At 33.1% G+C, this 144,179-nt stretch overlaps 19 protein-coding genes across 19 annotated transcripts; 11 read left to right on the forward strand and 8 right to left on the reverse strand.

Annotated features, from left to right (window-relative positions):
* Window positions 1-9,767: 9,767 nt before the first annotated feature.
* LOTGIDRAFT_162334 (hypothetical protein) lies at window positions 9,768-13,014 on the forward strand (the record flags this gene model as incomplete). The annotated part of the gene is made up of 10 exons (XM_009058294.1): window positions 9,768-9,829; window positions 9,973-9,983; window positions 10,487-10,713; window positions 10,771-10,870; window positions 11,075-11,123; window positions 11,349-11,388; window positions 11,595-11,646; window positions 12,014-12,177; window positions 12,520-12,651; window positions 12,919-13,014. The coding sequence occupies 10 exons, from the start codon at window positions 9,768-9,770 to the stop codon at window positions 13,012-13,014; spliced, it is 933 nt and encodes a 310-aa protein (XP_009056542.1).
* Window positions 13,015-13,947: 933 nt separating this feature from the next.
* On the reverse strand, window positions 13,948-16,276 carry LOTGIDRAFT_120210 (hypothetical protein; the record flags this gene model as incomplete). The annotated part of the gene is made up of 8 exons (XM_009058295.1): window positions 13,948-14,028; window positions 14,330-14,431; window positions 14,613-14,678; window positions 14,877-15,030; window positions 15,173-15,237; window positions 15,505-15,728; window positions 15,886-15,974; window positions 16,215-16,276. 8 exons carry the CDS (start codon window positions 16,274-16,276, stop codon window positions 13,948-13,950), a joined length of 843 nt encoding a protein of 280 aa, XP_009056543.1.
* A 710-nt stretch (window positions 16,277-16,986) lies between these two features.
* On the forward strand, window positions 16,987-25,903 carry LOTGIDRAFT_190371 (hypothetical protein). Its single transcript, XM_009058296.1, has 18 exons — window positions 16,987-17,166; window positions 17,909-18,073; window positions 18,282-18,304; window positions 18,544-18,677; window positions 19,040-19,199; window positions 19,451-19,604; window positions 19,769-19,840; window positions 19,976-20,049; window positions 20,291-20,413; window positions 20,581-20,725; window positions 20,971-21,072; window positions 21,379-21,551; window positions 21,701-21,840; window positions 22,069-22,289; window positions 22,532-22,713; window positions 22,912-23,013; window positions 23,288-23,359; window positions 23,599-25,903. The coding sequence occupies exons 1-18, from the start codon at window positions 17,043-17,045 to the stop codon at window positions 23,698-23,700; spliced, it is 2,268 nt and encodes a 755-aa protein (XP_009056544.1). The 5' UTR covers window positions 16,987-17,042; the 3' UTR covers window positions 23,701-25,903.
* Window positions 25,904-27,843: 1,940 nt separating this feature from the next.
* Window positions 27,844-30,739, reverse strand: LOTGIDRAFT_232950 (hypothetical protein; the record flags this gene model as incomplete). Its single annotated transcript, XM_009058297.1, has 7 exons — window positions 27,844-28,069; window positions 28,214-28,406; window positions 28,594-28,787; window positions 29,006-29,193; window positions 29,574-29,640; window positions 29,882-30,103; window positions 30,559-30,739. 7 exons carry the CDS (start codon window positions 30,737-30,739, stop codon window positions 27,957-27,959), a joined length of 1,158 nt encoding a protein of 385 aa, XP_009056545.1. The 3' UTR covers window positions 27,844-27,956.
* Window positions 30,740-34,102: 3,363 nt separating this feature from the next.
* On the forward strand, window positions 34,103-36,453 carry LOTGIDRAFT_232951 (hypothetical protein). Its single transcript, XM_009058298.1, has 7 exons — window positions 34,103-34,116; window positions 34,404-34,626; window positions 34,818-34,851; window positions 35,147-35,334; window positions 35,596-35,789; window positions 35,938-36,130; window positions 36,302-36,453. Exons 2-7 carry the CDS (start codon window positions 34,416-34,418, stop codon window positions 36,412-36,414), a joined length of 933 nt encoding a protein of 310 aa, XP_009056546.1. The 5' UTR covers window positions 34,103-34,116; window positions 34,404-34,415; the 3' UTR covers window positions 36,415-36,453.
* Window positions 36,454-36,911: 458 nt separating this feature from the next.
* Window positions 36,912-40,191, reverse strand: LOTGIDRAFT_162339 (hypothetical protein; the record flags this gene model as incomplete). Its single annotated transcript, XM_009058299.1, has 5 exons — window positions 36,912-36,970; window positions 37,605-37,761; window positions 38,098-38,433; window positions 38,632-39,146; window positions 40,068-40,191. 5 exons carry the CDS (start codon window positions 40,189-40,191, stop codon window positions 36,912-36,914), a joined length of 1,191 nt encoding a protein of 396 aa, XP_009056547.1.
* A 675-nt stretch (window positions 40,192-40,866) lies between these two features.
* On the reverse strand, window positions 40,867-42,757 carry LOTGIDRAFT_162340 (hypothetical protein; the record flags this gene model as incomplete). Its single annotated transcript, XM_009058300.1, has 6 exons — window positions 40,867-40,979; window positions 41,127-41,319; window positions 41,473-41,666; window positions 41,878-42,053; window positions 42,285-42,324; window positions 42,547-42,757. 6 exons carry the CDS (start codon window positions 42,755-42,757, stop codon window positions 40,867-40,869), a joined length of 927 nt encoding a protein of 308 aa, XP_009056548.1.
* A 2,295-nt stretch (window positions 42,758-45,052) lies between these two features.
* Window positions 45,053-52,530, forward strand: LOTGIDRAFT_162341 (hypothetical protein; the record flags this gene model as incomplete). The annotated part of the gene is made up of 10 exons (XM_009058301.1): window positions 45,053-45,385; window positions 48,288-48,375; window positions 48,662-48,832; window positions 49,440-49,610; window positions 49,843-50,013; window positions 50,208-50,378; window positions 50,455-50,622; window positions 51,314-51,499; window positions 51,905-52,081; window positions 52,412-52,530. 10 exons carry the CDS (start codon window positions 45,053-45,055, stop codon window positions 52,528-52,530), a joined length of 1,755 nt encoding a protein of 584 aa, XP_009056549.1.
* A 689-nt stretch (window positions 52,531-53,219) lies between these two features.
* LOTGIDRAFT_162342 (hypothetical protein) lies at window positions 53,220-54,017 on the reverse strand (the record flags this gene model as incomplete). The annotated part of the gene is made up of 3 exons (XM_009058302.1): window positions 53,220-53,290; window positions 53,527-53,706; window positions 53,801-54,017. 3 exons carry the CDS (start codon window positions 54,015-54,017, stop codon window positions 53,220-53,222), a joined length of 468 nt encoding a protein of 155 aa, XP_009056550.1.
* A 1,611-nt stretch (window positions 54,018-55,628) lies between these two features.
* Window positions 55,629-64,418, forward strand: LOTGIDRAFT_162343 (hypothetical protein; the record flags this gene model as incomplete). The annotated part of the gene is made up of 17 exons (XM_009058303.1): window positions 55,629-55,665; window positions 55,698-55,874; window positions 56,056-56,226; window positions 56,648-56,821; window positions 57,760-57,939; window positions 58,160-58,381; window positions 58,672-58,842; window positions 59,571-59,744; window positions 60,044-60,223; window positions 60,421-60,597; window positions 60,777-60,947; window positions 61,290-61,463; window positions 61,808-61,981; window positions 62,159-62,329; window positions 63,579-63,752; window positions 63,874-64,044; window positions 64,249-64,418. The coding sequence occupies 17 exons, from the start codon at window positions 55,629-55,631 to the stop codon at window positions 64,416-64,418; spliced, it is 2,868 nt and encodes a 955-aa protein (XP_009056551.1).
* A 2,146-nt stretch (window positions 64,419-66,564) lies between these two features.
* LOTGIDRAFT_119991 (hypothetical protein) lies at window positions 66,565-69,769 on the reverse strand (the record flags this gene model as incomplete). Its single annotated transcript, XM_009058304.1, has 5 exons — window positions 66,565-66,704; window positions 67,217-68,185; window positions 68,495-68,638; window positions 69,155-69,298; window positions 69,709-69,769. The coding sequence occupies 5 exons, from the start codon at window positions 69,767-69,769 to the stop codon at window positions 66,565-66,567; spliced, it is 1,458 nt and encodes a 485-aa protein (XP_009056552.1).
* Window positions 69,770-77,093: 7,324 nt separating this feature from the next.
* Window positions 77,094-79,571, forward strand: LOTGIDRAFT_162345 (hypothetical protein; the record flags this gene model as incomplete). Its single annotated transcript, XM_009058305.1, has 6 exons — window positions 77,094-77,170; window positions 77,551-77,597; window positions 77,954-78,059; window positions 78,299-78,425; window positions 79,176-79,285; window positions 79,496-79,571. The coding sequence occupies 6 exons, from the start codon at window positions 77,094-77,096 to the stop codon at window positions 79,569-79,571; spliced, it is 543 nt and encodes a 180-aa protein (XP_009056553.1).
* A 4,649-nt stretch (window positions 79,572-84,220) lies between these two features.
* LOTGIDRAFT_232952 (hypothetical protein) lies at window positions 84,221-86,536 on the forward strand. Its single transcript, XM_009058306.1, has 3 exons — window positions 84,221-84,880; window positions 85,317-85,586; window positions 85,841-86,536. Exons 1-3 carry the CDS (start codon window positions 84,266-84,268, stop codon window positions 85,943-85,945), a joined length of 990 nt encoding a protein of 329 aa, XP_009056554.1. The 5' UTR covers window positions 84,221-84,265; the 3' UTR covers window positions 85,946-86,536.
* Window positions 86,537-88,413: 1,877 nt separating this feature from the next.
* On the reverse strand, window positions 88,414-89,526 carry LOTGIDRAFT_162347 (hypothetical protein; the record flags this gene model as incomplete). The annotated part of the gene is made up of 1 exon (XM_009058307.1): window positions 88,414-89,526. The coding sequence occupies one exon, from the start codon at window positions 89,524-89,526 to the stop codon at window positions 88,414-88,416; it is 1,113 nt and encodes a 370-aa protein (XP_009056555.1).
* Window positions 89,527-112,880: 23,354 nt separating this feature from the next.
* Window positions 112,881-120,809, forward strand: LOTGIDRAFT_232953 (hypothetical protein; the record flags this gene model as incomplete). Its single annotated transcript, XM_009058308.1, has 15 exons — window positions 112,881-112,931; window positions 113,412-113,540; window positions 113,731-113,784; window positions 113,999-114,070; window positions 114,301-114,414; window positions 114,738-114,833; window positions 115,012-115,140; window positions 116,585-116,731; window positions 116,881-116,943; window positions 117,130-117,221; window positions 117,360-117,465; window positions 117,761-117,938; window positions 118,381-118,448; window positions 118,626-118,747; window positions 118,973-120,809. The coding sequence occupies 15 exons, from the start codon at window positions 112,881-112,883 to the stop codon at window positions 119,940-119,942; spliced, it is 2,391 nt and encodes a 796-aa protein (XP_009056556.1). The 3' UTR covers window positions 119,943-120,809.
* Window positions 120,810-121,752: 943 nt separating this feature from the next.
* LOTGIDRAFT_162349 (hypothetical protein) lies at window positions 121,753-135,497 on the forward strand (the record flags this gene model as incomplete). Its single annotated transcript, XM_009058309.1, has 21 exons — window positions 121,753-121,813; window positions 122,152-122,602; window positions 123,159-123,411; window positions 123,628-123,772; window positions 124,087-124,141; window positions 124,497-124,498; window positions 124,596-124,709; window positions 125,760-126,032; window positions 126,292-126,445; window positions 126,732-126,866; window positions 127,265-127,382; window positions 127,949-128,111; window positions 128,344-128,466; window positions 128,705-128,938; window positions 129,461-129,632; window positions 129,863-129,993; window positions 130,270-130,429; window positions 130,862-130,971; window positions 131,973-132,281; window positions 133,060-133,156; window positions 135,329-135,497. 21 exons carry the CDS (start codon window positions 121,753-121,755, stop codon window positions 135,495-135,497), a joined length of 3,429 nt encoding a protein of 1,142 aa, XP_009056557.1.
* A 2,242-nt stretch (window positions 135,498-137,739) lies between these two features.
* Window positions 137,740-138,962, forward strand: LOTGIDRAFT_162350 (hypothetical protein; the record flags this gene model as incomplete). Its single annotated transcript, XM_009058310.1, has 2 exons — window positions 137,740-138,033; window positions 138,831-138,962. The coding sequence occupies 2 exons, from the start codon at window positions 137,740-137,742 to the stop codon at window positions 138,960-138,962; spliced, it is 426 nt and encodes a 141-aa protein (XP_009056558.1).
* A 1,628-nt stretch (window positions 138,963-140,590) lies between these two features.
* On the reverse strand, window positions 140,591-140,998 carry LOTGIDRAFT_120276 (hypothetical protein; the record flags this gene model as incomplete). The annotated part of the gene is made up of 1 exon (XM_009058311.1): window positions 140,591-140,998. One exon carries the CDS (start codon window positions 140,996-140,998, stop codon window positions 140,591-140,593), a length of 408 nt encoding a protein of 135 aa, XP_009056559.1.
* Window positions 140,999-142,163: 1,165 nt separating this feature from the next.
* On the forward strand, window positions 142,164-143,865 carry LOTGIDRAFT_84981 (hypothetical protein; the record flags this gene model as incomplete). Its single annotated transcript, XM_009058154.1, has 4 exons — window positions 142,164-142,262; window positions 142,871-142,935; window positions 143,397-143,496; window positions 143,677-143,865. Coding segments are annotated over 4 exons (453 nt in total), but the record flags the coding sequence as incomplete, so codon positions are not given.
* Window positions 143,866-144,179: the final 314 nt, after the last annotated feature.

The raw sequence follows: 144,179 nt of genomic DNA on the forward strand, positions 1-144,179 counted from the left end.
TCTGGATTTTCATTAAGTCTTTTAAAAAAACTGAGCTTATCTACTCCAAAATTTCAGATTGAGAACATTATCATCTGCTTTCAATCCTTCAAATATCACATTTGTATTCTTCGTTTTCATTAATGTTACGTATCAGGTTCCAAATAAGTATTGCATAGAGAAAAACAAATCTGGTTTCTGGAAATTTGGCATGAAATAGAAATTGGAGGACTTTGCATCACAATAATGATATATATGTGTTCGGGCAGCCGTCTTTAAAGTACACGTAAAATACACGTAATCAAACCTATACATAAGTCCTAGCCATCAACCAAAGGCAATGATAAATGTAACTTGCAATGATTGGAAAACATTTAAGTTGATGAAAGGGCACATCAAAGTTTGGTTTGTGGTTCTTTGTTTGGCATGTAAGTGGCTTTTGCGCAACGTTGTCTCGGTATCAATGAGGAGCAAAATATGGCGTGTTATTTAAAAAAGTAACAACATGAAAAAGAACAGAAAGAAACAACCATGTTTTACACGGATAACAACATAGGTTCATTCATAAGCCTTTCTACCAGATGGCACAGATCTTTCCCGGATTATCTGCTGGGAAGAGTGAAGAGAATCATCAAAGGTCTCCAGACTTATACGATCCGACCAAGATTAGAAACAAATGAGAAGGCCCAACGCTCTATGACTGTAGGCCCAAAATAACTTTCTACCATCCGTTTGACTTTCCACGTTCCTGGAAGTCTCTCTACGCACTAAATACTTTTATAGTTGCTTTGCCTTCGACTTCGTCTAGCCGAGATCAAGTAATAGTGCAAGTTTCGGACTAATTGTAATTCAGTCTGCGTTTCACCTGACGAAATAAAAAAAAAACTAATTAGTCTTTTGTAGTAACAAATAAATTTCTCTTTTTCTAACAGGTGTTTCAAATACCTGAGTAAAAAGTAGCTAATTCAGCAAATTCTACATGTTACATTTTATACAACATCAACAAAAAATATCTTGTTAATTTTCTTATAATTTTCGACTGGTATGCGATGAACACCTTTTCTCTGAACTATCAGCCATTTTCAATACAGGTTTGCTTTATCTCCTCGCCTGAAAGATACCTATGTCTTTTTTCATTTTCATCTCTCTTGGCTGAACGAGATATTTGTTCACCATCAGCGCAAAGTTCTTCTCGTAGGGCAAGCACAGATCGCCTCATCCCAGCCCACGCCCCTGTGGAAGTAGTAACTGTGCTATCACACACAGACCCACATAAAAGTGATAGATCTGAAGACCACAGAGTTGGACCCACATCATAGTAAATGTGTTATCAAATCCAGTGGCCCTCAAAGATGATGAAAACCATGAGGCTAATTGGTTAAGAAGTCTTCAGTTATATGTTTTAACAATTTAAGCTTATTATACTCTTAATGTCGTGCAATAAATTCTATATATAGATTTGTTGAAAATTTAATGTCTATTTCATACATTAATATGCTAAAAACAAAATATTTTCTTACATATTATTCTACTTGGATGTCACGTTTGTGCTGTGAACCCTGCAAATGAGTTTGCCAGTCCAGTCTCAGATGGGCAACGTTTGAACCAAATGATTATAATCTAAGGATTTTTCGCCCATAATCTCTTCTTTGTCTACTGTATGTTAGAATACAATTAAAACGTATTTAGTGCATAAGGGTCAATGTGCAACACAATATAACAAAATCAAATCTGTTATTATAATCAAATATTGTTATAAAATGAAACATAAATTATTATTTTATGGACTTCGTTCCAGATGAATGCAGCATTTTCTCCAAAAACGTAAACATGGTAAACAGATTCATTTATTTTTTTACAGATGTTTTCTTTCTAAACATTGAGAAAATTATTGTTTTTTGGTCAAGAAGAAACAGAAACTATTACATTATATATGTGTGACGTATGACAACGCAAACCCGTAACTTACTCATAATTATTAAGTTTTGATAACTATTACATGACATTTCCAACAATTCCAAACAAGTCTATTGCTGAAACAGCAACGAATCGTGGAATCTTTTCCTTATCAGCACCCCCAGCCATGTGCTGCATCACTTACAAGAGGAACTTTCTTCAATCGGGATCGAACTCAAAGGTGAGCGAATCATCACCAAGGTTACAGTTCATATGCAACAAATAACGTAGATGCCTTGCTGGTCTCAATTCTTTTATGATACATGTATATTCAATCTTCAATCAATTGATTGCTCTGTTAATATTATATGCCCAGTTTACAACAGAATGACCACAGTGGTTGTCAAAATGTCCACAAGCTCATAAGAGGTAACACGCGACTCTCAATGGTTAACCGGATAAAATGTACTACCGATCGTCCAATACGGACCGCTGAACTTCTATACCTCTTCAACCAATCCTCATTAATTTAGAAAATGTCAATTCATTTGGCGACTCTTTCGTCTGGTGAAATCTTCTATTGAAATTAAGTTGATAGGTCACTTCAATTCATCGCCTTTTAGTGGAAAATTTGTCAAGAGATGTAAAAGTGGTTTATTCTCTCAGTAGGAGAATACGCTCGCCAATTAAAGCGATCTCGTCATGATTCTTAGGCGATGGTCGTTTCGTTATATTTGTGGTTTTTATCGCTAACTGGTGCTAGTCTTTAGAAATCTGACGTGTGGTTTTGCCAATTAAAAATCAAGAATTTCTACTCAACATCTAGTTAAACTGTCGAGCTAGAAAGTTAATTGTGGTGGATTAGAAGAACGTCCATTGTTTGTTGACATGTCTTTTTACAGCTCACAGAAATACTTTGTTATTTTCTTAACAAATGAAGACTGTACGAAATATTACTCTCGAAGTTTCTTAAGGTCACATAGAAATGTGGCAACAACTAAAAGATTGTGTGAAGTTTATCCGATATTTAAAATTTGTCATTCGAGACCGTCAAGAGAATTAACCAGTCAGTAACAACTGCCCTATGGCAACCCTCAATAAATACAATTAACCGTTATAAATTTTTATCGTTTCCAGCAAAGGTGGGTTACAGGTTACTTCAATTGTCTTTCCACGCAAGTGCTGCGTTAATTTTCTGTTGTTATTTGCAAGATGCACATTATCTTCATTTTTTAATATTAAATCCAAATCCACAGGGGCAGGGATTAGGACAACCGGGCCTAGTCAACGGGTTCGGGCTCCCTACGAATATTAAATTTCTTGAAATTTAATAGCATCCAGTGAGAAAATTGAGTTTATTAAGCTGGGAGACCGTTCACACATTCAGTTGGGCATTTGGGTTGGGGCCCTAGAAAACCCATGGATCCGAAATCTCCTCAATCTGCACCTGGTTTAATACCTTATTTCTTTGAGATAAAAGTGGGTCGGCCTAATAGATAGGTGAATATCACAAAAAATAGGATATTATTCTTTAGAAATTGTTCTTAAAAAATAGCAAAGAGAGAATGTGAAAGTATTGAATGAAGAGACATGAGAAACAAAACTTGAAGGTAAAGAATGTTTCTCTGGCAAAGATTGGATTAAAAGTTAGTGAAAATATGACTTTTTTCTCTGATTAAAAGTGAATAACAAATTCTTTCAAAAAACTGCATTCCAAGATATAATAAACTATCTTAGTAAAGGTTCAGGAAGTTTCTTTGGCGATGAAACTTAAGTAACACTGTGTGAATTGAAGATCGAGTTTAAGAATAGGAGGGTGTTACGGTTATAATGACACAGTGTCACGATGATATGAAACGTTGGTGTGGGTGAGATAATAATAAATATGATTATCTTTTATACACCGGGACTGTCTTCATTAAGAATGAAAAATCTTCAGGTATATACGAAATGTCAAACGTATAGGCGACATGCAAAACCTGGCCAAGGTCAAGTAAGAACACATTAAGATAAACATACCGGTATTTCATAGCTATGACTGTATACAGGTGGAAGGGAAAGACACTGTGTCTATTTAAAAAAAAACTGGTATTGGCAACAGAATATCTTTTTACCTCGATGGGAATCGAACAGCTTAACAAATTTATATTGCTGAAGTACGAATCCAATTGGCTACTGAGAGTATTGATATTTAGATTGAGAAACAAATGTACCTTCAGTTGACCTTCAATCTGATCTACATTAGGCTTTTATCAAGAAAAAGTTTCTCTCTTATTGCAGCTTTCTCTAAAATCAAATTGGCTTTAGTTCACAGAACGGATTTTCTTTATCCGAAAAATTGACCACTTTTATTTGAAACAAAACAGAGCCATATCAAAATAATCCACAACGCCTCTCAGTGGGCTTAGCACTTTTCTAGCACACACACAAATTTCTTATTTTACAAAGGGGAACAATTATCTTGAAAATCATTTGGACCCTACTAGGACTCTTATATAAATTCCAAGAAATGTCTCTGGTTGCACTGCTTATCAACATAGGACTTATTTTTTTTATTTTCACATTAATTAAAGTAGTCGAACCTTTTAAGAAATAAACAGTTCCTTTTTTTCTGACAACAAAAAAGACGCCCAGTGGGTGTAAAATGCCGAATTCCCGAACTGTCTTAACTGACCTAAGTACGGCAGAAAAGACTCAAAATTGAAATTAAATTCGGGATCAAAACATTTTACATCCAGAAATGAATATTGTAAAAGCTGTTTTCTTTTGTTAAATCACAATATCTATTTTTTTTTACACATACAGTATTTATAGTGAGCTTATTTATAATAATGCTGTCTATCATTTATTCTATCATTAATAACCATATAATCGCTATTATACAATGAACACTCTTTGTGCCTGCTGTGGCTTGTGTGTCAAAAAATCAGTCTTGGTGATTACCAGGCAAGTTTACCAGGTATATGAGCAGAAGAGAATGACATGAACTCCCTCGGTTAAGTTTCGATGAAAATATGGTCAACAATTGGTATAATTCACTAGACGTTCTAGTGACGGATGATTGATCCGAGTTCGGACGTGGTCAAATGACCGGCAGTGTAATAACATACGTCCATACGGACGGTTTCTATGACGGAGAATCACTCTGTGTGGTTTAATATTCTTGTAATGCATATGTATAATTTCACAAAACATCCAGCACAGATAGAACCTTCTACATGTAAAAAAAGATATCCCGCAGTTACTATTCTTACTACCTTGTATCCCTTTAAGTTATAGAGTGGTTTTACCTGCTGTATGGGATGTTGCACGGAGAAAAAAGAATAACTCACATAACTTTTACACCCCCGCCTATGTTTTCTGGTTGCTCTTACCGGACCATGAAACGATCTATCATCAATAACAAATGAAAATAAGTGATCTAGAGACAATATTTTACATAAAATGACTTTTGAGTTTCGATTGACTCTGATTTTAAAGGAACAATTGGGGTAATAAAATACAAAATACTGTTCAAAAGTAAAAGAAAGTACATGTAGATGTAATTAATTAAAATGTTGAAACACATGTTGTATTTCAAATCGTTCAATTTTTTAACTGATAACATTCAATATCTGAAATAGAAAAATATTAAATTAGGGATATTTCCTTACCAAGCAATAATAAAACTGCATTCCTTAAAGTATGTATATACTAAGACATATACTTACGATAAGTCTTACTTTTCTGTAGCTGGTTAACGATACGGCATACAGTGAACAATGTGGGCAATTTTTTAGGACGTGGGCATTAGCTTGCTCACAGTCAATTTCTATCTTTTGGGGGCGTCTACAATAAGCACAACCTGTGGCGCATGGGACCTCCCTTAAGATGGCATGAAAAAAGTAAGGTTCAATGACCCAATCTTGGAGGGCATGAGTTTGTTCGCTAAAAAAACCACCAACCATTTAACAATTTGCAGCAACACAATTTGATATCTACAGACCAAAATTCTATGAGAACATTTTCTTATCTGTAATAAATCATTCAATCAGATTAAAATGCAAAACCATGGATGTCTCGTATCCTTTTTTTTTTGCAAGTGACCCACTTGCCATCCATGATCTGACAAATTTCTTATTCATGTCCTTTTCTGGGACATTGAGTATTCAATCAGTACTAAGTATAGGTTAATGGCCGAAAGCAGTCCAATAAGTTCAATAATGATCGTAACACAAGCATCGAAGGTCCGCGTGTTACGTCATTATTTAACGCATTGGACTGCTTGAGGACCATTGACCTACTTAAAATACAGATTACACAAACAATAACATCTACTCATGCATGTGCAATATTACAGGTCACGAGATCAACTCACGAGCCATATTGAAACTATTGTTGCCATTTTGACTGTTTGAAAGTCAGCAAGGAAAGGGAATTTAAAATACATGCATATTGATGCTAATATATTGACGGATTGTCCACACACACTCAATAAATTGTTTCAATAAATTGACGGACTATCAATAATATATTGATGAGTCTTCAATAAAAATCAAACTGAATTTGATCCATCAATATACTGACTCAATAATATTTATTGACAATATTTTCGTCAATATTGTCCACAGACGATCAATAATATTGAGTCAATATATTGAACGTGTATGGGCCGCTTTAGACTATTTGTACTGTTTTGAAGTGAATATTTCAATTTATACAACAATATTAGGCGAAATGCAATACTGTAAACATTACGATCGGACGTTAGGATTTACTAGAATTTACATAATTTTTGTGGCCAAAACATCACAGTCAAGCATGAGTAAAATTCAGAAATAAGTCAACTCCATTTATTGTAAAATCACTCGAAGTAAGTATTTATCAATCATGTTATGACGTCACAGCAGTTCAAAATTTGAAGCCATTTTTAACAAATCGTGTACTCTTGGCACAATGACCATACCAATAAGTTGGATATTGGTCCGCAAATATCAAAGAATGACGTCGCATCTGTATTTTAATATACAGTAAGTAATTTATATATCAAATATTATGTACAATATAAGATTTCCTTGCTGCATGTGAGGAATTCTAGGGTATCTCTTGTTTTAAATGGACACGTAGTTGTAGTGTCCATTTTTAAAAGATTCTTTGATTCTTTTTAATTAGTTAACATAATTTATGACAACTGTGGATGGTCATTGGTTCTAAACAAATCACCAAATATAGATGAAGTTCGTTAAATCACGGTTAGTGGATTTACCTGCAAAAAGAAAAAAGAAACTAAACATAAACATGTGCATTTTAATAATATCAAAAAAATTTCAAATAATTTGCATCAAAAGTTTATAAAATCACTTGCATCAGACTCTGAAATATATCAATTAAAGGACTACATACACCCCTTCAGTAAAAAAAAAAGCCCCTTCCCCACAAAAATTCACAAGATTACCCCTTACCTAAGGCTAGGTCTAACAGTTGAATAATGCAAGTCGTTTTCAGACAAATTAATCTAAGAAAGTTAATTATAAACAAAACTCACCATAAATAAAAGGTATATTTGCCAAAAGCGATTTAACCCCGAATATCGATAATTTTTTCTAAACTGCTGTGACTGTAAAAAGAGTAACATTTTTAGAATAAAAACATTTTGTTGCGAACTGTCTCAAAAGTAATAAACGTTACTTACCGGTATCTATATTTGTCGTACTTTCATCATAAATCACAAGTCAAATTTATGAATTCTCACAATAAGAAGCCTGCAGAGATGTAATAACCACCCTCATTCCTACATTAATATCATGTTCTTAACTAATACAGTGGTTAAGCTATATTCGTGCATAAGGATTCCACACCGAATTTCAGATATTCTATAAAATAATTAAAATTGGTTTGTTTCTACTAAAGGAACATTACTCGACTGTTTAATCTATAAATAAGTCGAGTAAAACATGTTATATGTACGGAGCCCCTAAGGCGCAATTGTAAACATATTTATTTATTATTTCATTTAAACGAAATAATTATTTCGTTAAAACGAAATGTTATTTCGTTTAAACGAAAGAAATTATTATTTCGTTAAAACGAAATAATTATTTCATTTAAACGAAATAATTAATTCGTTTAAACGAAATAATTATTTCGTTTTAACGAAATACACTTTGTTTATTTCGTTTAAACGAATTAATTTTTTCATCTATTTCGTTTAAACGAAATAATTAACCCATCTTTTTATTTCGTTTAAACGAAATAATTATTTTGTTTAAACGAATTAATTATTTCGTTTAAACGAAATAAACATAGGGTATTTCGTTAAAACGAAATAATTATTTCGTTTAAACGAAATAATAATTTAATTCGTTTAAACGAAATAACATTTCGTTTTAACGAAATGATTAATTCGTTTAAACGAAATAATAAATAAATATGTTTACAATTGCGCCTTAGGGGCTCCGTATATATGGATATTCAGTGGTATAATTTATTTCTCTTGGTATTTATCTTTAATAATATTTCATTATAACTAATGACAATTCCTTGTAAAGTAAGATAAGTAAAACGCAAGAGTAATGTATTGCTAAAAGTCATTGAAACAATTAACATAAAAATACGCCCCACATTGTGTTCCATAGAATTTTTCTACATGGAATCCGCTAGTTTGTGACATGACTTTGTTCGACGACATTTCGAATTCCGCTTACAGCTTGGGATTATGGAATTTGGCCGATAAAAAATGATAATAACTGAAAAACGGTTTTTGGTCATAACTACCAATATGACCTAATAGTTCTATGACAACGGTTTATCAAAATACGGAAATGCGGAGGTCACGCGAGGTCGCACATTTAAATTATTCATCATTTCCAAAGATGTACGAAATTAGGTTACTAGAGTGGCTGGTTGAAAGAACTTTGAATAAAGATGCCATGCAGGCATTATATTGCCTTTGTAAAGTCTAAAGTCTGTTCAAAAATAACATGATTGATAAATTCGCGCCACATATTAAAATTAATTAAAGTTAATGTGAAGGCCTTTTGCCACTTACGCCGAAACGAAAACGTACCCTACCGAAAAAAAAAATTGCTTATATTTATCTTTCCTACATATAACAAAACTGTAACGTGAGATCAAAGCGAAGACAGGCACGAATTCAATTTTTAATTTTAAGATTAGTGAATCAAACATGCACGCCCATATTCAGTATGCGGTTGGTCATTGGGAAATGCTGTCGACTTGTTGCTTGGAACAACCGAAACAGTTATAACCGACAATCACATGGCCGGTATTTGAGTCCTAGACTTCAGCTGATACAGGGTTTAGTACCCTCCTTGCAAATTCTGGGTTACCTCCACTGATGAAAGACCCTAAATAAACTAATAAATAATTAAATCATATCATTAGACTGCCAAAATTATTCCTACTAGATGACAAAAATAATTGTTTGTGGGGGCGAATATATTTCCATGGTGGAGGCGTCTGTGCCCCGAATTTCCCAATTTTTGCACAGCCTTTGGCGGAATTTTATTCTCGATTTTCAGACCATTCTGACCCAAATCTGGAAATTACACCCACCCTTTTTCGCCCTATTGATTTTGGAATACAAGAGCAGTTAACTCTCAAACATTTGGTATGATTTTAATATTTTAAGTTACTTTGTTTTCCCTCACAGCCACAGGTAGCATTTTTAAAAAAGAACAGCAAGTCTAGTCAAATAGAACCTACATGGAGTTAATCATTATCCAGTTACTCCGGCTTATACTATCTCATTTTTGAGTATGCTACCGCTTTGTCCAGTTATCCGGACCACAAATAACTTCTTTTGTTTATATCTAGATAAAGTGTCGAGTAATGACTATTTGATTCAACTTCAGGATTTAAAAAAGCTTAGATATAAATGATAAATTCAAAACATGGGAAAATATTCAAGTGATGAAGATAGAAAGTCTAAAAAGAAAAAGAAAAGAAGATCAAGGTTTGTTGTGTTTGGCTACTCTGCTTTCATACTCTCAGAACCAGTCTTAAGACTTTTAATCTTATTCTTATCATTTCTGAAAATAAAGAAAGTAAGATAAACTTAATAAAGTGAAAATCTAAATTGTTGATGATGCATAATAGGTTATCAGTTGGTAAGTCATAGATATGAAAATATATGTGGTAATTTTAGTACGTATATTACTAGGTCTGAAAAGGGTATTCCGACGACTGAGCATCTGAAAGGGTTCTCTAATGAAAATTTTTGAAAAAATAGTATTTTTATATTCTAATACATATTTTGGGCCAAAAACATATAAACTCATATTTCTAAATTTATTAGAAATGGAGTTCAAACCATTTTTCATTCAAATAAGTCTAATCTGAAAAGCTTACTGAATCACCCCTATTTTTGAGATTCGTTGTTGTATATACTTCATCTCTTATTCCTAACATTAAGGTAATGAAATTTGGCTCTAGGAAGATATGTTGTAGCAACTGTTGCCTGTCCGACCTATCTGTATAAATACAATACATGTATATAAAACTTATTAACAGCAATACCATACAATAAATCTGAGTAAAATTTGATTGTAATCAAAATGAAAGTTTATATGTGAAATTTGAAACTTCAAATACAGTAAAGTAATCATTACAGGTCAAGAAGTAGCAGCGTTAGCAGTTTTTACTCTTCAAAATCCAAGAAAAAGTCCAAGAAAAGAAAATCAAAAAAATATTCCAGAAGTTCTTCAACTCAGAGACGGAGATCTGGATCTCCCAGTAGAAGTAAAACATACCGCAGATCAAGGTCCAGAAGTAGAGGTCGCAGGTCACATTCTAGGTCCAGACGGTCTTATAGTAGAGGTCGAAGGTCATACAGTAAAGGTAGAAGATCGTACAGTAGAGACCATTCTAGAAGTAGAGGTCGTGATATAAGATCAGGATCAAGGACATATGAAAGACGAACTCTCTCTAGAAGCAGAAGTAGAGAAAGATATAGAGGTCGTAGGTCAAGAAGTAGGGATCGATACAGAAGGTCAAGGTAATTATGTAGTTTTTACAACCTTCTGTTTAATCAAAATTACATAATTCATTGAAATTTCAAATACATGCTTTGCTTTCTTCTGCACTAATTTCGCAGATCTCAGTTTAAACCATCCATGTAGGCCTACTAATAGATTAACATGTTGACATCTTCAACTTAACATATGTCTAATTGTTGTTCTTTTTCTCGGCTCCAGTTCAGAAGATAGATATCAAGATACTAAAAGACGTTCAGACAAAACTGAAGACAAGTTAGTATTGTTTATTTACAATCAAATGAATAGTAATGTGGTTTTTTTAGCTACAAATTTCACAGTCAAAAAATGTTCTTGTATAATGAAATTTCTAGATTTGCTTTTATCCAATACCCATATCATTTTGTGTCATTATGTAATATTAAAATGGTTTCTTTTAGTTTCCATGGTAATGGCAAAATTTTACTCCCTCATGTAATCATTTTGTAATCTGTTATGCAGGTCAGATCCTGTATCTAATATTCCTGGATTTGAAGACATGGTAAGTTTTGAACTCTATTAATTCTAATATCCTGGTTCACTTTACTCTCAATGGCTTTTGCTATTGTTATTCGCCTAAACTGGAAAATAGAAGTAGGATGTAAAGTTCCATTTTATTATTTCGCGGGCTTGTAATTTTACCCACACATTATCTTTCAATTCGTATCTGAGGTTTGTCTTAAGTTATGATTTAATGTGTTATTTCAGGCACCACATGAACAGGCTAAGATTAGAATGCAATTTGCTTTAAAAGCAGCAGGTAAGATTGTCATAACTTCCATCATTACCGGTAAATATCATATCATACAAATCTTAATGGCTTATTGAGACTTATTCATGCTCAAGTTCAAGGTTTTACTTTGGTTAAGGTCCAAATCATGTTTTTACATTTTTACCCCTGTTTCTCTTGTCTCTGATGCTGTTTTACATTGGCACCAATCAAAGCCATTTATTTTCACAGTATTAGATAAAAAAAAAATTCGAAAAATGCCGAAAACTTGCCAATAATGCACCCTACTTAGCAGTCTATTACTAATAAGAGGTAAAAATTCAATTCATTTCACACATATATTAATGCACAAAAAGAATGCAATGTGTTAAATGGGAAATGTTTTTATTTTTACTAGCTGCAGCTGATGAGAAAATACGACAAGAGGAAGCTTCTTCTAGTACAACAGAGACTGATCAAAAACCAAAAGATATACTTTCATTTTCTAATGCTGTAGCAGAAATAGAAGATTTTGGTTTTACACCATCTTCATTTAAATCTAGTAGATCTACCAAGAAAAAGGTAAATTAGCCAAATAAAATTGAAATAATATCAATATGTATTACTGGTAATAATAATTTTTTCGTACACAAAAATGGTACAAAGTATTACTAGTCAAGTTTTGAATAATGTGACTAAGGGTCAAGAACCTGATTGCTATTCTTTTTGAAGACATCTTGATCTGCATGTTATGTTACTCAGATTTTGCAAGTAAATGAGCGTAAATTAATTATGTCTGTGTAACTCGAAATAAGAATAAACAAAAATTCCACCAAATTAATTTCTTTTCAAACCCCTAATATCTATATTATTTATACATGTTTGATCAGGCATAAATCAGTCATATTTATATTTGTTTTGTAGGAAGACACATCAGAGAAAATATTAGATAGCCATGATCAAGCAATGTTTGGTATTAGTGGATTAGCTTTGAAAACAGAACCAGGATTTAACAAACCTATAACTATAGACCCAAATACACTGGCACATTCTAATGTAAGTACTCTATAATGTATATATCAGTTCTATTTTAGGTTTGTATCAAAATTTTATTTATCAAATAAGACCATTCACGATAAGTGACTTCATCAAATGGTGCAAATGGATGCTTTCAGTGTCCCTGATACACATAACAAATTTAGAAAACCTCTTTACAATCCCTTAGAATATAGCCATAGTTTATGCCTATGGAAGCAATTGAGAAAAATAACTTAATTTCCACTCAAATATGTTTTGACAGGAATTTAACTGTTTTACTTCCAGCTATATGTAGATTCTGATGAAAAGATGGAGAGATGGATAGCAAAGTTGACATCAATGAGACGTAAAAAAATGGAAGGACTCATGTTAGGACATTGATATCAAATGAATCTTTTAAAGAAGCCGAGGTGGAAGTAGTTCAAGATATTTGCAAATTATGCAAACAATGCTAAACAGGAGTAAAAAATAACCTTTGTGTGTTATCAACTAAAAAGGAATTTTAATCCTAACAATTGAAAAAGCTTTTAGATAAAATTATTATTTGACATGTGTCAGTGATATTTTCTACTTGCTTGCATATGAGCTATTTCTATCTTCAAAGATTTATCGAAACAAAATATATGTGAAATCATCTGCAAACTGTTGAGGAGCATGAGTTATTCTAATACACTAGATAGTAGATAAATCATTTATTATTGACATGTAAAGCTGTATTCAAAATACATATTAACAAAACATTATTGAATCATTTTACAATACTGCTTATAGCAGATTCATTATCATAATCTTTATCAAGACATTAATAAATTTAGTACAAATTAAACTAGATATTGCTTATGGGAAATAATCAAATGCCCTTAATGCAAAAGTAAGTATTTCTTAGTCATGTTTAAATGCCCTTCATAAATTGTCTGAATTATGCAGTTTTCAGTTTTATTTTCAATATGTGGTCCACAAGAAAAAGTCACCGTTCTTTATCAACTATACATTGATGTATGTAACTTTCATTGACAGATTGAATCCCAAATATAACCCAAAGGTAAATATAGTACCACATTATAGACAAATGTGATAATATATCAGTAAGTATACAATTCTTAATAGTATTTCAATTAAAACTGGTTGAGTAGGAATCAACATGTTACATTTTAACTATCCATAACTGATCAGGTGTTCATTTAAAGTAATCATTAATTAAAACCCATAAGTCTGAGCGCTGATCAATTACTAATTAACACTTCAAATCAACTGAATATCATTATCAGTTATTATAAAGCACCATCATAATACATATGATAAAATCACATACATTCAAGCTTTTAGATATTTAGCATGGTGTTTAATATGGTCTTCAATAAATGTAGCTATGAAGAAATAACTGTGGTCGTAGTCCTAAAATAAAATATATTAAACATTATTCATTAGTAACTTGATCATCACTTAGCTCTTCACATACCAAACTTTTGTCTGCATCAAAAGCCTCATAATTACGGATATATACAGATAATCTGACATGCAGGTAGTTTTGTCATGGTCTCCATATTTCTTCAGCAAGTATGGATAATGATAGTAGAAAATAAGGCCATCCAATGGCAGACAGTCTGAATGTTTTCAAAAAATAAATTTCAGCATGATAGCTTTAATTAACTCAGGGTATTGATAAGCTTATACAAAGAGTTAGTCTGCTACCTACCTCTTGCATTCTTAATGATATTGGTATAGCTTTATCACTACAAACTTGTACTAGACTTTCTGGTAACAATTGATTCTGTGTCAAAAAATTATCTGCTTTACCCTAGAAATTACAACATAATAATGTTAATAATAGTTTGAGTGTAACTTGTGGTAACCTATGAAATTGCTTAAATGTCAAAACAAACATTTTCCCTCCCTCTTCAATAAATAGTGGGTTATGCAACACTTACATACAATATTGAGAAAACAACAAGAGTTAAATAATAGTGATTTGACATTACCTGATCTATGAGTATATTTAACTGGGGTCCACTGTATGTTTTACTTAATTCACAAGCATCATATTCCTGTTAAAAACAACAAAATTACTGAAAATTCACATAGTATTATAGAGCATCTCTAAAAAATAAGATATGGAACTTAAATTCCAAGTTATTGTTGCGTACCTTACAAAACAAAACAAAAAACTGAGTATAAGAACAAAATGTTGGTTTTTGAAGATTTGGTCAATTCAAAAAGCATAATATAATAATTTTCTTACATACCTTCCAAGCGGTTTTATCAGAACCAAGATAGCCAGTGAAAGCTTTCTCTCCCCATGGACAGTTCATAGGGTTACAAATAGGTGAGAAGGCACTAACTGATCTGTATTTACCAGGATTCTTTAAAGTACAAATTAAAGCTCCATGGCCACCCATACTACAATTAACAAAATACTTAATTTTAAGATGCATGTCTAAAATTTACAACAGAAGAAATGAGTTAAGCATAAATGATTCATTTTGTGGAAAATGTATTGGATATCCCAAATATGAAAGATACCTTTTGATTGTGTACCTACCTATGACCAGTTATGGACTGTCTGTCTGAAATTGTTGGAAATTTTTCGTTAATTAAAGCTGGCAGCTGGAACATAAAAACATAATAATTCAATACAGCATAGTTTCCTCTACCTCGTGTCTAAGCTAATAATTGAAAATAATTTGGACACTCGGACCTACATATCATTAGGGCATTTAAGATAGTGCAGGGTTAGTTGATAACCAAACGTATGGTACAAAAATAATTTCATTTCATGCTGATTACCATATTCTTAACGTCAAAAAAAAAGAAAAAAAAGTTCACCTATGAATAATCATTTTTACATTTTTAAAATGTCAACCTATTAATTACCTCTTCAGTTATATATGAATACATTCTGTAATGATTCTTCCATTTATCTTGTGTAGCATTAACATAAAATCCTGCACCTGAACCAAAATCATAGCTGTCATCTTCACCTTCTATATTGACACCTCTAGGACTTGTATCAGGAGCTACCAATATAATACCATGTTCTGAGGCATATTTCTGGGCTCCTGCTTTGGTTACAAAATTCTGTTCTGTGCAGGTTAGACCTAAAAATACATAACATGCCTTGATTACATTCTGGTCAAACCACGAGGGTTAGGGAGCTAGTGCAACTGAAAATCAATTAGGCTGATTGCCTCAATTCTGTATCAAAATATGTAATTTCCTCTCATTCTTTTGTAAATATCCTTTTAAATAATTTACCTGATAAATAGTACAAAACTGGTACTTTACCACCATTAGCTGATGGAGGTAAATAAATTCCAAATTTCATAGTACATTTTAACTCTTTACTGTAATATAAAAGTGGCCTATGGTACAAGAAGAAGAGATACCTGTATATGTTACTGTATCATATAAGAACAACTTTAGATAGTGTAACCATCATGACAACAGACAAGTTGACAACCATATTATGTTCAATTCTTCAAATGATCAATACCTTTTACTTATAAGGAATCTCTAATCAAATACATGACTTGCAAAGTATTTCTGTGCTAAAGTTCTTAAAAGTCACATAGTCTTGTCCATACCTTTGATGAGAAAATACCTTTTGCCATCCTCCAAACATCTTATTAGATGACACTTCAGTCATTTCAGCCATTTTGATAGCAGTGCCTGTTGCGAGAAAACATTTTTTTAATTGATATCAATTCAAATTGCTTTAGTAATATTATAAAACGTAGATCTATCTATGCATTGCCATCAATAGTTTAACTGTGCTAGTTGCAGTTGCCTATTTACTCATCAGGCGTTCCCTATTAAGAATCAAGTTGGAGATTAGTACAAAACCTTCAAAGGTATCACTGCCCTATCATTTACAATCAAGCTACAACCCCCACCCCCATATTTTCTGATAACCATAGCTTATGACGAAAATGGCATGGTTCAAAAGTGGCTTTATTACTTTTGAGCTTGCATAAATTATTGCAAGTCATTAGAACTATGCTAACCTAAATTATTGCCCAGTTGCCTAAATGTGGGGGAGTCTTTGAAAAAGCTAGGTAGGTAGGTAGGTGAAAAAGCTGCGAAGAACTAGTAGATATAATGACCGAACAACTTCATTAAGAGGAAATCGGAAAATACTTCGCCATAAATGAGTTTACAAATGTATAAAAAAAAAGTATGAGTATTGGAAAAAACACAACTTAATTATACCTGTTGGTAATCTATTTTGTTTCAGCAGGAATTATAATATTCTTTTGCAGAATGTAGAGGGATGCTATTGATTGCGGTTTAATAATAACAAGGTGCACGAACTACTTTTTTGAGTTATCTTTCCTTACCGGAAATAAACAACGTACTGTGAATGGAAATTTTATAAAACTATAAAAACAATTTTGAAAAGTTTGCAGAGAAATATGCCAGCTTTAGAAGCTGTTAGACCTCACATCAATGATGGAGAAATTGACATTGAGAAGGAGCGGATTCCACCACCATCAAAGCCAGTCATTGGCATCATTTATCCTCCTCCTGAAGTGAGAAGTATCCTTCATAAAAACAATCTCTAAATTCTATCGTCCATCCAGTCACAGTGCACTGTTACACTGTGTGGTGTTTGAACAGCATTTACCCTTTTCTCAATGTAGCCTTATATTATCAAACTTTTTATTTCTATAGATCTGAATAAAAGTTTAAGTACATGCATCTGGAAATTGATTTTGACTATTTATTGCTGAATTATGCAGAATTCATACTGTAGCCGTGTGAGATTCCAGAAACGAAAGGAAAGGGAATAAAATCATAGACCAACTAAAATTTCAATTAGTAACTTTGCGCATATATCCTACTTATACTTAATTACAAATATAGACTTAGAAATTGGTACTTATCAGGGTTGTCTTCTGTTATTGAATAAGCACATGAAATGTATTACACAGTGAGATGGTCATTGATATTCTTCTGATTAGGTAAACAAATGGTTGATTGATTGATTAAGAGATTCAATTCTAATCTAAATTCTAATCTGAGTTTGGATTTTGTTTCCATATCAGTACCTATCTAAAAAGAAATTAAAAAAAGGTAAACAACTGATTGAATGGTATGTTAGAGGACATGAATCATGCAACTTAATAATTTAGGCATCAAATAGAAGGATTAGAGGAAAAGAACACAAAAAACACCTATTGTTAATTGAAGTCTTAACTTCATACTAATTTTGAATGTAAACATTTTAATATAATATATGTTTTACAATTTAGAATTACCTTTAACATCATCTAAATAGACATTGTTGACAAAACTGCTAGTTTTGTTGCTAGAAATGGACCTGAATTTGAAAACAGAATTCGACAAAATGAAGTTAACAATCCAAAGTTTAACTTTTTGAATGAAAATGATGCTTATCATGCCTATTATCAACACAAAGTTAAAGAATTTAAAGAAGGGAGAGGTAGATATATATTTTTTATTTGATATTTTTTTAACACTTCATACATTAATTTTCGACTTTGGCTCTAATTTTGCATTATAAACAAGTAAGGCAAGAATGTATGACTTTTCCATCAGAAAAAGAGGAAAGAATGATGAAATGAACTGGAGTTTTGAACTGTTAAGCTCTGTTGTGTATGATTTTATAAGGTATTTTTTTTTTTTGTTAGGTCAAGAGCCAGTGGCACCAAAGGTAAATTTTTTTTATTATATTGTTATTTCTTATAAAAAGTGAGATATATACGGGTACATTGTTAAGCCTACTTTTTACATTTAAAAATGTATGTGTAGAGCTGTAGCATTGCACATGTAGGGTATGCTTTGTTTCCAATTTCTTATGTTCCATTTAATAATTTGAGTCTTCTTAATAAAATGAATGAAAGGCAGATGCCTGTTCCCTAATCCTTCTCATTATTTACTTTTAAATTTTAGCCTGGATTTCAATCATTGGCCAGACAGCCACAAGAACAAAGTATCAGTAAGATATCTGAAGTATTTGTTCCTAAAGATCCCCCTGCAGAGTTTGAGTTTATTGTTGACCCACCATCTATATCAGCTTATGATCTGTAAGTAATAGTTTGGTGAAAAAATGGAATAAATCAAATAAAAATGGAAATCACAAGTCAGCTTATCTATTGTTATGTTATCCCAATTTATAAGACTTACAAGCTGTAACATTAAGGTAAAATGTATGACAATGTTCTGACTTACTTCTTGTGGAAACAGAATAATTAGAAGTTGTTGACTATCTTTATTGTGTAGAGCTTGTCAGGTATTGTGTGGTACATTGTCTTGAAGTCAGACAGACCTTATAAGGAAGTATCCTGTTGAAAATACCTCAGAAATCAATAAGCTTATTTTAAGCTTGTATTATATATGCATTAATGTATGATAATTATTTGTCATGACTGTGATTTGTATTTTACAGTGATGTTGTAAAATTAACAGCACAGTTTGTGGCTCGAAATGGTCGTCAGTTTTTAACAACAGTGATGCAGAGAGAACAGAGAAATTATTTATTTGATTTTCTTAGACCACAACATAGTTTGTTTAATTACTTTACCAAACTTGTAGAACAGTATACTAAGGTTAGTTTCTTATGATAATACATTTGTTTCACTGGGGCAAAGTCTAGCAGCCCTAAATTTTCTAGTTTGAATTCAAGGGGAAATCCTGAAAAAGCCATCCATTTTTATGGCAGTTCCTATAATTTTTTGTATAATTACTCAAGTGAGGATTGTTGTACATAGTCAATAAGATTGATTGAATGGAATGACTTCAGATGCAAGCAAATCTAACCTGATTACACATGTAATCTATTGTCTTTTTTTCCTTACAGATTTTGATTCCACCAAAGAATCTTCGTGAGAAGTTAGCTAAAGATTGTGAATCATATAAAACATGTTTAGATCAAGTTAAATACAGGGTGGAATGGGCTAAACATCAAGACAGAGAGAAGAGGAAAGAAGAAGAAGCACAAGAAAAGGAAAGAGGTATACAACTTTTAAGAAGTACTGACAGGTTATTGTCCATGAGGCATACTGTTAAGTAAAATATGAAGATTTCGCATAGTAGACAAGCTGTACTATATATCTGAAAGCTTATGATCTTGAAATCCTTCTCCATGTACTTATTCTGTTAATCCTTTACATTCCAGTTGCTTATGCCTCAGTAGATTGGCATGATTTCGTGGTGGTAGAAACAGTTGATTTTCAACCTAATGAACAAGGTAAGTCTGTCTTTTAACACAATGTTATCATGTAGTTATCTATCAATAATTTCAATGTATTGTATTTCATACTAGAAAAGCCAAAATACTCTGTATGTGTATGCCTGGTAATTATATGTATTTTCATGTTTGTAGGTAATTTACCACCACCAACAACTCCTGATGAAGTTGGTGCTAGAATGTTAGCACAAGAAAGACTTTCCAAAAAGGTAAATCTTGATTTATGATCTTGTCTATCATTATTAAGATTATCTACTTAATGCTTATTTTCAATCAGAATTAAAGCACATTGTTATATGTTACAAATATTATTATGGAAGGTAGCAAATTCAACATCGAACCCTGAAGACACTTTGTTGATCTCATTATTACTTTGATTGATCTTGATTAAGTGATATGAAAACATGGACATGGTTTTTATATTGTAGTTATGGATTTATTTATTTTCAGGCTGTAGATCCTGATGAGATGGATGTAGAATCTGATGATGAATCAGAACCTGGTAGTCCAACACCAGAGGAACCAGCACCACCTAAACTTCCACCTCCTCCTAAAGATAACAGACAATTACAGGTAGGTATCTTTAGTGAAATCTTTGTAAACAAAAGGTTTTCTTGTCCTGTGGCTTATTATAATCTTTGGAGTGTACCATTTTTGTATAGTGGAACCACATCAATGTTAGATTCCAAAACTGCCATGCAACATGTTATGAATACTGATATTTTCATTTTACTTTGTAGGATATGGATGAAGAATCAGATGATGAGATGCATGCTCAAAGAAGATCTAATGCACCTCCTCCCCCTCCCCCACCACCATCAGATGTTCCTCCCATGCCTCCAACACCTGGTAATGTTATTATCAAGAAGAACTATGATCCTAAAGGTATGTTTATTGTATTTGGTATCTTACAAGAACAGAAACGATCATAAGGGTTGTACAAGACGAAATGATGATTGAAAGTTATGTTATATACATTTTGTTATCAATTTTGATTATTGTTTGTTAATAGCTAAGAAACAGGGAAATATTGGAATAGCAAGTTCAAAAAGCTCTTGCTGTACAATATTAGTTGCTTTGAATGCACTGAATGTTAGCTAAAATATTAATTGTATATTGTGATGTTTTAGCTCGAGCTGTGGTGACTGAACAACCATCAGATCAGTTTATGATATCACCTATTACTGGAGAGAAGGTACCTACAGATAAGGTTCCTGAACATATGAGAATTGGTAGGTTATTTTTTCTCAAAATTCACCATAGTTATATTTCTAAGACATCAATCAATAGTAATAATTTTAAGCACTTGAAAAGTACAAATTAAATCCATCAGAGATTCCAAAGGAATCGGCTAAGCAAGCAAAAATCTCAGTAGTTATTTTACTGTGATCATTGTTTTTGAGTCTAAAAATGGCTCCCATTTGTTTAAATTACCAATATGTAGATGTTTAGAAATACTGATTTTGTTTTTTAATGTGTATCTGTGTATTCAAAAATAAATGTCTATGAATTATCTAATACTTTCATGAAATTGACAGGTTTGTTGAATCCTAAGTGGATAGAAGATAGACAGAGAACATTAGAAGAAAAGAGAGAACAAGAGGAAGTATATGCTGCAGGATCATCTATTGATATTAATTTGAAACAACTGGCTGAAAGACGTACTGATATTTTTGGTGTGGGTACAGAAGAAACGCAGATTGGTAAAAAGGTAAATCAAATTTGGATTGAAATTCATTAAGTTTATTAGCTCATTCAGATTCATAATATCAATAAATCTTGGTTATGGTGTATCATTTGGGACTGTATGTGAAAATTTGATTGAAATTCCACAATTTACCTCCGATATTGTTGTTTTAGATTGGTGAAGAAGAACAGAAAGATAGAAAGATTGTATGGGATGGACATACAGCTAGTATGGAGAAAGTCTCACAGAAAGCTCGTGAAAATATCTCTATTGAAGAACAGATTGCTACTATACATAAAGTTAAAGGTCTATTGTAAGTAAATGTTTGTATAAATAACTGTATTCAAGTAAGCAGAAAATGATGGATGAAATGCCTGGTGGATCAAGCACTCTAAACCAATAATCATGGTTTGTTTGATGTCTGCAGTTAGTCTTTCATTTTATTCATCCATACCTCTATCTAATGTATTTTCTTTAAAACATTTCTAATATCTGTCCATGATGGTCATGTAATACATTTTTTATCTACTTCTTATTCCAGACCTGATGAAGAGAAAGAAAAGATTGGACCAGCAATGCCTAAAAATGCTCCTCCTCTTCCTAAATCTAGACCTCCCCCACCATCTTCACAGCCTCCTCCTTTAAATCCTCCCCCTCAATCTCGACCTCCTCTTCCTCCTCAACCACCACTGATGGCAGCTCAACCTTTGATGCAGCCTAATTTGATGGTACTTCAACAGAGACCTCCTATGCCTATTATAGGTAGGTTTTGTCTTATATATAATCTTCTATTTGTTTATCCTTTTATTCTCATGAACAGTGACACAGATTAACCAGTTTAAGTCATGAATGATCATAGCTTATGAGCTTTAAGTTAGTCTTAGCTGCATGCAATATAAGGTGCAATGTATGATTGAATATGCTATTTTTCAAGTATGAAATAGATGATTAGATGTGCATTACTTTAGTATTGTTTTGACGCATGATTATTAATGGTACTCCAGGTATTCCAGCACCACCACCACTTGTTAGACAACCAATGAGTATTCCAACTCCACAACGATTCACTAGACCAACAGCTCCTGTACCCAATCCTAAAAAAGCATCTGATGATGAACCTCCTAACAAGAAGGCTAAGACTGAAGATAATTTGATCCCAGAGGATGTTTTCTTAAAGAGGAATAAGGTGGGTTCTAGTATCTATTTTACACTGGATAGAGGTTAGCTGTGACTTTAGACTTTGTACTCAACAATTTACTTGTTTGTGGTGTACAGAAAAGGACATCTCTTTCAATTATTTATCCCCAACTTTAAACCAATGTAACTTTAGAAATCTTATTTAGATGTTAACTTATTTTTCTCTTGTTCAATGTTGTATTTTCAGGGTCCTGTCAAGATATCTGTATCGGTACCTAATGTATCAGATAAACCAGAATGGTCTCTTAATGGACAGAAATTAGATTTCACATTACCACTCACTGATTCTGTAAGTTTTTCACCTATAGTGTATTTTTGTAGTAATTATCTGTAGTTTGGTTGTTGTTATGCATTCAACTATGGATATTTTTTGGAAGTGTGCATTTTTGGTATTTTGACTACTTAAAAGATCTGACCTGAAAGTTGATTTAATATTTTATTAAATACATGTGTCAGCTTACAGTATATGTATTTGTTATACCTCAAGCCAATGTTAACTCTGTAATTCTGTAAGGAATATCATTAAAATAACCTATGTTTTACTGGGTTCATTTTTTCTATAGGTATCTGTTATTAAAGCTAAGTTAAATGAAGCTTTAGGTATGCCAGCTGGTAAACAGAAATTACAATTTGATGTAAGTATATTGGTTTAAAGAAAATATTTGATATAAGAATTACTCCCACAGTGTTTTTAATGTAAAACTTGTCATCTTGCATCAAATCATCATTTTTGCAAGAATTATTGTTAAGCTATAATTCCTTTGAAGCCGAACTCTGTTTAAACAGAAAGTAAAAATATTTGCTGTAAATTATTAACAGGCTTTATATTACAATTGTGTTACAAACACTATATATATTTATTTGATACATTCAGGGTATATTTATCAAAGACTCCAACACACTGGCATTTTATAATTTTACTAATGGTGCTGTGGTTGATTTACAAGTAAAAGAAAGAGGAGGTAGAAAGAAATAAATAGAAGAGAGTCTGTACAGTTGTATATATTATAATATACATATTTGTTATTCATCATCAGTTCAACTATTGATTAAGGTTTAATTGTCTATCAAATTTACAAACAAAGGTTATGGTTAGAATCAGATATCCATGGTTATATATTCATCATCAGAAAAGACAGAAAAGATAATTTGGTCTTGACGATGTTACTGTGCATGTTACAGTGAATTTGCATTTTAATTAGATATCATTATCATACAATGGTGTAACCTATTTTCGTGGATATAAGGATTCAACACCGAATTTCGTCAAAGTTAAAAAAAAGGAATTATTTTTTTATGTCTTAGATGTTTCCTCAGATATTCTACAAAATAATTAAAATTGGTTTGTTTCGATTTTCTTCATGAATCCCCCACTTAGACCAATATTTCATGAGCAACCAACTCGACAACGGCGGCAAAAATGCGACAATGTTTGATCTATAAATAAGTCGAGAAAACACGTTTTATGGATACCCAGTGGTATATTTAACTTCTCTTAGTATTTATCTTTAATATCAATTCATTATAACTAGTGACTGACTACGAACCACGATTTTAAAAAAAACAGTGACTGACAAACTAAGATACGTAGTATGATTTATTGCTTAAAGTCATTGACTTCACGTGACTTCATTCGTTGGAATATATTCTAGCAGACGACACTTGGAATTCCGATTACAGCTAGGGGAAATTCGGCCGATAAAAAATTGTGACGTTTGGTCATACCAAACGGGTTGGTAATAACTGAAATCCGCCAATTTGTATTTGTCAAAGTATACATTAATACATTTTACCTTGCTTGAAACTACTGATTTCATTCTACTAGTTGACATGGTACAGATAACCCATGTTTATTAAAACAAGCAAATGTGGAGGTCACGTGAGATCGCACGGAGATGCACGAAAAATAGGTTAGCACGAAATTAGGTTACTTGACTGTATTGTATCTAGAGCCATGCTATAATCTAATCTAAATAATCTGTTCATCATTGATCATCTCAAAACTCATGTAAGATTGATTGATCCTTAATTATAAAGAATCAGGAAATCAGAATTCACAAGTTTTTTTTTTTATGTCAAAACACCTTTTTGTAAATCAGGGATTTTATAATATTCCTTTATCTTGTGACCGGGAGCCGCGGTGGCTCAGTGAGTTAGACGCTTGCTCGCTAACCTGAAGGTCCAGGGTTCAATCCCGGCATAAGTCGAGATAATACCTTCGGATTTTTCAACCCGGTTTCCCCCGGACATGGAAAAAGCGTCTAGTCGTTCGGATGGGACAATAAACCGAGGCCCCGTGTGCTACAGGCTGTGCACGTTAAAGATCCCTCGACAGTTGGAAACCGAAAAAGAGCAGGCTAATGCCGCTGTCCTGGCAAAATTTCCCTCTTCATTAGTCCACATGGTGCAGAAAAGTAGGACGTAAAACTCCATTCATTTCATTTCATTTTTATCTTGTGACCTGATGTCCCTTTGTCAGTGAAGCAGATCAGAGTGACTGACATGGAAAAAGTGTTTAGTCGTTTGGATGGAACAGTAAACAGTGTGCTACAAGTTTTGTATGTTATAGATCACTTGAGACATGGAATTCAAAAGAGTGTTTGCTAGTGCTCCTGTCCTGGCAAAATTTCCCTTATTGCACACATTTTATTAGTTTTTATTGCCCAATCATGTGAAAAGTAGGACGTAAAACTCCATATATTTCATTTTTTCTGCTATTTCTCATTGTTTATTCTTTTTGAACAACATGCTTCAAAACTGTTTCATTTCACATGTCATACTTGATTAAGTTCTTATAATAAAGTAGAGATCAATATGTGCGTATAGGAATTATTAAACCAGAAAAAACAGCCATTTTCTTCCATTATGGCATTATATATTATGGCCTTTTCGCTCTTCATCCCCTGTGTCCATTAGCCAAATCACATACAGAAATTTAAGATTTAAACACCATTTTATTTCATTTCATATTTCTTTCTAAAATAAATACCTAAAAATAAGATGAATTGGTCGTATTTTACACTTGAAAGCATTTCTGATGTTCAAAATATGTTGTTGTTATGCCATTCCTTTTTTAAGGCTTAATGTTTTTTCGATTGATAGCATTTTTGTTTTAGTGCTGCTTGGTTGGTAACTGTCTCTAGTAAACAATAGAATAAATTTCTTCATCATGAATTATCAAAACTAGTTTGTGTAATGAGAAACATTTATACGCCCAAGTGAAATGTGGGGGTATATTTTGGCGTCATGTCCGTCGGTCTGTCAGACACAATGGTTCCGTCTTTCTATTTACAATTGCTCATAGATACTCTAGAAGAAAGAATTATTGATGGATTTTGTTGAAACTTATTGAAACTTCGGAACCACTCAATTAAAGATCATGAACACATTGGAAAGTACTTGATGTATTTTGATTTATGAAAAAAAAAATCGTATAATATTGAACATGAGTTTTATTTAAAACGCCGTTAAGGTTTAAGCTCGTTAACACTCTAGAAGACAGACTTAGATGAAACTTGGACAAGGACAAACCATATCGAAAATCAAAAACAGAAATCAACATTGGAAATATTTAATTTGATCTTTTGTCCTATTTTTCTAATGCCTCCGCCAAATACGCCACAAGCTAGGATTAGAAAAAGGACAAAAGATCAATGACCCTCGGGACAAAAAAATAACTTTAGATTTACTCTGCACCCTACCTATTAGATAATTTTCCAGGTGTGAAAACTCTACAAGACAGAGTTTGTGATGGATATGAAAGAAATTGTTAATTATCACTAGAGGGAAGAGTATTTGGGTCAATTTGCAAATGTCACCGAACAACCTTCTCAATGCCCTGATCAGATGTGAAGCTTAATAATGGTGCCGTGCATGTCCAACATCGTCGGTCCGTCCACAATAGCTTGTTAACTCTCTAAAAGTCACCATTATTGACAAATCTTGACAAAAGTGTGAGTGCTTATTATCAATCAATGAAAAATATTAGGCCTAAGTATGAGTTGTTGTCCTTGTTTTTGAACATAATTTAAGGCGAAGCCGAATAGAAATATTTATGAAAACTCATTTTTATACGCCCACACGTAAGTATGATCTTTTGTATGTGTGTCAATATCATTATGAAGATGTGCACTATTGAATTTGGTGATGATCCAATGATTTTCTTCAGAGAAATCGCATAAAACTCTGATATCGCCTTGGTTCGTCCGTTCACATTTACCTCGTGCTCACTCTATACAGGCTACAATTCTCTATAGATTCTTTTTATCTTTTGTATGTGTGTCAATATCATTATGAAGATGTGCACTATTGAATTTGGTGATGATCCAATGATTTTCTTCAGAGATATCGCATAAAACTCTGATTTCGCCTTGGTGCGTCCGTTCACATTTACCTCGTGCTCACTCTACAGGCTACAATTCTTTATAGATTCTTTTGATCTTTTGTATGTGTGTCAATATCATTATGAAGATGTGCACTATTGAATTTGGTGATGATCCAATGATTTTCTTCAGAGATATCGCACAAAACTCTGATTTCGCGTTCGTTTTTCTTTACTTTTTTGCCTTGTGCTCACTCCACAAGCCACGATTCTCCATACATTCTTTTGATCTTTTGTATGTGTGTCAATATTATCATGAAGATGTGCACTATTCAATTTGGTGATGATCCGATGATTTTCTTTAGAGATATCGCATAAAACTCTGATATCGCGTTCGTTTTTTTTTCACTTATTTTGCTCGTGCCCGCCCTAAAGACTACAATTCTCCAAGGATTCTTTTGATCTTTTGTATGTGTGTCAATATCATTATGAAGATGTGCACTATTGAATTTGGTGATGATCCAATGATTTTCTTGAGAGATATCGCATAAAATTCTGATATCACGTTTGTTTTTTTTTTCTCACTTTTTTGACACGTGCTGTTTGACTCATATTTTGGTCTCTTATGCCTATGCCATAAGGTGTGATAATCAATGACATAATGAATCTTTCTGCTGAATGGGAGCAACGAAACCTCTTATCTCTAGGAGTTACATGTTTCAGATATTGAAGGTTGAGTCATGCGAGTAAAATTAATTTCAATGTCGTCATAATGGCTGGCTATTTAAAACAATTTTCGTACATTATGCATATCTATTTTGAGTTAAAACTGCTGTTCAGCACATGGAAATCAAAAAATAAAGAATAAACATTTGACATCTACAGTAGATTTATTAGAAAAAATTCATTTCCTAGTTGCCTCCAGTTAAAGCACTAGTAAGATGGTTAAGTGCTACACTACCGGCATTCTTGGCGGTTTCAACAGCTTTTTGGATGGTGGGTTGAGCGTTCTTGAAGGTTTGACCTGAAAAAGAGATCAGCCAATTCAAGTTTCATGTCCACCCACATTTTACGAAGTTACCGAATAAGCTAGATGGAATGTTAAAAGAAAGATGCAATTGTCTAATTTAAATGGCTTTCAAGCAAAATCTTTTAAGAGAAATCTTACCTAAGATATCTGTAACCGCATCAGTAAGAGCGCTGATGGCGTTCTTTCCATGTCCCAAAAGTGTGGTTCCAGCATTTTTCAAGGTATCGATGTGGGTGCTGAGTTTACCTTTCAAAGCATCAATGCTTGGTTTAATGGCACCAAGAAGGGTAGATCCAACATTCTTGAGGGCATTTCCAATATTGGCGATGTGCTGCAAAAGAAAATCAGTACCTTGTTTATTAACCTTATCCACAAGCTTATGTTAGATGACGATGAGAACATAGCCTCATATATTAAAAGCACTGGCTTTACAAAGTAAGGCTTGTCTCCGACTGTCTCATACAAACTTATTTATGTATGTTGGTAGTCTAATGGGAAATAGTTTAAAGTTTCCTTACTTGGGTAACAGTGCTGATGAATGGAGTAAATTGTCCAGCGATTTGAGATCCAATGGTCTTCAATTGATCGACAACAGCACCTCTCTTGTGGTGAGATAAAGCCCCGATGATGTGTTGAGCAGCATCAGTTAACAGTTGAGCTGGCTTTTCAGCCAATTCCTTCATGATTGTTCCTTGGAGGATTCCGTGGCTTGCTGCAAACAAAACGCTACTATTATAAGTAGTCTTGTACTTTTACAAATATTAACATACAGTTTATTTTTCCGGAATAGCAAAAATTGCTCGTATGAACTTCATGTCAAAGTGTGTACATTTTTGAAAGTCAGGTTACTGATTTTATGCTTCCCTGTCAGTTTTCTCCAAACAATGTTCACAATCAGTTAAGATTTGGGGGGAAACTTAAAATACTCACAGACAATTCCTTCAATATCACTAATGAGTGAAGCAAGGCTGAGGTGGGTAAGATCTTGAAGGTGAAATTTCTTAGCAACTTCTCCCAATCTGGTCAAGGCATTTTGGAAGAGACCCTTAACGGTGTCAAGAACGTTGTGGATGGTATCTTTTCCTTTGGAGACAAATTGTTGGAGTTGTTGCATGAGACTGTCAAAAATAAATTCAATAAACATCACTAGAATCATGTCACCGTCATTATAATTCCATTTGTCTAGTTTCATTTTTCTGTTTTAAAGGGTTGTAGGTTCACTAACATTTTATGTGTCATTTATGGCTTCTATGTTATGACAGCATTCTATTTTATCTTGCAGATTTCTGTGGCAACCGCACGAGACAAAGCTGCCTAATGAAACGCTTAGAGTGGAATTGCAAGAACTACAGTTGTCTGAGTGGATATTGGAATCGTGCATATCGATGCTATCGGTATTCCCCATGCACATAAAAGATTTTAGTAAACTTATGTTAAATTAAAAAGAGTCGACAATTTTCAATGTAGAGAAATTAGAAGAAACAATAAATAAACTTACTCTGTATTTCTAGTAGCTGGAGCATTAGTAGTACCAGTACCTCCACCGCCTAAAGATCCCAGAAGAGCTATAAATAAATCGCAAAAGATTATAAAAGATACAATTATAGTCCGTTAGCAGTTCAAAATTCGCCACTATATAAATTTCCCAGGAATAGTTCACCAAACATTGATATCCTGAAGATGACAATGTAGATTGTTGAAACGTCGTGTGTAATAAAACTAAGGAGTAGTATACCATAAAATTGTGTTCCGTTATTTAATATAATATCTAATAGTGTGGAGCATTATATATTTTCTAACACAAACCTTGAGCCCCTTTAGACAGTAATTGCGATCCAGTGGTCTTTAAACCATCAACCAAGTGACCGGCAGCTTCAGAAATAATAGGTGTTACTTGATGGAGGACATTGCTGAATGTTCCAGAGATGCTTTTGAATGTGCTCCTCAGTTCATCTAAGAAACCAGCATTGGCGGCTCCAGAGAGAAGAAGAACGAGGGAAAGTGCGACGAAGGCCTTCATTGCTATTTCTGAAAAAGGGAAAGTAATATGAACAGATATTGAAACTGTACTTGGCTATGATGTTTTTTTCTTCATCATCAGATGTCCATTTGTGCTCTGTTATGATTCAATTTAGATTATTATTCCGACTCTGAATAAAATACAGAACAATCCTATTAAGATCGAAACCAACTCAACACCAAAGTTAAGAATTGTTACCTTGTTTACGATTGTAGATTCTTTGAAACAATGAGGATCACTGTTTGGCTTCCTCTTTTATTGCAGTTGATCGTGCTTCGTGTGCTCAACATATGACGATTTCTTACGTATTTTTTTTCTGAAATGTATGTTTTTTTCTGATAATGCGACTGAAATAACTTTACCTATGTCAGTGAATTAAAGATGAATACCCCTCAATCCTGTAAACTCATCTGGAATATCTTTTGTTCCTGATGCATTGACAAACAGTTTCCAAGTTACTGACCTTGACTAAGTAAAAACCAACGAGCTTTCATTAAACCTCCTTGGTAAAAACTATTCCCGTTTTCAATGAGAGCGATGAATGACAAAAATAATCTACAACCCTGGTTTCGAAACTGAGGTTCAAGCAACTCAAGGGGTATCAGATCAGCTACGTAGACGATATAGGAAATATCTTGTTTCATAATTCATTTACTAGTTAGTGATACAAACATTCTTCTTGCTTTTTAGTCGATGTTTTGAACCGTGGTCAGAATAGTTTTTCCCCATTTAAACTTTCAATGAACTTCAAGTTCATTATGTTGCTTATTGCACAAAGTTTCGGGTAAAGGGGACGCCAACTGGTCGGGAGCAAATCAGCATTTTTGATAAAGTGACAGCTGTTTCTGATAAAGACATATACTGCATGTTATCTTATCAGAAGCCATATTTTTGTGCAATTTCATGTCTGTGACATTCTTCTGGTGGTAGACCTTCATCCAGGTAAGAGGGAATCTAATTTTCAACAGTAGTGGATGCTTCCTCGACATTCTTGACATTCCAAACACAGAGTACGATATGATGAGAGTCATGACCCGCTCCACGAGAGGTCTTTAACAACATTTCCGGTTAACACTACTCGGTTGTATAACATTGTGATGACTGATCGACGATTGAACACTCGACAACAAGAATGACAAAAGTTTCTGACTCAGATTCACACTTCAGCAACTCCGAGGAAGTGCATAGGTACAGTAGGCAATGGCGTAAACTTTGCACTGTATCGAAGTTTAATAAATTATACACCAATAATACCATGAAAAACTATTCACACAATAATACTAATTTCACATACATTCATATTAATAAGAAGTGTAATTTCAGGTGCGTCCATAAAATAGTATTGACTGAAAATCTCTAATAGTTAGTTGATTGAAACAAACTATTACCATAAACAAGTACACTCATTTAATAAATCATAGACATAACTGCAACTGTCATGTTGCACTTTTTCTAATAATAATGACATCATTTTCACTGTTAATCGCTTTTTTCTATGGTGGATGGAAAAAATATTTTATTGACCTACACCAAAACCATGCATCTTCGCTGGTAAAAGTGTGTAAACCTGGAAAGGGACTTTATAGAGAAATATATAAAAACCATCGACCCTGTATGAGTCTTTCAAAGTAAGGCTTAGAACGTTTCAGTCAAACCACGTAATGTGAGACATGGTGATTGGATGCCTAATAATGGTTCACTTTAATAGAAAGAAAATATAGTAGTATAGTTATACATACGTCTTATACAGGTCATTTCTTGAACACCACTTCAGCATCACTAGTAAGCAACAACCATTATTTTTAAAAAGGCTCCATGTTTTATTTTGGTTACTGCCATCAAACTTTTTAACAAGAAATTCATCAACGCAGTATAAATTTTTTTTTATGATTTTCATTCTAAAATATCATCTAGGTCAAATTAAATTAATTATCTTAAAAAAGGTTCGTTTTTACTATCTTTTGAAAGGCACATTTTCACCATATGTTTATCGATCATACACACTACAGATAGCCTACTTTATTAGGCCCAGAAAAGTCACTGTATTGTTTTTAATAATAATAGTTTCAACACTGGAAAACTTCCATACTTACTGTCTGTCTTCAATCGTTACATATTTAAACTCTGATTTCAATGTTTACAGAATCGAATTTGGTCCATTATTTTCGTTTGACTTTAAATATCAAATACAAAATACTACTGAAAGTCTTAGATTGTGTTTGGGTTCATGAAAATGCCAACCACGGGAAAAGATACGAAAAGTGGGTCTTTTTTGGGGTCTTTAAAACTTTGATAAACTTAAAAATTCAATATTGTCAGAGAGTAGATTAACTTGCATATAATGCATGATACGATACCATAAAAGCAACCATTGATGTACGTAAAATATAGGGATGAATTTACCAAAAACTCTTCTACGGCTTGGTACCGATTTCCATCATAAAAAACATCAACTTCAATGACTATTGGTGCCGTCTATAAATGTCTTTTTAGACATATCTATAAATTAATCACGATGCTTTTTACCGGGATCTCAGCTGAAATGCACAGGTCTCTTATTCTAACCATTTGGACTCTTCGTACTCCTTTTTATACGCCCACACGTAAGATGGGCGTATATTGTAATCACCCTGTCGGTCCGTCCGTCCGTTCACATTTGGCTCGTGCTCACTCTATAGGCTACAGTTCTTTATGGATTCTTTTGATTTTTATTTTGTATGTCAATGATGAAGATGATCCCTATTGATTTTCGTGATGATCGGATAATTTTTCACCGAAATATCGTGTCTGACTTGACGTTTTTCTCTATTAGCTATATTGTGCAACTCGTGCTCACTCTATACAGGCTACAATGTTTTACAGATTCTTTTGATTTTTATTTTGTGTGTCAATGTCATTATGAAGATGATCCCTATTGATTTTCATGATTATCGGATAATTTTTCACCGAAATATCGTGTCTGACCTGAAATTTTACTCTATTAGCTATATTGTGCAACTCGTGCTCACTCTACAGGCTACAATTGTTTACAGATTCTTTTGATTTTTATTTTGTATGTCAATGTCATTATGAAGATGATCCCTATCGATTTTCGCGATGATCGGATAATATTTCACCGAAATATCGTGTCTGACTTGACGTTTTACTCTATTAGCTATATCGTGCAATCCTGTAGTCACTAAAGACTGTTTAATCATTTCTGACAGCTGCCAGTGGGCGTATGTTACCTTGCCTGGCAAACTATCTATACACTTTCACAACCAAGACACACAATCAAAAGGGTCATTACCACATTCACAGTGCATGTATATGAATTATTCATACACATAAAGCTACCTTACCGCTCATTTTATAACAAGCTACAAAAGGCTACTCACACATGCCTTGTGATGGTTGGTATTACCTTAGACAAGCATGTTTAGTTAGAGAGTCTATGGTTTCCAAGCATATTTACTGTGAAATATTCCACCACGCAATAGTCCCATAGTTGCATAGAAAGTCGACTTATTATGCTTTACAAATTTACAAAGAGGTCAATGCATTTTTTAATTCATTATTTATTTACCATTCAAACAATTTTGTTTTAAGAGAATCGGCTCATAATCTCGTCAAATTTTAATACAATGCGTCTAGGAGGGCGACTAGTTATTAAATCATAGTCGGAGCCTGTGGATGGAGGAAAAGTTTTTTGAAACGACGCAAACTGTTTACAATACACATGAATAAGAACTTCTTTGGAATCCTTTCAAAACTTTTGAAAAATTCAGAAGCTCCAACTCAAGCCCATACATATAATGATGCAATTTGATTGAGATATAAATATATTCAGACATGCTTTGTATTATTTTTAGGAATATATTTCGTCCAATGACCACACTTATTCCACTTTTGATGATAAGATTGGCCATAATCGTGTCGTATTGCTAAAAAATATCTAAAAATAACACGATGATAAGGATAGTGGTGTATAAAAGGTTGATTGTAACCAGTATTGGACATTGCCTAGAAACACAGACAATCAGTAAGTATGGTAGCATAGTCTATATCTCATTCTTTAACCATTCTGTGTCCTTCTTCTTGAAGGTAACACGTAAGTTTCCAAAGATGCTTCCTGTCATTATGTAGAAGGAAGGCTAATGTGTTTTTGAAAGAATATGTACAAAGCCTTGAACAGATTGAAATAAATTCCTTGTGTTCTCTCACTTGCTATGAAATGCTATGATACTAGAGAATTCGAAATGGTCTTTTCCGGAATGACCTAATCTTTAATAGTAAACAACGAAGTTTTTAATTGATTTTTCATTTCAGTACATCAGAAACATGAAAGCTTTAGTTGCACTTACCCTTGTCTTGGTCCTTACCGGCGCCAATGCCGGTTTCTTGGATAAAATTCAAGAAACATTTGGACAAATCAAGAACACATTCGCAAACGTCTTCAAATCCATCACCCCAGTTCTTGGTCAAGCTGCTAACAACGTTTTATCTGAATTGAAGAAAGATGGTGCCTCGATTTTGTCATCAGGATTACAAGGTGAGTTTAAACCACATCCTAAAGGAGTAATCTCATTCATATACGCGTAATTTACGACATGCAATTCATATTGCACAATTTGAAAGCCAAATGCTCATACCTATCATATATACATAATATATTTGTATTGTTAATGTTTTGATTCTGTATGAATGTTTACCAAATACATTTTTCATATCTATTTTTTATAGCATTAACACATTCCGCTGGCAAAAGAGATCTTGCGTAAGTAGATTTTTTCAAGTTTCAAGCATTCATATAACGTGAAAGGCGCAAGGCATAACATTTGTAGCCTTTAGAGGAGCTTCTAGCTATTGTGCAATGTCAGACGAAAATAACAGTTTATACGTCACAGTTTTTTTGTTACAAAGATCATAACTATTATTAACTTCTAGAAATCAGATTTATCAATATTCTCACAGAAATAATATACAAAAAGCCACCAAAGTTCTAAATAATAAAGTTTAATAAGTTTTTAACAGTAACGAAATATTTCATCACAAAACGAATATATTTTCAGTATTCTCGATAAAGTTGGACAATTCATCCAAAAGGGAGAAAGCGCCATCGGTGATTTGAGCACCCTCATTGGAAACATCTTCAACAAAGCTTTAACCGAACTTACCCAAGTTGCTCAACATTTGGGAGAAGTTGAAATCTTCAACCTTCCATTATCTGACATCCTCCACAAAATTGACAACATTGTTGGTAAGCAAAACCTTCAGGTTTTACTGTTCTTGGGGGGACATAGCAATGCTATAGGGTCTAAGTAGCCTGACTATTCTGATCCTACCAGTTCCTCAGTCGCGACGATATCACATCCACATGTCACGTCTGAGGAACTGTGGTGATGAATAACATCATAATTATTCGAACAAGAGCATCTCCTCATGGCTACTCACTCACTTCAGAGACTTGTCATTCTACGGTTAATATTAAAACTCTATTACCGCGTTTTGACTTTTATAGCCAACCACAACATCCTCCAAGGAGGTATCTTGAAAACATTGATTGAACACCCAGCTGATATCTTATCTGAAGCCGTTCAACACATCATGGGAGCTTTGTCTCACCACAAGAGAAGTGGAGTCCTCGATTCCTTGAAGAGCATTGGATCTCAAATCGCTGGACAATTTACCCCATTCATCAATACTGTTACCCAAGTAAGTTACATTTACCAACAACTCTATTGGTCATTATTTCTCTCTGAATGAGTTAAGCATCGGACGTAGCAATTCTCATCGCTATTGTAATCAATTTAACCTTTTGTGTTTCCTAATCTAAATTACTGTGACACTTTCCCTTTTCCAGCACATCACCAACATCGGATCAGCTCTTAAGAATGTTGGATCTACCCTTCTTGGTGCCATTAAACCAAGCATTGATGCTTTGAAAGGTAAACTCAGCACCCACATCGATACCTTGAAAAATGTCGGAACCACACTTTTGGGACATGGAAAGAACGCCATCAGCGCTCTTACTGATGCTGTTACAGATATCTTAGGTAAGATTTTGGTTAGATTCTACTAATACAATATACAGAAATGAATTCAGTCAGTCCATAAATTATACACGTTACTAGAGAACAGAACTATCTTTAGGCATTTATTAACTTTCCAACATGGTCTTTGTACTATAGATAATAAATAGTATTACAATTTCTTCCTCGTTTCAGGTCAAACCTTCAAGAACGCCCAACCCACCATCCAAAAAGCTGTTGAAACCGCCAAGGATGCCGGTAGTGTTGCTATTAACCACCTCACCAGCACTTTGACTGGAGGACACTAAATGTCTGGACAAAGGTATTAAAAATAAAAATAAATAAATAAAAAAAATGCCGTTTTCTTTAACTCTGGACAATCGGCATCTTAGCAACTTGTTGTAAATTTGCCAAGACTTTAGTACATGGCCATTGGCTTAAAATAGAATAAAAATAGTCGTCCATTTCTTGAAAGAGGTTTTGATACAACAGACAGTTTTCCACAGATTTCTGACAAAAAATGAACATAAATATATTATCTTTATTTACAATAAAATTTATAATGCATACTATTATTCGATATTAAAATATTTTTGCTGTTAAAATAATGCTCATTACAACAATTATTGTAGAGCGATATAGAAATATTTTAACAGAACCTAACAACAACAAAATTTTTTGGTTCTGTTGCAACGCGATAGCGTAGTTGTTAGCCAACGTTTATTTATATAACTGGAACTGTAATGGTAGCTGTAAGCTATTTTCTTGATGTGTATCTCCTTGCAGAATGAAAGCAAGACTATTCTTACAAACTGTATAATCGTTTGTAAGAAACTGGACATGGAAATCTTTCTTCAATGGATACTAATAATAACAATATTAACACTTTATTTACAAATCACTAACTTAGAGTATAAACTGAATCGGGAGATACTACCTAAGTATTCCCTTCTTAATACTTATTACTTGTGAAAACTACTTAAGGCGTTAGGCTATTCTTTGTTAACCCGTGGAAATTAGTTTCGATGTAAGATTATACTAAACAATGCTACACTGTTATAATATAACAACAACATTTTTTTAGGTTCTGTTTTAATATTTCTACGTACTATTATACATAAATCAATCGCAGTTAGCTGTAGTCAGCAATCCAAAATTAAGGTCGATGCATATTCACAGTGATATTGGCTTCTTCAACGAGTTCTAACTGTTTTCAGTTCTAAATCTGTTCAGACAAAAGTGAGAAATATTTGGTACTGTCCAACCATGTAGTTGATATATCTTAAGGAGAAAAGATTGAATTCTAATATCAATTTCTTTATCACTTCCTAAACAAGTACAAAATTCTACCGTGTTTCATTCTAGAAGGTAAACCTCATATAGGGGCAGAAATAATAAATATTGATAATGTCAACTATTTAACCGGCCAATCAACACACTTCTAAATACGGTTTTGTGTTTTTAATATATACACACACAATCTCAGAATAAAACTTACCTAAGCTATCAGATATGTTCAATATGGCGGCATCAATTTCATTACTACCAGGTACAGAATAGTGCCTGTTAAATCTTTTTAAAATATTCTTACATTTCTTCTTCTTAATCTTTTCATCTATTGGTTCTATGAATGTTTTCACTTTCGTGTATTTTACCTAAAGCATAACTAAAATACACTATGAACGATAACATAATATACACATAAATGAGATTATATAAATGAGATTTTCTCTAACAAGTATACAAATAATTGATTGAAGATTCCAACAACCAAAGCCATAGCATCTAATGTGTGAATATCAGGCATTCTGTATCATTTGATCAAAGATTTTTCTCATACTGTGACAAAACGTTATTTACTTATTGTTATTTATTTGATTGAAATATTGTTACCAATCAATTAATTGAATGAAAAAGACAACATATATCCAATCTAAATAACCAGGTTTTAATCTGCAAGATTTTCCTTCATTTATGTGTGTAATAGTTACCTTTCCCTTCTTAGTCTTGTTCTTGTTTTTTGATGTTTTATCTATAACTGAAGTGGACAGTTGTCTCCAAGATTTGTCTCTAATAATACAGAACATTGTATCACGATGAGGTTTAGGTTGAAGTTTAAATGATGATTCTGGTAGAGTGATAGTTGACATACATGAATCAACATTATTATTACTATTATCTAAACATCTACGTGTACTGGGAATTCTAACGGAACACATGGTGTGGTGTGTGTCTGTTGAAGATCTGTAATCATCTCTTTTGGAGATCACGTCAGCTTTTGGTTCTTTGAGTTTTTCTTGTTCTTCTTTCGAATAATGAACGCCCATCTAAACAAGTACAAGTTATTTGGAAACTGATAGAAATAGTTTTTTCAGAATGAAAATAATTCCGAACTACAAACTACTATATGACCTTTTAGTGTGTTTGAAAAGCAACTACGTGCTTGCTATTTCGCAAATGTAAAGCTGTATATAACTTTACTTTAAATTTGGGCTTGCTGAACACTATAAATATCAGACAATTACCTGACTAAAATCCTTTTTTAGTTGACTGTCGTTAAGTTCAGCATCAGATGTTTGGACAAGATGTATAGATTCTTTCGCTGGTTTGACTTTTATCAGTTTAGTTCCTTTTGGACCAAATGTAACTTCAGTTGGCACCAACTTCTCCAGATCATTTTTCCATAGATCTAATGCTGGTTTGACTTGAATTACTCTAATATTTGCTGCTTTTGTTGATCCAGTGCCTAGTTCTAGTGTTTTTGTACATAGTTCTTGTGATCCACTACGTAGTTCTAGTGATCCTCTTCTTAGTTCTTGTGATCCACTACGTAGTTCTAGTGATCCTCTTCTTAGTTCTTGTGATCCACTACGTACTTCTAGTGATCCTCTTCTTAGTTCTTGTGATCCACTACGTAGTTCTTGTGATCCTCTTCTTAGTTCTTGTGATCCTCTTCGTAGTTCTTGTGATCCACTACGTAGTTCTTGTGATCCAGTGTGTACTTCTTGTGATCTACTACGAAGTTCTAGTGCTGTGGAACCTTGCTCTGGTGATCCAGTACGTGGTTCAAATGATTCGGTACCTTTTTTTAGTGATTCAGTTTTTGCTTCTGGTGATTCAGTTTTTGCTTGTGGTGGTCCAATTCCTTCTTCTGGTGATCTAGTTCGTGCTTGCAATGCTTCTGGACGTGATTCTAGTGATTCTTGGCGTGGTTCTAGCGATTCTAGTGATATTTGTGGTAAATCAAGATAACATGAAGACAATGGTAATCCTATTGGTTTATCTAGCTTCAGATTTTCAACAGAAAATTGTTGAGCCAGTTGTTGTATTGATGGTCTAAATAAATAATCTTCTCTTACTGATAATTTTGGTGAATAAACAAAGTGACTTTTCTCGATATTTCCTGGTAAATATGTTGCTGAATATCTGCTTCTTCTTTGTAAAGATTGTTTTCTGTATCGGTCATCCTTCCTCCCCCTTGTTTCACAACAAAAACACTGAGTAAAAATCCCAATTTTGAAAGAAATGTTTCACAAGTCATGAGCGTCTGGTTCTAACCGTTCCTTAATTAACAATAGAATAATAACGTTTCTTTATTATGACGTCATAATATGTGTCATGTTAATGTCGACTTGATAATACTTACACGAAATGTTTGTTTCAATAGTCAAATTATAATAATAGAAGTCATACAACTGCATAAAAAAATTAAATGAGGGTTATTTCACTTATTCGATATATAGCTTGTAAACATTAAAAAACTGGTTCACGCTGATGATGGTTGCCGTCAATCGAATGTTGCAATGTGAACAAATTGGCAATATGCCGATGTAGCCTTGCCTGGCAATGTCTTTTAACGCTGATGATGGTTGCCGTCAATCGAATGTTGCAATGTGAACAAATTGGCAATATGCCGAAGTAACCTTGCTTGGCAATGTCTTTTAACGCTGATGATGGTTACCGTCAATCGAATGTTGCAATGTGAACAAATTGGCAATATGCCGAAGTAACCTTGCCTGGCAATGTCTTTTAACGCTGATAATGGTTGCCGTCAATCGAATGTTGCAATGTGAGAAAATTGGCATTATGCCGACGTAGCCTTGCCTGGCAATGTCTTTTAACGCTGATAATGGTTGCCGTCAATCGAATGTTGCAATGTGAACAAATTGGCAATATGCCGAAGTAACCTTGCCTGGCAATGTCTTTTAACGCTGTTGATGGTTGCCGTCAATCGAATGTTGCAATGTGAACAAATTGGCAATATGCCCATGTAACCTTGCCTGGCAATGTCTTTTAACGCTGATGATGGTTGCCATCAATCGAGTGTTGCAATGTGAACAAATTCTATGAGTGTCCTAGTTTCGTTTCAGAAACCAGAGGATCCAAGAAACAAGTTGCTGTGAGTATCTTTTTATATCATTATCAAAATCTAAAATTATTGGTGGATCTGAAAACCTGATGTTCTCTTTCTATCTGAAAACAATGTCAATACATTTCTTTTTTTAATGCGATTTGTGCATAAATTAGCATACACATTTTCAAACATCATTGAGGTATCCACTAAATGCGACCAGATAAACCCCAACAATATAACGAAGATTAGCTTCATTAACGTTGCACGCAACCAACAAATAACTACCTGGTGTTTTCATGGAATAGTTTGAAGATCGTTTAACTGATAATGTGGTTACAAGCCAAACATTTCTTATAAAATTTTTTATTTCATATTATAAAATTGTCTACAATACAAAACATATCGTTTAGTTGCCTCCAGTCAAAGTGCTGGTAAGGTGGTTAAGAGCAACACTACCGGCATCCTTGGCGGTTTCAACAGCTTTTTGGATGGTTGGTTGAGCGTTCTTGAAGGTTTGACCTGAAACGATGAAGAACTAATTAGAAATAATTTTAACTATCAGAGATGTTCCCAATATTTGCCAATATTTGGTAACTTATCATAATTTATGGACTGACTGTAGTCATTTCTTTGTGTTGTATTATTAGAATCTAACCAAAATCTTACCTAAGATATCTGTAACAGCATCAGTAAGAGCGCTGATGGCGTTCTTTCCATGTCCCAAAAGTGTGGTTCCGACATTTTTCAAGGTATCGATGTGGGTGCTGAGTTTACCTTTCAAAGCATCAATGCTTGGTTTAATGGCACCAAGAAGGGTAGATCCAACATTCTTAAGGGCTGATCCGATATTGGTGATGTGCTGGAAAAATGGAAAGTGTCAAAGTAATTTAGATTAGGAAACATCAAAAATCAAATTGATTACAATACGTCAATAGTGGAAATATGATTGTCCAAATTCTAAATCCATTCACATTAATAATCACTAAGAGAGTATTTGGTAAATGTAACTTACTTGGGTAACAGTATTGATGAATGGGGTAAATTGTCCAGCGATTTGAGATCCAATGCTCTTCAAGGAATCAAGGACTGCACTTCTCTTGTGGTGAGACAAAGCTCCCATGACGTGTTGAACGGCTTCAGTTAAGATATCAGCTGGATGTTCAATCAATTGTTTCAAGATACTTCCTTGGAGGATGTTGTGGTTGGCTGTGAAAAACATAAGCTACGATTTAAAAATGATAAATTGAATTGAAAATTGTGATAAATCTGGCATTTTTTTCATATCAGTATTTTCACGAATGTGACATATATTTGTTATCTAAGGAACGGTTAATGTGTATTAGTTTCGGTAGAACTGTAGTATTTGAAAGATGGACACATCAGCTTTATAAATAAATGGATACGGTATGTAACTTACCAACGATGTTTTCGATTTTGCTGATGATATCGGATAAAGGTAAGTTGAAGATATGGACACTTCCGAGTTCTTGGGCAACTTTGGTAAGTCCAGTTAAAGCTTTGTTGAAAATGTTTCCAACGAGTTCACTGAGTTGACCAATAGCTTGTTCTCCCTTTTGGATAAATTGTCCAATTCTAGAAAAAACAGACGCATTTTTGCATGAACATTCGATACACAATACACACAAGGGTTTGTATCTGGTGATTCTTAAACAGTGTAAGGTTGTTTTTGTGGTAACTGAGACTATTGGAGATTGTCATCCTTATTTAAGTATTATTTAAAGACTTATTTTGTAAATGGTTTTGCTCAGGACGCTAATATTATACAGCACTAATCCTAAATGATCTATTTAAAATAATACTTACTCAAGATCTCTTTTGGAACTTCCAAGAGAACCAGCCAGAGCTGAAATGAATGATTTAAACTTCTGTCAGAAACTGATGCCATCGTGCTTCAGAATATCTTCTTGGGTATAAGTCTACTCCTGAATTATTATTTCCTAGATTTAAAAACCTTAGAAATATACTGTTAGTGTTCGTGTATCTGAAAGCCTGATCCAGTTGGAAAATCATATTTTCTCGGTTTTTATGATCATTTGATGAACAATATTGAACTAAAGAAAATTACCTGATACACCTTTAGATAAAATCAATGATCCATCTTTTTTCAGTTCACCAAGAATGTTAGTGGCAGCTTGACCAAGTGCTGGGGCAATTGAGGTATAGACTTTAGAGATATTATCTTTGATGGAAGAAAATACGTTATGGAGACTATCCAAGAAACCAGCATTGGCTGTGCTGAGGGCCAAGACGAGGGTTAATGCTACTAAGGCTTTCATTTTTACCTGAAAATGAAAGAAAGGTTACTCTTAATTTCAACTGAATGACGCCCTAAAGAAACCATAATATGTTTCTTTCATGTTTTGCTCAGCATGCTAAGATTTAGATATACATTGTTTGAGTAGAGAGTGTTGACGCAATTAGGCTCATTCGATAATTTAGTTTCTGAATTTAAGACTAATTTTGGTAGAAGACATTCTACAATTAATCTATTAAAAGAGTATGGTATAAATCCCTTTTAAACCCAGGCTTGTCATAATCTTAAAGACTCTGAACATCACAGTACATATTTAAACAACCATAATACAATAAGCTACTTACTGATTGTCTGTTGATGGAGGCAATGGACTTGGTTTAACTTTCTGGTGTTTTTATACTTTCAGGGATCAAGAAAACGAGTATCTATTGCTATTTTTGGTATTAATCTTATCAACAGATTTTTTTTCTCAGACTTACAGGATTGTAATTGGATTGGCTAACTGGACAGTAAGATAAGTTTTTTGCCCAAATCATCCACCTCTATGACCTCGATTGATCGACATTTTTTGAAACACAAGCACAAAGTAACTAAAATATAACATCTACTATAGGAATACAACATTCAATAATTGAGAACAATTGACAGTTATTACATGTTTCTTTTGTTATTAATTTTATATTGACACAATTATATTATTTGATGGCAATCATTCCAAAAAAGGAAGAAAACAGAATCAGCTGTGTCGTACACATGCATATTTAATATAAGTAAAATGTATCAGAAATAGTCTTTAAAAGACAAACCTTTTGTCTTAATGTGGTATTCCATAAATTATAAGTGAGTATAAGTCACTCCCGGGTGACACCCATCCTATATGGTGAACTATTACATTATCCCTCTTTATCAATATTAAATGAGGAAGACAAATTTATCAACGACGTAGAATAAAGTTTTCTCTGAGGGGCCAAACATCAATCTGTTTCTTCTTAAATGATGAAATTAATTGTTTATTCACGTTCAAGGCAATAGATTTATCCCAAGTAAATAGATCCCTTACTTAAAGCGAACTGGTAAGACAGATATACTCTTGGACAATTAATATCGGATGAAGTCTAAACTGTAATACCTCAGTTTTACACTAAATTGACTGAAATTAGCTCCTTTCTTATGAAACTTACTCTTCAATACTTGACTAATCAAGCCATACTTTGTAGTATTATGCAATGATCAGGTCATGGAAAAACCCGGCGTAGCATCACAGATTAGAGTAGTGATTGCATAATAAATATCCACAAATGAAAGGGAAAACATGTTGTGTTCTGCAGTCAAGTCAAGTTTTTGTTTTAGAGAGAAATGTTCTTTAAATATTCATTAAGTGTTGGAAGAAATTAAAAGCCACACTATCGACTCGTTCAGGCTTAAAAAGAATACATTCAAAATGTATTAATGGGATTCATGGTCGTCTTTAAATTTTCTCACGCCACGTTCAATTATCCGAATAATTCAGATTAAAGTCAACCATCCACTAATTCTGCATTTTAACAGAAACGTGTGGAAGTTTAGACCTTCGGGATAAATGATAATAATTAGACGACTGTAGCCCTTACAATATATGTTTAAAGATGGATTTCACATTTATAAGAGTAAAATCAAGCAAACTATTTGATAATTGTTGTGTATAATGAATAATGCTTGTATCAGCTAAAGAAATGTCTGTAGAAGGCTTCGAAAATACAATAAACTCTAATCCGCTTAGAGAAGCGTATTCAAGCTATTTTTGAATTAATTGGCCATATTTTCTCTATTTTAATATAATAAGTCAAATCTATTTGAAAGTTAAAACTGGTTTAAATTAATTATCATATTTTTGCAAAATAAAATTCAAATATATAATGTCTTGTTACTGGAGATAATAAATGGAATACCAAAATACTAGAGTATCTGTTGCATAAAGTAAAAGTTTTAACTAATCATGAAAATCCATATCTGTACATAGACTGTATAATATGGCGGCCGACTGGTATTTTTCCAATCACTAGAAGACCTCAAGTTCAATTGTTATATGTATTGGCCTTCTAATAATCGAATAAATATATATTATATGAATAAATGGAAATAAGGAAATCCATCTTTAAGAACGCAAATTAATCACGTGCTTGTTGAACATAACGGTATCCTTGATAACTGTCTGTCAATAACATAGTTGTTATAACTACAGTTTGAATTATTGATACCATTATTTATTTCGCATTCCTCTTGTATATTTCCATGACAAGATTTAGGTGAACTTAGTTGTGTGATTTTTAAAACTGTCATGGAAAGTGATATTAAGAAAATTTGTTTCCGAGTGACACTGATTGCCACTATAATGACAAATATTCTATGTACAGATGTAATACAGGAACTTTCTGTACCGTTGGAGTTGTCTGTAACGTGGGATGTAGAAAGCACTGTGGTAGGCTATGCCTCTTTTGAAGTGATAGGAGTAGTAGGTTGTGCCAAAATTTGTTTCCAAAAACCGGAATGCCAGAGCTTCACACATTTCAAATCAACATTAAAATGTGAAATATTTGACCATAGTCTTCAGTCCAATAATCTTAGTACTTTAAAGATGTCTATTTATAGCGAGAAAATAAATTGGAATCAGGTATAAACTCTTTTTTACTAATCATCTTTTTAGTCCTCAGGAATATCAGTTTTTCACGTCGTATGAGCGTCCTATTTGCTTGATACTGTGATAAATCTAAGATTAAAAAATCAAATTGTTTTCCTTCTCACCCTATGTAATTCTTTATCTTGATATCATCACCGCATTCTTAAGGTCGGTATGCTAAATTGAGCACGACGAAAAAGAGGTCTGAATTCATCAACCTCCTTGACCATTTTGCGATTTCCGCCCAGGCAAATTTTCCAGCGGTCACAATGGATAATTTATCCGTTCAAATTCAGAAATCATGAGGGGATTTTTGTAGGTCAAAACTATATTTGCTCAAATTTATGAAAACTATCAAATGTGCAGAAATGTGTCCCGCAACTTATCTGAAAGTCTTAACTAAAAATGCTTTTTGATTGGTGATAGAAAACTACTGTTATGTCTTCTTTGTATTATGTAGGCTTCAACTACAAATATAAAGTCTTTATGAGGCCCAACACCAAAACTTATAGTTTAACAATTAGTACAATCCTCTTTTTATAAACAGTTTCAAAACAAATTCAGTTTGACCAAATAGATTTAGAAATATTTTCAGGTATGATTTACGACTTTTTGATAATGATCTTTAAAATGGTTCAAGACAAAACGCCGTGCCTAAATTTAAAGTATAAAACATGGTCAAATGTATTTTACATGCGAAAGTGTCGGATTTACAAGGTGCCCTGCCACAAGTATAGAATCTCAATATATCACAATAAATCCAAGTAACTAAAAAATTATTAAAAAACACGCCTCTAAGTATGTTTCAAAATTTCTAAGTTTAAAGAATTATTACTTAGTTTTATGGAGGTAAGTCCACTGATAAACAAAAATCTCATTTTAAGAAAGATTCAAAATTTCATTTTTTTGGTCATCCAAATATTTTTTAACCAATATTTATTCATAAATTAAAATTAAATTTTAGTGCTGGGTATTGCCAATCATGGCACGATACATATCTCGATGCAGTGGTTCCCATCCTTTTTCAGCCTTCACACCCCTGGAGCAATCATCTGGACCTTTTACACCCCCAAAAATTTGTTTCATCCACATTTCCAGCATGTGATGATGTGAGGTGCTCTCAATTCAAAATAAATTTTTCTCAAACACAGTTGACCACACCCCTGACAACCTAGCCCCACATTCCCAGGGGGGGGGGGGGGGGGGGCACCTCAGTTTGGGATCCAGAGCGATATGGTAATGGGACAAACAGTTTCTTCAAAGTATTAATAATTATTAAATAATAACTTTATTATGGTGATATTTGGTAAGTATTTGATAGGTTAATGTGCATCGTCTTGTAAATAGTTACTAACAATTTCAGTCAAGTCGTCGAGAACAATTCGTGATTCCATTCGCCGACTTAAAAAAAAAATCATCACATTTTATTGAATAAGAAGTATCGCAATATTATACACGTATCGTGGCATTTCGTATCGTGATACATTGATTCATCGATATATCGTGTCAGCACTAGTAAATCTAAGAAAAAAAGAGAAAAATCATATTTCATTCCCATACTAGTTATTCTTATCATTATCATTCTCACTATCAATTCTATACTAAAAGTCTATCTGTAAATTACGTTTAAGTTCGCATTGTCTTGAAATTCAAGCAGGGGGGTACTCCAGTGTCAACAGAGCATAAAGAATCTGTCATTTTTGTAATCAGCACGAAATAGAAGATGAGTACACCGAAAAACCAATCATTATTGTATACCATTATCATACGTTCCATCCCTATCTCCATCTTTATCATCCCTACCATTATCATACGTTTCTTCACCTTATTATCATCCTCACCATTATCATCACCATCATAATTACCTCTATCATTATCATCAAAATATATTCTAGTCATCTGACCAGTTATTAAGCCGACATTTCTAACCCCTGCAAGACACTCCTAAGGTTTTGGTAGGCTAATAACAACTGAGGCAATATGTAAGAAAGCAATATGTATTGCGGGAACTCTGATAGTATCACTTTACACCATTCCAATTTTCAGTCAGACGTCTGTGGTTCCTGCAATTTCGATAAAACTAAGTGTTTGATGACGTCACTAATCGCGAATGGCTATGTGATAAAGCATATTTTGAATTAATGACGTCATCAAACACTAAGTTTTGATTGAACTGCATGAACCATAGATGTCTGATCGAAAATTAATGGTGCAAATTGATGCTATCGCTGTCCCCGATACTCGTAGAATTTTTTTAGAAAACTCCTTTTACGATCCCTGTCAAGTAAAATACCAAAAGACATTCTAAGAAACTGCCAAATGTTTCAATAATTTAGTGAAATCATACACTAAGTTTGAAATAAGTATGAAAAAATACTAAATGATTAAATCATTAAGTGAAAATGAAGTACAAAATTCATAACACTGAAAAGCATTACAACTTGAACGTAAAGAAAAAGGCAAAGCACTTTTTACAGTACCGGTACACAACCTTAAGTAAATCATTGAAAAAATGTCCACAAATATGAAAAATTATGAAATACAGGGTGATTGAGTTTATTTTATCGCCTACTTAATAACACATATTGTAGACAGTATTTATTATTATATCGCCTGATCTCTAAAGACTTATAGTAACTTACAGCAAATCAGAGATTCTGATCGATGACCTGGCCTGTGCCCACCGATTACAAAAAATCGGCCTAGAAACTGGATCTGATCGTTGACAAACTAAACATAGGGGGTCTGTGTGGTGTTCTCCTTGTAACAATGAACAGAATGTGTGCTTTAGTCCTTGCGTTTAATAAATCCTCAGTTTCAGTTTCTGAAAGGTTAACTTTAATTTATATATATACGTCACCATACTAATATATAAAATGTTCATTATTTTTTTTAGGATTTATTTAGTGGTTGTAGTGAATTAAACTGTTCGCTTGGCTCATCGTGTTTTATTAAACAGGGCACTCCAACTTGTATTCCCACAGGTAATATCAACCTTAAAGAATTTCAGACAACAGAGCTAACAACTTTCATGATAAAGATTGTACAATGTTTAAGTCATAGGGCTATATTCTGCAGCAGAATTATTTGAGATCAGACGGCCTCTTGAAGAATGCCTGTTTGCAAGGTTATTTTATTAGTAAGGTAAGAACAAGACTCCATCTTACCAATTCGTGGTATCATGTTCTGAAATGGTGAATGAACATTGTATTTATTCTATCCTGACTTTCTTTATCGTTTTCTTTGCTTTAAATCGTTTTTGTTCTGTAGAGTGTGGGCCGACACCGCTTGTCGCCAATAGTCAAATGACAGTACATGGAACTCGAGTAGGAACATTGGTTCAATATACCTGCAATCCAGAAACAGTGTTAGAAGGAAGACCAGAGAGACGTTGTTTAACTATTGGAAAATGGCAGCCCGATTTGTTTAAGTGCCATTTACGTAAGTACACTGGATTTTAATATTTTTGGAATGCCAAGGCTGAATGATTTTGAAATCATAAAATAAATATTTGATAATCATTGACCTAATTTACTTATTTCCTTGGAACTAAGTGGTCGGAAACCAAATTGAAAAGCACTGAGTTTATATAACGATTATTAGATAATAAAAGACCACTCGGTACATAAAGATGAAAACTGTACAGTTTCTATTAGACTGTTTTTACCTTTTCGTTTTATAGTCATCACAGAAATGAAGGCACAAGAAAGGTGTGGTATACCATACCTTATGATCGATACAGTTGAAAATAGAAGAAAAGAATACCCGAGGTACGGGTCCGGACAGGCTATGTTCTACCGTAGCGATATACCGTACGATATACCACACCGGATAACGTACCTTGCCTATATAATACTATATATATAATCAAATAAAACAAATACAATTTTGTAAAATTGTTAATAAATATATTATTGAATATTTTGTGTTCTCACCACCATTTTTACGTGTATATTCCTTAGGCAATAAAATATACATATAATTATTATTACTGATATATATTTAATACATGTCAATCACCCGTTAACAATATTATCGTATCTTGTAGAATGTCCCCCAGCTCCATTAGTTCCCGATGCTGCTTTAGATGATCCTTTGAGAATAGTTGGCATTTACACAAACTATACATGCGTAAATAACACTCGTCTTTTTGGAACACCTCATCTTTATTGTCAAGATAATCAAACATGGACTCCTGTTGAATTTGAATGTATTCGACGTAAGTTTTCTGTGATATCTCAAATTTTAAGTTCTTCATGAAGAAGAACTAAAGAAGTGAAAAAATCCAACTTAGTGACATCATTTGTTTTTTTTTTGTATCCTCCAGACTTTAATTCGATGAGTGTGGCTGTCGGAAAGATGTCCACAGATATGTTATATTTAGAAATTTGATTGTTGTTTCTTTAAACAATCGATGATAAGGTCATAAATATCATCATTCTCTATTGAAGAATGTCCACCAGCCCCAGATGTTAATGATGCTACTACAAATACATCAGATAGAATAATAAATACTACATTAGGTTACCAGTGTCACCCTCTAGCTGATGCCTATGGTACACCATTTATTGTTTGTCAAGAAGACCTGTCATGGAGTCCTGTAGTCTTCAACTGTTCACGTCGTAAGTTTATTGATAAGCGCGTCGTTGCTTCTTTTGTACTTTGGTGTTTTTTCGGATGTTCATTTCTAAGTGTTTTCAGTTCATTAAAAGGTATTGCAGTTCAAAATATGTCTTGAAAATAATCTATCAATTGTGTTAGTTATCAAAAACACCTTTTATTTGTTAAAGAAACGATACCAAAATGTTTTTTTCAGAATGTCCAATAGCTGAAGAAGTAACTCACGCCAGAAAGTTAACCCATGTACGACAAGTGTTTACCACACTAGAATATGAGTGTATTAATGATACCTTATTAGATGGAAATCCTACACGGAATTGCCCTACAACTCAACAATGGGAACCTATACAATTCACATGCATTGAACGTAAGTACAATTAAGATTTTGGCTGGGTCCAATCTAATGGTGAATCCACCAAGTATGTTGTTTTTCTCTCTTACAGAATGTCCAGTTTTAGATATACCACATGCTATAAATGATACCAGTAACAGAGTTCTAACGTCCGCCGTCAATTATCATTGTGAAGATGGTTATTTACATAATGGTACAACTCAAATAACTTGTCAAAACGACAGAACCTGGACTTCAATTAATTTTGAGTGTATTGAAGGTTTGTGCTATCCGTACTTTCATCCAGTGACGGCGCCACCATAGATGGTCTGCACCCACAATTGTGTCCCCAATTTATTTTCGAAAAAATATGATTTTTATACATTTTTGCCCAAAACTAGTTGTATGTTTCAGATAGGACCAAATCAATTCAATTTTTCGAAAATTTACTTGATAGAACCCTCTCAGACGCTCCATTAGCGATTTGCAACTAAACGCAAGTCAGTCTGCCCCTATTTGCACTTCAGTCTCAAGAGGCTGGCGCCGCCACTGCTTCCATCATTACCAAGTTTGAGTTGCCGATTAGGCAGTGGCGGAGCCAAAGGGTGGGGGGGGGGGGGGGGGGCAGCCCCAAAAGCAAGTTTTTCGGGCAAAAATCTCACAACTATATTTGAAATTCGGGCAATCTCAGATATTTCGCCCCCACCCCCCCTCGGACATAAACCTGGCTCCGCCACTGCGATTAGAGGTTGCCCAACTGATACATCGTAATGACCTTTAGGTGACCTTTGTGTTATTATCACATTTAGGGCTTGTATATGAATCCATTATCCCTGCATATGATATAGATTGATGGTACGAATTGGAAATGGTCAGACAAGTAGATTATAGGTAACGAGACAGAAATGGAAGAGGTTATGCTGTCTTCAAGAAAAACACCCATCATCATGATTCCATTATACCATTTTCAGTGTGTCCAACAGAAGCACCACCAGTTCAATATGCCCAAACAGACCAGATACTGAGATTTGTAGGAACAGTTGCTACCTATACTTGTGATCCAGATACTATCATACATGGTGATAACTACGTTACTTGTATTCACTCATCAAATTCTACTGTAGCGTGGTCAACAGTGCCGTTTTGGTGTGAGAAAGGTAACAATCTAATTGTTAAATCCACCCGATTCCATTTCTTTCTAGTCCGTAGAAGTCTGTTTGGGTCTGTATTCGGCCGGAAGGTCTTTTCACTAAAGAATAACGGGGTGTATCAGAATATAATCTAACTATAGATGAAGCTGAAAGAAATTCACATTTGACACTCAGAAAGAGGGGTATATTGGATCCAAATCTGTTTCTAATTTCGGAAATAGTAGTCTATCCAGAACAGGGTAATGAGCAAGATGAGTATAGAGCACAAAATTCTTATGCAAATGCTTTAGATGGGTTAATTTTTTATTTAAAAGATGGAGTGTAGTTATTTTACGATCTTTACTATTTGTGATTGTATATAATAAACAAGCATGTCTTCACACTATAACGAGTATATAACTTGATTTACAGTTTGTTCAGATTCCCCACCAGTTGTAATGGATGCAACACTGACCACCTTTAATAGATCAAAAGGAGCAGTAGCAGAATATACATGCCATAACGAAACAGTTTTAATAGACGGACCAGCTACAATCCCATGTCTACAATCACAACAATGGGGAGCTCAAATATTCGACTGTAGAAGGCGTAAGTTAAATGGTTTTGTTTCAACATCATTTTTGAATTTATCAGTAAACGCATAATCACGAGACACATACTAAAGAAACAGCCCATTAAAGGATTGGAACTCTTTTTGGAGTGCAATGACATCTGTCAAATGTATAATGTAGAATCAGCCATATTAATCCAGTAAACCCTGGTAGGTTTTTATTGTGTCCATTGTATTATTGTATTGCTTTTTTGGACTAATATATTCAATAAGATATTGCTTTATGTTGTTACAGAATGTCCAATACCTCTGGTATATCCAAACAGTATCGTCATTCATGATTGTTATATTGCTTTATGTTGTTACAGGTTGTCCAATACCTCTGGTATATCCAAACAGTATCGTCATTCATGATTGTTATATTGCTTTATATTGTTACAGATTGTCCAATACCTCTGGTATATCCAAACAGTATCGTCATTCATGATTGTTATATTGCTTTATATTGTTACAGATTGTCCAATACCTCTGGTATATCCAAACAGTATCGTCATTCATGATTGTTATATTGCTTTATGTTGTTACAGAATGTCCAATACCTCTGGTATATCCAAACAGTATCGTCATTCATGATTGTCATATTGCTTTATATTGTTACAGAATGTCCAATACCTCTGGTATATCCAAACAATATCGTCATTCATGATTGTTTTATTGCTTTATATTGTTACAGAATGTCCAGTACCTCCTGTATATTCAAACAGTATCGTCAATCCAGGACCAAGAACACTGGGGGAAACCATCACTTATAATTGTACAGCTGGACACATGCTAAAATCGGGAACTTTATCAATATTTTGTAAGGCTAATCAGGAATGGACCAATAAAGATTTTGTCTGCTTCCCAAGTGAGTATAGCACAGGATACTGAAAGCATATTAATGGTGCAATTTTCGATGAGCTAAACCCCACTCTAGAATAAGTCTATATAGAGTAATGCAAAAACCACTCCGACAAACCCATATTTTATTTAGAAAATACAGCCTCTCTCCCCCTTTCACAATCTCATTCACACAATTCATATCCATTCGCAAACATTCCGCATTCCCGCAACATTCACACACTTGCAAATGTTCATCATGTGACAGCCTGGAACATCACTTGACATTGTATCAATTCATTCTACAGTCTTCATACACTTGAAAGATCTCAAAAATCTTCTAGACTTTGGTGTCTTGATCGTTTGAACTGAAAAGGAAATTATGATACATCAGAGGCGTTGAATTTGATTGAAGACCCTACGACTAGGACAGGTTTTTTTATTCATTGAAGAGAATTTGTGCTAACAGCACGCCATGACTGGTCTTACTGATCACTGTTCTAGAATTTGATCTGATCAATGTTATTATGTGCAAAGTTCAAATATTAAAATCTTCCGTTAGTAAAGGGCATGAACTAAACCTTGAATAATTAAAATGATTTACCTTCTTGATTACAATTAACAACGTCTAAATGGGTGGCCTTTTTTTCTTGACTAACTCTAGTTAGGGACGTTCCACCAGACCTAAAACTATCACCGGCTTCGACTCCCGGGTTAGAAGCATTACGGTAGGCGTTCTGTTGTAATACGTGGTGAACATTGAATTTTATCTGGGGGAATTCATCTACAAAAAAATAAGTAGGCAGGTTGAAGTAAAATTACCGAAACATTAAACAAAAACTCTCTCGAATACAAAAAAAACCATCATCTCAACTTACCTTCATATTTAGAGAGCTTCGATATTCCAATAAATTGTATGAAATTTTCAACAAAATCAGCTACGTCTTCTGCTGCTTTATGAAGTGGTTTTTCATTCAAAAATCCAAAAAATTTGTTGTCGTAATATTGGTATTCTTCTACCGTCATGGGAGGTATTGAATAATCGGGAAGGTATCCAAAGCAGTATGGAGGTCTTGACATATATTTCTTAGACATTCTGGAAAAGAAAAAAGACGGAAATTCTTTCAAATGACACAAAATGACCCTACGTTGAACTAGTGGACACACTGCTCTTGATGATATCGCGAGATCGACATTGAGTGAAGTAACCCCAAAGCAAATAAATCAATCAAATAGGAGGTGCATTATCATTATCATTTCATTTCGAAAACTTAAAGAGATAGTAAAATATTATGAAAGGTGCTTTTATGATGACAATTTAATAAGTGTATAATATACTAATACGTTACAGTACCTAATGCATAGGGCAACCCGCAAAAATAAATCACCCATTAAGATTAAAAGGGATAACAAATTGCATTTTTTGATTTAAATGAATTTACAAAAATTAAGAAATCTAACGACAACAGAGTTTTCAGCCAAAACTGTTTTGTTTATATAAACTTCTTACCTTGAACACCTTGAAATATAGAAAACTCCTCAAAAATTGTGACAACGTGTTTTCAATAAGAATAATATAATTGCCTATATATTTCGATTATATAACGTCGTAATAAGACTAACTTGCAAATCTTCAGACTCATAAGAAAAGATTCTAGTTTCATTCAGAGGAGTTGACCAATGAAATTCAGATTCGTTATATGCCTAAGTCATTTGTTTATTTTGGCCTTTTATAGTATCTGATTTGGATAGTGCATGTCTTGAAAATTTGCAAAGAACAAACGTGACCCAGATTTATTTGATGTGTCTAATCAAAAGAGACAATATTTCATCCAAATCTGGCAAAAAGCAACGGTTTGAACCTAATATGGAGGCTGAAAATCGGGTCTGAGCCGAACTGAGAACCAAGAATGGGAAAATTCGTCAGGAAAAGATCGTTCCCGTCTTTTCAAGATAACTAGATATTATATTCACGAGAGGTGTTGAGCTGAATTTATCCCTTTGTAAAGGGTTTCGTCCACATATCATTTTAAGATGACAAAAACGTGGAGATTAACCAGTCCAATTCTCCCGAAATCAACTCTTGGTTCCTCTGCGTGGTGGCGGTTTAGTTACAGGAGGGCTTTCGGTGATTTCCGACTATATATTGTGTAAAGTGTACAAAGTAAAAAAAAACAAAATATAATCATTGAACATGTTTTAAACACATTGAGTTTCATAGTTGAATAAACATATGCCCAAGTCATATTATGTAAATTACCCGTCAAGATTGAATTTATTTTATTATATCATATACGGTATTTCTTACCGAGTATAGAGCATTATAGCCTCTTATGCTTGTAATGAAATTTTGTTACCTAAAAAAAATGACTTGGGCACTTTTCCATAAATATCCAGACATTTCAATCAATGAAGTTTTTTCTCGGCATATATTATAGCCATTACAAGTTTTCAAAAGATTGAGGTGGCTCAGTCAATATAAGTGTGGATAATCATCGTATAGTATTACCTACCTTGATTGCGATCAGAAACAATCACCAAATTATATTGAGTTCAGATGAATTGATAAAATACTTTCTGTACTGCATGTATCCTAATAGTTAAAAAAGGCATCTAGTTGTTCGTATAGGACAATAAACCGAGGCCCCGTGTGCTACAGGCTGTACACAATATCTCTCAGCAATTGGAAATTGAAAATAGTAGACTATGGTCGCTGTTTCGGCAAGAGAAGATAGAGTAGGACGTAAAACTCATTTTCTTTCATTTTTCTTGTAGTTTGTGTAGAATCACCACCGCAAGTACCAGATGGTATTGTAACTAATACAGATAGATTTGTTGGTGATGTAGCTATTTATAGTTGTGTTAATGATACAGTTTTAATGAATGGTCCAGGACATGTAGAATGTCAATCAAATCAAACCTGGCCATCACCAACATTCGATTGTAGACGACGTAAGTTCCACATCACAAAATCTGTTAACCGAATCTTGCAAAGAGCACATTGCATTTAACTACACGTGTTTCCTTGCCTAATGAGGAGGTATGCGTCGATGAGCACTAATTAAAATGGAATGTCTTTTTCTATACTATCACTAGTCATCGGATTAGCTTCATTTAAACTTATATCTTTCAGAATGTCCAGTACCACCGAGTTTAGACAATGGAGAAGGTATTGCAGGACCTCGAACGCTTGGTGAAACTATAACATATCTATGTAATGATTTATTTGTAATGGAAGGAACACCAGAAATTTTTTGTATGTCAAATCAAACATGGACTCAAATAACATTTTACTGTAGACCAAGTAAGAAATTTCTTTTATGATGCTTAGTCACCATTTGGGACCTTTGTAAGTTGTTCAGTATGATGATAAAGCTGATACTGTAACCCATTCTCAGTTCTTAAGCGTTGATGTCACCAATGTGCTTTGGTAGCAGGCCCATATCCAGACTTGATTGTTCGGAGAGGCAAGTAAGTTTTCTAGAGAGGCAATGGTTTATGATATTTAGTTCCAGTAAAGGAGTTGGTCGGTGGTCAGAATGTTTTTCAGGGTTTTTCACGTTTTCGCTCACAAATTGTTATCTTCAATTTATTGGAAATATAAACCATCTGTTCTGATGGCGCATTTAATGCGTAGTGAATTTCTGCTTCTATTCCACTACTATTACTATGTGCTCAGTGATGTTTCCGGGATGTTGTTACCATTCTGAATATTATGTTTTCAGTTTGTCCTGATCCACCAGTAGTAGCTGATTCTTCTATCCTATCATTTAATAATTCTATTAATGGTACAGCTGAATATCAGTGTGATATTGAAACAGTTTTAATGGGAGGACCCCCTGTTTTAACTTGTCTCAGTTCTCAAACATGGTCTACTATACAGTTTGAATGTAGAAGACGTAAGTTCTAATTGTCGCATTTATGGGCATATTCACATTGTCAAGCATGTGTCCCTTGACTGTAATAGTAACTTTTCTTGTATCATAGATTGTAAATAAAGCGATTTGATTCGATTGTATGCTTACGAACAAAGCTTATCAGATGCCTCGACAGAAAGTCTATGAAAACAAAGCCATAATGTTTACAGCCTGTATGTCGAGGACTCCAATTGTCTGAATTCGCTGGCGTACAATCTAATCAAATCGCTACATTCCGTGATACAAGAATAGTGGCTATTTCAGTCAGGGAATAAGTACAAGTTCGTAATATGTAAAGCGAACTCTCAGAGCCAATTGAAGTGTGTTCTTTTATACAACGGTTGAATAATCATTTTCTTTGTTGTAACATTGATATTATTAATAATTCCTATTACTTTGTTGACGCCAATTCTCTAAAGATAAGATTCCGCATCTCTCTTTGATCACCCAATTAGCTTAAAGCATTAGGACTGACAGAAGTACACTTCAGCTTCAAGGGAAATGCATAATTCAATGTACAGTAAAGGGATTGTAAAGAGGTTTTCTAAAAAATTTATATGTATCTGAGACACTGATAGCTTCAATTTGCATCAATCAAATTTTCAGACGCTTCTACTCATCACTAATCGCGAATGATCTCATGTGATGAAGCATATCTTGCGATTAGTGACGTCATCCAACACTTAGTTTTAAAGGATTTGAAGGAACCAAAGACGACTGATTGAAAATTGGAATGGTGCACATTGATGCTTTCTGTGTCCTCGATACGCATTATTTTTTTTTAGAAAACCTTTTTATAATCCCTTTAATATGATAAGTAAAGTGAATGGCATAGTCTTGTTCAATGGTGGGCCTGATTGTTGCTCTTGTTGATCAATGCTAAGCTGACAAAGTTTGTAAACGCTCTGTTCTTATTGCAGAATGTGCAGTACCAGATGCAATACCTAATACGTATAATATAACTATACCAGCAAGAACTATTGGTACTATATTAAACTATACTTGTATTGATAAACATGATGTTTATCCACTAACAGAAACACCACAAAGTACTTGTCAACAAAATCAACAATGGTTAATACCATTTCAATGTAAACCAGGTATGGAGCTATACAAATGAATAATGTCAAAGATGGATGGAATTTGTATTAGATCCGGACAATACCGATTCAAAGGCCAAAGTATGCCACATGCTAAAAAAATGCTTAGATGGAGCCAAAACACTGCGCTTTTTGCAAGATATTTGAAGACTAGGGTCCATGTCTGTCTTAACATTGAAACTTGGAAGCTGATTGTGTATATACTCATTATTCTTTCCAGTTTTAATGATAATAATATTTGCTTCTTCACCATCTTTATTCACAGTTTGTGTAGAATCACCACCGCAAGTACCAGATGGTATTGTAACTAATACAGATAGATTTGTTGGTGATGTAGCTATTTATAGTTGTGTTAATGATACTGTTTTAATGAATGGTCCAGGACATGTAGAATGTCAATCAAATCAAACCTGGTCATTGCCAAATTTTGAGTGCAGACGACGTAAGTTACCAATCCAGTGCGAAAACTATTTATACCATCAATATGAATAGATTAATATCATTTCGTATTTCTTATGTTGCTTGCAATAAGAGAAGTTCTGCCTCACTTACGGAAACTGACAATTTTCTTTGGAAGGAGTAAGGCTATTCCACGGATGAAAAGGAGTTAAAAACGAAGTTGTAATGATTGTTTCTTTGCGTAGATCATTTAATCCTATATTTAATTTTTTAAAGTCCAGTTTGTCTGATTTGGAATAGAGTCGTATAGAGATTTATAAATATATCTTCCAGAATGCCCAGTACCACCGAGTTTAGACAATGGAGAAAGTATTGCAGGACCTCGAACACTTGGTGAAACTATAACATATCTATGTAATGATTTATTTGTAATGGAAGGAACACCAGAAATATTTTGTATGTCAAATCAAACATGGACTCAAATAACATTTTACTGTAGACCAAGTAAGTATTTATACTATTTCATGATATACTGATACAAGCATAGATACCATCTACAACAGCTGGAGTACAAATTTTCGTTGACAAACATCCATTTTACCATTAATTGTCAGTGGTCTTTCTCCGAGCCTTTTTTTTCCTGAAAATGCAACATCTGTGTCCAAAACGATCGTCATTTTGTTGCCACACCGTTAATAATAAAGTAAAGATTCTAATGTTCAAACAGGTCAACCAATGTTGAGTTGATGAACCCCTTAGAGGATCATATACTCAAGTATTGAAATTGTACAATATACCAATTAGATTGTATTGCGTTGTACAAAGGTTTAACCAACGATTCTCAACCCATATGATCCAATTTCCTCCGTTAAAACTTGAACTGTAAAACATCAAAAAACTAAAAAAACAAAAAACTGAAACATGCTAGATAGATACTCTTTCAAACTTATATTTCAAGACATGTCAAGACCCTCCAATGAGAACCTTGTTTCTTGTTTTCTTGGAGAAGGATCTTAACTTCTGGAACAAGCTTGGTTAATTCCAGGCGTAGATTGCCATGTCCATGTCCATCGCCAAATTTCCGCATTTGAGTATAACCAACCCCCTAAATTTCACCTCCAACAATTTCGAAATCACACTCGTGGGTGCATATGGACCCCTGTTGGGAAGCACTGGGTTAAACCAATATCAACACAGTTTCATGGTAATTTGATGGTGATTTATCGTTTCAGTTTGTCCTGATCCACCAGTAGTAGCTGATTCTTCTATCCTATCATTTAATAATTCTATTAATGGTACAGGTGAATATCAATGTGATATTGAAACAGTTTTAATGGGAGGACCCCCTGTTTTAACTTGTCTCAGTTCTCAAACATGGTCTACTATACAGTTTGAATGTAGAAGACGTAAGTTGTCTGAGTTTTCCTTCATTTACATTACATCAACCCATGATAAATATAATACGTTGTGTGTTTTGTATCTATCTGATATGTGAATGCTTTCATGTTCATATTCATATTCAACCAATAATCAGGTGGTTGTGTTAGTTTGCCAAGCAAGGTGTCCATTTGAAAGAGTTGGTATTCTCTGTTCAGCGATAAGGGGTTGTTATTTGAATATAATCGATGGACACACTACAGTGCTGTTGGAACATAACGGATTGATTTTAATTTAGAAAAATAAACTTTTGTAATTGTTTTTACAGAATGTGCAGTACCAGATGCAATACCTAATACGTATAATATAACCATACCAGCAAGAACTATTGGTACTATATTAAACTATACTTGTATTGATGAACATGATGTTTATCCACTAACAGAAACACCACAAAGTACTTGTCAACAAAATCAACAATGGTTAATACCATTTCAATGTAAACCAGGTAGGTAGGTAGATAAATTATGAAGGAATATCTAGGTTATCGAAGTTTCTTAGTTGAATAAATTTCCAGAGTTTGTTTTCTAGATTTGTTGTTCCGTCCAACAGACACACTCAGATTTTTGACGGTTTAGACTTTAAATTGAACTGTTAGCGCCCAAGTAGAAGAAAATACGATACATATTGATATATTGATTACAGTTTGTGTAGAATCACCACCAACAATACCAAATGGTATTGTAACTAATACAGATAGATTTGTTGGTGATGTAGCTATTTATAGTTGTGTTAATGATACAGTTTTAATGAATGGTCCAGGACATGTAGAATGTCAATCAAATCAAACCTGGTCATCACCAACATTCGATTGTAGAAGACGTAAGTAAATCACATTTTAAATGTTGTTTAGATTTAGCTGAAATTGGTGATATTACGGATGTGAATGATTTTACTGATATTTATTGGAAAATTTGAATGTGGTCTTAATTTTTCTGTCGTGTGAGCCTATGCACTCCCTCCATTAGTTCCTTCTTTATTTCTTCTGAATTTTTTTCCAGAATGTCCAATGCCGCCAACTCTAGACAATGGAGAAAGTATTGCAGGACCTCGAACGCTTGGTGAAACTATAACGTATCTATGTAATGATTTATTTGTAATGGAAGGAACACCAGAAATATTTTGTATGTCAAATCAAACATGGACTCAAATAACATTTTATTGTAGACCAAGTAAGAAATTTCATTAACATAATATTATTATGAAGGATATTCAAATCTTGATGAACCTCATATTCCAAGTACGTGTCCACAGCAAATTATTTACTGCCTCCTGACTCTTGTTTCATTTAGGGCATAGATCAAAATAATGATCTTCTCCTATTTCGGTGATTGGTAACACATCACATGCCTGTGATATGAGAGCGAAATAAAACAAACAGGTACATGGTGTATGGGAACGTACAAATTATGATTTACATTTGTGGTCTGGAAGTTTCTTTTTGGTCTTTCCTTACTTGAAGTTATTGAGGAACAATTTAATACTAATTATGTGGTCTTTCTGTTTCATTTCAGTTTGTCCTGATCCACCAGTAGTAGCTGATTCTTCTATCCTATCATTTAATAATTCTATTAATGGTACAGCTGAATATCAATGTGATATTGAGACAGTTTTAATGGGAGGACCCCCTGTTTTAACTTGTCTGTCTGCGCAAAACTGGTCATTACCCCAATTTGAATGTAGACGACGTAAGTAATTTGTCAAAACCGAAATGTCAGCCCTAATTACAATCATTCATTCTGACTAAAATGGGCTTGCAATCACCAATTCGTGATTATATGTAAATTAAAATATTGAATTAGCTATGCGGATTCATCAAAAGGTGTCGTAGAGAGGCATCAGGTGAAACTTTTCTTTTACTTTACCAGGAGCATTTGTTAGGTTTCAATGTAAACCATGTAGGTATTTTGAACCTATTCAGTACTGTGCATCTGATGTCGAATTACTGCAAAAGTATCCACATTTTAGAAGCAGCTGTGTTGATAATGAATTGTACTACCAGCATATTACATTATAATTATTGTTGTTTTAGTGTGTGAAGAAGCACCTAGTTTACCCGATGCCAACCTTACAAATACAGATAGATTTGTTGGTGATGTAGCTATTTATAGTTGTGTTAATGATACAGTTTTAATGAATGGTCCAGCACATGTAGAATGTCAATCAAATCAAACCTGGTCATCACCAACATTTGATTGTAGAAGACGTAAGTTTCTAGATAAACTTAGGTAGTAAAGTCAAATCAAATACATTCCTAGATTCGCAGTCAGTTTTGCTTAATATAAACTTATTATGCCTATTGTAGTTCTGGCGGTGGGACCTTTTAATCGTATAACACTATTGTAAACTACTGCTAATCGAGAAATTATATTTATCTCCTCAGAATGTCCAGAACCACCAACGGTAGAAAACACCGAGTCGGTAACAACAGATCTTACTATTGGTACTATCTATAATTATACTTGTATAACTGGACATCAACCAACATCAATTTCACAGATAGTTTGTCAAAACAACCAACAGTGGTCCACAGTGCAGTTTGAATGCCGTCCAGGTATTGATTAAACATATTGTTGCAATTTCTTTGAAAATTAGATGTTTTAGAGAACTGCACATTAAAAGATAGCTTGCCAGGCAAGGTAATATACGCCCACTGGCAGCTTTGATTTAAACAAAAATATTTGGCAGTAGTCACAAAATGAAATATTCAAAATTCAGTCAAACACTTCTTTTGAACTATTTGGGTTGATACTGAATAATAATACCACGTTTTGTCAAAATCCGAAATAGCCTTTAAGTGTTTGCGGGCTAAACATTGAATGCGTTTTCAAGTTTGAGGTCAATAACTCATACAAAATAGTTCTTAATTTCTTGAGTTTTAATAGGTATCATCTATGGATGATAATAAATAATTTCGCCAAGTTTGGTCAAACTCAGTCGAGAATTATGCCTTCGAACGTGATTACAAGCTCAAAATCCATTTCATGTTGGCGTATAGAAAGAAAACAAGAGTAGTGAAAGTTTGGTACTAAACCATACTTTTTTAGCCAGTAAGACCCTTCTTTCTATTATATTGCCATCTACAAGACATACTATGATGAGATGAAGTCTGGTTTTGGATTGCTTACGAGAAGATTTAACTGCCAATATCCAAATCTCAAATCCAGCTCTACAAATAACGTTGTTCCCTTAAAACGATGCAATCTTATTTTTATTATGGATACAATGTGCTGCACCAATTATTAATTCATTTAGTTGTATATAATCAACTGGAAACTTGAGTGCATTCTCTTTTGGCCAGGTTATTACAACCGGAGTATCTATTGAACACTCTGTTTTTTCAACATCAATAGAAAATTCTGAAAAACTGTAAGAGACATGCTTTGATGCTTCTTTCAAAAGAGATAAGTTTTCCATATTAAAATTTAATAAGTGTTTACAAAGTTATAACAGTGGATTAGTCGTGTCTAATTCTGAAAAACTGTAAGAGACATGCTTTGGTGCTTCTTTCAAAAGAGATAAGTTTTCTATATTAAAATTTAATAAGTGTTTACAAAGTTATAACAGTGGATTAGTCGTGTCTAACATCATTAAATATACTTTGATTTTCAGTTCAGCCCTGTTGTACTGTTAGGTATCCTTCCATGGTCTCTGAGTCTCGATGTAAACCTTTATCTGCCATCTAACATTATTAAAATAGGTGCTATCCTACATTAATATCTTTATGTATTATTTCATAGTTAAAGTTGAATTCAGTTTTTTCAGATTTTCTTGAGGTTACTATAATTTTTTTTGAATACTAGTTTGTGAAGACGCTCCTAATTTACCCGATGCCAACCTTACAAATACAGATAGATTTGTTGGTGATGTAGCTATTTATAGTTGTGTTAATGATACAGTTTTAATGAATGGTCCAGCACATGTAGAATGTCAATCAAATCAAACCTGGTCATCACCAACATTTGATTGTAGAAGACGTAAGTAAATCGCCCAAGTTCTTTAATTGTATACAGAAACAAGATGATTCTTCTGAAAAAAAATGATACTCCCAGTAATGCCATGAACGAATTACTTAATAATATTAATCCTTACTTTCAGAATGTCCAGAGCCTCCTACAGTAAATTATACCGATCCAGTTACAGGTCCAAGAGTGATAGGTTCTATCTTAACCTACACTTGCACTACTGGTTATGGGGCAACCTCAAATTCATCTATAACATGTCAACAAGATGGCCATTGGTCATTGGTATTGTTTGAATGTCATTCAGGTATGTTTGTCCATTTTAATTTCAAATGGAATTCTTTTTTGCTCAAAATTGTAATTAGTAAAAACGCATTCCTGAGTACAATTTTGTAAGGTTATGTAATGGGAAAGCTGCGTTGGAATGTCAGCTGTTCGGAGACATATGTTTGATCTATCCCTCAAGACATTCTGATGCCATTATAGTGATACTCGTTGCTTTTATTTTCAGTTTGTGAAGTCCCACCTACCGTCCAAAATACCACAGTTTTCTATAACGATACATTTGTTGGTAGTAATGCTACATTTGAATGTGATTCTAGTCTCATGCTTTCTGGAAACCCAACTATAACATGTCAAGTCAACACGACTTGGTCTTCAGTAGAATTTTCTTGTAACTAGTTTTCTGTGTGAAATTATATTGTTATTGTTATGCCTCGTCCTGTATGCAATTCTTAAAATTCCTAAATGGAATATATATTATAGACCTAGCGCTAATCTTGTCGTATTACCACTGTTTAGCATTCCGCGTTCCAATTATACAACACAAAATAAAAATAATCCTTTATTATTTAATACAGATAAAAGTAAATAACACAAAATGAGACAAATAGAAAGAAACATTTTACTCAATAAACAAATGAAATTAACAAGAAAACCGGGTTATATCTAGAACTAAAACATTAATAGACAGTTTACTATACCCAACAATATAATATGAATATATAATTTAAATTATAATATAAATATCCTTCTAGTCATTATCCTAAATGCAAGTTTTAGATACTTAAAGATGATGTATTAATTTTAAATGAGATTCGAACGACAAGTTACTCTGGAAAAAGATGATTTACTCTAAATTTCACCAAAAATGGCAAATACTATACTTTAAGAACTTAACACTATTTTCACGGTTCCAACGCGGTCAGATTTCACAGAGCACACTGTATTCTGAATTGAAGAAAGATCTAAATTTCAGACAACATAATTGTGATTTATTGAGAATTACAGATAGTGGTTTAATGAGAATTTCAGAGGATACATGTATCTGAATAGTCAGATTTTTATATTTTATGGAAAAAATGATTTGTTCAATTATAAGAATTTTTTTCAGAATCTTAATGTATAGATATATGAATATATGATATGATGGTTTATTTGAATTTCAGATAAGATAATGGTGTTTTAATGAGAATTTAAGATAAGAAAAAGTTTTAAAATTTCATGGATATGATTATTTGTTCAGAATGTTAAATAAAATGAGGTTGATTTGTTCAGAATATTAAATAAAATGAGGTTGATTTGTTCAGAATTTCAGATAAGATCTTCTGGATTTCAGATAAGTTTTTGAGTACTGAGACAGTCAAATATTTAACTTTATATTACTTTATACTATAATTAAAATAAAATATAAATAATCAAACAAATAATTAATGAGGGTAAAAACGTATAGAAAGTGTTTATAAAATTGAAAAAAAAAATTACACAGATAGAGCCATTTCTAATTCTTTTTAAGATTTTCATCAGTAATTAGGAATAGTGGAACTATTCTTGTAGATACTGAATAATTTACTAAATCTAGTAATATGCACACAGAATAATGCACTTACTTGGCAATTATATTTTAATGACACTTGTTGGATCAAAGGGTTATATCTTGTGCGAGTCTTACATCTTGGATAAATTTAAAAATTAGATGCTATAGAAATAAATATAAGATAAGATAAATTTTAAACTAACAATAAAGACTAAACAGGGATAGATAATTTATATCATCTCACACTTTTCTGTTTTAGGACTGTAGATATATTTTCGTGTATAATTTAAGTACCTTCTTTTTCATGTAGACCTAGTGGGTTGATGAATTTATATAGCAGGTTTTTCTTCATTATAACACAGAACAAGTCAGTACTACTAAACATTGCTTAGCTAACCAGCACTTTGAAATGAATAGTCCTTGCTTCTGACCAAGGCCTGTGTTTTCTATGACTAATATTCTCATTTCACCTTAACACTGGCAGAATAAGAAAATATTGTCTCTACTAATATAGTGCTCAATACTTCAATTATAGAGATATATTTCACAGCATGATATTTTGAGTAGACACGTGTTTCAGGTTCTGTTTTAATATTTTACCTTCTCACACATATCATTACCATACACACACCATCTTTGTACAATGATATTGAGTTCTAAGGACGTTATTTGTTGTGTCAAAATAGATTAGTAATATACATGTATAGAAATTGTCATCAGACCCACAAAACTGTAGATTTATAATTAAATGATTGTCATAATCAATATGAAAAATTCTTTTAATTTTAAATTTTTTGATTGACTGATTGTGTATTGAATGAATGCTGCAAATTCCCATAGTATAATGTAAGTAGGTAAGAAAGTTTCTCATCAGCCCAATGAGACATGTCATGTATTAAAATATTGTCAATACAGACTAGAGAGTAGATAACAGTAATATATAATCTACTCTTTTATATGAATGGACAAATAGCTGCCTAGAATAAAACAATATAAACAAAATATAACTTACTATGTCATGTCAAGATGTGTTTGTTTATCCCTTTTCTTAATTAATGGGTAACAAAGTAATAAAATGCCCCCTATAATAGGTAATACACCACATATAATTATAACAACTTCAAACGATCCAGTTACATCTCTTATCCAACCTAAAAAATAACATACAAACAATAGTTTCAAATACAACATAAAAAATGGATATCATTTATCGTTTCATGTTTCCACAATTTGACCCCTTGAAAAAGACATCTGTTAGAATTTGTGAGCTTGAGGTGTTGCCAATCAATTTATTACCAGAAATTTTAGTTTTTATTTCTTTTGAGAGAAGCTTATTATGAACCAGCCCCTAAGATTTGATTACCTCTGAATTCGTTCATTGTTTGAACATGAAATAAAACTCCAATTGAAAGTGAAAGAAAAAAAAGAAAAAAATTGAGAGATTCTCTGTTCAATAAAAACATTCGGATTTGTGGAGCCATGTATTTGAATTTCTTAAAAGATTGTGCATAAGCCTCTAGATTTTATGTTATATACAATTTATTGAGATGAATAAAGATCTCCAAATAAAAAATCTCAGTATGACTCTAACATACTGTTTGTTGTAGTGTGAAATCTTTCACAATTGTTTTAAAAATTCAATATTAATTTATTTCTAACTTACCTAAGAATGGTTGCCCTGCTGCTGCACCACTGCCTTGAAGCAATAAGACCAGAGCAAGAGCTTTGGGAAAAATTTTCAAACCAACAAAATCTATCAATACTATAGCAATATAATTAATATAAACACCTCCAAAAAATCCATAGAGGGCAGAAAGAACAGCTAAAAATGTAAAATTATCTGCTACTAGAAATAACAATATAACTATTCCAACAAATATAACTGCAATTGCTTTGATCTTATATCTGGCTATTAGATTAAGATCACCAAAATAACCACTACCTAGTCTACCAATCAAATCTCCAACCCCACAAATAGAGATCAGTAAAGCCTTGTCATATTTTGTAATGCCTTTACTAATTACATGTAGGGGTAAAAATAAAATAAAATTAAAATAACCAAAAAAACTTAGAAATGCTATAATTACATAGAACATAATTATTGGTCTGACTAAAACACTAAAGTCAAATATTTTCTGACAAAAACATTTAGTAGATGAAGTTCTAGAGGAATTATCCTTTTCGTCTTGGTTAATGTCATTAGAGTCTTCTATTTCTATCTCCTCTTCCAACATTATACTACCAGTACTGGCCATTAGAGCACGTAATTTCACATCCTTTTTTATTGCGTTGAGAGAATTTGAAATAAGCGGATCTGACACCTCATTTTGCACTTCCTCTGCCAGCACATTGTTTGTTGAACTTTTCTGAATATTATGAGATTTTTGGAGGTAAAATGAAGTGGGTCTAAATAAAGAACCACATACTGTAACATTGAAATATATTGCACTGAGTATTAGTAATGTTCCACTTAAAGAATAGGTATCTACTAGAAACTGTATTAAAGGTGGTAAAGTAAACTGTCCTATACTAGCACCGGCTACTGTAATTCCGTTAGCTAGAGTTCTTCTCTTTCTAAAATATTGACCAACCATCACTAAACTATTACCATATACTGCTGAATTACCTATACCTAAAAACAAGAGGGCACAAAAGAAAACATAGAATAAGTAGGGAAAAGAATGGAATCTATAGGCCTACATGTCTGAACAGGGTGTTCATTATTTCTTAACACAATTTTCAGCTTTAGCCAAACTTCACCAAATGGTAGCCATATTCAGTCCCTCAATCAACCACCTATTTAAATGTTAGGCACTGTAAGGTTAACTTTGAGTATTTGCCTTGAATATTTCAATCAGTCAAACCTAAAACTTGTAGTAAATGCAAATTTCTTGAGTTAAAAATCTTTTCTTATCTACTTATCATAAAGTTAAAAACTTACCAAATCCTACACCCATAAAACAGATAACAAATGTCATACTGATTAATAAACTGCTTATAGAAATACCAATCAAAGCTATTAATCCACCCAACATAACTACACGCCGTGCTGTAAAATGTTCTCCCAATACAATACACAAAGGAGCTGAAAAATACACAATAATACATGTATGTAGTTATAAAACAAATACAAACCAATGGTGTAAATGTTCTTCAATATTATAAAACAGATTAGAAACAGGAGATTACATATTTCTCTAATACAAACAGGTGATTACAAACAGGAACTTATTTTTTCTTGTTATACAAACCAGTTATTATAAACAAGATCTAATATATGTCTAATAATGCAAATAGTTGAAACAGGTGATTACACACAGGACCTTATATATTTCTCATAATACAAACAGTTGATTAAAAACAGAAGCCAAAATATTTTCCATAATACAAACAGATGATTATGAACAGGATCAAATATATTTGCAATGATTTAAACAGTTTAAGAGGTGATTACAAGCAAGATCTAATACATTTCTCATAAAACAGTTAAACTGTTGAAACGGGTGCTAACCAACTGAAGGTTATTGCAAACAGAGGTTATTTTGAAGTATTTCTGTTATCATGAACAATAAATAATAATATCATGAAGAATAAAGCTTACCACAAAATGCATAAACAATACCAGAAACACTAATGACCATAGTTGCCATTGCTGTAGATACTTCAAAAGTTCGAATAAATTCTTCTACTAATAAACCAAATGATTTAGCTATACCAACCATAAGGAACGTGTTGAAAAAACCACCTGAAATTAAATATAATACATATATCATTATGAAGTCATGTGCATAAACATTTTTTTATGTTTGAACTGTATATTATAATTTCAAACATATAGGTAGTTTGAATTTTAAATAAGGAGGAAAGTAATAAGTCTATGATTAAAAAAATAGAAAATGCTCCTGCAAATTGAAGAAAAAATACCAAAAATGCATGTATACATATATAGCTGTAACTATATCATACACCAAATAAACATATACGATATGTGGACTCTCCGCAAGGGATGCCAAGCTGACAAAGCCCGATTCTAAGTTACTTAGCGTTTCCAGTAATAGTGAGCATGGTACGTCTCGATAGTCAAACCTGGAAAGTGCTGTTCCTTGTGGTATTATATATATCATAAACATAAAGATTAACAAGAAACGAACATACCAATCACTATGACCCAAGCCCATCCTTTATCTATAGGCAGATTGTTATTTGAAGATTTCATATTTGTTGCCAGTATGTATCAACTTCCATTAATACTCATATATATTACTCTAGGTTGGACCTGAAACATCTTTAAAACTCAATTTGAATTTACAGGGAAAAACTGTTTTAAATTTTTCGCTATTCTCAGATGATTCATGGTGACCCACCACATAACTTAACATAATTGAAATTTATGTTCGATATCATGTGTAATTGAATGAAAAATATAGATAAGGGCTATTACTAGCAACAATTTGTTTATCTTGCTCCAGATCTTGTCAAGCTGAGGCAAATATGTTCCTAAAACTGGATAAAAACTTTAGCAACAACCACTTGAGATATATGGTTGATATTGACACACAATAACAATTAACATAATTCTGAAGATTCTAATCAACTGTGCAGTGTAACTATAGTTCATTTTGTTAAAACTATTAACAAATTCTATTCAGTAAACTTAATCAACTTGAACTAATCAACAAGTTATCTGCTCAAACTCAACAGTTAAATTGATGTAAAATATAATGATTAAAATTATACTCACGTGTCCATAAAGCATGAGTAACAAAAAATTATTCTGTAAACACAGTACTATCCTCAAACCTGTTTAGCAACATACTTTTCAAATATTCAAGACTGAAATGCAATGTATTAAAAATGTCTTATTAGTAACATATATGGATAAAAAACTTAAACTCCTTGTCTCTTGGTTTGAAACCCATGTAGACATCTCAGTATATATTCATCACTATCCACATTATTTCTTTAAAATAAAACATGAAAACACAGGTTTATTAAGACTATTGTACATGCTCAAAGACAAAAATCCAACATAATTGACACAAATAAATAATGAATAATCTATAAGGGTATCAACACATTCATTACATTGTAGTATAGTGTTAGAGTGAAATAGCCTATGAGGAAATAAAGCGGAGATGAATACCAATTGAGGCGTGTCTATTTGGTCATGGTTCATCAAATATTATGATCAGCCCACACTGAACTCGAACTACCTTCATACAGACCAATGGTAAACACTTCAGGGGCAAAACACAAATATAATATATTAAATTACTAGTAAGATAGAGCAATGCTGGAATACTCTTTACTGTATTGTGATGAATAACCCAAGTTCAAATTATACAAGTTCTTATTAAAAATAGTATTTGGTTGTGTAAGCCTATCCTTATTTTATTAGAAGAAACAATCAGCATATCAACCTACATATAACAAACATAGAACTACTGTCTGAGCAAAGTAAAAAGTTTTTTAATTTGTTTCAATTATTTCTATAAGAATTGAAATAGCAGCCTCAAAATATTACTGTTAGTCTTAGAATGTCTGAGTTGATAAAAATATAAACATGGGCACACATAATTTTCTTCAAAATTTGTTTATACAGAGGACAATTTTCAGCCAAAATTTAGGCTATGTTTGGGGTTGAAATTTCTTGAAGAGATATGTGTTTCTTTTCAATGTAAACTTACGAAAAAATATAGTTCTATCAATGCAAAAACATTCTAAGACTAACAGTACCAGTTTGAGGCTGTTATTAGAATTCTTTTAAAAATTACAAAGATGTTTTACATTGCTCAGACAATACAGTTTCAACAATATTTATTTCTATACAAAGTACAAAATATAAAGAAGAAAATACAAATTAATACACAATAGTTGATCCAGAGACAAGCATAATGCTTATATTAGACTGTTTCGAACGTATCTATATACAAAATAATTTACAATTTTTTAGAATAAAGAATATTTGAATTTGTGCAACAGCAAGTCTATTATAGTAAAATAGGTGTAATGAAATCTGTAAGTTAGGCCGGAAATCTATTCATTGGTATAAAGTGGCAACATACTCTAAGCTATATAGTAGTAAATTTCGAAATGTAGTAGACAATACGTGGCAACTCTTCTATTAGATAGCTGATTTTTGGCTAGTCTGACTATTCAAGATTAATCTTTGTGAATTCAAACAGTTTCTTTTTCAGAAATTTGTTCTTGAAACACAAAAAATAGTCAAAATAATGTTTTCTCTGCAAAAGTCGTCTGCTGAAATAAAAATGACTTTAGTAGCTCTACAATGAATTTGATATTAGTAAGAATACCTATAACATATGTATATCCTACAAGATAGTATTGACATTTTGTTGTTATGAACTATATCAATGAAAGAAATTCAATTCAATCTGTGTAGATAGAGATATTCTTCTAATTGTTGTTTGAAGTAAGAGAGTTAACTCCCTTCTATAACAATCGCCATCGATCAATAAATATTTTTTATCGATGAACGAAAACCCAGAGAAGAACATTCTTCTGAAATAAAAGACGATAATTTTTCCACATTATGGAATCCTACATTTATCTGATTCCATAAGAATGAACACAGACTGCTGAGCTGATCGAAAATGCCATATGTTTTCAAGAAAAATTGTAAGTAAATAACGTACCACCTTCCATGCACTTTTCAAGGAAGAGCAAACAAACGTGGGGTGTATGTGATTTGCCGGTCTGTCGGTCTTTACTCGGCACTCCGCTCTGCAAGTCTTGATACTAGGCTAGGCCAAATGCATTCTGATCACAAAAAGTTGTCACTGTACGAATCAATCAGCTTGTTATATAAACACGAGAATTTTATCCAACTTGTTTGCTTGTTTATAAAACGGGCACATTATTTTAAGACAAAATGACTTACTCTCTGGCCACATTGATGATTGAATTTTTTCTCTCGTGTCACAAATATTCAAAATATGATTTTTAAGTGCAAACCAATTGTCTTAGAATGCCTTTGGGTCCATGAATATATACGTTTTGAAAATTTTGCACTTGAAATGAACACACTTCTCTCCATGTGAAAATGACAAGGACATTTTGAACTGAAAATCTCCCTCTGTAAAATCATAGATTCAAATAATTTTGTTTTAAATGGTTGGCTTTTTCATCAACCCAAAGACAATCTAATACTCTCAGCAATATTTGGAGATTAATATTTCAATTCATACAAAAATGATAGCCAAAATGTGAGAAGTTGATGTGGTCAGCGAGTAGGACTTCTTCACATCACAAGATGAGCAGGGCGATATGGAGAAGAGCGCTTAGTAGGGTGTCTTCCCATTATAAACTCTTCTAATTCCGTCCCTCCCAATTCGACCAAGACCGAAACATTTGTCTTTAATCCAGTCTCTGAGACTGACCCTGTTAAATGGGAACTTTCCGTATCTCTGCAGGTGCAGGATTTTTAAACCTAATTAGATACCTTAGGCAAAACCCACATATATTTGGAAAGATGAATATTTTTGTAATTCAGTCATTTTCTCCCTACACCATTTATGTCACGTTTGCGGTTCCATCAAAATTTATTTTAAAGAAACTTATCTCGCATCGACCATTGAAAAATGCCTGCGAAAAAGGTTTAGAGGGCCCAGAGTCACGTGACATACACAAAAACGAAAGCTATGGTGATACCGAACATTAATTTACAGCAATCGCCAAAGTAATTAAATATTATGTTAGATAAAACGCATCTTCATTTAACATGGTCTTTTTCTCTGACTCCACTCCAGCGGCTGTCAAAATATCTATCAGAGTCAAATCATTCCTGTTTCGCCGCTTCTGTGTTTCGCCCAATATCACCCTTGCTTTACCTGTCCTGCTTTACCCATTCACCCCTTACCCATTTCCCCCTTTCAACACCCCCCCCCCCCCCCCCCTCTTCTCGTTTAAATTATGCTTTTCAATAGGCCTATGCAATTGCTTTTGTGTCATCACATTACTCTTTTTGGAAAGGATTCAATTATGTTTGTGCAATTTGGGTCGGATCCTTTTGTAAAGTGAAGGGGCGAATTAGGAAGGGTCCGAGTGCGAATGAGGGGCGAAAATTGAAGGGAACTAAATTGGAGAGGGTTGAGTGAAATCGAATAATGACAAAATGAAAAAGGGGACAATAGTTCTGTTATTTAATCTTAGCATCCTTTTCTGTTTAGTCCGAAACTCGCCGTCACTAGTTATTGATATATTAACTAGTTATTGATATTATCTGCTGCTGTAGAACTGACCTAAACAAATATATTACATAAAGAGACATAAGAGTCAACATGTTTCGGACTTTCTTACCATCATCTGTCGAATTATCATTGTAGATTGACAATAATAAATTGTTACGCCATGTTATTCTCCGGGCTGAATTGACATTTACGCATTCACTCGAACTAGGCTTATGGTAACGAGTAGAATATATTGAGGTAATGAGGGTTGTGATGCTTTATGTCGAGTTAACAGTTAGTATATTTTCACAAGGTAGACGACATTGAGGTATGTATTACAGCGATGAACAACTGATCAGTATTATTTTGTCAAGGTCATGTTTCGATTTCCAATTGCGTTTTAACCTTCAGACACTAGAAACACACAGAGCCTCTTTTTGCTGTCCTTTCGTTCGTAATATTAAAACAAAACTTGAATCATGTTGTTACTCAGAGTTTGATGCTATGTGATCTTCAGACAACCGACCTATTTTCAGCTAGCGACTCTACTGAATTTGGACAAGTATAACTTATTCTCATGTCTACATTAAAATAGGGACTGAAAATAGGTCATTTGTCTAAAGATCGCATAACATGAAAATCTGATCAGCAAAATTCAATTTAAGTTGTAATATTTTAATAGCGCCCTTTAATTGTATTGAAACTCAAAACTGTTGATTTAGTGTATAATAAAAGGGTTGCATTGTTTGCAAATTGTGAAACCTTTTTGGTTGATTTTTTATTTGTCTGCCCTTATATAATGGGTTATTTCTGAAAACAGATGCTAGTATTCTGCACATAATTTAAATAAATATGCATATAGAGGACAACACTGTCTCACTCCTCTACAGATTACTAAAGGATTTTGATGTCTATCCGTTGTTTAAAGCGCTGCTTGTTATGTTAGTGCAAAATATTTTTTATCGATAAAGTCCCAAAGATTGCAAAGAATCAACAATTTTTTAAAATCAATTTGGAATAACATTGCTCCTTCATTATTGTCTTCCAAATAATCTATATTTTCTAACCTACTCTAATCTCTTAAATTTTCTTCAATATATCGCCCTTTATTACAGCCTTTGTGGTGTCCGTGGTTTAGTTAATACATGTATTTTATAATCACAATTTAAAAGACTTTTGGGTCGCCAATTTATAATTATATATTTTGTGTCTTTGTCTGATTTCGGTAAAAGAGATATAATTCCATGTCTTTGTGAAAAACTATATTGATATTTTTAAATAATCGTTAAAGATGAGTTCCCTTATTTTTATTTATGAAGATGAAAATGCCAATACTTATATGAATATAAAGTGGAGATGTTCTTATAATGACTTGGAAAAATACCAGTTTCTCTCACATTTCCAAAAATTAATTCATAATTAGCTCAATTAGAAGAGATTACCAGCAGAATTCCAATGAATGACTGATCAAGAAAGGCCAAAAAGTCTTTTTTTGTTTATCCAAACAGTACATACATGGACACTTATGATTGGCTAAAACTATATGCAATAACAACATAATGATTTGATTAAGAATACATGATAATTCATTAGAAACACCAATTAATCAAATAGTTTGCTTAATTTGCCACTAGAAAATAAGGAAACCCATATTTAAACGAATTAAAAACAAAAGGACGTATTTCTTTCCAGAAGATTTAATTAAAATTCAATAGAAATACCACATTTACCGTTTTAAAAAGAGATTTGAATTTCCCTATATTCCATAACTGTTGCTATTGCACCTTCGCAGATATACCGACTACTTTTACGTTACATGTATTCAGAATTGAATCGTAAACTTTCTTCTAGTAATCCAAGTATTTTTACGGTTTTCCTCCTTGAATACTGCTCGTAATAATTCTCAGATCTCTCACATTCAATCAGTCTTGTTTCTAAATCAACTATAGTTTCAAATCAGTTTCCTTCGGTTCGTTTAGCGTTGAAATCATATCTACAATGCCAGGTCGAAGTTCATTTTGTAAGTCACGTTTTATTGCTTTTTTCAACTCCATGGCAAAGACGTTTAAGTTTTCTTTTGTAACCATATTGTCTCGCTCAAAAGAGGGCGAAGGATTGAGTTATTGGACAGAGATGAGTTTGAAACCAAATCTCTCGTACGCTTTAGAGTTGGCTGTCGTTTCTCTAAGATTTTTTTTTTAGAATTTGCCAGAAATTTTGAAAGTTTATGTTTTCTTTTTGCAGTTTAGTCTCTTTACTTATTTATTTACAAAATGAGTATCAGTCAAACACATATATATTTGCTCATCCGCACTGCGTCATATTTTCAAGGGTGTAAAAGGTAACGCATTCAGAGGGTTTGACTAATTCCTCAAATGAATATGGACATGGAACAATGTTGAATGATAAAGAATAAATGCAACTTTGTTTAAATACAATAAACTACAAATTTTTAAAATATTTTCATTCTAGCATTCTGGTGCTATTTCGGAAGACATTTCAAAAAGATTGTACTGTTCAATACATGAAGATGACTTTGATATGAAGAGCAAAAGGGAATTGGACGCGGTCCCCTCTCCTGATATTTCATAGAAACGCAACTGCACTGACATCGTGATGCTATTTCGAAAATATTCTACATTTATACTTTATTGTGAATGAACCAAGCTGCATATGTTTTAATATCAATTTAGAGTGACAAATGTTATTACGCATTTGAAGAATTACTCAAATCCTTTAAATGCGTTATGCGTTACCTTAAAAAAAATAATGGACTGGTTTATGTTTTGACGGTACCCAGATGAGCAAAAATACATTTAATAGGTATGTAGGTCAATGACTGATTATACTTGTATGTATTTCACCTGACATTTATGTTTCAATGATATTTGCAATTACGAGATGTAGAAGACGATAATCCATATATCGTATATAAGCATTGTATCACCATTCTCATGTTTTATTCATTAGTAGTCATAGTCATTAGTAAGGCTGTGGACTTGCGTGGATTAGGGCATGTCCTATGGGAAATTTTTTTAACTTGTTTACCTGTGGGTCATATTGAATAGACTCAAGATGTTGAGCATGTACTTAAAATGCTGCTATAAAAGCGGTTTTAAGCGCACTCAAAGTCGGAAAGTACCAAAACTTTCAAATTTTCACCATGAGCTTATCAAAAACTGCGGCACATATTTATCACATACATAGATGTGAAATAAAAAAAAATAGTGTACTTAAATAGATACAATACGTGATAAAGTTTATTCATTTTACTGGACCAAAACTATTGATTTAGGTCAAGTCTTGATTTAGTTTAATCAATAAAAGTTATATAATATATAACAGATAATAATGAAGATAGTAACAGCTATGTGTAATGAAAGTAGAGGAATTGGGTTTAAAAACGCACTCCCTTGGCCCAAATTACCGTAAGTCATTTTGAATTCTTGGTTACATATTTTCTACATACATCAATCCATCTTAATTGTTGTCTGAATTGAAATGACATGGCGTTATACGTCCCATTTCCCGTCAATTGAAGACGAGCAGTGTGCACTTATGCAATAGAAGGAATTTTACCAGGACAGTGACATTACTAATTCCAACTGCCTATGGATTTTATTGTGTCTGTATAGTAACAATTCACAATCCAGCTTCTTGCAAAATATATGTCTTAAGGTGTAGAGATGGTTTAGGTCATCATCTGTACTCAGGACAATGCTTGACGCTTGTAGTTTTCAATTATCTTAAAACAGTTCTGAATATCTCCACGGAACCCGCTTGTTTAAATAAATTTTCCATATTGCAGAGGCGATTACAAACATTACAGAGGACTAGTTGCACCTAAATATACAGGTAAGGTCGTAGTTTTTGTTTTTAATTCTTCTTATCTTTTTCAACAAGTGCAGTTTACGTATAGCAGTCAATGGACGACGTAATGACAATCGTTAGGTTCGTCACGAAGTTTTGAACCTAGAAAACCTAAGTCAAATGACATATACATTTTAGAGAAGAAGAATAAAAAACAACATCTATCGTTTAAGCTAAATTATTGTCAGAATTATTGTTGATATGTTCGCCGAGTATGCATTGTGGGATATTAGAAATGGAACAGATGACATTGAAAATGTGTTGAATTTTCTCTGTTGGGTAACTATCCCTACCACCATGCTTGATCTGACCTGAAATTGCTGTTGTTTGATATTTTACAGGAGAGAAGACAGCTAATATCAAAGGTAGATTAACATGGTTGTCAACAGACCATAGTGAGAGCAATCAACCGGGAGTTATAAATATTGTAATAACTACACTTCCAAAGTAAGACCATAGATAATAGTTCTGAAAATTAGTGATATATAGTTGTTTAAACTTTGTAAAATTTCACTGGGCCATTTCGAAAATTGTGTTATTATGAATTTTATATTGATATGATTTTCGATGTTTGATTTTTAGCCAATTGTTTTGAGTTTTGGAACACCAGCAGAAGATAATCCTAAAACCTTTCAAGCTTACCAAAGGACAATGGATATTTAAGAAATATTTCCTTTCTATTGCAGAGAATCACTGAAGTCATCCAAAGTACACTATACTTCTGAAAGTTTGTCTGAAGCTCATCAACTAGCTCTGGAATGTGGTATAAAAGAAGATAATATATGGATTATGGGTGGTCATGGTATATACAAGGTATTGTATTATTATTTACCATTAAAGCTGACTATTATATTACAGCTTGATTCTTGATTTGAATTCTTCAAGTGAATTGCAAAAGAAAGCGCAGAAGTATAAATGCAATCGTTTAAAGGGGTATGTCGCTTTTTTATAAAAAGTTTTCATCATCAAAAACGTAAATTAAACCTGAAAATATTTCTAAAGTATGCTATTTATATCAACTTGATCAAACTGAATTTGTTTTCAAAGGGTCAATTAAAAACGAAGAGTACTAATTGTTAATGAAGCAGCTTGGTGTTTGGGTTTATAATGCCTCGATATTATTAGTTAAAACCTTAGGACTACGTAGGAGACATATTTCTCTACAATTATTTTATTTTACTCAAATCCGTACACATCTTCCAAAAAGCATAACGAACTTAAAAACCTAAAGTAATGTTTTTAAAAAATTTTTGGCGTTTGGAAATTAACGGCTGAATTTATTTAGTTACAGATAACATAAAGGGTACATTTCTTTAGATTTTGGTGTATAGTACATATTTTCGACCTACAAAATGATCGCATCCTTTTATCAATAATAAATTTTTTATCCGAGTATGAGGTGGTCAATGCTAACCAATCTAAATGACCTCTTTCATACGGAGATGACATCCACCTTGTAAAAGAACCAAACGAATCTTAATTTAAACGACATTTCACCCCAGAGATCATTTTATTAATCCCGTTTTGCTGTATTAAAAAGTACTTGTAATCTTCATTATTTAGGATGCTATTGCACACCCAGAATGTTCTCATCTATATCTTACCAGAATCTATAAAGAATTTGATTCAGATGTCACTCTTCCGGCATTTGAACATCAATTTCAAAAGAAAAGGTAAGAGTGCTACTAAAACTAGAATTACAATTTCAAAGATGGTTATGACTGTGTAGACCCCGATTGATTTGAATATTTCAAGAAAATTGCGCTCCAGAAATAGAGGCAGAGAAAAGGTTTTTTTTACAGATATGATTATACTTTACTTGGTATAGCCAACCTTACCTTGCCAATATGATAATGATATTATATTTATTTTCTTACTTCCAGGGACTTAACCATTCCTGACAATGTCCAAGAGGAAAATGGTGTAAGATACCAATTTGAAGTTTATGAAAGAACGTGATGAGCTAGTGATGAACCAATCCTGTTGTGTTGTCGTTAACAATGTGTGCCGTCAAGGTTATATGACAGTGTTGCTATGAAGTAAAATAATAATTCAATTTCATGTTATGATCTTTGGTCTAGCAAGTAGAAACAAAATGTTGTGTCATCAGGGATCTTGGTCTCTTACATTTCTGAACAGCGTGTCAAAATTTATTGATACAGTGAGTTAGTGAGTTAGTTCTACCGCATACGTCAGTACGGCAATGAGTTTGTCACTCCGTCAATGAGTTCGCCACCCCGTCAATGAATTCGCCTCTTCTCCGTCACTTGGGTGCATCAATACATCGATGCTACCTTACAACACCTTACCTCGTTTATAATAAGTTCGATATTTGACGGAGTATTTGAATCGAATAGTCAATAGAACATGTCCTACAACAATGTTATCGCTTTGGCACGTTTGTTTCGACGTAATAAACACTAATAAACAGTAATACTATATAATTATGCGTTTATAGGTGTTCGATTCTTTAAAACTCAATACTTAAATCTGATTACACCTTCTAGCCTTAAATCTATAGTCGGGTTTCTCTCGCATGATATTTATCATTCTAAAATATATATTGTTGTGGCGTTGCGGATGTTTTAAACATTTTTTCTTATTAACTTTTGTGATCAGTTATCTCCTTTGAAACTTTAAATTAGATGAAAACAATATCTTCAGTTACCTTCTTAAAGTATTAAAATTGGTCAGTCAAGTCACTGTGTTTTAGGCAGTTGTTTTGACCTTTTCTTGTGTATGATTGGCTCGCAACTATAATGTGTGTGGCGCCAGATGACAACTCTTCTTGACACCTGAACCACTTTATGGAATACCTACTCACTTATGATTGATATACTTCCTCGTGTGAAAAGTTGTTTTTTTAATATGTTGTTTTGGATTTCGGGTTTCATTTTGCGGGATCAGATCGTTAGTATTTGCTTTTGTTTTATATATATCATTCTGAGTAAGAGCGAGTTGTTAGACTCGTTTCTCTAACCCTTTTTTTTTAAAGAAGAACAAAAGACAACTATAAACTATTTACTCAAGGGCGTTTATTTTTGGAAGAAGGATATTAGTGTTTGATGCACATCTACAGAGTGGACAACCCTTAGCATCTTTGGCAAATCCACCACCATTTGGACAGTATAAATCACACAGAGCCATAAAACTGAAGTCACATCCTGAATAAACATAAATAGAAAAAAAATGATTAAAAATTGAAATTAAATGAACAAAAGAAAAAAAATAAAACCTAGTCAAATTTGTCAATCAAAGTTCTTTTACATCACTTGGGACACCTTAAGCATAGACAAATTTATGTCCAAAAGCCAGAACAAAGTTGATTGAGGTAAATAAGAAATAAGTCTGATGATCTTCTATAAAGGCGTCAAAACATGTCAGCAAAAGGTTTTTTTTAACACCATCTGCTCAGCGGACAAAATAGCTTATGCATGAGAGATCTTCTGCAAGAGATTTGATTATAGGAGCGAATACCCCTTTCAGTGATTAATTATAACATAAGTTACCGTTTTTATCAATAAGTGTATGTGTTTTTTGACATGTGTGTTCACAACCATTGGATCTACAGACAGTACCAGCTGGACAAGGGAGTCCAGAACCTCTAATAGAACACATCTCTACACAAATACCATTACCAAAAGATAGCAATAACTCTACAGAGAGCACCACTGTAATGAGTAACAATTCATTAAGTACTTCTGGGGGGTCAAACGTCCAATCAAGTGGGGCAGTTTAGGTATCCCCCCTCCCCTCCCGGAAAACTTTATGAATTGTTACGCAATTCAGTGGTGCTCTATATATAGAGTTATTGCTATCTTTATTGCTGCCGAGGACGCCCATTGGAAGCCTGGAAACACGATTTTTTGAAGTCTGGGGACCTCCTCTAGAAATTTTTGTAGAGAATTTGACTCTCTGAAACTCGATTTCCTGACATTTCCTGGCGAATTTAAGGTTTCTTTGTTTATATTGTATTGAGGGGCGACCCTACTTTGCTCCAAAAGTGGGGAGTATCGCATTTATAGCTTTGGGTCAATTTGTAGATATACAAATGTATATAAATAAACGTTAGTTATTCTTCTCTGACTCTAAATAATGCAATAATCGTTCAAACTATTTTGGCAATATGAAATAGGCCTACAATTGTCTCTTGACCTCTCTTGAAGCTACCTCCAATGCGCAATATATCGATACTCAGATAATGCCAGAGATTATTGTAGGCCAATTTCCTTATCGATTTATATCACGATAATCGATTATATTTATTTGTATATTTCCGAACTATAGTGGTCAATTGAATGAATGAAGTGAATATGACGTCCAGGTCAGATGTATGAATGAATTGAATTTTCATTAATGGCTATTTTTTAGGAGTGGGGGGCGGGGGGGGGGGGTGCTTGATGCAGGGATATATCTGATTGTAGGCCCTGAATTATGCAATACATTTACTGGATTAAATGTTCGTGTTATATTTTGGATTCTAATTGTTCTACTTATAAGTGGGTGTAGTACTAATCGTACCTTGATAAAAATAAAAATGTTGAGAAACAGACACCTGCAGTATAATCTATTGTATGAGTCCAGAATTTAACAATCAGTTAACTCTTATAATTTGAACAAGCCAAGATGAAGCCTTTGCTAATTTTGGTATCATGTATCTGTGTAGGTAAGTAGGGCCTAGTCCGGATTCCACAAAATGTAGAAAGATGCAAAAATCCATTTATATTGGCACAGTCGTCTAAATATTTGTTCGATCAATTAGTATAGCTTATTTTGAGCTACTCTTCGGAAAGAAAATCTGATGTCTAATGATAAACAATAAACAAGCAAGCTTGACAGCGGTCTATTTCCAATGTTGTCCATAAAACTGCAAACATTACCGTTTCGTTAAAAAATTTTGTGAGGAATCTGAAGGTAAGTGAATGTTAATAACAGTCTGGAAAATTAAACTGTTGTATTTTTAGAATCTTGTACCAGGTATTGTGCCTCTGTAATTTAGCTCTATTACAAGGTTAAGTTAGTTAGAAGATTAATAACGACATGAAAACGTTGACTGTTGTGATTGCACTAACAGTTCACTATTTTACATTCTATAAAGTGATGGCAAGTTAAATATTTAAGCGACTAACCGTCAATATAAGCTATTATTTTATGAAATTCTTTAAGATGCTTTTGAACTGTAAAGCTTAACACTGGTTCTACATCGACCTCTTTACAGAATTGTTAATCTTTTAGGATAACGAAAGCAAGTAAAATATTCCATAATTGAGTAATGGCGAAGATATCACGTACTACCTCTGTGGCTTATAAAGTTTTTTTTTCATAGTTGCTCTTGCGGCACCATCCAAGCGACAGTTTGGTATTTGTGTAGAGATGTGTTCTATTAGAGGTTCTGGACTCCCTTGTCCAGCTGGTACAGTCTGTAGATCCAATGGTTGTGGACACACATGTCAAAAAACACATACACTTATTGATAAAAACGGTAACTTATGTTATAATTAATCACTGAAAGGGGTATTCGCTCCTATAATCAAATCTCTTGCCGAAGATCTCTCATGCATAAGCTATTTTGTTCGCTGAGCAGATGGTGTTAAAAAAAACCTTTTGCTGACATGTTTTGACGCCTTTATAGAAGATCATCAGACTTATTTCTTATTTACCTCAATCAACTTTGTTCTGGCATTTGGACAATGACATCATAAATTTGTCTATGCTTAAGGTGTCCCAAGTGATGTAATGTTTTTCACATTTTATTTATCTACTTTTGTTCATTTAATTTCAATTTTTAATCATTTTTTTTCTATTTATGTTTATTCAGGATGTGACTTCAGTTTTATGGCTCTGTGTGATTTATACTGTCCAAATGGTGGTGGATTTGCCAAAGATGCTAAGGGTTGTCCACTCTGTAGATGTGCATCAAACACTAATATCCTTCTTCCAAAAATAAACGCCCTTGAGTAAATAGTTTATAGTTGTCTTTTGTTCTTCTTTTAAAAAAAAAGGGTTAGAGAAACGAGTCTAACAACCCGCTCTTACTCAGAATGATATATATAAAACAAAAGCAAATACTAACGATCTGAAGCCGCAAAATGAAACCCGAGGAATTATATCAATCATAAGTGAGTAGGTTTCCATAAAGTGGTATCAGGTGTCAAGAAGGGTTGTCATCTGGCGCCACACACATTATAGTTGCGAACCAATCATACACAAGAAAAGGTTAAAACAACTGCCCAAAACACAGTGACTTGACTGACCAATTTTAATACTTTAAGGAGGTAACTGAAGATATTGTTTTCATCTAATTTAAAGTTTCAAAGGAGATAACTGATCACAAAAGTTAATAAGAAAAAATGTTTAAAACATCCGCAACGCCACAACAATATATATTTTAGAATAATAAATATCATGCGAGAGAAACCCGACTATAGATTTAAGGCTAGAAGGTGTAATCAGATTTAAGTATTGAGTTTTAAAGAATCGAACACCTATAAACGCATAAGTATTACTGTTTATTACGTCAAAACAAACGTGCCTAAGCGATAACACTGTTACAGTTATCGAATTATTACGTCATAATAAGAACAAATTATAATTCTGTTGTTAATTAACGAACGGTTTGAACCAGACGTCCAGTTTCAACATTTACCTTTAGCATGGGGATTTTTACTCAGTGTTTTTGTTGTAAACCATGTAAGAACGACCGATACAGAAAACAATCGTCACCAAGAACAACGTATTCACCAGAAAATATCGAGCAGAGTCAATTTGTTTATTCACCAAAATTAACAGTAAAAGAAGATTATTTATTTAGACCATCAATACAACAACTGGCTCAACAATTTTCTGTTGAAAATCTGAAGCTAGATAAACCAATAGGATTACCATTGTCTTCATGTTACCTTGATTTACCACAAATATCACTAGAGTCACGTTCAGAATCACTAGAACCACGCAAGGAATCTCCAAAACCGAGTAGTGGATCACCAGCAGTAGGTATTAAATCATTAGAACCAGAAATTTTATCACCAGCTACAAATATCAAAGTAATTCATGTCAAACAAGCATTAGATCTGTGGAAAAGTGATAAGTCAACTGGATTAAAAGATGATGGGGATGATTTAGGTATGAATAATTTGGTACCATCTGAAGTTATTGCTGGTCCAAAAGGAATTAAACAGATTAAAGTCAAACCAGTAAAGCAATCTTTATATCTAGTTCAAGAGACTAATGATGAACTTGACAGTAGAATAACAACACATTCAAGTCAGGTAATTGACTTCTAACCTGGTTCAATTGTGAATCACCACTGTTTTGTTTAACCTCGATGTATAAGTAATATTCTGTACACGTCCTTTATGTAACTAAGAACAGTGGTATCTACAATATGTATTAATATTACCAGAACCAACACCGAAACGTATACTGTCAATGTTTAGTAAAATGAACTAATGGCGGTGCCGGTGGGGGATTAGGGGAGCATAAGCCGTCCTAGAAAAATGATTTGTACCCCCACACTTTATTTCTTACACATTTTAGAACACCATTCGTTTTTGTTACTTTGCTACTATGCCGCTTCCACATAGCTGCCGAATTTTGAATGACAACCTTAACAGTTTACCACCCATAAGTCAGTTTGTCCTCTATTTGTACCCCCAGTCTCGACGAGGCTGGCACCGCCACTGAAATGAACTTTTTTTTCGTCAGGTGGCAGTTTGTGATTCTAGTCGTCTACTGGAAGAAAATGTCGGAAAACCTTGTGCATGTCGATTGATGTACAATAATAACAATAGAACTAATAATAGTGTTAGTTCTGGTATTTCAACTATGACTCTACAAGAATCTTCATTTAAACCTCAACCTAAACCTGATCGGGTTACAATGTTCTGTGTTACTAGAGACAAAGCATGGAGACAACAGCCGAACTCATTTATAGATAAAGTATCAAATATCAAGAACAAGACTAAGAAAAACCAGGTAACAGTATTTAAAATTGAAGGGAACTGCTTGCATTCATTTCACATCGACTGACAACTCTTCAGGAACCAACGAAATGTCACTTCATATTCCGTTTTAAAAAAAGATAGTCTATTCAACAGTTGAGTCACTAACCAAAAACATGGATGCTTATACATAGTTACAGAGAGCAGTCGCAGTTTTCTTTGGTCAGATTGGGTTGATGCGGTTCAGTAGTTGTGATTTTATACTAAGTGAAGTTTACTTGTTTTTAGGTAACTTATACAAACATAGAAACAGTTGTAGAGCGCCAAGACGAGGACGAAGAACTTGAACAGAAAAACAAATTAAAGAACATCTTTAAAAGGTTTTCTTGCTGATAAGTCGGGAAAGGATTTGATATTATGCAGTTTATGTTGAATGGGATTAAACCGTTATATAATAAATGTTGTTATTAACACCAAATTTGATACAGTAATGCCACTAGCATGACAGCGAGTCGTACTAGAGCAACCTTTCAATTAGATAATATTATTTACGATAATCAATAATTTCAGAATATGCAATTTCGTCTGGTAAACGGTATTGGCTTTGGTCAACAACGATGTTTTGTAATTATCAGGGAATGCTGTGATGTTTTTGTTAGCAATGTCTAAACTTTTCTTTAAAAACTGATTTCTATTATAAATATCATCAATTGTATTGGACTGTGCAAAAGATTGTCCACGGTCACCAGAAATTTTACACGTGGGTGCAGACAAATATCAAAACTTATATTCCAATGATAAAACCAATCGCCATTCAATAATACTGAAATGACCCAACTTCTGGTTTGTGACACAGAAGAATAAGTTAAATAAGGTTCATTTAGTTTAAAATGTCATTGACAAGTACATATATTCATATTATGTATATTTAATTGTACATGATGCATGTCTTATAGATACAAATAAAGGCTGTGCACAAAAGTTAAATTCATTTTTATGTTGACCTTCTCTCTCATCCATGCTGATCTATATAGCATATTATAAACATCCGACGACGTCACCCTATTGTACTGACGGGATTTTATATCTCATGAAATTCGTTTCAAATACGGTGGGTTCGTTTTGCCGCATTGCCGAACTTGCCGCATCGTGCCAAACTGCAGAAAAGCGACTTGTAAAACGAAACTAAAGGTTTCTGATAAAATCCGGAATGGCCATTTGTTCCATATGAAACAAAATATTTTAATATATTGTCCCGCATCGATTTTCTTTTTATTTATAATTTGGACCTGATTGCCTATAACGTCACACACGTGCTAAATTATAGGGCATATCTAAAACGAGAAGTTTAAATTTCTCATCGCTTGACAATTCTGTTTAACTGTTGAGAAGATTTTCACTTTCAGTTGCCATTTTGTCTAGCAATTGTGTGACTTTATAGGCACATACCTCTTGCAAGTTATAACCAATTTTATCTAATGTGTATTACGGTTCTGATCGTTTGTAGCCTACTTGGTATTTATTTTCTTCCAGATTTGACCATAAAACTAGTTTCGATTTTCCCAACAGGTCCAAATTATAAATAAAAAGAAAATCGATGCGGGACAATAGATTAAAATATTTCGTTTCATATGAAACAAATGGCCATTCCGGATTTTATCAGAAACCTTTAGTTTCGTTTTACAAGTCGTTATGCGCAATTGGGCACGATGCGGCAAGTTGGGCAATGCGGCAAAACGAACCCATCGTTTCAAATAAAATCCCGGAGATTTAAGATATTACATATAAGTTTAGTGGAATTTTATATATAAAATCGCGGGGTATTTATCTTAAACTCTTATTGAATCCAGGCTCCATATAGTCTGCCTGCAGGTGAATTAACCAAGTTTGTAGATACGAGTTTCACCCCTTTGCCAGAAAACTTTTTTTTATGCGAGAATGATTTGGATTAATAAATAATAGAGATTACCTTCTTTAACACCAGTGGGCACTATTATATGTTCATGCGAAGTGCAAACAGCATTTAAACATTAAGTTAAAATTTTAAATCTAATTGTAAGAAAAATCGTTTTATAATATTTTTATTTTATTTTCATAAATTAAAATTTTAATATCATTCAACAACCAGGTCAAATACTCTTACCAACTAACAACCAGTTGACATGCACGTAAATTATTATAGAACCTGTCATGATTGCATATATATAGTGGAAAAACAACGAAAAATACTATATACAGCACACAGGTATGATTATATACACTTATGGTGTAATCTAAAATCATTCTTATTTACGTTTATTTTAATTCAAATCGCTGCATCCCAAGAAAATCAATTATTTTAACAAATAATGCAAAAGGTAATGCTTACAAAATACACAATTTGTTAAAATCATGTTTTCATGTGTTCAAACTTTTAGATAAATCAGAAATTGACTTAGAGATGCAGTGACCATCAGTCACATTCAATGTAAGTTTTATACTCTATGCAGCACGAATTTAAAATCTATTACATTCCCAAATAATCTAAATGAATCAAATGCAGCGAATCAGTATAATGATATGAAATTTGGTGAAGCATGATACAAATGGAATGTGTATATAATTAGCATTGGTGAAATAACATAAAAATCAATATGCCATGAATTTAAAAAAAATCGTCTTTCAAGCTAAAAGCTTAGCAAATGCCGAAATCGGTGTATGTCGGGTATATACATGTAGTAAGATGAATGCAAAATGGTATCAAATTCAACAAATCTATAATGAAATGGTAAGCAAGGTCTTAAGAGTAAACCACTTTGGTTGGTGTAGCCGTGATCCAGCAGGCCGCCATCTTATAATTATTAGTAATTGCTTGCTCCAGTTTAGTATGCTGGGGCGATGTCAAAATGAGGACTTACGAGTCCAGGTTTAAATACAATATAGTCATGCTTTTCTTCACCACTCAATGTTTGTCCAACATGACCTCGCCCATAATCCTGGATTCTTTTAGCTTCAGCTGAACGTACTCCCCTGGTTTGTTTGGGTGAATCTGGTAGACCATTAGCATCACGTAGCATGGTAGACAATCTGTTTCCTCTATCCATGTTAGCAATGTTTTGAGCCTCTTTCTTGACCCTTGGTGAGGGGCGTGGATCATCAGGTTCAACCGATGTTAAGATCTTCTGCATACGAGTTCCTTTACCAATCGCAGCATTCTTAAAGGCTTCTTTTTTGACTCTTGGTGTTGTTTGGTAGTCCACCTGATCAGTTCCTCGACTGCTTAATATTTCACTCATTCTTTTACCTTTAGCCAATTCTGCATTGTTTGTGGCTGGACCTTTGACCCTTGGTACAGCCTTATTATTGTTATCCTGTCCATATTTAGAAAATATCAAATTCATTCTCACACCTTTAGAGAGATTGCTCATATCCTTTCCCTCAGATTTAACTCTCTGTGATTTGGGAGAGGGTCGGTACTGACCAAAGTCGTTGACTATTGATCTCATGCGTCCACCGGAGCTAAGACGGGCAATATTGGAAGCTTCTGGTCTAACTCGTGGTGATGGAGTGGTCTTTGGACGCTGAGGTGCATCTGTATACATCTCCTCAAACTTGATAGAGCCATTTCTGTTTAGATTATAATTTTCCTTAGATTCTCTGGTAGGACACCGTGGTGTTGGGGTGCGTTTCTCATCTTTCTGAGTTTGGATACAACATTGCTCGTTTTTAAAAACACTGTCTTGAATGCTTCCTTTGTTTTTCTGGTAATTTTCAGCTGCTTCATCTTTAACTCTTGGTTTTGGTTTAATTTCGTCATAGGAATACACTCGACTATTGTCAGGATGGTCGTTAAAGATGAATAATTTGACTGTGCCTTGGTTTTTAGTATAACTATCAGACGCTTCTCGTTTTACCCTGGGTGCAGGTCGAACCTCGTCATAACAAATATGTTTATCTCCGTCGGGTGAACCACCGATTATTTCTGATGCAACCATGTTGAAAATAGGCTGAAAGTATAAAAACAAGATAATTAGATTCCATAACAAATTATTTCATTAATACCATATAGCAAAGGTACCTGTTTTTCTATCAATGACTCTCTAATGCTTCGACAAAATACTAAAATTATCCTGAGATACGAAATAAATTCATCGAGTTCACTTCATGAAAGAAGGGAAATAATAAAAATCTAAATAAACGAGAAGACATTCAAGTGTCATCGTCACCTTCAGATACCACAAACTGTAGCCTATATATAAACAACTTTAGCCTATATTTTACAATGATTACAACTTAAATACACAAAGGAACCTTTCAACCAGCTGGTCCTTGGCCAAACCTCTTGACATTGATATTCCAGGATTATCCAAGGTTATCGAACTTTCACACGCCGACTGAGATTAGACTACCATTTATTCGACGTGACCAATTAATTGTCGTCATGTACAGAACCAACACTATAACCGACTTTGCTACAGGTTTCGCAAACAAACTAGCTAGAAAGAGGAATAAAAAAAGCGAATTTTGTGAAATGGATTGATCCTGACCAACTAAGGACAACAGCAAACCTGGAACTAACTACTCTAAGAGTACTTCTAGAGGACTGTAACGTTAATCTACATGGATAGACTTTTAGTACAAATGGCGTATTTTATATACATGTATACAAAATCATTATGAAATTCCCAATTGATGACAAATGAAGTAAGAATGTTATGTATGTTGGTTACAGGTGATAATAACCCGCTATGTGTACCATATGTTACATTGCATTATCATACCATCTATTTGTTTAAATTAATAAACCTCAACGTAGAACTCCCATCCATATCATTGTTTTTCAAGAGTTAATTATGCTCAATCGTATGGTTTTCTTTTAAAAGTCAACTTAAAGCTATGTATGACAGATTTTAGCCATCCAGAAAGTTCAGAATCAAAATTGTGCATCATTTACGTTCTCGTACAGTTTTCATTGTAACAGGTCGCTTTTTTAGAGGACATTTAAACATATGGTTCATTACATGTACCTTAAAACTACGGTTCTACGAACTGAAACACCAACGTTTTTTAAAAAAAAGATCATAGCCAATTTATTTCATATATTATATATATTACATTATCATCTCACAGCAACTAACCTGTAGCGTCTAGACAACTAAATATTTGAAAATTGTTTTATTATCAACAATACAGTTCATGATTTTGATGACTTCATATTTTCTCAGATTCAAGTGACATTTTATGACTTTCAGCTGTGACTGTAAAACAACAGATGTTTTGTGTTGCCTACTGGACAACACAAAATAATTAATTCAACTATATGAATATATACAACGTAAGCGTATTATCATTTGCTGAAACTATCATTATATCCTTGATTTCTATTATCTGTGTTATTTGTAGTGGCTATATCAGTTCAATATTTTGATTTTACACAGATCAGAATGAAATCAACTTTTCATTTAAACTCAATTTAAGTTTCCAATTATTCACAATTTTGCATCGTACATCGCAAACCGAAGACCTTTCTCAGCGTCTTATTCCAATGATAACAGGTAAACTGAGTTGGAAAAATAAAATTGACTGCTTCCACTGACAATCAAATCAAACTTTGGAACGCCTATGACCCCTATATAAATATCGCAGTATCTGCTATCTAAATATAATTTTACATAATTATAGGATATTGCCATGGATAACAAAAGCAATACAATAATGTGTATTCTTATTATAATGATAACAATAATGATGATGATCATACTTAGCATTAATAAAGATACAAAATAAATCATCTGAGTACAATATTGAAATATCATGATAAATTGACTGTTTAAATAATAATCATACCTTTATTTAAAGTTGTCCTGTCCCTATTCTGGTGTAACTAATATTGTAATAATGAAATGCAATTGCTCATATTATTTGATATAGTCTAACAGATAATAATAATCAATACCAATACCATATTCTTATTGGATAATAATATTAGAGGAAGCATAAAACTTCAATCAATGTAATTAATATACACGCAATATCCGAATAATGTCGTATACATATGTTGAATGTTTTAATTTGAGCTCTATTTCGGCTGTGCATAACACTTCCGAATCGACGTCTGGTTCTCCTCAAAATTGTACGCTTTCATTGAAAGTCCTGAAAGAAACGGTCTAAATTGAAATAATTTGTTTAATTGATAATAGACTGTCGTAGGATTTCAAAGTCCTGGACTTCCTTTTTAAAATAACTCAGACTACTTTTTAGAAAACTCGGGCCCAAGTTAAAGACAACGCAAACCACCAAATCTCTATAAGCTGGTGAAGCAAATATCATTATCCCTTCCAGACTAAACTAGTTGTTCCTACTTAAACATTAAGGTTTCAAAACTTATACCTCTTACACCTACAAGATCAACAGTCTTAAGAAGTTGTACTAACGCCATGATCGTGATACGGTACCAACTAAAATTTTGCATCACATCAAATTTATCAATATAGACATGGAAGCTTCTACCAAAGTAAAAAACTTACAAGGCACAGCTAAATTTCAATTATTTTTCACTTCTTGCAAGACAGTTTCCATGTGTATTACAGTGAAACAGAATTAGACCTGGTATTGCTCCATGATACTCTATAATGTTAAATAAAAAAAACCTTACCGCTTCCATGATCCGTATCAGAATAAAACTGTCCTATACAGAAAGTCACATTTAGCATACATACTCCTCGGAAACCATGCTACAGTTAATCAGTGCAACAGAACACTATAAAAGCGAGTTTAATTAGCAATCTAGTATGATCATTATTGTTATTGTTTCATACAATACTCATTATAGTAATGAAAACTAGGAACATGTGGTCTTCAGATCGACGACAGAACCCATACAGACACCTGCTAAATAGTTCACTTGTACATTATCTAATAAATCATTGGCAATTACATGCCTTTTTATTGAAAAAAAGTGTTAACAGGCCATTTAATCAAGAGTTCATTCGTTCAAGGATCATAATGACTTAAGGAGAAATATATTCATGTCAGATTGAACTTTGCAGTTAAAGATAAATTTATTTATGGTTCACTTGTTCGCAGTTTCAAATTAAGGTGTACAGTGACGAGTGTAAACGATATTTATAAGATCCCTGTTTACATGTGAAAAAGCGGAATTTCGTGAAATAAACGAACATCGAAAGAATAGAAGAGGGATTGATCAAATTTGTCAAACCTATTTTTTAAAAGAATGTCTTTTCTCTCTTTTATAGAAAAACTAGGAGTAAGTTTGGATGTTAATTTTGAAAGTTCTATTTGTAGTTCTATTAGCTATTCATATATAAACAATTTCTACAAATGTATTTTTCATCGCTAACTGATCACCGAACACATTATTTCATGAGCATCAGCGTGCTAACATACAATGTTGATAAATTCAAGTCCCTACTGATGTGTTGGCCTTGGTCACAAAGACAATACAATTAACATGTGTTTACATGTACATGTTTGACTTAATATTGTTAATAGCTATTGAAAACTGTAACCAAGTACAGAGACATATTCCATATGACACTATTGATGAGTGGTCTTTTCCCAACACTATATATTTCTATTCAAAATTACGAAATAAAATAGTTTCCTACGCGTTGTTGAACCAGATTTATGCGAGATTTTTCTTTAAGTATCAACCACAGCTCAAAATTTCAAAGTGTCAGGCGAAACCGAAACACAGCATTTGAATGGTTAATAAATGATTTTTTTTATGCACATATAGAACTTACAATATTTCAATTTCGCGTAAAACGTCGGAAATATCTTCAATTCCTATGCATTAATGAATTCTTTGAGTGTTCTTTATGGAGGCTGAACGCTTATATGGATACAGAACATTGGAATTGAACATATGTTTAGACATTTTTTTTGTGTGAAAATTTAATGCGTTTAGATATTTTCCACAGAAAAGTCGTGAGAAACGTGAGCCAATCAATAAAGTAATCAATATAGTAATATTAAAATATTATGTAATAAGTAATTAATAATCTATTTTGTTAATTATCTAGACTATTATATTATTTGTTATATATCAAAATATCTTTATATATTCATACTTATTCTTGTCACAATCACATTGTATTAGTTACTCATTTCTACTTCATTATGCTTTTTTATAGAGGAAAATATCCACTTTCAAATAGTAAATACAATTTATATTTTGTGAATATTGTGCTCTTGCATATTGATCATGTCATATCTTATCAACTTTCAGTCGAATCTACGATAAAAAAAAATAATGAAGATCATGTGATCTCAAATAATGTCAATGCTATAGCCCGTTTGTTCATAAATTCGTTGAAATTCGAGCGGTTTGCTATATTTTGAGTGTCTTTTAAAATGATACATCTTCCAATTCACCATTTTGTCAATAAATATTGGTTAAAGTGTTTCGTTTTATCAACAGCATGCCGAAGTAGGTCTATATGTATATAAGAAATCCTTAAAATTACAAAGATGAATAAATCGTGTAGAATCGTGTAAAGAATCTGCATGGAACTACGACTTCAGAAGACTGAATACTGGGAGTACGACATAATAGTTTTTTTGAACAAAATTTACCGTAATATACTACTTTCACTGTTAGTGCGCAATACATCAAAATAATGTTCAGCGATATCGAAATATAAACACAAAACTTAAATTATGTTACTACTCAATGTTTTAAGCTATGCGATTTTCAGACAAATGACCTATTTTCAGGATGCATATCACCAATTTTATACACCTTGTCTTCACTGATGAAGCTCATTCGAATTTTCATAATACATAAATACATGCCAAAATGCCCGTGTGTCAGAACGTTTCAACTTTAATGAAATTAGTTCTAATGCCTATTCTATCATCTGTGCAATATATGGTGGTAGTGACTGCAAAATATTTTCTAAAGCTGAAGATCCCGAGTTATAGATACTTGTAGTAGTTTTTCAAACACACAATTGAATAGAATCTTCATAGTCACATTCATGGAAAGCTGTTGCCATTTTGCCAATGTAGAAATACATTTGTCATATTTCTATCTGTTAGTACCAATGGCAGCTTGTAACAATTATAATTAGAATGAAGTTCACAATTCAATTACTCACTTTCATGTTAGAGTGTAATTAACAGAGGTTCATCTTCCTACTGTTCATCAATTCATTACATAATACAGAAGAATATTAGACTATCACACATTAGCTATCGTAATGTTACATTCTAACAGTGTGAAATATGGGACGATTGCATGACCATCAATAGAATTATATCATTATTATCATTCCAAATAGTCACAACTACCGTGCTAATCAAACTTTCGACTAAAGGAAATAAGTGCAAGGATTTAAGTACGAAGTGTTAAGACACTGGACTTTCGATCTACTGCTGTATGTATGTTAAAGGTACATACAATGATCAAATAACAGTTTTAGGGGCGTAGTGGTTGGAAATCTAGGAATTATAATGAACCCACCTTTCCGCTTAAGAGCTCTTTCAAACTGATGTTTTGCAATGTGCATCGCATCTTTTGACCAGTTTTTATCTACATGCATTCGCTGTTTCAATTTTGGCAAAAGGATATCACGAAATTCCTGTTTCCATCTATTGTTTTTTTTTAACTTTAAAATGTCATTATTTTATCACGAAGTTTTGCAGATTTTAGAAATGATCCACCTGAATTCATAACCAGTCTATAAGAACACTGCAGGATGTTTTAAAAACAAGATTGCATTTTAAGTTTAAACCATAGCGACGTAAATAAACAGACTACCTACCTGTACTATACAGAATCACTAAATGGTATTTCTTTAGATTCAATATTGCTTCACTAACGTTAACTAGCTAGAACTTGATTTTATTGGTTAATCTTATAATCTTGGTCTCGGAACAAATAGGATTATCACCAAATACGACGAAGGTTGTGTTAATCTATTGAATAATACAAATGAAATTTTGTGGAATTCATTATGTATGACATTGGGTAAGACGTCACAAATTTCAAATGCGGCAGTTTGAATTTAAACTTCCAAGCAACAACTGTTTCCATTCAGAAATACAAAAACTAGAATTAAACCAATACTAAAGGCCAAGTTGACATACTAAACTTTTCTTATTGTTTACACCAGATGTTTACTACAAATAACTTGTGACTTTGATTTAACCCAGACGAGTTGATATAATCCCGCTCATAAAAAAGACATTTGAAAACCAAAATTTCTTATACGAGATCATCCCATGCTATTGAGAGGTGTTTCGATTGAATAATTCTCATCAGGACAGCTTTACAGAAAAGGTAGTTAACTTAAAAAAAAAATTAAACTTAAAACGTATGATCAAAGTAATTAAACTCACCACACAGTGAAACTCGTTGAATTGACAATTTTAAAAGCTTATAACAAACCCCAAACTAAGTTGGGAAGAAAGACATAGTTCAACTAATGTTCATACTTACATGATTGTGACTTTCTGTGGTATAATAACAATCTGTAATGAGTAAAGATAAATAGCTATTTAAAAGGTGTCAACCCTCTATTTTACTCATACATACGTGTTAATATAATTTTGAAATATCTGTTGACGCATAGTGACTGTATAAAGGCTGCTATCTATCGATTTTTTAATTCATATTCAGTCAAATATTCTAATAATTGTGATATAGAAATTGCTATTGATTCTATGTAAATGTCCTGGTATATCACAATATGACCCAATTTGCAATCCATTCAAACTTTTAAAATCTCGTTTAGACACTTATTATCAGAACACCCCAACAGGAACCATGAAAACTTACATGAAAATGTTACATCTAATATGCTATGCAGCAGAAACTAGGCCTACCGCTCTTGAAGATCGTCCAAAACTTCAAGAATTTAATCTATTCCTTTACCTAACCACAATTCCAAATTCTTACTATCCCAGAATGACAGATGTGACGATAGTGTAGGCCTACTCCTGCTGAAACTGACCCTAATATAAACCTTCAGAATTGAATTGCTTATCTTTGGAAGGTCTCCTTTTTTAATAGCCACATCCCTAAAAGATGAAGAACCAAGTCGGTAATTTACTAATGTATATCGCCAAATGAATGGCCCTTCGGCTGTAAAGTTCTCAAAGTCAGTCAAGGGCGGTTTTTTAATTTGTGAAGTAGGCAGTAATTCAGACTCGAAGTCACAAAATATAAGCTGAAAATTAAACAAAACTTTGATATTAAAGAGGTGACTTAGTTATACCGAAATGCATACCAGTGTTGTTTTGTTATATCGTTACTTATTTCCATGGTTATCTCCCTTTAATGACAATGACAAATACAAAAAATGTTTTATCGTATCAAATTGGTCTATTTTCGGACATATATGCAGGACATTTTCAGTCAAAATCTTGAACCCTTGAGGAATAACCTTCACAAGCTTTTCATTCCATTCGCCAACAGAAATTAAAGTTACTCGTTCGTTACATGTTAGCTCCCTTATTATGTTAAAATTTACAAGAATAACCTGCATGACTGTAAGTCGATTCATAAACCACAACCTAATTCATATAATTTCATTTTTTCAGAGTTTAATATAAATTTAAAAATTTGATTAGCAATTATTCACACCAAATTTCAGTATTGGCTTATCAATTTAAATTTTGTTTCGAATTTCATACACACTTGGTAACAATTCAATGAGAGAATGAAAAGTAAATAAAGTGACAGGGTTCAGTGGAGATGATATCAAATATATTATTTATATAGGGGGAAAAAGGAAACGGTAAGGTAGAAGATACAAGGGGGAGCAAGACAGGTGTAGGTGGAGAGGAATGTAGGAAAAACAGACGAGGGTTAAGGATGGAAGAAGTGACCGTAAAGTAAACACGGGAAAGAAGAAGATACACAGACGAAAAACACATGTAGATAGCTAGCAAAGGGAAGAAGTGGCACTGGGAGAGAACCAGAAAGTAAGGAAGAAGAGATAGTAGAAAGAAGAACAGACAGAGTAGTAGACAGTTGATGAGATTCAGTTTTGAAGGAGAGAAGGGTATGAAAAGGGGGATATGGGAGAGATGAGACATGAAGAGATATCAGATATTGGTGGGTAGAAGCAGAATTAGTCTTATACTAGTTTAAGGGGTATTCTCTTATATTGAGAGGAACTTATTGTTCCTCTGTGCAATGCTTCGAATTACAGTACCCCGAAGGGTTATTATGTGGTTCCGTCTTCTTTATTTAAACAGGAATGTATTTAACTTTAGGACTAAATTTGAATTTCAAAAAGTAGCCTCAGTGGTCAAATAAAATCGCTGGGATTCCCCTTCCTTGATGTAAAACGTATATAAAACGTTAATTTTAAACAAATTTTAGTTCATATTTTTTAAAAAGTCGGTAGCAAATCAAAATGTTCCAGTTGTAGACTCTAGATCAATCTCGCAGAAATATAAAAGATAAAGTAGTATATAGTAGAAATATAAAAGAGCCATAAAAGGTGACATATGCCCAACAACAGCAAGTACAAATCATTGTTTGTAGCCTGTAGAGTAAATCGATAGGGATCATCTTCATAATGAAGTTGGTCTACAAAATAAAAAGCAAAAGAATCCATAAAGAATTGTTGCCTTTAGAGTGAGAAAGAATTGCACAATATAGCTATAAGTAGAGAAATAAAGATGGTATAGTATATAATACAAATGTAAAAGAAGGTGTTGTATATAGTAGAGATATAAAGGTGATGTTGTATATAGTAGAAATATAAAAGATGATGTTGTATATAGTAGAGATATAAATATGGTGTTGTATATAGTAGAAATATAAAAATGATGTTGTATATGAAATTTAAAGATGATGTTGTATATGAGATATAAAGATGATGTTGTATATAGTAGAGATATAAAGATGATTTTGTATATAGTAGAAATATAAATGATGATATTGTATACAGTTGAAATATAAAATATGGTGTAGTATAATAATAGAGATATAAAAGACGTTGTAGTATATAATTATAAGAAATATAAAGCTTTTGTTGTATATAGTAGAAATATAAAGGGTGATGTTGTATATAGTAGAGATATAAAATATGGTGTTGTATATAGTAGAGATATAGAGATGATGTAGTATATAGTAGAGATATAAAAGTGATATAGATATAGTAGAGATATAAAAATGATGTAGTAGAGTAGAGATATAAAAATGATGTAGTATATATTATGTAGTATAAAGTCAGATATAAAAGATAAAGCAGTCAGGTATTATATGTATATTTAGTTGAAACAGTCTTATTTGAATAATAAGAAATCTTTATGTAAATATAATTCTGTATTTTTACATTGACATGGTTGGGAACAATTCTGCGTTTCCTTATTGCTATTCTAATAAAATTGTGGCTCATTTTTGACCAAAACCCCATGATTAGTTTAAATATGGCAACAATCATTGTATCTTTCATGATATTGAAAGGCTTCAATTTAACGATGAAATAAATGAACCATAACCTTTAAAAGTCAGTGACCCGGATCATAAACCGGTAGAATTATAATGCAATGTTTTCAAGCTATAATTTATACGACCTGAATCTATGATATAGCTATACGATATAATATAGTAGTAACTATACATGTTGATTATGCATTTACCTGTCAACGTGTGAACTGACAAATAACCTTAGAGGGATAAGTGGACTAAAGGTGATTTGTATGAATGGATTTATTGACGTATATACAAACACTCTATTGATTCGAAACCGGTATATAATCAGCATTTTTTTCTGACTTTGTTCAAGTATGTAAGTATATGGATATATAATATTTGACCATCAGTGTTATTGTGCACGTGTCGAAAGACTTAACTTCATCCTACTTCTGGAGAGTTGATAGTCTATTTTGTATCAAGTACATTTACGACTAACAATGGATTAACAATAGAGATTAGTGTAAATTTGTAACATAGTCTATAACAGTATATACTTAACGCCCTGTGTTATTTACCACATATAATCTTTATTTTATAAAACGTATATCACCTACTGTATACCTATATATAGGTTATTTATTTTCCATTCTATATTCATCGATTGATTCAGCATCCACACGTGGAAAGTAAATAAAACCAAAGAATTGAAAATGGTATTAACTGCAGCTTTAATATGGTTCTATTTTCGAGATTTCGCAAATTATTTGATAGATTGGGGAGAGTTAGAATTGAAGGTAAGTGTAATTTTATAGTAGGTGTAAATTTGAGGAAAAAAATGGTTTATCTTCGTAGATAAGAAGAAAACAGAATAAACACCATGTAATGCATCCATTCAAACTCGTTTGTGTGTAGGTGTTTATTTTCCATTATAAATCCATACATTCGCGAAATTATGTCGTTTTCATGTCTTGTATCAAAGTAGAAAAGAGGCGTTGCTCAAATTTAGGTTTTATATTTTAGTGTAAATGTCTTTGAGTAACTCTTTTTCAATTTCGTTCATTGTTTTGCAACCGACAATTATTGATGTGTCACAAACTCTTTCTTGCAAAGGAGACAATATTTGGCACATATATTTCCAGACGTTTCAGAATGGGAGTAATCTTTAAGATTGCTAAATTTATATTATATGTCTTTTATCCAACTTTTCCAAACCAAACACTATTTCATGGGACAGAACATTATTCTTAACATATGTTACCAGAAGGCAGCCATTTTGTATCAAGGGAAGCAACCTGCACTTAAGAGTTCATCCAACCGTGGATCCCACTTCAACTCTATTCTACAGTGATTTATTCCATATTATTAACAAAATAACAAAGTGATAACTGACATCTTCAAATCACAATCCATAGGTAAAGGTTCAAACACCCAACACATGAAAAAAGGTTTCCTTATAAAGGATCCAATAGCCATTCAAAAAGGAAAAAAATGAATGTAGATACCGAAAAGAGTGATCATGTTGTAGTGATACAACGATTTTAATACAAATTACTGCAGCATAAAGAGCTCCTAATTTTCTTGGAAGGGCATATTTTTGCATTTTTATTTATCTAAATACAAAATATGAATTGTACACGTTTCTATATATGACAAGGACTATATAGGCTACCTACAAATCAAGTCAAATATTTCGTTCTACTGAAACATAGCAATGGCAGTATAGGACGCCTATCCATTTCATAGTTTTGTTGTAAAAACAAAAATTAAGATCAGATCAGCTGATGATAGTTCAGTTCTTTGAGATTGAGCCTGTGGACTGTTACTATCTTCTTTATCCTCAAGGTTTTGGAAACCACTGAGCTATCATCGGTGTAGAGCATGATATTTATGCATATCCAATCAAGCTCATCGAGAGTATATCTAATTAATAATTCATTAATGAAATGTTTGGATGATTTTCTAGCTTCCTAGTAAACTCTATATTGATTGGTTTCTAGTAACTGGTTTCATTCTAACAAACTATGTTATTAGACATACATTTCAATCTATGTTAATGTAATTTACTAAGGTGGTAAGTCATATTTCTTTATGTAATCTGACGAATAAGCAATTTGTTTAAAGGTCGATAGAGACGAGGTGGTGTATGTAATTGTAATTGCGTGTCGTGGTAATGTGTTAAGGTATGATGAATTGTTGATTACAAGTAGTCTGGTTAAGGTAAACAACAATATTCCCAGTACAAGAATAGACTTGCATATCACTGTGGTTTGTTTACCTTCAACAAATTAATTCTCAGCGTGAATCCTGTTTCTATTGCATTTTATTATATCTCTACATATTATTTCAATTAGATTTTGAAAAGATTCATTCAGATGGGTGTTAAAAATTAGATAGGTTATAAAGAGGCGTACTGCTTGACTATCGAGACATTTCGTATGCTTTTTAGAGAGCGCAGAAATTGAAGAGAAAAAGAATTTCATCAAGCCACACCCCCTTATCGAGAATTTGATTTTAGTGGCTATAACGAGAAACTAGAAATATGACAGGACAATAATGGCAATAAAAAAGGTTTGTGGGGGTCTGGTTTCTTACGTGTGCACGATGTTTCGATGTTAATAAAGAAAACCCACAAAATTGAGATATTTGTTGAACAAATTGTGCTTTCCAAAGAAAGAAATTTTTATCTTCCAATTATTAGTATCTAATTGATCATGATTGTAGTTCGCTTACAAATAAATCAAACTTGATTGCTATGGTTAAATACTATTCGTATGTTTGATTGTTACTTGTAGACATACCGAATGTTGACCGCCATGTCATTTATGTGTAACAGAACATCGTATTTGCACTGATTATACCTTGTTCTCTGACAAGTGACAAGTGACAGTACCTTGTATCAATCTATGATGTATCTATATGCTGGTTTATGAACTATGATATTGGTCAACCAGTAAATGTTCTTATTGACATTTTTCAATTATCAATTGAATCGGACAGCTGCTGGCTATAATGAGATTTCATATTATAGAGATCTAGGTATTATCATCAAGATTTTGCTTTTTGTCAAGAAAACATTTTTGTCACATTTTGTGAAATAAATTTGATGACCCAATCCAAATTGATGACCATACTTTTATTAAGATCCCAATTTTCTAACCAATATGGGTACGAGAAAATGCATCGTTGGGTAAATGTAGCTAGAGTGTCGCTGTTACGGATTGTCAATAATATAAGAATAGAAATTTTAATTTCGAGACTATTTGAATAAGAAAGCAATTAATATTGATTATTACATTCTATCAGCCTTTACCTAAATTCTTTTCAAACCTTCAACATACTTTCTGCTGTATAGTAACTGGTGTAAATTGTTATTCAGTCATCAGAATATATGTTAGTTTGGGAATGTGTATATTTCTAAATAAAGTAATAAACGATGTCGAGATATTATAGGGACCCTATACTCGAGGTAAGATTATTCTTCTTAACAACGTAATAATGGGGTTAAGTGTCTCGACTGGTGAAGAGAAAAATAACAGTTCCACTTTCGAAACAAAAACTGTCTTGATCTACTCTTGTTCTCTCTCTTCTCCATTTCTTTCATCTCACCCCTCTCCACCCATTCTTCTCCATAGGTCTCAATTAATTTGTATCTCATTGTCATTCTTCCCCCTTCTTTTCGTGTTATTCTTCTTGATTTGTGTCATCTCATCTTACTACCTTCTTCCTGTTATTCTTCTCTCGTCCTTCTTCCTTCCTTTTTTCACTGTCATTCTTCAATATTTGTCTTCTCCCATACTTCTTCTGCTGTCAGTCTTCTATATTTATCTTCTCTCACCCTCCCTTCTTCCCTTTTCATTCTTCTCTATCAATCGGCTGTATTTGTCTCCTCTCATATTCGTCCCTTCTTCCCCTGCCATTCTTCTCTATTTATCTCCATTCATATATTCTCATTCTTCCCCTGTCATTCTTCTCTTTTAGTCTTATTATATATTCACCCCTTCTTCCCCTGTCATTCTTCTCATTTTTGTCCCTTCTTTCCCTGTCAGTCTTCTCTATTTGTCTCCTTTCGTATAGATTTATTCTTCCCCTGTCACTCTTCTCTATATTCACCCCTTCCCAACGTGTCACCCTTCTGTATTTTTTTCCTCTATTTTCATTCTTCCCCTGTCACTCTTGTCTATGTGTCTTTTCTCACATTCGTCCCTTCTTACCCTGTCATTTCCCCTTAAAATATTCTAATTCTTCCCCTGTAAATATGTCTTCTATCAAATTCATCCCTTCTTAACGTGTCATTCTCTATTCGACTTCTCTAATTCTTCTCCCTTCTTCACCTGTCATTCTTCTATATATTATTTTTTGATGTCTTTTATCTCTATTTAACTTTTATCACTCTTATCTTATTTTCCTCTTCTGTTATGCCTCTTCATATTTTACTCCTTTTTCTTCTCCTTTTGGTTAAGATTCCACGTCCGGCTCATTACATGCTACTTTGCTTTGGACGCATTGGGCACAATATTGCTAGTGAGGAAGTCAAATGAGATACAGCTTTTGAAAAGTTTCGTCTCTGCAGCACTTGTTATTTATATATATATATATACAATTTTAAATTACATTGGTCAAAATCTCGTAAACAATTTAATCATATTCGACATCCGCACCAACTAAAATGGGTCGTATGCATCCACCGTCATAATGTGTGGACCATGATTGTATTTTCATATTATCAATTTTTCCCTCCATTTACCCCATCGTATTCTGTAGTTTCTTTTTCATTTCAAGTATGTCATCTTCGTCTTCACTCATTCTCTTTTCCATTCGCTGCTCTGATTCTTCAATGTAACTTTCCTAAAAAATGTATGATTCATTCTTATAATCCAACTTTTGGTTAAATGTTTCATGCAACATAGATAGCAGTAAACTTATTTGGTGAACTTAATGTGGAAAAATGACAGAGTTACCAGACATAAATTTGAGGACTGTCAAATTAAACGATAAACGTTGACTTTATGATCTATTCCTATAAAGATATCAAAAGCTATTAATATTTAATAAATATATTGTTCAGGATTCCAGCAGAGGTAAAACCTTTAAAACCTAACTGGCGACATGAGTAATGTGCACTGAACCGAATTTAATATAATATGAATAATAATGCCATTAGTATTGTACCTGTGGTCAATACATTGATTACCTATTAGCATACAGTCACCTGACAAAGTTCAAACAATCTATAATCATTTTCCAATAACATGTTAGTTCTATTTTCACTTAATTGCTGTGGAGTGAAGCAGTCTTTCAAATGATTTACAATGTCCTGGAGGAACACCAGACTACAACACTCATCAAATATGACTTTGTTACAGCCATAACAGATAGGTCGTGGTGGCTATAAAGGGCTGGGACGTTTGCAAAGGACAGGGGTTCGGTCGATTACCATCTTGCAATCCTGTTTCTCCCTACAAGAAATGACAGTATGAGGGATTGACATGGAAAAAGTCCGAGAATAGAAACCAAGGCCCTGTGTACATCACAAATCTCTCTACAGTTTGGAAGAGAAGCCACTGGAGGGTATAAATGGATCTCTGCAAACTTCATACAATTACATTGAAGTATTGTACTACTGGTAGATTTAGTTGAATTTCATTTATCATAGGTAGAATAACGACCGCCATTCACCGTCTAAAACCATTATACAAATAGTCTAACTGGTTAATCAAATACTTCAAATGTCACCGACACAAATAATTTCACTAATATAACCTAGACTTGTTTTCTCGCTCAAAAGGAATTCCAAGTTAGTTTCCTTGAATGGTAAAAGAATAATAGAATTCGTGCTCCATTAATTCTTCAATACAGGATGGTTTAATGGGAGAATCCTTCGACATTGTTGAATTCGTGTGAAGCTTCCACTGTTCATTTAACGCCTGGACAATTGGGTTAAGAAAACATCCTTTAAATAGTCAACGTTATTCTTATGCATTCATAAGTTGCGTAGGTGCCCAAATTCGTTAACATATGTTTGCCTTGATTTATTATCTTCCGAAAATGTGTGTCACTCATAAGAGAGAGTAATAAATCTGTCTCTTTTATCCCATTAAATTGTATATGACTATGCTTAAGCGTATAATTCCCGAAAATCCCCTAACTAATCATTGAATCGGACCTTTAAAAAGCTGGTTCAGCTTAACTAATTTCATACTAAGATCAACCTGTTCAGTCAGTTGAAGTAGGCGGAGTTTTTAATACATTGAGGTAAACCCATATACTTATATTTTACATGAGATATAGTCGCTTGTTCATATTGATTCAACGTTTTTACCGCCAAGTCTGGGTTAGTGTTATCAACTTACAGTAATATACGGATTGTCTTTTTCTTTGAATTTTCAAATTATAAAGGTAAGCGAAATGGATTCTCTTGTTTTGGTTTTTTGAATCTTTATATCCTCCTTATCTCCTCTTGAATAAGATTTGAGGCTACAATCTTTTTCTGGAAGTAGGAAGGAAATTTTTAATTTTTATTTTAGATAGTTTTAAAAGAAATCAAAATGGTGTTTTCTTTTAGTTTATTTCCTTATTCAACAAATAACATAAGAAATATGTAACATGGCAAGGAAGATTTTGGGATGTCTAGAATAATTATTTGATAGATTGGATCACATATTGTGCATTAAGAACTCATCAGCACATCGATGAATTACCTATTTAAATCAGATCATCGTAATATAATAAAATTATAAAGCGTGGATATTTTTAATCACATATTTAGACATATTACGTATCTATATAAGTTAATATCGAAACAGTCAATTGATCATGAAATAAAGAAGATTTTAGATATTAAACAAAGAAATCTTCTTATAATAATAATATACCAAAGAAGATTAGAAAAATTTTTAGATGTTTCAAAAATATTGCAGAATAGTATCACGTCGACACTGTTGATAAAGAGAGTGAACGATACAGTTGATGGTATAATGAACTCGATATGTCAACATAATAGCCTGTCAATTTCAATTTTTAAAAGGTTTGATGTACGTCATATCATTAGGTCATAATATTAGGTTAAATTTGAATAATATGTTATTTTCAATCGCCTAAAGTAATTAAATGAAAAAGAATGCCCCTAGAGCAAATGACATTGTTATAAAATATTTACATGTAGTTTATTTTTGTCAGTAGGATGAGACTGTACTAGCCCTTAAAGGCTCGCGTAATGTATAACATTTAAATAGAGGTAAAAAATACTTCAATTGAGATTTAAGGTTGCACCCTTTCCTTATCATGAATCAGTTATTATTTTAATATTTCCTTTATGATTCATCGATATCCTATCTAGTGGTTTTCTTTAGAATATCCCTAAGAGTAGCATTATTCTTCAGTTTTAGCAGTAAAAAAAATAATTATTACAATTTCTATAGATATTAAGGATCTTGTTGGAACCATTATTCGTCTTAAATTTTTAGATTCTGAAGAATATGGAGTTGAATTTCATATATTCCACTTTTATTATATTATTCAAACTGTCCGCACAAACAATACTCTAGAGGTTAATCCTGCATCACTGTGCCTTTGCTTTCGTAACATTACTTAATTGCAGTGTTACAATCTCAAATTCCTAAGAGTAAACTGAATTTGTGTGTATGGGGTTTGCAGGTGAACTAAATTAAGGCTACAATTAATGACAGTTGTCGAAAGTTGTCCTGTACTTTCTTGCCAATCTGCAACCATCCCGATGAAGACAGGCATAACAGACTAAAAAAGTTTACGTAAATTTTTGAAATAGTTTTGGCTAGATTTTTTAGTTAAACTTTCAGATACGTTAAGGACCACTGTTCTTTAGATTTTGGTGTATAGATTTCACAAATTTGAGCAAAAAATAACTTCGACCTAAAACAAATGAAATGCTCTTTTAAGTACAGAAAAAACTGCATTGTCATTTTTTGCGATTTCTATCGAGAATGGTATCTGGCCTTTTCACTTAAGGTATGTATCATTCAAAGCCAAACCTATAAAGGTTCATGTCCCAATTTACAGGTGACTTATTTACTATGAAGACCCCTATTCAATATTGAACCTCTATAGTATATTAATAAAGAAAGCGTTCAGGTATTTGAAAAGATATTTGAATTTTATTAGTCCAGGCTTTCTTGAATACAAAAGAACAAGGGTATAAGGTGTTAGTCATTACAATATCACACTTGGCTCTGTCAGAGTATAGGTCTTAATCACCGGGCCACATTTGCACAAACAAAGGGAACTGGTGAAACACTTTGTGGTTGCCCTCATAGATGTGTTGATTTCTGTGTACCCACACGAACATTTTTAAAGTCTAAATCAATAATGGATGAGAGAAAACTCTTGAAATCACAACATCACTAGTAAGTGGACATCATCAATACCTTTTTCCTCTATAGAATATGTCCAAGATTACGTTCACCTTAAAACAAGTCCTTTACCTTTCTGCAAGGGTTTTCTTGTGATGAGTCTCCAAATAGGCGTTTTAGAATATCAGCACTGTATAAACGATAATTCACTCTGTAACAATTTGCAAATCAATATTGTAATTTTTTTACATACAATTTTATACTGGTAAATACTTGGTAGTAGAGTGAATGATTGGTAGTATAGTAAATACGTGGTAGTAGAGTGAATGATTGGTAGTATAGTAAATACTTGGTAGTATAGTAAATGATTGGTAGTATAGTAAATAATTGGTAGTATAGTAAATAATTGGTAGTATAGTAAATACTTGGTAGTAGAGTGAATAATTGGTAGTATAGTAAATACTTGGTAGTATAGTAAATGATTGGTAGTATAGTAAATGATTGGTAGTATAGTAAATGATTGGTAGTATAGTAAATGATTGGTAGTATAGTAAATGATTGGTAGTATAGTAAATGATTGGTAGTATAGTAAATGATTAAAGATGCAAACGACTATACCCCAATTTGGTAACAATTGAAATGACATTTACACAGGAAATTGTTAAAACTTAATTGACTGATAATGATGCCCTGTCATTGATCTTATTTTCATAAAAATAATATGATAGACATATAGGTATATAAAGATATCCCATCAGCGTTGCAAATTACAAAGTTGGATTGTTATGGTATATTGGTTTGTGATAAGTGCATTGGTTAATGGTGCATACCATTATACGCTTTGCTGACAATATTCAAAATCTGTACAGCGGAACATGCCCCTCTTTCTTTATAGTCACCAATGAAAACCAGGTTATGCTGAAAACTTTCATAAATACTATGCTTTTAAAGTGAAATAACTTCTGAAGTATAAACGTTCAACAGGTTCACGCTTTATCCAGTAAAAGTGTCTCTAAGGTCAATACGCCATAAATATATTTATAGATATTTTGTATGTATATTGACCGTAAGATAGGATTTTATATATACTTAAGAGTGACTAGAATTGAAAACCACTTTACTGGATATCCCTGTGTCAACAAACACAGGTATTGCTTATATTTTATATTTACCAGCAACTTTTAATAATGATGGCAACAAGTTTACTTTATTTATTTAGGACTGACTAAAACTTTTTAACATTGTTTAGTTTATTGACATAGTTACATGATGCGTGGGTCATAAGAATACTAAATAATATGCCCAAAAATGGCATGAAAACATACATATTTGTATTTGGACCGCAGACATATTTTAACGGTAAATTTGTTTCAACTACTTAGAGTAATTTAGAAAATATCTTCTAAAGAATTTCACTATTTAATATAACAATTCTATATAAGGTGTGTGCATTATATTTCATAGTAAGATCATATCTTGTGTGCAATCCGTTCAGAACAAAGAGATTACGCTGATCGTTTCGTTTAATGAATTTCATCATTAAGATACATAATGATTCAATTAAATAGTCTCTGATTCGATTTGGTGTCGCTAAAAGACGATCATCAACCTATGCACCCCTATGGGAAGAAATATAGTGGCATTCATGATGTCCTTCTTCTTACGGATATTGACAGTCTTTTTCAACAGATGGTTTACTTTTCTGTTGCTCTTCTCGATATGAAAGCACGATTCCGTGCGTTCTGTTACGATGATCACGATTAGCATTTTCAAAACCCCTGCCTCCTACCTCCTACAAACACAAATGTAGTATATACAATTCAATTTTAAATTCTGGGGCTTCATGGGCCGTGGTTTTCCTTTTCTACATCCGTTTTTGGATAATATAGTAATTGAGAAAAACGAAATCAGTCTGAAATATTTATGCACAGTTATTAGTTGAATAGCGAGTGTACGCTTGTTTTTAATCCATCCATATAAAGAATGTTGTTTTTGTCCGACTATATTCAATGTGTTTATGTTACATATTTTGCTCTTGAAAGCATCCTTTATTATCATCATGTTCATAGTACGGTGTGTTTATGAAACTATAATTATTTGCTAACAAAGAAACTAAAAAATGAAAACGTGACACTAGTATGAAATATGAAGAAATATTATACCGAGCCATCTTTCTTAAAGTGGGTGTCGTCATAGTTTATATAGTGTTCCTTCTAGATAATTTTTTTCTGAGAAATTACCAGCATGTCTTGCATGTTTTTCTTTATAACATTTCAACTTCGATTAGTTAACGAAATGAGGCCTTGATCTGAAACGAGCACCTTGTGAAACTTAATTTGAACCATTCGTTATGAATATGTTCTAGGGAGCTTTATGTCTGAGCCAGTGACTAATGGAATATTTGGTGCCATCAGTTGTGTCATAAATGGATTGAAATCAATCCTTCCTTTATTAAAATTTGTCTATCCCGAAAAAGTTCATTTTATATAACATTAACACGTTGTTCTTAGTTACGCATCTATGCATTCCAGGTATTTCAGTATTTTATATGTTGTCTCTATTCATTATTGTTACACCTACAGCTTTAGATCATACAGGTTATAGACGGTTATCATGTTACATCAGGTCCAGCAGGCTTTTCTTAAGATTTACTTAATAAGATTATATTTTTAAAATTAGTTTCCTTAAATCTTTAACAAGAAATATTTCATGTTCGCTGATACAACATAAGTAAATTCCGACATTAAAAATATTACAATATCAATAACTTTTCTTGGCTAGTTGGTTGGTTCCTCAGAAATTTGGTTATACTTCATATTGATATATCTTTTAGATTCTTAATAGTTACTGTTAATACATGTTATTCGAACAATGTTTCCATTTTCAAAGCGATGACAGTGTTTGAAATGCCTTTTTGATGTTAAGATCTATCATTATAGTTGATGGAATGAATTGGCGTAGATGATAATAATAATCTAGAGTTTCTGACTGGTTCATTCTTGGTTTGTTGAAACATGGCTCTACTTGTCTATGTGTCCATTACTATATCATTTGCTGTTCTAATTTTGTTGGTGATCAGATGTCCCAAGACAGTTGCTGGCCGGATGGTGAATCATGCAGAATACATGTATAACAATATTGTAGATTATGTTGGTTAATATATTATAATTCTAATATTTTCTGATATTGTTGGGATATTGCGGTTGTTACGATATTGTTGGATAATAGTTGATGTTCCAATATTGATGATGATAACAATTATCGTGCATTACGAAATGTCTATCGTCGGTAAAATTATATGGTTAGTTATATAACGATGGTGCCATATTGCTGGTGATCAAGCATCACAGTACAACTGATGGTTACAATTTTCGTTTAATTATGTTTCATTCTTGTTATTAAAGATGCACGGACGTTCAATCAAGAATTTCAGACTATAGACATAATGATGGTGATGCCCATGTAATATATTAATTCTCAAATAAATTGTTCTATTATTTCCCCTGGTTATGAATGATTATATTGTATAATATGACTTATTGAATGCCTTCAAGTGGTTTTAAAATCCTAATATAGAGTTTGAATAATCTAGTGGGAACCTGTAGGCGATGTATATACACAGTATTATAAATACTTTGATTAATCAGCATAACATTTCTAACTATAAAAATATTAATTGATTATATAATGAGATATTTCAACTATATCAACCCAACGGTATATCCTTTATATTTCCTTCCTTAGAAGTGATCTATTTCATTTGTATGGATAAAATTTAGTATGTATACATTTCTAATATTCTTTATTTGTTTGCATGATATATGACCCTTCTCCAGTTCTCCTACGGCGTTACACAGCGCAAATTAGTGCAAATGAAATGAATGGAGTTTTACGTACTACTTTTTTTCGATTTCTAATTGTCGAGAGATCTTTTACGGGCACAGTCTGTAGCATACGGGGCATTGATTTATTGTCCAATCCCGAACAAATTGATACAATTTCATCAGAATTCGAAACATTTGTAGGTTAGATATCTCTTTAATGTAATGATGTATTCCTGAAAGCCCAGGGAATCATTCAGTTCGGCAAAGCGCTGCATTTTATTCTAGATATGTATTCGGGGGTGAAAGGGTTTCTAATGTTAAACCTGTTGATAGTAATATTTGATATGATAATAGTTGAATAGTCAATAGTAAATACAATATAATATATGAGGTTAGGGCGTGATTCTGTTATCTCAAGTACTAGACTTTTAACTAATTCCTTTAGTAAACATCTTTTATTACTCAAATATAGCAAAGTTTAAAATAATGAACACGTCTGAAAAGCTGAGTGGACATGTTTAATTTATACCTACTGATATTGGCATACAGGTCGATCAAATGCAGATCTTGAATATGGGTATAGAAAGGTATTTCTTCCTTGTTTTCCCGCTTACCCCATTTACCCATTTTGCGGTTGATCTTGTCTGTAATACAGGGTCATCAATTCAACTGAAAGCAGGAAAACATGAATCCACATGAAGATTGTGAACAACTTTATTGACATGACCAATAGAATAACGTCACACAAGTCAAGCGAGCTTCCGTCTACCCTGAAAGCGATCTATGGCATTCATGCAAGAGCAATCAATTTGTAAAAAGTATTGTAATTTGTATCTGCACATATCCAATGGATTGGATACTATACTCTAAGTTTTCTATTAACTTGAGATTTTAAGTCTTAGTGGGTATTCGTGATCAATAGAAATTCTCCTAGAGAAAAATAAAAGTTTTTAAAAAGCTATAAATCACTCAGACTTCAATAAAACAAACCACCTTTATCTTTGCTGATATAGGTCAAGTTAAATGAAGTCAAATGAGGGTGTGGTAAAAGTTGTTCAACATCTTGAAGTGGTGACAAGCTTAACCCTTGTTAACTGACCTCTTGCACTTCATTATAATTTAGTAACATTGACATTCCTAGTGAGCCTTGATCATCATCCAAATGATCTTCTATGGTTCGCAATATAGGAGAAGATCTCGGTCAGGACTACGCTCAGACTTGGATCGGTTCTCAGAACTTACATTTACAAATTGTACCGTTCGATTTTTCGATTTTTTCTTCTTAACAAAACGTATCACACCAAACTGTAGCACACAATCGTAGATCGTAAAACCGATATGACGAACACGGAAATACACTGTTTAAAAGAGTAAAATTGTCTTAAAGTCTCGACAAACCAGATTAATTCTGAGCACCTGCTTATGTAAATAAGCCTTAAATGTGGACACAAAAACCTTTTGACTAGAAAATGAATATGTAAAATATCTTTATTTATATTGGAATTTCTGTCGGATTATTATAATTACTCTATAGACTCCTACACTTCAAAGCCCCACCTATAATACTACATTATGCACCGAATAACTAGTGGTAGAAATGAATGAGATCTGTCGCCTTGAAGTGGGTAAATGATAAGAGAAGGTCGGTTTATGGGTGGGGTGTTTCATTTTGAAACTTCATTTCTTCACGTTTCTAACGTTGTTCTGATCCGTACAGTAACAAAGCATCCAGCTTCTTAACGATTATTATAACTATATGCCGTGGATAAATTGTTGTGATTTTTTGTATTTTGTAGAGAAGGATGGCAAAGTCAGATGTACAGAAATGTATGGATTGGTTATTTCAACAGCAGGTATGCTATTTTACTTATTTTGTTAAACATATACGTTCTTTGGTTATATACGTGTAAGCCTACTGTAAGCCTACTGTGCGTTCCTACGTGAATATATTCTTCAGAAAAACGCGGTATGTCAATTTATAAACCACCTGCGTTACAGGACTGTAAAAAAATCTTGTTTTCCATTACCATATCGATATAAAAAGTTAAAATTTTCAACAAAGCCTGGTGGAAGCTTGACTCGTCTTGCCTCTTAAAGAAAAGTGCTGATAATTCATATCTGTGTGTAATAGATCGAGCTGTCGGTTCTTGAGGACTCAGATTCAGTCTAAAACTATACAATAACGGATAAAAATAATTATCATTTATCCAACTGATGTGTTGCATATATATTTTTCATATCCATGTCCACTAATTGTTTTAACTTATTTTGGTTTTATGCATAGTCTCTGTATTATAAACATCCCTATAATATTGTTATGTGGTGCGTTATAGGGGGAAATGGAATTAGCGTCGTATGGTAAGGGTAGTAATGGTGTTTTAGAAGCAGTGAAAAAACAAAGATTAAAAGATCGTGAGATAAAGGATTTCAGAAATAACATTCACAAAGCCCTTGCCAAATATGTAAGTTTAAATTATTTTAGAGGGTGCTCTGGAGAACAAAAACTTTAAAGACAATTATTAAAAATTCCTAATGCAGAATCTACACATCTCTTAGAAAGATGACACATTGATGTCTAAAATGAGTTTGCTCCCTTTGTCTATATACTATTATACTTCCTTTGTTAAATATGATATATTTGATATATTTCAGGATCCCAAAAATGGAGAAACAATACAAGTCAATGATAATTATGATTCGGTTGAGGTAAATATGAATTTTTATTATGAATGAGTGTGAGGAATATCTAGTTTCGAGATTTCAGGGTACAAAGGACTTCTTGATATATCCTAATTCTTGTGTCTTGATAATTTTATCTGTCAAGAGAAAGTACATTTGAGTTCACTCGACATTTTGAATTGAAGATGTTTTTTCGGGATTGCAAGATATAGATGTTTATAACTTTTGTTTACTATTACAGGCCTTGTCGTCAAAGAGATCGGCTTGTTTAGAAGTAATTTCACAAATTGCCTCCCTTGAAGAATTAGTACAGGTAACTACCAAATGCTTTACCATTTCCAATCTTTAACGAAAGATTTGCAATGCTCTATAGAATATCAAACCACTCATATAGGACCTATATAGGACTTTTACATTTTTAACTTTGCTGTGTTGACCGAAATAGGTCCCTATTAATGGTCGCTTTATGTCAATATCTTTAAAAGGAGAAAACTCTGATTCGTGTGTTTCATGCTTGCATCCTATTGTATGTGTATGTTGTAGGATATGTCAACAGAGTTTGATTCTAGAGCAGTACATCTTGTTAATATTGGGGAGAACAATAAACTAAAAGGTGCTAGAAGCCAAACTAATGAAAGCTTAGCTAGAGCAGCACAGGTTCGTATGATTACCAATTTTTCATGACTAAATAGCGCCTGGGATATTTTAAGTTCAAGGGGGGTTACTTTAGATTGGTAAACCAAGCCTTCTTACAGTGACATTGTAAACAATGCCCAGGATGATATAACAGCTGAATTTATAATCTCACCTAACATTTAAATATTATATTATGTAGTAATTTGGTATTGTATGAAGGACAATGATGCCTCATCAAGTTAAAATACATTCGGTACAAAACACTTTATTATTTTATGTTTCATTTTTATGAACGATGAACAGGGGCAACCATTGGATTAAAATCGTGGTGTTTTTCTCTCTAGAACTGTATTACTGCTGTTAGACAGAACTGGAAATGGGTTATTAGTACTATGCAATGTGCTGAGGTCCATGGAAGAAATGCTGCAGCTTACCAAGAGGTTAGTTATTCTGGTTTAGATTGATTATTTAATATCTGTCAAAATATTTTGGTGTAAGATTTTCTGTAAAACAGCACGTGCTGTGTAACGATTGTAAAAGTCTTTGCAGGGCTCTTAATAGAATTTTTTTCTCCATTTTGATGAAATACCAAATAATCGAAACCCTTTAACTTTGCAGTTTTTCCACGAGGTAGAAGAGGCTGAATATTGGATGGATACAACATTATCTAGAATACATACAACGTTTGATAAGTCCAAGTTAAATGGTGATAGAGCTGATGTTCAAGCTATAATGGATGAAATGAAGGTAAAACAACTCTCATTCTGTAATTGGGGTCACAGCTATCTACATTCTTCTCAACGAGTCATAACCTACCGATAGTCCCAAGCCGCCGTATTGATCAAACCAAAAACTACTCTCATGTGTTTTATATTTTGTTTGAAAGCATTTTCTGAAATTGCTCTGAACAAACGTTGTTTAAACAAAATTATGAACACACTTGGTATAAAAATAAATGCTGTGAATAAATTGTACTTTTTCAAACAAAATCAAAATATACTCGTCTTTATAAAAAAAATAAAACAATTGTTACGCTGATAGTTTTTGTAAACGACAATTACTCTTAACTCAATTATGTTAGTGTTATTAATATTACGGATCCTTAAAGATAGGTCAATAAGAGTGGGCTATCATCCGTTTCCTGTAATATTAACCTTTCAACAGAAATCGTAGTAATAACGGCTAATGTTATACTTCGTACATTGAACTTGATACCCCTTCGTTGACTAAATGTTGGGTCTTTTTGCATAATAGTTTACTCAAACTACAACAGATACATCCTGGAGAGAAGATACTCATTGAAAGTTTTTAAACTTTAGTATCGAACTATGCTTCATTATAATTATAACCAAATTACATAAATATCTTCCTGTTGTAGGCTTAGTGAAATACACGAAAGTTATTTGATTGTTTGTTAATGTTAAAAAAGAGTAAAGGAATTTTAAGTATATTCCGTATTAGATATGATTTACATTTGAAATGAAAAAAGTCTGGTTCCGGTAAAATAAAATTGTCACTTGAAATACTTTCAAAAATTGGTAGACAATAGCGCCTGTTAACGACTGTTCTTACAGTTACTGTTTTATCTTTTAAAAAATGAGTAAAGGAATGTTAAGTATATTCCACATTTAATGTCATTTACAATTACACTGACAAAGTCTGTTGCCGATATAGTAAACACTTACAATCAAAGAGATTCATGCCACTGATTGTGTACAGCAACGTCTGTTAATATTTTTATTCATTTTATTTTTATTTCATTTATTTATTAAAGAGTCACAATCCACTAGACAATTTATGAATAATTTATATCAGAAAAATGGTTTCCAGCCTAAGAAGACTTACGAGACACTATAATTATTAACAGAGTAAAACATATGATAATAAACATAAAATAAACAGATAATAACATCATATATGATCTAAAAACTGGATTAAAATCTGATAAACAGTATTCAGAAACATAGTTAACATACTTGAAACAAAACTAAACAAACATACATTGTAAAATTTATTCAAAAGTATTTAGTTCTTTACGTTCTTTTATGATTTTTATCTAACCTAGATTAGATGATTTAATGCCCCATTTACCCACACAGTAAAAAAAAAGAGCCTTGGGTATTTTATTTGAAATAGATCTATATTTCTATGCCCGAAAATCACATGTTGGTATTAATCTTTCAATCTACAGGATGTGTTATTGGCTTATCTACAATGGCAAACGAAAGTTGATACCCTGTTTAATCGTAGTAAAGATTTAGTTCCAGTACCACAGAGATTGAATAAAGTACAAGAACCACGTCCAGTCATAGCTCTTACTGATTTCAACACTAATGAGGTCAGTATTTCATCTTGTTACATCTCGTCCAAACACATCGCATACTATCATTTTAACCACTACGCAACTGATCTCAGTTACTTTGTCCGTAATAAACTCGGACATAATTTATTGGTATTTCAAGAACCGTTTAAAATTTATTTTTTCAGATTTCCTTCTCAGAAGGTGATACATTAACTTTATTAGATAATAGTGATAAGAAATCTTGGAGGGTAAGTTAGTAGACGTTCTGAGATAGAACATTTCAAATAACTCTCGCAGTAAAAAAATTCATTTCAATGTCTTTGGCACATCCTTAGACGCCCACCTTTTCATGTCTCATTTGTTTTAGGCACTCAAACAGACTTGGTATCGACCAACCAAGATGCATGTTTAACTCTGTAAATGTATTGCTTCAGGTACAAAATAGTGGAGGTCAAGTTGGTAAAATACCTTCTGTTATTTTATTGTTACCAGGCCCTTCTGGTCCAGCTATTGACGCTGCTATCAGGTAAGTGAAGACTTTGATTATATACAAAATATATACTAACGTATCCTTTAACCATTTAAGCTATCCGAATGACTTAATTCCACTTATCACTAAGTGGTATAAAAACTTCTCTGTAAAATGTCTGCTATTGTTTTTCAGATTACGACTGCAACTGCTAGCATTATGGACAAACAGTGTCAAACGATTAGGGTACCAAATGATCGCCTTTATGTTACTTGTCTTCCGTGATTGGAACTCAGAAGAAGTAAGTGTTTTCAAGCCATTCATATTTCCGAATGTTCTATATCAATTTGACACCAAGATATCAATTTATCAATTATACAGTTAATCAAGCTAATAAACGTATTAGAAGTCACTAGAAATGACTCTGAGGAACTACTACTTCTCAAGCTTCAGAAGCGAAAAAGGCCTGAAATGAAATGAAATGAATGGAGTTTTACGTCCTACTTGACAGAGCCTGAACTGACTATGCTGTTAACTATCGATCATGGTAAAACTCTGTGTTATTATGTAAAATCAAATCAACCCATGTCCTTCAGATTTCTGCCTTACAAGCCATGTCGAAAAAAGATAAAGCTGAATTATTAAGAATAATGAAATATTTGGAGGACACACTACTTAAGAACTGGGATGGTTATGGAGATTTTGAAGAGTTACAGGAAAGAATCAATAGACTTAGAACCATAATAGAGGAATCACCTGAAGCTGCACAATCTGGTATGTCTAATATTGGAGCAGATTTTTCACAATATGACCGATTGAGTCTTATAGTTGCCTAGACTGTCCTCCTCCCAAGTTCCGAATATGCTATGTACGATGATACATGATACAACTTTTTTTCCTCATTTATACTCATTACATGGTCCATTAGCTGCTACTTGACCATTATATTGCCAAAGTGTTATTGTGGACTTCGGCTTTCGTTTTGCAGTTCAGATCCTTAGTACTTTTGATTATTGGTATCCAGACACGACATGACATACTTACCCTTTCTGTCAGCTGTGCTGTAAACAGACAAGAAGGCTGTAAATGTGTTTCATTTGATAAAGTATTACATAAGTTTTACTTGAGAGTTTCCACGATTCCAAATGTATTTTGATGCAAGCCCTCGTGTTCACCATGTGTTTCTTCCAATAATGTCCATAATATTATTTTCTAGATTCATCCAGTGTATCTACAGTAGTTGTACAGATAAAATACCTAGAACAATTACTTACTAAATATCAGGTAAATATATAGTCCTTAAGATGAATGGAGAGAAGTACGTGTCATTTCGCCCAACTTGATGTTGCTTTTCTAAAATTTCTGTCAGATTTGACATCTCAAGATTGAAAACTGTCAATTCCGCCATATTGACTATTCTTCTTGGTATTTAAGATATGTGTCTAATGTCTTGTTTTCTAGGATTTCTGGGCCTACTGGGAAACCAATAAATCAGTAGTAGAATTATTACGACAACCAAAATATCTGTTAGTTTGTGATAAATGGGAACAACTTCGATATATTACAACCGCCCACTTTGTTACGTGAGTATCACAATATTTTAGTACAGTATTTTATGAGGATCGTCCCCATATCATATGCTAGTATTACCCGCTGTTGAAAGAAAGACGAAGCATTCAATCTAAAAACATTTGACCTTAATCCTTAGTATCTGGAAAGAATTATTTTTCTTCGAGACACATGGATACACTAATAAAGCACCAATAGCCTACTCGTATTATGAATTACAATATTGTTTTACCTTTTAGGTTCTGGGATACTAATCTTGGTATTGAAGACTTTTCCAAACAACGAAAAGGAGTTCAACCAGAGATTGAAAAACAACAAGCTTCCTTAGCTCTTCATGAAAAACCAAAAGAGCATATGACACCAACAATGGAAGTGGAAGAGGAATGGACAATGAGTACAGAATATGAAGAAACCATCACTGATCAAGTTCAGACGTCGGTAGAGGAAGAGCAACACACATTTGTTATAACCGGAGTTGTTGATGCCAAGACTGGAGAACGACTAACACTACAACAGGCTGTTATGATGAATATAGTAGACCAAGCTAGAGGAACTTACTACAACACAAAGACAAGACGCACAATACAAATGAGTGAAGCCATGAACGAAGGTCTGATTATAATGGATTTCATCTCCAAGAAGAAGATTAGAGAGGAGAAGAAAGAGTTTGGATTAATTACTGTTAAGGTGACAAAAGAAAACCGTCCTTACACCATTCTTGGTGTTCTTGACCCTGCCACTGAAGAGAAACTGAGTGTATCAAAGGCTGTAGAAAAGAAAATACTTAATACCAGAGAATCAACCTACAAAACAGAACATGGTGAAAAGATGTCCATTGCTGATGCTATTTCTTCTGGATTAGTTCTTGTAGAATACCACAAAGCTCATGGTAATGAAAAACCTGTCGTAGAATCCAAGACTTACGCTGTAAATGGTGTGATAGATCAAAAGAACAAACAAAAGGTTCCATTTGCTGAAGCTATTAAAATCGGAATATTAGACAAAGATACTGGTGAATACACAAATAATGCAACAAAAGAAAAGGTCCATGTAACTGAAGCTATAGTCCGTGGGTACATAAAAGCTCGAGTTGTAGCTGATGCTAATGCTATAGACATTGATCCAGAAAATAAAATAGTAGTTGAGAAGAAAGAAAATATGAAGGCAAAACTAGCAGCCGTCAGTGCTTTTAAACTTGGCAAGCATTAGAATTTTTGTCCATCGTCCATCGTATATCGTATTACTCTAGACATAATGTACGTTCAGGAACAGAGTCTTAAAGGGTGTAAGAGGTATTCTGGCCTATTTAAGTGTATACATAGTATAATTTCATTGGCACCATTCCCATAGCAAAAAAAAAAGAACCTATGAGTTTACCATATTATTATACATAGGTTAGAAACCTTTTAATGAACCCTTTTCAGATCAAGCGTTGCAATCGAAATGTTAAGTCTCGTCCAAAGAGGTTAAGATGTTTCCATGATTGAATGAAACGATGACATGTTATTTCCAATTTCAAAACTATCTATTTGTTTATTACTTTGAATTTTCTTTAAGATTTATGCAATACACATTCCTTGCCTTTGACTTTTATTTTCATGTATAATATAGTTCACAGTTTCATGTACTAGATTGGTAGAAAAGGGTCTTATTCCCCATTCTTATTGTATTTCTGTGTCCATTAGAAGCTATCGCTGTCGCTGTCGTGACGTTCTATATTGAAATAATTCATTTATCAGAGAACAGGCCTCGCAACTGAATAGTTCTTCTTCGATCTCATTTTTCTGCACTTTCATATACATAGATATATAAGCTGGTCAGATCTGCATAATATTGTAAAAACCATCTATTCGGGAATTCTGTAAAATACAAAAATAATCTGTACAGTTTCTGCCTTTCTGGTGCGTAAAAGGACTCTTATAATGCATTTCTATTGTTTGTTAGTTAGAAAATATTATATAATATTATGTTAATATATTCAAAATAACGTCATTATATTTTATTATTTGAGTATTCTATCACAATGTTATCAAACAAATTTTATATTTTTTACTTCAATAAACTTATTGTTTTTTACTGTGATTTATAAAATTATCTGGTAGCCAGACTTGGTCAGCATAGAGTTAAGTGTATTGGCCCTAAGTCAATGTATCATTACGACAAATTTATAATTTACGTTTCACAATCACATTACCAAGACTTATCATGGACAGGGGCTAGGCAGTATACTAGAACAAAGGTCATAATTAAGTACAAAGCCTAACCTCTAATCCGTTCCTAGATATGATATACGGATGGAAAATCGGCACATTTATGACCAGACGTAAAATCCAATAGACACTGTTTGACAATTTTCACCAGGATAAAAGCCAATTTTAGCGTAACTCCCATAAAAGTTTAATTTTAGGTCTGGTCCTAAACGTGTCGATATCCAATCCGTTTATCAAGCCCGGGGAACAGGTAGGGCCAGATTTTGTCGGGTTACTTTGTAGACTTTAAACAAGCAGTGTGATTATCATTAACAACCTAATATGTGAAGCAAAGGTTTCTGCTTATCATTCTTAAATATCCATGGTATAATTTCATGCAATATTAGTTCTTCAACTCCTGGTATTGGAAGGGGTATCGGCAGAGAGCATATTATTACAAAGATAGATACTCTCTACTGTGAAGAACACCTCCAGAAAATTAGAATTCTTAAGATAATATAAAAATTCTAAACAACGTGTATTATTTTATCAGTAGACATATACTATGTTTTGAGTGTAAACGAAGTATATACTTGATTGAATCTTTAATTGAACTATTGTGTACCAAGCTGTATCAATGAGATAAATATAACTATCCGGAAGTTCGTATAAATACGAGATCTGCAGATAGATCTCAATGTCCGGTTTTCTATAATGTCGACTATTATGACGCATGCGCAGGATCCTTCTACTTGACAAACTTACTTATTTTAATTGATATCACCATAAAATTGGTATTGAGAAATTTTCGTGTTACAAAAACACCCAAAATGGAAGTTATTTTTACTCTTTCTATATTTTTATTTTCGATATCAAAATATTCGGAAGGAAGTAAGTTCTATTTTCTATTAAATAATTTTAATTCTTCTTTACGTAAACTTTTGTCAGTTAACAAAATATGAAAAAAAGTTTTATAACGTTGTAATAACTAGGCATAGTAAAACTAAATTTCAATCTGCGGTGTATTTTGGTGATACTGTATATTTGATTATCACGATAAATCTAATTTAATCATTGATAAAAGTTTCAGCGGGAGCATCAATCACTATTACCGGTTGGTTTCCGTGTCATTCCTTATCTTTAAACAAAACCAATGACAAGTGACTGTAAAGGGTTAAAAATCACACTCTCTCCAGTTCTAATAACACCAAAGATTCTCTTTTTTGCAGTAAAACATGGACAAAATTTAATCTGGGCTCAAACTCCAACATTAAGATTAAAAGTGTCTCGGTTGGTTGGTATCGAAGGTGATCCAACAGAATGGGTTAAAACTGGTGAAGTGAAACTACATCATATAGGTGCACCGCATGCTGGTTGGCAATTTAAAAGTTTAGCTTATCATTATTCTAAACAGACCTTATTCTGGAGTGAATCAATGAATAAAAGAATCCAAGGATTAGTTTTAAATGGATCAACTGATACAAGTAAAATTGTGACCGGTATTTCACCTGATGTGGAAGGTTTAACGGTCGATTGGATTTCTAATAATATTTACTGGACTGATACGTTATTTAATTGGATAAAGCTTGCACCAATCTCAAGTAATGTAACATGTTATAAAATAATAGCTCAAGATGGTATTGATAATCCACACGGACTAGCTGTTTATCCACAAAAAGGGTAAGAATATGCACGACAAATTTTTAGACCCTTTATATTATATCTTTCAATAACCATGTTTCCTTGTCAATATGTATACAGTGCTTTAATTCTCGTCATATCAACTAAGAATGTAATTTACCACCAATGCCCCAATCTAGAATATTTCTTTTGTCCTGAGCTACAAGATTTAGAGGATGAATAACTGCAAAGATCACGAAAACATTAATTATCGTTTACACAGTCGAACCAGTTGTCTAAAACCTTCTTTGACACCCATCACGGACCACCTTTACTATTCTTATGTAAATCAGGAGATGAGTCCAAACTATGTTATCATCAATATCATGCCATGTATCACGTACAGCACTTCATTCTAAAGTCCATCTTCGTGCACTGCCATTTATTCAATATCTAAGAGTAGGCAATTCAGCACACCAAGGGTCACGTTATACACAAGGATCGAAACAAGGCATTCTTTACCCAATAACACCGTAAGAGTCTCAGAATTTTACCATGGTTCCGTTGATAATTGATGCTGTTGATGATAATGTTGATCGTTGTAATTTTACCATAGATATTTGTTTTGGAGTGATTGGGGTGAGAGACCGCGTATTGAGATGTCAGATTTACTGGGTCAGAATAGAAGAATAATTGTTGATACAGATATACTTCATCCAAGGGGTATAGTCATAGACTATCAAGACAATCGCTTATTTTGGGTCGACAGTAAGAAAGATACAATAGAATCTATAGCTTTCAATGGAATGAACAGAAAGACAGTTTCTCCACAGGATGGAACCAATCTTTATGGGATAGCTCTATATGATGTAAGGAAATTTCGTTATAATTGAGACTAATCACATCTTTCTCAAAACGAGATAACACTTTGGTTTTCAATAGAAGGTGATGCTTCCTTCTCTTCAGATGCTTTATGCTTCTATTGTACATCTCGATATTTTACTAACAGCTCGCTTTTCTGATCAAAGCATGCAACTTGTGTGTCTATACGAGAAGTTCAATAAACTGATTTACTCTTATTTCAGAAATATATATTTGTAACTGAGCAATCGAAAGGGCATTTGAAGATATTTAATAAATACACTGGTGATACTTATATAACTTATAAATTAACTTATATTCCTTATGGTATTATAATGTACGATGAAGACTCTCAACCAGGCGATTCGAGTAAGTACTACAACACTTAAATCATTACTTCCTTTCCGTTTCAACTTTCAACCTTCGGTTTACGTAAAACTATGTCAAATATATTTATAGATCTTAGGGATGTTTTGTGGTACATTTTTACAAGATAATTGTTGATATAACAGGTGTTTGTGATGACCGATTCTGTAGGATCTTGAAAATGGTCCAATATAGTTGTTAACTTTTTTGTTATTTGCACATGAATAAGTCCCCAGATAATGAATCATTATTTATTTTCCAGGTGTTTGTGATTATTTAAGATGTGATCAGATTGTGTATCATTATTTATATTTCAGGTGTTTGTCATGATTTCAGAAGTGATCAGATAATGTATCATTTTTTATATTTCAGGTATGTGTCGTAGATTAGGGTGTGATCAGATAATGTATTTGTGATGAAGTCGGATGTGATCAGATAATTTATCATTTGTTTATATTCCAGGTGTTTGTGATAAATACGGACATGATCAGATAATGTATCATTCTGTATATTCCTGGTGTTTGTGATGAATAAGGATGCGCTCAGATAATTTATCATTGTTTATATCGCAGGTGTGTGTTATAGATTAGGATAATTCATCATTTGTGTATATCCCAGGTGTCTGTGATGAATAAGGATGTGATTAGATAATGTATCACTGTGTATATTCCTGGTGATGTGATACATTAGGTTCTGATTAGATAATGTATCATTTGTTATATTTCAGGTGTTTGTGATTAATAAGGTTTTTATCCATGGTTAATATTCCAGGTGTTTGCGATACATTAGATTGTGAACAGATAATGTATCATCGTTTATATTTCAGGTGTTTGTGATGAATTAGGATGTGATCAGATATGTATTAATGACCCTTTAACTGGTGCTAGGTGCATTTGTGGAGACGGGTATAGCACTAATGATGATGGTATTACATGTACACGTATGTATTTCAACTTTGGCTGTTTGGAGGGGTGAAATTTGTATTTCAGTTTGCCATTCATTTTACGCTTTGTGACCTTCTCAAAAATGTCTTAAAAAAGTCAAGCTATGAAGAACTTTGTCTCAGACAAAGGTATAGGACGAAGTTCGTAATCCATGACAAATTTCGGATAAAAGATTATATTATACAGTGGTGTAACCTATTTTCGTGGATATAAGGATTCAACACCGAATTTCGTCAAAGTTAAAAAAACGAAATTTTTTTTTATATCTTAGATGTTTCCTCAGATATTCTACAAAATAATTAAAATTGGTTTATTTCGATTTTCTTTATGAATCCTTCCCTTTGACCCATATTTCATGAGCAACCAACTCGGCAACGGCGGCAGAATGCGTAACCTATTTTCGTGTACAATGTTTGATCTATAAATAAGTCAAGAAAAACACGTTGTTTGGATACCGGGTGGTATAATTAACTTCTCTTAGTATTTATCTTTAATATCAATTCATTATAACTAGTGACAATTCCTTCAAAGAACCACGATTTTAAAAAAGAAATAGTGACTGACAAAATAAGATACGTAGCGTGATTTATTGTTTAAAGTCACTGAAACAACATAAGAATATGATCCACTTTGTGTTCCATAGAAATTTTCTGCTGACACGGAATCCGCTAGATGATCACGTGACTTCATTCGTTGGACTACATTCTAGCAGACGACACTTGGAATTCCGATTACCGCTTGGGATTATAAGGAAATTTGGCCGATAAAAAATTGTGACGTTTGGTAATAAGTGAAATCCGCCATTTTGTATTTGTCAAAGTATACATTGATACATTTTACCTTGCTTGAAACTACTGGATTCATTCTACTAGCTGACATTGTAGAGAAAACCCATGTTTATCAAAACAATCTAATGCGGAGGTCGCGCAAGGTCGCTCACGTAAATTATTAACCATTTCCGGAAATCCACGAATAATAGGTTTCCACGAAATTAGGTTACTTGACTGTATATATGCTTTACTTATTTCTCTACTTCATTTTTTCAGTTGAAATGACGTTTAGTATGCCAGGTCATATTTATGCTATCAGTGATGCTATATGTCAGTATCCAGCTAATTTGGCTTATATTTCTCTCACCAATGTTACATTAGAAAATCAGTGTTTCCTGGCAGAGCGACGTGGATACTTAGCTCTAGCATATGATGCCAGAGATAATAATTTATATTTCTCGGCAAATAGTACTAAAACTATCAGTAGAATCAGACTTGAGGTCGGTGCCAATGAAACCACAATTATAGGAGGAACTGGTGTTGTTAGAGGTAAAGCCATTTCTAAAGACTGTAATTATTAAATTTATTAAACATCAATCAATCAATATTTCATATTTCCTAATGACTACAAAATGATTTAAGTCATTACTAAGATTACACATCCTACTCTGTCAATGATTATGTTGTACGGATGGTTCTAGTTGTTCTGATGGGACAAAACCAATGCCTTTAGAGCTATACTGATCTATGTAATACATCCAAATATAGGTGTATTCGTTTCAAAAAAATACTCGGGTGGTTCTTTCAGGCTTATCTCTAGATTGGTTAGCTGGCAACATTTTCTGGACCGATAGCACCAACAAACTTATCAAATGTGCAAGAAAAGATGGTGCACATCAGAAAACCATAATATCAGAAAAATTAGATGAACCTTTAGGTATAGCCGCTCATCCTGGAAATGGGTAAGAACTGGACTCTTCAATGAAGTCTGACTTCTAAAGTTTGAGACAAATTTTGATTCATTTGCAGATCAATCCTATAAATAATCGGATAGAACCATAATTACTAATATTATTAATTCATTGGCAGATCTATCATATAAATGATTGCCATTTACATCACCTTTTATACAGAATTGATTTTTTTTGTTAATTGCAAATGAAAGTTGGACAAATATCTCATCTAATGGGACTTCTATTATTAATATGTCCATGTAAGGTAACGCACTATTTTAAAATTGTATTGTAGAATTATATACTGGACAGACATTGGTGAAACACCAAAAGTAGAAAGTTCTTATATGGATGGATCTAATAGAACTATAATCATGGATACAAATCTCGGTTTACCTAATCATATGTTCATAGATTTTCTGAAAGATAGGTAAGTTTATATATGATAATACTTAAGTAGGGTATTATATCAAAGTACTTACTATCGCACTATCCAGAAACCAGAAACGCAATAAGGATCCTGCGGTAGTGACGTCATAAAACGCATACTTGAGTGGAATTGCAAGAACCACTGACGTCTGTTTAAAAATATGAATAGTGCAAATCGATACTACCCGTGTCCGGTATATACATAATATTTTTTTTAGAAAACTTGTTTACAATCCCTTTTAAGAAAAGATTGAGTCAATGAAAGATGTTGAATATGAATTCCGGGATAAGGTGCATTTTGACAACTTGACTGTTAACCTGCAACCGGAATACATCAAATTGGTTTTCCGTTTTGCTTCTCTTTGAGATAAGTTCATTAAGTTTAATCCATTTATTTAGGTTATACTGGACAGATTCATTGTTACATCATATTAGATGTCTAGATATTATAACAGGTAGAATTACAGTATATTTTACCTCACCCACCAGTCAATTCTTTGGTATCAGCATCTTCAAGGTAAACCAAGTTTAACCCATTGATCCCCTTATATGTGACCCAATCGATGGTCCTCCCTAGGGGTCTCAGTAACATTAGAATGCTTCCGTTGAAAATTGATGAAAGATGTACAAGTATCTGAGTCAAAAAGGTTTGGAAGCAATGATTTAGTTTTTAGTAACTTTCACCCAGTATACATAGTCATACACCAGCACTACTTTAGACCAGCCCCTTCGCCAGGTGTGAATGGTTGCCGGGGCCCGAATCTTGTGTAAACCAAAGTGAAAGGCGCCATGAGCGGGAGAAGGTTTGGGGGCGCTCCAACATGCAACTTCGAAAACGAGAAACGTGGAGGACGCATTTCCCCATCAAATTGACAAGAAATTCTTTAGGACGATTGTGAACTGCTAAAATTTACCCTTGAACACTATCTTCTGTGATTATGATCCGGCGTGTCCTTAACAAAACAAACACAGGGTATGTCGTGGTGACTTAACCCAAATAAGTTTCTCTGTATGAATTCAGTGGCTAGTTCCGACCAATTTCCTTTAACCATAATGAGAATTGTAATCATGTTTATTCATCAGGATTTCCTGTTGTGGACTGATTCTGGTGACATGAATGGACTCCACGTGGCTCGTCTGGATAAGAAGACCAAGGAAAGGGGAATAATTCACCCTGGATATGGTGTCGCTACGGATTTAATTACCTATGATGTTCAAAATCAACCTCTATTTTCTGATAAAGGGTGTACGTATACTTTAAATACAATTGTACATATCCATTTCGCAGCCAAAATCTATATATAGATAGAAAAGTCAATAAGAAATACATCTCAAAACCATTCTGGATTAGTCAAGATGGAAACAACTCAATTTGAAAAACGGCATACATCGCAAATACATACATAAATATAATGCATTTATATGTAATTAAGTTTTTTGTTATTAAACTGCACGGATGACTTTTTATTCATCTATAGTACCCTGTCTTTATGGTAAACATGAATGTGAACAGTTATGTTTAAGGGGAGCTAATTTAACATATTATTGTGATTGTGGATTGGGATATCAACTTGACGACAATGGTAGAACATGTTCTTCGAGTAAGCCTTCTTTTTTGTCTTTTTTTGTTTACATGATTAACTGGATGGAACGATAAACATTACATTACAGTCTACCAAACCCTGTGCCATGTAGTAACCTTTCAAACACTCTTGCCACTAGCAGTTGAAAGGGGCAGAACAAGAACTAGATTTAAATCATAGCTTAACCATTTAATCTCCTCGTTTGTAAGAACTTTTTTTCTTCTATTCATTCATTTATTTACAATTCGTTTTTTAGCCATATTAAGAACTAACTTTTTGATAGTAACCGATGCATACCAGAAACAAATCTACCAAATAAATTCTAAGAGTGGTAGCGTGAATGCCATTGATATGCCAATCGGACATCCGATAGCTGTTGATTACGATCCGATGCCGCAAAGAATTTACTGGAGTGACAATAAAGCTAGAGTTTTACAAGGCGCCAATATTGATGGTCAAATGAATGAGATGCTCGTTGGTTTATCACAAAGTAGGTGGTTAAGATGTACCATTCTACTTAAAGGGATAGGTTCGCCATTTCTCGCGTTGATTTGGAGATCTTGAATATCGAGAAAAGACGAGTCTTTTTGACGCAGATTATTCCAGACACTCGTGGATTTGAAAGCTCAAATTTCGATCGTGAGCTGTGAACACTATTATCGATTAGCTTAGCTAAAAAAGCCTGTTTCTAGACTAAGGTACGATTGGTCAAACGGATAGAGAACATGCCCCTTTAAGGGATTAACATGCAACAATGATCTAGACCTTGGAAGTCCATAATTTAATATGTATCTGGGCATTTCCACTTAATTTCCCTTGTTCACACCCTCATTTATTAGTTACCTACATATGATTAGAATCGTATCCCCTATCTTGTATAAATCTGCGAATATAGATACCTGATTTCTTTCCAAATATTTCCGTTGTGTTTACTGGTATCCATAACCTTGTCCCATTTTTTCAATTATATATTGTTATGAATGAGTATGATCATCTGTCTGTCACTTTTCAGAATCTGTTGTTGATGGGCTAGCTCTTGATATTATTCACAGACTGCTATATTACACCGATACCGGTTTAGACACTATCAATGTTGTCTCTTTAACTAATAAACAGCATCGGGCTGTTCTTATTGATGAAGGACTGGATGAACCAAGAGCAATAGTGGTTTTACCAATGGAAGGGTAAGGATATTTTATGAAGGCGAAATAATCACCATAGCTGTGCTTTAAGAAGTGATAAAATTTGATGTAACCTATCATCACTGTTCCCTTACGCCAATACAACGACAAGCGTCGGAGGAGCCCACAACCTTGTAAATTATACTTTAATTACGATACGAAGTCAACATACGTGTCAAACATTTCACAACACGGAAGTCATTTTACCATTTTTATATATTGATCTTTTAAAGGACAATGTTTTGGACAGATTGGGGTTTCGAAGCTAAAATAGAAATGGCACAAATGGATGGATCTAATAAACAGACGTTCTTAATGCTGGATAAGGACTCTTGGCCAAATGGATTAACAATTGATAGAAAAGGTAAGTAAAAAAAGCGATCAAATCAGTTAATATGCTTTGTTGTTAACTCTCTAGTCATTCTGTCTTGACTGAATGCCGCTTACGCATAGAAATGTATCTTTTGATTGTCGCCAAACTTTGTTTGTAACGAATTTACTAGCAACATGATATTTGATGGTAGTTAGTCACCCACTTCAATAACTCTTGACTATTATATTTAAATATTAACACCCAATTACTCATTGTCCCTTGTTCTGATACTACAGAATGTTACCTGATGTATTGGTGTATTTGTAGCAAAAATCCTGTATTGGGCAGACGCTAAATATAATAAAATTGAATGTATCAACTTGGATAAAACGAATAAAAGAACGTTACTACAACAAGAAGAGGCGGCCCATTTCTTTGGTATATTTGCTATGGGGTCATACTTATATTTTACAGACTGGCGAAAAACGTAAGCACAAGATGATAAAGGCTATCTTGGGATGGGTAGATATGGCCTGTTGTTAAAGTTGATCGCAAACCGAGAATTCATGAACGACTCCAAACACAACTGAGTGTTGTCAATTGTGAAAGTGCACATAATGTGCTTAGAACATATTATCCAGTTTCAGTTTGACGCAATGGCAACTGCTAAATGCTTAAACTTTCTCATTAAAATAAGATAGGCAATACATAAATCCTTAACATTAACAAACATCAAAGATGGCACATTACATTAAAACACATCAAAATTTTGGTTTGTGGTAAGGGGGACATCTTATTACCAGCTGCTCAGTACTGTTTCAGATATTACTGTCTCAGACCCAAATTATCACTGACTAGTGGTTACGTTTAGTTTGGAGTGAATATTTATATCATTAGTGCAATATTAATGTATTGTCAGGTTCGTCTCTCGAATGTCTAAAGATGGCGGACCAGTGGAACAGTTTGGACCACCACAATTTACAAAACTTTATGGAATCTATGGTTTCAACTCAAGTGAAATTGTTCAAGGTTTGTTGGCTATGTAGGGAATGTGGGGAATGTAAACATGTAAATCTGGAAAATGCACTGTCAATTATATATAAACCGCATGAAAGAACAGTCTTAATAGTTCACAGTCAAAAACTTTTAAGGCGTCAATTGCTTATATTTATCTGCATGAACAATTTGTAATGGTATATATTCTCGAACAGTGTTCCTACAAACCCAACAGGTTCTCATAAATGTTTCTTATTTATTATAGTATTTAGATAGTTGTTTTCATTAAACGATAGTGATCTATATTTGAACCCTTTTGTCTTGGTTGTTTATAGGAGTGAGTGTGTGCTTCAACAGCTTCTGCGACCATTTATGTCTTCCAAAACCCAATGGTTATCATGCATGTAAATGCCAAACAGGTTATACACTCGACTATGATATGCAGAGCTGTAAATTAGGCAAGTCAAATCTTTACTTGGCTGAATGGATATGCTGATGATAATAAGCTCATAAAACGTAATACCAGCTTAATGCAAGTAGAATTGAAGATTGATTCCTTTAAACGATTCTACGAAGTACAAACGCCAATGGGATGACATTATAGGGATCAAACTCACTTAGGTTACATGGTAGATGTACATGTATGTCGATTGTCTCTGTTAAGATGTTAGTCCGAAGTATCTGTCTCTATTCTTGCCTCTGATATCTGTAAAATGGGGACTTTTCGGATATCTTCATCGGCCACTTAAACTGCGTGCACAGTCAAAAGTTCAAAGGTCTATACTAATACTAATAAAAAAATGTTACTGTGATGCTCAACACCAAGTAACTGTCATCGTAAAGTTGATTTAATATAATGTTAGAAAAAACGCATCTTCGGAGGTGTGGAAAATCCCCATTTTACAGGGTATATTTTTTCTGAATCTACTCCAGCCGACAACTGTCAAAATATCCATCAGAGGCAGATGTTTTGTACTACTAAGATGTATGCATTGAATGAAAAAAAAATGTGCCGTTCCGTATGCTCGTTTCAGTACCAACAGGAACAAACACAAGTACCACAGTAACTGTATCATCATCACAAACATCATCCATACAGAGATCTACTACCTTAACTACTACTACAGCAACAACAACGATTACCACAGTTACAAATAATACTTCTTCCGTCCCAACAACCAAATCATTAACAACATTACCAACAACCATTAATAGGTCAACCGTCCCGCCGTCAACATTAATTCCTACAACATTACCATTAAATATATCCATTATACCATCATCACCATCACCATTTTCATCAACCCCATCTTCATTACCAACTACACAGTCCAGAGTAACAGGTAATTAACAATATATTTGCGTTCATGATTTTCTTCAGTTACATCTTGAAAAATGATATGAAAATTAAATAATTATAATTCAATGCTTCCATTTATATATATATATATATATATGTCGCCAAGGTGAAAAGGTCTAGATGTGCGACGTAACTACTCCCATTTGTAAAATTGTTGAATTTGAAAAATTGAATAGCTATTGTCTTCGCAATTATCGTTGTAGATATCAGCGGGGATATTGATAACTCAACAAAATTTATGATTGCAGAAGTTGTAGAAAAGGGTAAGGAACTAACCTACATCTTGTTTTTCCGGCCTTTTCCTTTAACTACACTTTACTTTCAAACAAATCCTCTGGAAAAACGGCTTTTTATACGCCTACATGAAATGGGGGTCGTATATATCCGTCACCCTTGTCGTAAACACTCTAGGAGGCACAATTCTTGAGGAGTATTGACGAAACTTGGTGTGAGTGTTATCACCCAATTAGGATGACCCTATCGAAAATTAGAAGAATCGAAAAATATTTTATACTGGTTATTGTTACTGTACTGTCAAATATTTTTATTCAAAATCAAGTATATTACCTTGTCTGGCAAGCTATCTTTTGTTGTAAAATACTTATTTGCTTTTACAAAAATTGTTCCTTTTTTCCATTGTAACTATTGATAAAAATCATCAAGAGTATTAGATTTAACCTATTCTTGGATATTATAATGCACCATTTCATTTCTGCTGACTAATCATGATTGAAATGTGAAATTATCTTTGAATTTTGCAGAAAGCAGTTTATCTACTGGTAGTATTGCGGCCATTGTTACTGTAGTAACCATCATAATCACCATAATAATTCTATTTTCCGTTATGGCCTATAAAAAGTAAGTTTCAAGAATTTTATTTGTATAAAAATTAAAGGTTCTCGGCGATATAACCACTAAAGCCCGGCGCAAACGATTTTTTTACGTAATATTTTCCGTTTTCAACCAATCAAATACAATATTTCATCACATGGAATAAAATTGTATTTGAACCTCGCGGTCAAGTGATAAAAAAAATGTCATGTGACAAAGCGACATACGCAATGTTTGTTTTGAACCAAGTCAATCGTGTGAGTCTAATGCTCAGTTCACACCAACGGCGCTTTGATGGCGCTTTAAAGCGGCGTACAAAGCGGTACTAAAGCGTAACAAAGCTCGACTAAAGCGCCAGGGTCGTAATAGATCGTTGGAAAGCTTTGAGCAAAGCTGGATATTCGGCAAGATCGCCAAGATTTTTTAAACTGTTTAAAAATTTTGGGAGCTCTGTCACGAATTGATTAAAGCGCCGAGAACGTATCAAAGCTTAACAAAGCGTAACAAAGTTCAGCAAAGCTTGACTCAAAGCGTAGGAAAGCTTAACAGAGCTTTATTCAAAGCGGGGACCCCAGTCTTCATGGTCTGTCACCACTTGATCAAAAGCGGCATGAAATCGGCCATTTCGAAATTTTCCAATGCGTAACAGAGCTTAACAATGCACAACAGAGCTTGATAATCGTATCAGACCGTGATTTAAAGCGTCATAACCGCATCAAAGCTTAATAAAGCTTATCAAAGCGTCATTTATAACGTAACAAGGCCTGATCAAATCGGGAAATAATTCGTCCCCAAAGCGTAACCAATTCGTATCAGAGCTTATCAGAGCGTAACATTACTTAGGAGATCGTCATATTTTTTGAAAAGTAAACAAAAAATGATGGCGCTTTGCTCGCCGATTTAAAGCGCGGCATTCGCCGTTGGTGTGAACTAGGCATAATGAAAAACAAATGATATCAATGTTATAACACGAGAATAAAATCAAGACAGCTAGAGGCATAATGTGATAAATTTGATATTTATAAAATTCAAATTATACAGCTGGTATAGTGGTCAAGACTGTTGTGTTCTGATCTTTGTTGAACATCAACGTAACACAAATAGTCGTGTCCAACTTAATTTGAGGTTTTCATTGTAAGTTTATCGTAACCACCAAACAGAAATAAGAACCGACAATTACTTGTAAAAGTCATGATCAATATAAGAGTTGTAATAATGGGCTAATAGAATACTTTAATGATTACATTAATCCCCTTCTTATATTCTATGAAGAAAGATAACATTCTGTACTTTCTATGACTTGAAGCTTTCACCTTTAAATCGACCCTAATTAGGCTTTTTTTCATTTATTTATATTGATTTGTTATCTAAGGTAACTATTAGAAGCCAAGAAGGGTTTTATTTATTTCCCTATAAGATGTTGTATTTAATCAAATTGACAGAGTTCACAGCAAATTTAATATCAAACTACCATCCTGCTCTCGACTCTGCTGATCGTTAAACCGTTAATTTGTGATTACGTTGGCAAAACAGATTTTTTTTTACAACTTCCTTCATTCAGATATAGTTGACGAACACTGTTTAAAGAACAACAATGTCATAAAATCACCACAATTTGTCAAAGACGGGCAACGATTGCTGGTAACTGATATTCACTGTCAATAACAACTGGTGAATGACAGCTACTGCTGGTAGCAGACAACTGGAGTTATTGATAACCTTTGCTAGTGTAAGATAACTACTGTCAATGGCTACTGACTGATATTACTACAGCTAGGGTCTGGTGACCAATGACGAACAACTACTGTTAGTCACTGATAACTACACTGTTAATGACGGATAACTTCTGCTAGTGACTCACACCACGACTCTTGATGATAAATACTGACAATGACTGGTATTGACTGAACTGGAAGTGGAAACTTCTTTTGATTGTCAACCATCGACATTGACCTGAAACAACTGCCATTGATGGCAAAAATGACCCCCTTGTGGTCGGGGGTTTAAAGCTAACGGATTTCAGATGGCCTGTGAGCGTTTGGAGGGATTAATTTTCACTTCAAAAAAGATCTTTCGTGGCCTGGGGGCGAGGGGGAGTCAGGGGGGTTGGAGGGTGCATGGCCGATTCGCACCTAAATACGCCACTGCTCTTTATGCTGTGTATTAGTGTTGTTAAAGTTGACGTGTGATCTCTTTCAGATATTATATCTATCGAATACCACATGATAAGTTAGTGGAAGATAAGACTGATGTATTTTATAGAATAACATTTCCTGACAATAATAGAGATGATGCCACCATTGATTCTGGAATAGAAAATCCCACCTACGATTGTTATCTGGAACGCCAACAACAACAACCATTGTAAATAAACAGAGACTATATTAGCTTTTGAATTTGAAACTTTTGAAATTCTGCTTGGGTTGTTTCAAAAATCTCGATTTTCTAAGTAGCTCAGGTTTGCAGTAATAAACAATTATAGCAAATATACAATAAAAGCTGTGTGAAATATCACCCTTTTACCAATAATTTTGACAATCTCATAAAGGATACAGCTTTTTTAAATTCGATTTGAGGCAAATATATTCTCCTGATTAAAATTGGTTTTGAATATAACTCATATATATTATGTTTACGATCTAGAATGTGGATCAATGTTTCATCTACACAGCTTTTCGCTGATCCATGTTGAACACATACAGCAAAATTAATGCTCACCACTGACTACCCTATAAATATGCATGGTTTAATGAAGATTACTCAAACGCTTGTTATATTGGGATAGGGCAAGAGCATTTTAACTCTTGTTCCATTGGATAGGCTGGAAAATACGGAAAAAGACTGCTTATTTAATCTGCCCTAATAAATGTTCGTTGATTGAAAAGGGTCAGCATTTTGTTATTTAAGATAATATGGTAGACACAATGATGTCGGTCGATTGCTTTCCTTTTGAAAACATTTCCGTATTGAAACCACTACCAATTAAGTATGTGAATAATATTATTATATAATATGTATATTTATAATAAAGAAATATGAAAGATGTTATAATATACAATATACCGCAATTTTGAATTCGCTTGATGTAAATTATTGATAAAATTAATGTTATCTACTGCTGACAGATCATCGGATTATATATTTGCATTTCTTGTATTATTTTTTATTATACTATGATTAATATTTAATTTCAAATAAAACATTTTGAGCTACTGTATTGGTAGTTTTATTGGTTTCTTTCTCCAATTTAATATAGAAGATCACTGGAAATATAAGAAACGTCTTATGTCACTTCTATTAAAACATTAATCAGGCCAGTGAAAACTGCCATTGCCCTTATCTGACCACAGAAAATGAGTAGCGATGAGTATGTCTGTGACCTTGAACAGTCTAATTCTTGACATTTCATTGTTTCCTCAATGGTTGTCTCTTGAGTGAGTGAACTGTGTTATTACCTCGGCTATCTTCAAAATCAAGAAGCACGAAGAAGACCATATAAATTTGCCAACTATTAGTGGGCAACTAATTAGCACATTTTGAGATTTGAGACCCATGATTTTTCAGATCGATGTCTGCTAACTGCTATAGTGTCACCATCTGGAAGCTAGTTCGACATGTACTTCATGACATTTGACTTGTGTACCTTATATATTTCATGTGGGTGTATAAAAATATATTACAGTAATTACACTGCTGATGTAGTCTTAGTAATGAGCATCCATTTTTTTCAGTACATACGTCAATGTATTCACCCTTATGGCAACAAATTGTACATTTATTTTTACCAACAGATATGCTTCTTTATTCATATATGAAACTGAATACAGGTAACAGCTTCTTTAGAAATTCAAACATCTTGCCTGTCACATCAAATTCACGTAACCTTTGACAACTAATGTAAATTTCTTAGTTACGACCGTCCTTATTAGAAACACATATTTCATTTTCAAAGACAAACAGCGAATAGTACTGGACACCAAGCGGTTTGCCTCTGTGTAAACATCAGACTTTGCATTTCATTTCCATCTAGATTACAGGCCCGTAACTACAGTCCCAACTACTGCCAAATAACGCCCACTCTTCCTTGTAACCATTGACCAACTCTTTTCAGATCGTGTTGCTTGAGTAATTGAAACCTCACACTGTCATAATAATGTATACAAATGAGAATGGTTCAGTTGAGTTAATTTCGGTCTATTTGATACAATGGTTTTTCAGTGTTATTTGCTGATCTGTATAAAAGACATCAAACTATAGTATCCACATTATTGTCATGGACATCATTTCGTATTTGTCTCAGTAATAGCTCGGAGCAGCTCTTGAAAATATATAAAACAATAAACAGACCTAAGGTTAGTGACAAATTTATTTTTTTATTTTTTCTTTTCAGAATAACACAATTCAGAATTTTAGAATAAGAACAGAACTACAAGCTTACTTATAAAACATTTTGTTCATCTGATTTGTGTAATTTTCAATTTGCCATTTTTATTGTCTATATTGTCATTGAGATGCATTCCTCAGAATGAAAACTATCATATATAACATATTTATATATAATATTATATTCAAGGCAGCTGATTTTATAGACTTCCTTCCTTCTTTCAGATATGTTACCGGAGGCAATATTAAAAGACTTAGGCTTGATATTGTTAACATTGGCACATCTTTCACAAGTCGCAACGGCAGAGTGTCAGAAAATACATCAACATCGGGAAATTCAAATTCCTGGATTTAAAACAGTTCCTATTCATACCAATGCATGCAAAGAGACGACGTCTGCTTTTCTAGAACCAATGGTGGATTTAGAACTAGGATTAGCGCTGACCAACTTTCAACATATTTATATAAAACGTTACCATGATGGGTGCTGCTGTGCTGTCAGAAATTCAAGCGCTCATAGGGTAAGTTATCATTTTTTTTTAGCTAAAATCGTCAATTGCAAATCATTTTTTGTCTAAAATGAAAAGAAAAACAATTTTTTGTGTGTTTTCAATTAGCAAACAGCTGACCGCAGAAAAATATGACGTAAGTTTTTTCAATTGTTCATTCATGAGTAATAATGACCAAGTTTTGTGAAAACTGTTCTTTTTAAAGCGGTGAAAGTGAACGGACAGATAAACGACAAATTGGAAACGACGGCTCAGATCAATATTTCCTAAGTGTATTTAAATATAAAATCAATACAGTGATCACTTTATGATACAAGTATGGGGTTGTCGCAAACCATCACAGTTACAAAAATATGAAATGAAATCGCCAAAGCGATAAGCTCACATTGTGACTTAGCAACATGAAAGAAATGGTCTGATAGTAGATTGGGAATGTTATGTGCTAAAGTTAATTAAAACTATAACACAAAACGAGAGAATTATTCTTTTTCTTTACTAAAAGTTTTTACGAAAAGCAACTCTGGAATCATTATTTTATGTTATGTTATTAGTTAAGTTTATGTTTTTGGTTGGTGTTGGATGTACGGATTGTGGCAAAATAAACGCCAAATTGTAATTCCATCTTCTAAAGATGACAATTAAATATCTCCATGTATTTGGACCCTGTAACATTCTCATGATTATGTAGTACACCATCCGAAGTCCCAGAAAGGCATGAAATTAAGTTTATCAGAAAAAGAAGTACTCGGGGATTAATTCAGAAATACGGATACCTCTTGATACAAATTTTAAATATCGTGTCTTTTCAGATCTCGGTTGAAAGTGTTGATGGTAGAAATATAAGGACGTTTAAATATCGACGAATCGATTCTTGTACCTGTATACAATGTAATCTCACCACGACTTTATCACAGCACACAGCAATAGAATACTTTAAATGATAGAAATGCTCAGAAAAATATTCAGTTTCAACGCAAAAAGTACAACCTAGTGTGGGCTTTCGTATCAATTGGCATTAGTCGTTCCCGGAAAGTTCAAATACGGGACAACAAATTCACAGCATTGATTTATTTTTGAAACAATTTTTCCAATATGGATCGTCTCTTTTATTTCATTTCAAGTTATTCAATAAATACTAAATTATATTTCCATATAAAGCCGTTTTGGTAGTCAGTGTCGTAGCGGGGATTTCATTGACGGTTGGGTTGGGGAGGGGAGAATTTAACCGTCCCTTTTGGATTTTAGATCATATTATACGGGTGGGATCGATAATCCAGCGAAAATTTACATCAATTAGATGATTAGATGCTCAAGCCTCCTCTCTCCATCAACGTGCTTTATTACGACACTGTGGTAAACTTTCCACAGAAGGTCATAGCTCAGATAGTATCGGATTTCTGGTTGCATCACAAACGGTCTTTCTCGCTCTGCGCAGCTTTACGTAAACTGCAGAAATTAACGATTGATTCTGCTGGAAGACGAGGCTGCCCTACTAAGTCATTCCATAACTTTACCTACCTATTTTTGTTGATGTAATAAGATCTTGGTAGGTAGGTTGCTAAGTGATACATGAGCTTTGGTCAGTCTAAGAGATGCTTCTGTCTTGAAAGATTAATGACATCAGTAAGTTTCATGTTTCTCGATTTTTTTTCATTGTCTATGGAAGGCGGAATGGCTTTTTATTCAATGTTCTTCATTGCTATTTCCTAATTCTTAATTCTAAATTCTTATCTCTTAATTTGCACGCTTAATTCAACATTAATTGTTATTGAAAATTGACATTTGTATACAAAAATCATAATTTGTACCGAAAATGAACATTCTTTGATAATCATTCTGTTTTCAATTATTGAAGTAATAGAATCTTTGCCAAAAATATCCTCAAAAACAAATCTACAAATACACATCTAGCTCAAAATATCTTCAAACACAAAACTCTACCAACATATGTTCAAATACAAATCTCGCTCAACAAATCAAAACATGTCGAATATATTTGAAGGTCATGATTATAATCATAAATGCTTATTTGAGGATTTTTGTACACAAATGTCAATTTTCAATCACAAATGTTGAATTAAGCGTGTAAATTAAGAGATAAGAATTTGGAATTAAGAATTAAGAAATAGCAATGAAGAACATCCAATAAAAAGCCATTCTGCCTTCCATAATTGTCTTCCATTTTTTGCTCATTTTAAGAGGACCCTGCATTGGCATATGCTGACGGTCATGCCTTCCATTGTACTGTCGAAATAGTGACAGGTGTAGCACAAAGAAGGTCGTTGATTTCATAGGTTTATATAGCAGTGAAAAGTGGATCTTCGGGAAGGCACAAGAATCGCTGGTATAGTTTCATGGAGTTTCTGAGTTTAGACTTAGAGACTACCGACCATTAATGAAGGATAAAACTGGAGATGAATGAAATAAACACATTTCTTGTATTAATTATGATAAAGGTCATTTTATATTAAATACGCAGTTGTTCCATTTATTCATTAATCAATAATAATGTCTCTCACACAAAAGTAAAATGTTTTTAAAAAATATTAAAAATGTTCTAAAATGATTATTACATTTCCACAAAAAATATTGATAAAGATCCAAATCCCCCTATCAATAATAACATAACATGTAAACAAAATATAAAAACATCATTCATTAATTTTAATTCAAATGGTTGTCTGTCCATGAAGATTAATAATAATGTCATTTTATACTGGAATCTAAGGAGTATTTTAGTTAAAATGTATCCAAGTATAAATGCTGTGCCCACACTGGCAAAGAAAAACATAGATAATAGTCCTGATGTGAAATTAAGTACACACTTTATATGATTGTAGATAATAGTTCGGTGAAAATGATTATCACTTAAATTTCTATGTTTGTTCGTTGAGGTTGCAATATTTGAGCCAGCTGTTAATAAACAAGAGGAATGTGGTCCTTGATACCTCCTAACTTTTAATGGTAGGGGAAACATTTTCACGCCTTAGTCAAGACATCAGCAATCAAGATTTTATGGAATGAATTCTTCACTACCGATAGGAATGTGGTAATGTTTCTACAGATAGAAGCATTTTCTATCAGTATCTTCATCAAAACACATAACAGTATGGCTGCAAAATAGGTTTGTATCAATCAATTCAACACAAAACATATGAATATTCCTCTGAAAATCAATTTTGACTTTCAGTTATTGACTGAAAATCTATTTTTTTTTCTTCACATTATAACACTCATTTTATTATCATAATTACTTATAACACATCAATATAGTAGCAAATAGATCATTTATCATTTAATAATGGATCCTTTCAAGAAACACTTTCCTCTTATTTCTTATTCATTTACAACATATGCTGGCTTATCTGGAGACACAATGAACTAACTTTCACACAAAATCAATCTTGTTTAAATACATGTCATTATCCCAGTTTCCACAACATTTATTAGGGAAGAACTAATTGTTGTTACTGTAGGGCTAACTATGGTTATATCATGATGGTTGTGTTAAGAATACAATTGCGGTAGCAAAGTAAAGGGAGTGTTACTCTTTCATTGTATTTGGCATTTTCCCTCTCTTCGGCCTTTCCCTGCCAGCTACAATTGAACAAGACTGACAAGAGCAAAAATGTTTCAGGTTTACTGTAACTCTTCAGATTATGGCTGATTATTTCAATTACGAAGATGCCTTTGCGTGACTTCAGCAATTAGCAAACTAGATTACACTGATAAATGATTCTCCACATTTTCGCAAAGTGGTGTGCAGCGCAAATTTAAGAATTTATTTATATTCTTTTTTTTTTTTGCAAAGGTTTGTTTACATTTTAAGTAAGGGAACTAACTCATATTAGTTTGGATTAACCAGACGATATTTTGCTTTTAAGGAACTCCATGAAGACAATCGAGACTAAGAAAAGGAATGACTTGTGTTTGTCGCAATACAGTTGAATTATTTTAGATCACATCTAGATTACATGTTATCATTTCTATAAAATACGAATAAGCAAAGGTCAAATGGAATTTTCGACAAAACTAAAAGTAAAAGATAAATCGAATGTCGTAAAATTTTCCGTATTTCTTTTTTGGCCGAAACAACTGTCATGGCCGATAACGGTGACTACGAATGTCTAGAAAACGAAAGATTAACAGAATCTTTTGAATTAGCAACAGAATTTGTTCGAGTAGTTGCTGCAAAATTGAAATCTGAAGATCTTCTATATTTGTATGCCAGATTCAAACAGGTTTGTTTGTATTCATCTGCATTCTGGCTCTGCATTTGAAAAGTCTAAAATTCGAAATTTGCTTGGCTTAATCTTAATCTTAATAACAACTTGAACAAATTGCACGAAACTTAGTTAAAATACAAAAATTTGTGCCTCAAAGAGATAGATAGGGGTTAATTTGCTTAGTCTTCAGACGTACTAGAATTACTAGAAATGCATGAAAATCACATAATTCCTTCAAAAATATGTAAACTAGGAATTTCTTTCCTATTTCTATAGGCCCTAGATAGCTTCTCTTTAGTAGTGTCTTAAAAGTCTTTAACTTTCAAATGCTGTTTATTCTGGATACACATGGATTTGAAAAAATGCTGCATCTTTCCCACAGGCACCTGTTTCTATCAATCGACAACTCTCTCTATAATAGTGTACAGTAAATGGTACAAAATCGTCTGAAGCATAGATGGCCGTGAGAAGCGTTAGCCACCTTCTCATATATATACTATTATAGAGAGAAGCGTTTATTGATAGAAACAGGTGCCTGTGATCTGTCCCCTTAAAGTCCTCAAGGTATAACCAGCATTTAAGATCACAATCAACTAAATGAACACATAAGTTTTACTTCGTAGGCAAATGAAGGAAGATGTAAAACACCCAAGCCATCTTTCTTTGACTTTCAAGGAAAACAGAAATGGTGAGTTCTTATAATTTAAAAAAAAACTTTGGATGATGTTTTACAATGACATGAAAATTAGAAAAGGTGCTCAAATTGATGCACTTAGGTCACTCAGGCAGGATATCCCAAAAGTATTGAAGAAAACTTAAGACAAGAATCTGAATTGGACATCCTGCATTTCACTATGACCATCATAGGTTTTTACTCGAATTATTTAAATAACACAGTACGGTACCCGTACTACATAATTTTACAACAGTTTATTTTATCTCCTTTTGATGTAGATTTTTTAAATTTCTGTTATTTTATACTGTGTTTAGTTTTATCCTCAAATTTGAATTGATTGACGTCAGAATTAGTTCTGTATGTGATGACTACTTATAAACATTAATACTGAACTAAATTTTATTAAAGCTTACTGATAAGTGATATTGTTAATTTTTATAAATTGGAAGCTCTAGTCTCTATTATCTTTATAGGGAGGCATGGAAGAAATTAGAGGATATGCCTACACTAACAGCAAAGAAGGACTACATTGAATATTTATCAAAAATAATACCTGGCTGGCAACATCAAGAGGTCGGTAATTAGCAATGCTAACAAACAATTAAGTAGGCATGATTTAAGTATTAGTAAGCTTATTCAAGAATTCATCTCTGTTTTTCATGAAAAGCTAAAAACAAAGCATATATACACTTTCTGAGATAGTATAAATATTGTGATGTTAATATTAATATTAATATTGCTCACTGATTTTAGGCCAGGGATGTAAATGGTGGAGGTGATACTGCAGGGTTAGGTATTGCTGTTAGTAGAATGGTGTGTGAGGATGATGATATTGATGATTGTGATAAAACTGTATTTGACTGGTGTAAAGATGGTAATGTCGATAAAGTTAAAACCTGTTTAAATGAGAACACTCTTAATGTAGATAAATTAGATGAAGAGGTAATTAAATCATTCATTCATTCATGGATAGATAAAACAGAATTGATAATATAGCTGTTTATTCTGTATGTATCAATACAATGACATTAATTGGTGGTTTCTATGATAATTAAATAAATCAATAGTTAATTGCCTTGCATATTACATTAATAATAAATAATGACGAGGTGCATTCTAGTGATCTCAATTGGTGAGTTATTGATATAACTAAACAACCAAGTTTTCACTTTACATTTAAATGCAGATACAGATTCACATTGTCGAATCGATTTAGGTTATTTATTCCAAATTACTGATGCACTATATTGAAATGT

The sequence above is a fragment of the Lottia gigantea genome (assembly GCF_000327385.1).
Source record: "Lottia gigantea unplaced genomic scaffold LOTGIsca_33, whole genome shotgun sequence".
NCBI classification, from domain to species: domain Eukaryota; kingdom Metazoa; phylum Mollusca; class Gastropoda; family Lottiidae; genus Lottia; species Lottia gigantea.

Coding starts and splice junctions, on each gene's coding strand:
- LOTGIDRAFT_190371 (XM_009058296.1), top strand. CDS start 17,043: ATGCCAGCTTTAGAAGCTGTTAGACCTCACATCAATGATGGAGAAATT. Junction 17,167..17,908: donor TCCTCCTCCTGAAGTGAGAA/GTATCCTTCATA, acceptor TCATCTAAATAG/ACATTGTTGACAAAACTGCT. Junction 18,305..18,543: donor AAGAGCCAGTGGCACCAAAG/GTAAATTTTTTT, acceptor TTTAAATTTTAG/CCTGGATTTCAATCATTGGC.
- LOTGIDRAFT_232951 (XM_009058298.1), top strand. CDS start 34,416: ATGAAAGCTTTAGTTGCACTTACCCTTGTCTTGGTCCTTACCGGCGCC. Junction 34,627..34,817: donor TTTGTCATCAGGATTACAAG/GTGAGTTTAAAC, acceptor TATTTTTTATAG/CATTAACACATTCCGCTGGC. Junction 34,852..35,146: donor GCTGGCAAAAGAGATCTTGC/GTAAGTAGATTT, acceptor ATATATTTTCAG/TATTCTCGATAAAGTTGGAC.
- LOTGIDRAFT_232952 (XM_009058306.1), top strand. CDS start 84,266: ATGGGGATTTTTACTCAGTGTTTTTGTTGTAAACCATGTAAGAACGAC. Junction 84,881..85,316: donor TAACAACACATTCAAGTCAG/GTAATTGACTTC, acceptor TTTTTTCGTCAG/GTGGCAGTTTGTGATTCTAG. Junction 85,587..85,840: donor ACAAGACTAAGAAAAACCAG/GTAACAGTATTT, acceptor ACTTGTTTTTAG/GTAACTTATACAAACATAGA.